We start from the raw sequence: 144,179 nt of genomic DNA, 5'->3' as shown, positions 1-144,179 counted from the left end.
CAAACTCGTGAAAAACAAAGGTCACGAGTCTCCTCTCCACTTCATTATAGCAAGATGTGGTGCCACACTGGCTTAAAATTAGCATGGCCAACTCGGAAATCAGGTCCTACAATGGAAATTGTATCATCATCTTAACTTTAGCTGCTGTTCTAATAACACCCGAAGTCATAGGAAGGCCATCTAGGTCTGTTTCCCTGAGTTATAATGCACCTCAGCTGACATCTGAATCATAGGAGCCTAAAATGATAAATTACACACAGCTCTGACACTGAACCTTGGTGCATCTCACTCCTTTTGGTTTTTAAATATGTCTACCCTTTGTTGGAAATAAGCATGTGTTGTCACAATTTGGCTGCCTAATTTTAATGACTAACTGGGTTTGCTTATCCTCCAGGATCCAGATCCAGGCCAGAAATAGGAGACAGAGGGATGGTCATGTGTTTGACAAGGAGCCGGGCAGCAGGCCAAAACACATTTGAGCCGGATGGAATTTCTTGCCCCTGTGAAAATGCAGCGCTAAATCTTCCTCCCCCTCTCCCCTCTTTACACACAAGTGGATCTCTCTAGTACAGTGAACTGTCACCCGAAACTAACAAGGAGGATGTCTCCCAGCAATCTGAGCTTCGGTCAAAAGTTCATGACTTACCAGCCCTATGCCAACTTGGACCAAGATTTCTGGAATGGTTAGAAAAATATTTTAATGTATTTCACCTTGCTATGCTAGTTCATTAATAACCTCTAAAAATGCAGAGAGTGCAGCCTTAACATTCCTTGACATCCTCAGCATGACTAATAATAATGAAACTTTTTCTACTGACAGTGGAAGCACTCTGTGAACTCTCTATTTTCCCTGGAGTTTCATGGAATCTTTAACAAATGTAGCACATTTGCCATGTCCATTTTTACGAGGTAGTAACTGCTGCTTAGCCATTCTTAGCTGAGGCTAGCACTTTGTCTATGTAAATCAGCTGTGGTTCCCTCCCTCCTTCTCCCACCCCACCCCCTGGCTCCGGTCTATTTTGGAGAATTTCTCTCCCATAATATTTTGTTCATGCAAAGCATAGACATGTGCATGATTTCTTATATTTCCTTTTTACCCACTTTGTTTCAAGTCTCTCTATGGGCTCCTAATATGGAGACTTGGCAAAGCACTGACTTGTTTCCATGTGAGGATTTTATGGCTCTGCATTGAGTTGAAAAGCTCAGCAATCAGAAGGGGGTACAGAATGCCTAACGTGCCGTTATATAATATAAAACTGGTGTATAAAAATCCACATCTTTAAATGAACCTTTTATGGAGATTCCTGTCTTTACTTTTTGCTTATAGCATATCTTTTTCAAATCATTCTCTAGGCACACAGTAGACCAAATTCTGCTCTATTACATCACTGTAAGTCCAGAGTAACCACATTGCCTTCAGTGGAGTTACTTGGGATTTGCACTAGTATAACTGAGTTCAGAATCTAGAGCTTATGCTCTAATAAATTTGTTAGTCTCTAAGGTGCCACAAGTACTCCTGTTCTTCTTTTTTCAGAATCTAGAGTTATTCCTGGTTTCCATCTGTAAAGAATCCAGAATTAAACTAACGGCCCACATGACAGAAGAGACAGGGCCAGATGTTCAGAAGTGTTCAGCACCCAGACGCTACCAAAAGCTGGACAAAATCATTGTGATTTGATGAAGCTATGGAAAAGAACACTACCCCTACATCACAGCGCTCTTCTTTAAAGTGTGAAATGAAGGGCTTGATTCTGGTCCAGATCGTTCCCCCACTTCAGAGCCCCCACATGTGCAGTAGTTGTCAGGAATCAGGACCTGCAGCAGAGCCAGTCTCTGGGCAACCTAATAAGCGCAGCTGGCTTGTAGTAGGCTGCCTGATAGCCTACATCCCCTATTGGTTGGAAGAGTCAGCAGACCGGCTCCTAAGCAGCAGTGGCTGCTAAAAGCATTTGCCCATGGCTGTGGTAGCGTCTGCCTTGTTCTCAGTCCCGTTCCTGCCTTGCCCCTGCCTTGCCTCACTCCAGGTAACCAGGCTCTAACCCTCAGTTTTGATTCCCAACGTCTGACTTCCACTCTGGCACCTGGCCTCTGACTCCAACTCTGACCCTGGGTTCTGATTCCTGACTATCAACTCCTGCTCTAACCACTGAGCCTGACTGCTCACATGCTGGTCACTGACAGTAGTGACCCATCACACCAAATCCAACCCCATTGCATAGCAGAACCCCAGAGCTGCTCTAATTTTTACCACGAGTCAGTTCACCTCCAGCCAGCCTCAGGATTGGCGAGAGGGAAAGGTGGCTTAGAGCCATCTTTTCTGCCTTTAACCACTGTGCTGAGCATCCAGCCCATTGATTCTAAATTGTCCCTTTCATAACTTAATTTCATTACTCCTAGCAATATCCTCCACCCTCCCCAGTTAATTGTACTAAATAATTCCTTTCTGTCTTCAGTATTTACACTTTCAAGACATTTCTAGCAGAAGTGAAAAAGATTTTCTTCTCTTTTTTTTTTTTTTTTAAAGTAAATGTAGAGCTCATGAGAGGTGCAGGATTCATCTTGTATTTCTATCCAGGGATCTAAACATTAATAAATGTAGCCTCCCAACTCCCCTGTGTGGTTGGCAATTAGAGTTTCTTCTTTATCCTCGCATACCTTCAAATGCACATGGTGTGCACCAGTTTCTACCATTTATTCTGGTTTTGTGCTGGACTGTTCAGACTACTGTCATGTTGATGGATTTGGCTCCTTTCTCTATTGTTCTGTGCAATGTTTTCCACGGTTGTCCTCTTTTTCTCTTTCACAGTGGTGTCCATATGCCAGGGAAGCCATGTTGGTGGCATCCTTAAAATGTGTCCTAAATATGTCCATCTTCTTTTTATCATATCTGATGCTTTAGATCCATTTGCTCTACTTACAATTTCTGATGTTGCAAGAAACTATTTCAAATGGACTCTGAAGATCTTCCACAGGTATTTACTTTGGAATGAGTTTATCTTTTTATCGACTTCTGTTGTAGATTTCCATGATTCTGTTCCATAAAGAAGGATAGACGTGACACTGGTGTTAAAACTCATATTTTTGTGTCACTACCAGTCTTGCTACTTTTCCAAACTTTTTCAAGTTTATGAAAGTTGTTTGCTTCTTTTGATATTAATTACTTGACATCTAGCATCATGTCACCATCACTGCACACTCCCTAAAAGGGTAAAATAACTTACAACTTCTGGTGTTTTTTCATCCACTCTACTGGTTACTTTGGGGACATGGATAGCCCATATATTTTATCTTCCCCTTGTCGATGAACAAATCAATTTGTTTTGCTGTGTCTATCAAAAGCTGGGTCTTTCCTTCCAGTAAGTGATGTGTTGAACTAAGCAAAACCATATAATCAACAAAAACAAGGTCATCCAATTGTGCCTTATCATTTATCCATAAAATTCCTCAGTTTCTTCTGTGGTTATTTTCCTCATGACACAATTAATGACCAGGGCAAACAATGCTGGGGACACAATACACCCTTGCCTTAGACTTGCACCCTTGGAGTGCCTTGTCACTGCAAATCATTAGCTGATGCTGCACATTCAGCATTGACATATAGATCTTTGATTCTAATGATTTTTGCTGGTATTCTGTAGTATGCCAGTCTCAGGAAATTGTGGCAAAAGCCTTCTGAAAATCAATATTACAGTTTGCTGGGGAGTGGGGGGACCGAGGGAATGGTGAATTTTTTTCAAAATATTTTCCTATATTTTTCCCTAAATTAGAAAAATATTTGGAATTTGAAACATTTCAACCAGCTAATACTTGGTCTAAAACTGGGGTGGGGGTGTGCAAAAATATGTCCAAAATATGAGGTTTTTAATTAAATTTCAAAATTCAACAAAAAAATTGAACAGTTCTAGTGAGAATTATTAGCCCCTTGGGCAACCTCCTATGCTGAAAAATAGACAGTGAAGGCATGGAACTGTGCAGCCTGGGAATATCCCGGTCAGACAGGAGAGAGACGTGTGTCTTCACCCAAGAGAGACAACAGCTGGGGAGCTGGAAGTCTGAGCATGGATGCCCTTGCTGGGCCATTAAGGGGAAACACAAGTGCAGTTGCCCTGAACTGTGACAGGGAATTTTTAGAAAATGTCCCAAGTGTAGACAGGGTCACAAAGATGAGAAGCACGCTTCAGATGGTGCAGAACAGTGCAGCAGCAGGCTTAGAAGAAGCCTACTGAGAAAGAGCCCTTAGTAAACTGAAGAGAACTAGAGGGAAGGAGAGCGGGAAAAGGCTGACAATGGAGGAGGAGGGAGTGGGACGTTAGTGCCCCTGTGTCATGGAGTGGGAAGCATTCAGTTAAGAAGGTTGATCACATTGAGGAACTTCCCTGTGAACAGCAGAAAATGCAAAATGATAATGAGCTCTACTACAGCTTAAGACACCTTAAAGAGGCCTGATTTTTGGCACACTTTCTAGAAATCAGCTCCGTTTAAGTTATGTCTATTTGGGCACCCAAAAATTGACACAAACATAGGCTCTCACCTGAGTGTTTAGTTCATAATGGTGATTATTTGTATTACCATAGCACCCAGGAGCACTAGTCCAGGACCAGGACCCCCATTGTGTCAGGTGCTGTACACACACCCAAAATAAATAGACAGTCCCTGCCCCAAAGAGCTTACAATCTAAATGTAAGACAAGACAGACAGAAAGGGGAAACAAGGTGACAATACTGTCTAACTGGACAAGACAGACACAGGGTGGCCAAAGGAATAGAACACACCAGCAGGGTGAACAATGTGATAGTGGCAATCATGTTATTTCTACATTTTGGGCGGGGGCTTACTTAGGAGGGGATCCGCTAAATGGGAAGGAAAAGGGGTGAGGGAACAGGGCAAGGGAAAAGATGGGGCAGGTGTGGAGTGAGGCTGAGGTAGAGACTGGGAGAGTTAAAGCAAACAGCCAAAACAACACAGAGCAGAGAAAGTCATCAAGCCCTGTAATTCCAGTGGAGCGGAGAACACATACCACCAATGGCTGTAAGCAGAGGAAGCATTTGTGCCCATTCCTATGCCTCACAAGACTGAGGGAGAACTTCAAGAAGATGGGGAGCTCCCTTGTCAAAATATAATCTACAGCGACGGCTCCAATCACTGCAATAGCAATAAGCTGTGCTCTGGACTGCTGTTGTGGAATAGTGTTGTACTTGTGTAATAAAGGAAGCCCTTCTCCCCCACATGAGAAGATGCCCACTAGGATCCCAGAGCCATTAATTAAGCTGTAACTACTATCTTGTTTCCTCTCTGTGCAACAGCAGTCTATGCTTCTTGCTGAAAGAGGCCTGAGAGCTGCAGGAATGTGTGGCCTGCGTGGCATTGGAAGGCGAGAGACTGAAGTATGGCTTGGCAAGCACACGGTGGAAAGGATATGAACGTACTGAAAGACATGTATGTGGCCTCATGGGTTCAGGAGGCTGGGACATAACAGGGCATGTGGGAGAGGGGAAAAAAACCACAAAGGGATTCCTAAGAGGTTCTTTTCTCCTTTTGAAATAGGAGTTGATGGCAGATTCTTACCCCCATCTTCTTACCCATTTCTGGTTTCACTGGAACAGATCCTTAGTCCTGGCGCCAACTACTTTGCAGAGGCCACAAAATTGCTCTAATGTGGCAAGCCAGTTACAGGGGAATCCTTGGCTAGTGGAAAGCCAGCATGGCCAGTTCTATGCCACTCTTCCTCTTGCCCGCAACGTAGGGGCAAGAGGGAGTGGGGCTAGAATGCCTGGTGAAACTGACCCTATGATCCACGGCAGCCAGCATAACATAGAGCAGCCCTTAAACTTAGTATTGCTCTAACTTGAGCTGGGGGCTGTTTTAGCCCCAGCAGCTCCAGGTTGGGGGGACCTCAAAGTTAACTTTGAGCTACCTTCCCATCCCCTCTGGATTTGACTCTCTATTTTCAACTTTCTTCTTCCTCCTGAAAAATGTCCCCTCCATTTTGATTAGTGAGTTGTTTATTAACCAATCCCAATTTCTACTCTATGACAACTAGTTTTGATTAATAGTTTTCAACCTATTGGCTCTTATGAACTATCAGTTCTAACTATTCATTAATTGTATTATGCAATTGGTTGCTTATGTCAAATAGCATTTTCCCCCTTTTCCTGCCTAGATGAGGAGGCATTGGTGTAGTAGTTTAAAACAAAAGGAGTTGGTAAACTAAATTCCATATTCCACAAATGAGGAGTGGGTAAACTCAGTTCAATCTCTACTACATAACTGTGACTAGGTTTTAAAAAGAGGTAAAAAGTGAATGGTGAACAGCAAACCTCTGGAAATGAAATTTGAGATGAATAAACTTTCCTGCTAAAATCTGTGAACATCAACAATTGCAAAAATTCTCTGCTACCCAGAGGTCATCTGAACACTCACAGCAAATACAGTCTCATGAGCCCTGATGAACTGCACTTGCCTTCTGTATTTACAACAACAACAACAAAGAAATCACAAAACATTTTTAATAATCAACCAGCACTAATTTTAATGTTCCCCCCAACTGAACACTTTTCATAATTATTCTTTAGTAGTAGGGAAATTGCTCCACCTAGATACCAGAATGAAAGATACATTCCAGATATCCAAGAGACTGATTGTAAACGCTATTTTAATTGTACAGGACTAATTCAAACAGGTAATGTCTTTAGTTCCTGCCTAGAGCCCTGATTCAATAAATTACATACTTAAATCCAGCCCTATTTAGGACAGCACTTCAGTATATGGTTAATTTTAACCATGTGCTTGAATTTCATTGACTTTTCAATGGGATTTCAGCACATGCTTAAAATTAAGAATATGCTTAAATGATGTCCTAAATAGGGATATTTTCTTGAATTAAGCCTAAATTTTTATGTTATTTATAAGAAAATCATCTAGAACATCTTGATGTGCAAATTGTATGTGCTTAGCTGAAGCTTCACTTTGGGGTCACGCCTCCTCCAAAGTGTTAATTCACAACTTGATGTTCCGTAGCGTGTGCATGTAGAGGATTCTCTCTTAAAGCTGAAAATCACAGTCCTGGTACAGAGTGTAGATTATACAGTCTGGGGGTTGACACATGTATTACACTGCTGCTGTATGGCATTTGACATTGCACTGCGTCTGGTTTGATATATAGATTACATTTCCACTGTACAGGATTTGGTGCACGTTACGCTTCCATTCTGAAAGATATGGGACACAATTAATTGTGAACAATTATCCAGGACATTTACCCCTTCTCTGTTCATGAATTATCCAGCACACAATCACAATTTTTTACAAATGTGTTTGTTACTGGCAATTCTTTGACAAATAATTCAGAGTACTTATCAACTGATGAATAGTGTACAAACTGTATCACATATTTGATAGTCACAGTTCAGTATTCCACATATGGGATTGGCCACCTAATTTATATGATATTGTTTCTGGTCCCTGAACGGATGGCCAAGGGAGGAGGGAGAAGAGTATATTTGGAATGGGAGGCTGAAGGGATGCAGGAGATACCCACAACGCTGTCTTTATTACTTTTCATGGGCAAGCAACAGCACAAGGTACAGAACTTAAACAGCATAAGCTGAAACTGCCGGTGCAGACGCACAGCTGCGGCTCAAGCTGATCAATTTTATGTGCTATGGGCCTGATTCTCCATTCACTTACACCACTGTAAATCAGGAGTAACTCTACTGAAGTCAATGAAGTAACACCACTGGAAATAAAATTGGGCCCAGCTTTCCTGTTCCTCTCCTGGTTTTCAGTAATGAGGAAGGCAGGGCTGCCCATGCGAGTTATAAATGAGAGAAAGCCCCAAAGCTCAGGAGAGTTCAGGAGCCAGAGTTATTAGAGGGAGAGAAAAGGGCTGAGGACATCTAGAAAAGGAGAGCAGCGCTGGACTGAGAGCCTCATGGGTTGGATGCCACTAAAGGAGGGAGTGGTGAGAGTTCTCTAGCTGGGCGGTGGAGCCAGATCAGGCTGGTGAAAACAGAACACAGGAAGTCAATGGGGAGTCACCTACAAACTTCCCTGGGCCAGTAAACCATGGCCAAAGGGCTGAAGGCTGAGAGTAGCAGAGGGAGATGCCTGCTGTATCTAAGCCAGAGAACTGAAGCCAGAAGGCCAGGAAGGGCTGAAGACTGGGAAATGATGGAGGGTATGATATTGAGTGAGAACTACAACCACACCTGAGAAGAAAACAGAGAAGAGAAGCACCCCAGCTAAGAGGCTGGGGTGAGGTGCGGTACCTGAGCCATACCTGAGAGGTGAGCCATGGTGAGAGATGTCAGAGCTGTACCTGAGACAAGTGGGTGAGAAATGCTGGAGTTGTACTTGCTGTACTTGCTGCATCAGACTGTTGGGACTTGAAGTACTGTTTGGACTGTGCTGAGGAATTCTGGGTTATGGTTGGGGGACTTCTGTAATAAATTACCCCCACAAAGGTTTATTTACATTCAGAAAGCTTGCATGGAGTTACTGGATCCTCTGGAAGAAGGAAGCTGAGGCAGGAGGCTGCTTGCTGGGCTATCCTGTGGCCAGAAGGGGACACCCTGGAGGCAGCAACTCTGACAGGCCAATATAAGCGAGAAGAAAATCTGAGCGTTTTTAGTTTCTAACATTTTGTTACAAAATAATCACAGTGGCTGATGGTGCACATTGTTTTCATACCTATGTAGTAAATGAAGGTGACAAATATAAAAATAAGTAGAGCAGAGCTGAGGCGGTATATGTTGAGTTACAGTAAATACAAATGCTAATATAAAAATTACAGTATATCAATGGCATTTTCTTTATCATTTTGTCCTATTTGACCCATCTTTCCTCAAATAGCTCAGCTATTCATCTGCAGGTGGTAACTCCTTCCATTCCTCTTTATTCTTTTTTGTTTTTTCTTATCAACCACATTTCCATAGATGGCATTGAGTTCTGCAAGCATAGCGACTAGGTGGTTTTACTGTCTGAAGTCACAAACATTTTAAACAGAATGTGTTGACCTTTGTGTAATTTCAGTAAATCAAGATATTTTCCTAACTCCATAGTAGTAGGAATTTAGGGGGACATGTCTCTGAAATTACCTCAGTGACCAGAAGCTATACAATTTGGGACAAACCCAGAAGATAAATATATGATTCACTATACCATGGCACCCTCTCCAGTATTTTCTTATGAAATTTCTATCTATTTTATTTTGCAACTCTAGCGTGTAAAAATATTTACCCATCATTTTCGACTGTCATTCTCTCCAGGCCTAGACCAAAGCCCATTGAAGTCAGTCAATGGAAAGACTGACTTCATTGAACTTTGGATCAAGTCCTCGATGAAGGGAAACATGTACTGTTCATAAGGATAGTATTATATCCTTCCAATGCTCTAAAGAAATTTGCTGGCTCATTTCCTTTTCCCAGCCTAACTTCATATTGTCAATATTACCCTGAAGTTCGGTAGGCGGGGGCCGGGGGGGAGAGGAAGTCCATACAACTTACCTATTTGTGTTTTCTTATCATTATATTATTGTTTCCTTACATTAAGTCTCTCACTCTCCAGTTTATCCCTACTGTTATGAATCAGGATGTAGGCAATCTTACTTAGTAGTCAGAGCAGGAGTCAGATATAAGGGACAAAGCAGTCTTCCAGGTTGGAGAACAAAACCAAGGGTCAGTACCAGAGTTAATTGCCAGGCAACAAACCTGAGTCAGAACCAGAAATTGAAGCTGAGGGTCAGAGCCAAGGTCAGAGGCCAAATGCCAGAGCCAAGGGTAGAAGTCAGAGGCCAGGGTCAGAGTCAGGACTGGTAATTGAGGATTGGATGTGAGATATAAGGGCAGGAGGAGAGGTAAGGATCAATCGTGTTGGGCACTGGAGCGAAGGCAGAGGGAAGGAAGGAACTAGGAGCAGTGCAGGAGGCAGGCACAAGCAGGGTTCAATACAGCCACAACACAAAACCACCTTGTTGCTCATACAAACTTCCTGTTCCTTCTCCTGGCTTAAATAGCATATTTGGACCAATCAGTGGAGTTGGTGTGACAGTCTATACCCTTATGTTCACCCTTTTTACAAGACTATGATCAATTTTGTACCAAGTGTGCCTTGTGAGGTATCATTTGAAAACTCATAGTGTGCTGATCATTACTGTCCTGGTAAAATATGTGTGGCTACATTGTATGTAAAGTTATAAGATTCTACAGTATGATTTCACTGAGACATATTCCAAGTTTAGAAAAGCCCAGACAAACCAGTTCCTCAAAGACAAAAAGCAAACTGACGTCTCAGCCCAGTGTCAGCGTAATCAAATAGAAGATCACCTGGTTAAGCGGCCATTCTTTGGCAGGAAGAAGGATGTGAGTGAGTGTAGTGAGCCGGAGTGGCTCCCCGCCACCCCGGAGGGAGAAGAGCCCATCCGGAGGCCGTAGTGGGCGGAGCTAGGGAGCTCAAAGCCCACCCCACAGAGGGTCAGGCGGCGACCTGGAAGTATAAAGGCTCGCCCTCAGAGCTCAGTAAGGCACCAGCTGCCGGAGAGACCAGACATCTCCAGCCTAGCTCGTGCTGGGAAAACTCCGCGGCCCAGGACGGCCGCCAGGAGCCTCCAGGCCTGCCCTGCGCCCGCTATCCAGAGGAGCTGCCGGACCTGCCGATCAATCCCTGCCCTGACGAACCCATGGTCCTGGATCCCCCAGAGACCGACACCAGGACCCAAGTAGGCCCTGAGAGGGAGTGTGGAAGTAGCCCGGGGGCAGCTGACCCCAGTCTGGCTGCAGCATTGCCAGAGCCTATGTCAGTGTGTTGCTAAGTATATGCTAAGTGTGACTAAGCACCGGGTCTTCTGCCACTGCTACGGCCCTGGGCTGGGACGCAGTGGAGTGGGAGGGCCTGCGTTCCCCCTGCCACCCGATCCGTGGGTGGCAGTCTCCCCCTCTCCCAGGCCTTTTGGGCTTAATACCTTGTACTATTGTTGCCCAGCCCTGACTGAGGGCCTGAGCTCCTGACTCAGTGTTTGTTGTCCCGCCCTGACCTAAGGCCCAGGCTTAATACTTTGTACTATTGTTGCTCAGTCCTGACTGAGGGCCTGAGCTCCTGGTGTAGCATTATTGCCCACCCTGAGCAGGGCCGGGCTTACCGTGTTCTTCCAGTTACAGCAAGAGCTGCCGAGGGAGACCCCACGGCCGGACGGATTTCCCAAGCTCACCGGTGTGTAGTGAGCTGGTGTGGCTCCCCGCCGCCCCAGAGAGGGTCGAGCCCTGGCAAACTCTTGTATAGTGAGAAATTTACATCTTGGCAATGGAACAGGTGGAAGTTCCCATGCTAACAGACTCTCTGACTTCTGAACCTCAGCTGGAGATGATTTTCAAAAAGGAAAATAACTATAAGTGAGAACAGAGGACACAAATGATCTCTTCCTTCATCTCTACTCACAGCATCAACGACACTTGAAAGACAAAGGAAGCATCATTGGACTGGGAAGTGATCATGGCTGAAAGATTCAGCCAGTAAGACTGCTAGAACATGTGTGAGAGAGATCCTTTTATTTGATTTCACTTTAGCCTGCTAAGATAGCTATTAGTTGCATCTTACCTTTTATTTTTTGTAACTAAATTTGGACTTTATGCCTCATTATCTGTAATCACTTAAAATCTATCTTTCTGTAGTTAATAAATTTGTTTTACTATTTTATCTAAGCCGGTGTGTTTGGAATTAAGTGTTTGGGAGCTTCCATGTCACATAACAAAATTTGTGCATATCATTTTCTATTAATAAAATGATGGACTTTCTATGAGCTTGTATTGTCCAGAACGGTACTGCACAGTACAAGATACATATGTCTGGGACTGGTAATTTGCTGATGTCTCTCTGTAATATAATTCAGGAGTGACTGGCTAGGGCACTTATACAGTACAGCTGGGAGTGATTTTACCTGCTGTAAGCTGTTTGTGGCCAAACCAGGATTGGTTGCTCTCATAGCAAAGCGGTGTAAAAGGCACCCCAGGTTGGAGAATTGAGGGGACACAGCTGTCCATCAGCCCAGACTGTACCCTGGCTAATGTCATAGCTAGGCAATCCTCCAGAGCACCTATGGGTGGTGCCTTGGCTGGGGCTACAGCATTAGCAGCTTCTCAGCCCACCAGGTTTCAGTAGCCATTGGGTGGAAGCCAGGTTATGGTAGCTGTTTGGGGACACTCAGTGTGGGGTTCAAGACCTAGGCCCTCCTCTCTGAAAGCAATGTAAATAGGAGTCTGAGAGAAGCATATTTAGCAAGAAAACATTCATTTCCCACAGATAAAAGTTCCTTCCCAAATATCCATACAAAAAAGCCTCTCCTCTCACACTAAAGTATTTCAAAAGTGTTGTGAACATGATCAAATTGGAAAGTAATTCATAATTTGATTAAATGTTTGTGCATATTTTGTTCATAATATTCACCCAGCTCCATGGGCCTGTTATAATATAACTTAATGGGATTTGGTGCATGCACTAGGTTGGCACTGCATGGGATCTGGTGCATTCATTACATGGTTACTGCATGTGACCCACTGCAGTTTTGTGTTGTATTTTTTGCATTAGAACAATAAAAAAAAGGAAAGAAAACAGACAATATTTTTGCACTTACTCGTACAGGTGTCATAGTTATTAAAACATTTGACCTTAAAGTCCCCTCTATGTGAAAATATCTGAGAGTCCATAAACATTCTGTGTATGTATTAGATAATGTGCCAAATTCACACTTGTGTGATTTCACTGAAGTCAATACAGATACACATCAGTTTAAATCAGATCTGAATGTGGCTTAGCAATCTGGAAAGAGCGGCCAGCTGTATGTATAGGAGCTAAGGGTTTAAAACTGCTCCTATTAAGGTCAATGGAAAAAATGCCATAAGGTTTTATTGGTGCAGGTTCAAGCTCTATATTCAATGTGTTCTCACAAATGTTAATATATTCCCTCATGACAACCCTAGATTTTTCTTCCAAGACTGCAGACTGATTTCTTCATCTGCCACAATCAGTAGAGGAGAGACAGGTGACCCATCCGGCCCACTAACAGACATGCTCTGTTAGGATTGGATAGGGAAAGTGATTGACATGCACCAGGTGCTGCATTTAGTTCCAGATTGTATCTCTCAGTTTAAATACATCATTGAGTAAAATTCAGCACGTACATTCCAGCTGCTTAATAGTGTAGCACTAGAGTAGACATGTCACATACACAAACATGTGCACCAAACAATATGGTGGGTAATTAGTATGAAGCTAACTGTTAATGACTAGATTCATTGTTCCTATAACAAGAACACATGCACTTAACAGAAAGATCTGAATTAACCACACATTGTTTCTGAAACTAAAATAAAACCAAATAAACAAAAACACATCCAGGCTCTTAGAACACTGGAGGAGACAAGGGAGCTAATAAGAGACCTCCCCAGCATTCTACTCAACCACGCTGCATTTTAGCTTTCATTTCAATTAATTTAGTGATCATGAATGGTGCCACACTAACAGCCCTTGAGACTGAAGTCCTTTCTGAATCCAGATATATTCAGAGAGTGAATCTAAAAAAGTGCCCCAGGAACACCATGATAACATTTGCCAAAGCCTTAAAAAAAAAAATAGTCGTAGAAACAGCTGCCAGGAGAACTGAATGGAAAGCTTATTGAGATGGGAGAGTAGAATGATAGTAATATTGATCTTTATTCATGTCATTAGGATTGGGTTTAATGCATTAGACCCCAATCCAGCAAAGCGAATTTAAACACGAGCAGTCCATTTAACTTCAATATCACTACTCACACACTTCAAATTAAGCACATGCTTAAATGGATTAGGACTTTAGAAAATAAAGACCATGCAAAAATGGAAAGCCCAGTGAAAAAATTAACACTATACTATTTCAATAAAGCACGTGTGAAATGGACAAAGAACTAGTTAACTGACAGCTCTCCAAAAGTGATCATCAGTGGGGCATCCTCACTGAATAGAAGTGTTTCTAGTGGGGTTCTGCAGAGATCAGTAGTAGGCACAATGCTATTTAACATTTTCATCAATAATCTGTGTGTAGACTAGAGGCAGTAGTCCATGCAGAGGAAGCTGTATGAGCAGCAGGAGAGTTTGTTGTCTTATTACAGTCAATTCTTGAGGCAGAGTTGCTCTCTGGGAAATGGACATTGGTGTTGGGCTGGGATTCCTGAAAGAAAGACTTGCCTTGCATGCTGTTTATCCATCACTGTTCCAGACCTGGTGTACTTATGTAAATAAACCAAATCACACTTAGAATATACCAGACTCGGCATCATTGATTTCTCCTTCTTTGGAAAGCCAACATGTAAGGCCCTGCATATTTGCTACTGCTCAGTACAGAGGCAATGCTGGTGTCAGAATGGGACATCTGTGTCAAAGATATAACACTATTATAGCAACAGAGGGTCCTGTGGCACCTTTGAGACTAACAGAAGTACTGGGAGCATAAGCTTTCGTGGGTAAGAACCTCACTTCTTCAGATGCAAGTAATGGAAATCTCCACAGGCAGGTATATATCAGTGTGGAGATAACGAGGATATATACCTGCCTCTGGAGATTTCCATTACTTGCATCTGAAGAAGTGAGGTTCTTACCCACGAAAGCTTATGCTCCCAATACTTCTGTTAGTCTCAAAGGTGCCACAGGACCGTCTGTTGCTTTTTACAGATTCAGACTAACACGGCTACCCCTCTGATACTTAACACTATTATAGTCATGCTCGCAACATCTTAATGCAGAGAGCGGAGTCCTTCTTTCCTGCTCCCATGGCTACCTATCATACACATCTACAGCTATTTTATTGATGGGGAAACTAGGGAGCAGAGAAATAAAGTAACTTGCCTAAGGTCACACAACAATTCAATGGTTTACCTTGGAATAAATCCTTCCCAGTCTTCTGACTCCCAGTCCTGTGCTCTGGCTTCTGAGCCATGCTGCCCTTTAGTATTAATTGTATTCCCAAGTATGGAATATATTGGTACTTAACAGAACAAAGGGAAAAAGTAAAATTAGCATAATTGAATAGGCACTGTAAAGGATCATAGTAAAAAAATGTAGATATAAATGTCTTTAATGTGATTTTAGCTGGGGGTTGGCTGTCAGAACAGTTCCTGTCACTTGGAGCTGGATAAAACTGTTTGAAGTGAAATTGACAAATATACATTTTTCAGCTATCAATGTTTGGTGATGAAATTCACTTTGAAAATGCCAAACATTTTTAAATACAAAGTTTCCATCCTTTTTAGTTAGTATGTGCAAAGTTGTCATAATTCTGTAAATGTTCGGTATGTTTGGTAAGGTCTACATAATATCTTTTCTTATTTTCCCAGATATGGAATTCTACTTTTTGATTGATTTCATATGCTTGAGAAGCTGCTAAAAGTTCATCTCTTTTCACAAACCACAATATGAACTATTCTAGAAGACTGGATGTTTCAGGGGATTGCATCACAGATTCGTTTCCTCATCAGATGAGTAGTAACCAAGAGTTATCATCTTCCATTCTTCAGTTTAACAGTTATGAAATGTAAACATACATAGTCTTCAACTTGAAGCCAATGGAGCTACACTTGTTTACACCAGCGGAGGATATGGACTATTCTTTTTGTTCTCCCCTCAAAATAATATTAAATTTATAGGTATCATCTTCGCTGGAATTTGGAATTGTTTAGTATTATTGGAAGGTCCCCTCTTTGCTGATCCAGTCCTTTAGTTGTTGTTTCAGTCATCTTTAAATTAACAAATGTCTGATTTTGTGGTTGAAACTAACCAAATTCCTAAGTATCCTAAGAGTGTGAGTCTGACTCTGTTCTTCCTTCGATTGGATATTTAGTTCTTTAGTTAAAACATGTGGAATTAAACATTTCAGTCCAAATTACTTGCAAAGAAAATGGTTAGAAACAAACTTAAAACTAGAAGGATCAAGATCAGAGGATGACTTCCAGGAAAAAAACACAGGAACAGTTCCACAAAGGGAGGGACAAATTAAGTGGCAGATGATTCAGTGATGGTTTAAACTACATGACCAAACCAAAATATAAGTAAAGGGAAAGCAACCAGGGACTTAAAAAAAAAAAAAAAAAAAGAGGAGAGACAACTGGAAGAACAAACAGATATTTGGGAAGATAGAGACACATATATGATAAGAGCCAAGGGGTGGTCAGGATAGTCATCACAGAAAAGAGCACACAGCAAGACTAACTAGAAGTGCAGATGAGAGGAAAAGATTCAGTGTTCCTGCTGAATGACGATGGAATGGAAAAATCAAGGATGGAGTTAACAAGAGAGTTTATTTTCTGATTGCAGGTCTGCAAAGTGAGAAGGGGGGGTGCAAAGCAGGAAGAATGGAAACTGATACGGGACATAGATCATCTAGCTTGGTTGTCTGCATTAGGGCAAAAAGTTACAAACCACAACTGAAACTAGGCCTTGTCTACTCTGAGTTTTTTTCTGAAAGATCTCCCACAATTGCTGTAGCACACGTATAGCTCCACTGATGCTAGTAACATAATTCCCAAAAGATACAGCTGCACCAGTGCATGAGTGCACACTATAGTCTAGACAGGATTCAGGCATTTTTACCACTGGTCACCCAGTGGTCACGACATCTGAGGCCTGCCTACACCACAGCTTCCATCAGTGCTACCACCTTTGGAGAGGCACCCATTAGGAATAAGAAAATGTCTTTTTTTTTTTTTCAATTAGAAGGTTCAGAGTTCCTCAGAAGCAGGTGAAAGTGGAGGGGTTGTCACAAGCAGGACTAGTTTGAGGGGAGAGAGAGTGTGTGTGTGCGAGAGAGAGATCAGGACAATTTGAGAAAGATGCATCTGTTGCAATCAGGAGCAGTTGGAGGGGAGGGTCATAATTTGGGGCCGTTTGGGGAGTATTTTGTTTCTGTGTCACCATCAGGGGTAGTTTGGAAGGTGTCCTGTGTCACAGTCTGGGGATGTGTGTCACTGCCAGGAGCAGTTTGAAGGGTGCTGTGTGTCACAATCGGGCAGTTTGAGGAGGGTATTTCCCTCCCCCATTATCTGGGCTACGCACTGTTTTGTCATATTTTACACAATTTTCATTGCAGCAGGAAACGGCTAAAAATCAGTTCCCTGCCCCGTCGGCTTGGGCTGGAACTTGACTGGGAGGTGTCTTTTCTTCCCCGGCCTGCCTCCCCCTGCTCTCTGGAGCCGCGGGGAGTGCATTCCTCGCCCCCGTTCCCCCTCCCTCCCTGACACACACACACACACCGGCAGGCGCGCAGCATCCTGCCTTAAAGCTCCTCCGCTCTGCAGCTCACTTGGCGCCCCGGAGCTGCGGGACTCCAGCTGCCCCGCGTTCACACTTTCTTCCAACTCCCCACTGGCTCCGAAAGCCTGAGCCCCGCCTCGCTTTGCAGCTTTATTTCCTCCCCGGCTCTGCCACTCCGCAGTGTCAGCAGCGCCCAGGGGAGCGGGACCTGCCCCCAAGGCCCGGGGCGGATCCCTGCTGCAGGGATCGCTCCCGCCACCCCATCCCCCTGGGAGAAGGAGCTGCCTGCGAACAGCTGGGCTGGGGGAGCCGCAGGCCCGGGCTGAGCCCCTCTGGCTGCGGTCGTGCTGGCTGCTGCCCTCCTGGCTTCGGGGCTACTCCAATGCCAGCTGTCCCTGCGCTGCCCCGTATTCCTCGGGCGGCTGGGAGCTGAGGGGCTGAGCTGCCCCCGTAAAGCCCAGCCCCAGGCTGGGGAGAGCCCGGGACAGCCCAGCAGCGAGCGAGGACCAGAGGGAGACCAAGAGGACCAGCCAGGGTCGCGCAGTCACCACGCGGGAGCTCGCCCTCCCATTGGTCCCTGGCTCCCCTCCCCTCGCCTGACGCGGGGCGTGGGGTTTAAATGCCTCCTGGCTGGAGCCCGCGGAGCCTGTTTGCCCCGAGCTCATTTGCTGGAGTTTTATTGCTGGAAAAGAGCGACAGCTCTGGGAGGGGAAGGGGGGTCACCTCATCCCCTCACTCGCCCCGCCAATGACCAGTGACTCTAACCCCCAGGAGCCACCCATGAAGCATCACTTCACTTTGCAGAACAACAGTTGATGATCCAAAAAATCAGTTCGCAGCTGCCTTTAGCCATGAGCTGTTTGGATGTTATGTACCAAGTCTATGGTCCTCCCCAGCCTTACTTTGCAGCAGCCTATAGTCCTTATCACCAGGTATGTGTGGGGCACCTTGGCGGAGAGAGCCAGAGAGGGAGGGGTGTCCTCTGGGAGATGCCAAACCAGGACTAACTTCCTGGGAGCTCAATGGTTCTGACTCAGAGCAGCATCCCACGCCGTGTAGCTCTGCTTGTCTCAACACCGTTTGTAGTCCGTGCCGAGTTCTAGATTCATGGGCCAATGTTGCAGGATGAGAGTAAAAGTAACTCACCAAACTTCGTGTAAAGAATGAATCAGCGGCCCTTCTTAGTCGTTGTCTTTACATTGTTAGCTGTGTTGGTGTGGTGTGTTGAAATGTAAATGCTCATTGGAAGTTGCAGGGGGGGGGGTAACTACCGTAAACATTCCGGCTCAGCGTAGTCACTGCAACTGTCATTAGAAAAAGACTTTGCTACATGTCACTTTCGACAGCTATATTATCATCCTATCGTACAGGTTTTGCTTCTAATGGGGCGGGTGTGTTTTTTTATGTTTGGCGTGAGTGTTCTGCACACTGAAGCTAGGAGGGAGGGGCTGTATTGATTATTAAACTGTCAGATTCCTACAGCTGGTTGTGGAGGAAGCTGAGAACACTTGGAGTGGGGAAGGTTTTCGTTTAGTTTGTTGGAGGCAAACGACGTTAGGTCGTAGGTGATGCTAAACCATTTCACGTCGGGTTGTATAGTCTGTGTCTTTGCTCCTGTTTCAACTATATCAAAAAAGTTTGTCGGGGGAAGGCAAGCAATTTTCGTTTCCACACCAACTGGCCTCAGCTTTTAGCGCAACATTAAATCAATTCCATCCAAATTGTAAACTGCAGGGTTAATTTCTTTAAAAAAAAACAAACGTGGGCGTTGTAGTGCTTGTGAATAAAATGTTGCTGGCTAGTTCTGCACGGGCCAGATTATCATTCGTGTCAAGTAATCCCAGTATTTCAATACAATGACACTGCCAAACACTGAGAGATTTGGTTCCAAACGAAGTCCGTCTTATAAGGGGAACTTTTCACCCAGAGCCATAGACTATTTCATTGTGTCGGATAGGATCCGAGATTCCGAGCTCACTTTACAAGGGGACTGCACCTGTTCAACAACCATCTTTCTTTCTTTCTTTCTTTCTTTCTTTCTTTCTTTCTTTCTTCTTCCCCTCTCTCCCTCCCTCTCTCCTTTCCTCCCTCCAAAAATGGAGAGTGGGAAATCTCCACCAACGAAAAAATAGCCAAAAAACACCAGGGCTCCTTTCTGCCCTCACGGACAGACACCATGGAGTCCTCGGGTGCTGTGCGTGCAGTCCTGAGGACAGAATCGGGCCCCTCGTTCGGGCGATGCATTCAGTCTGCTTTGCTTGCACATGGCTAGGGAAGGTTTAGTTGATCCCTCTTTGTTCAGGCAGAATATTACACACGTCGTCCCGATTTACCTGCAGTTTATTGCAGGAGATTTAGAAAAACGGATAGAAATAACAGCTGATGTTTCCCCCTTCTCTTTCTTAGCATTTCCTTAGCATTAACATTAGGGGGACTCATTAGAGTCAATGGCTGCGTTGGAAGCCAAGTTGAAAGGTGGTGTCCATGAAGATGTGACATGCTGAAATGTGTCGCGTGTCTTGGCCAGGGACGCTGAAACAGGCCCCTGTCCTGCCCGAAGTAGGTGGCCCGAAGCGAGGAGCCTCCCTTGGCCTCCCTTAATTTCTCCCCTCAGCGCTTGTCTTCCATGAGTTCTCCATGGTACCCGAGTCCCAGCTGAAAGCCCCTCTGTCTGCAATATCCGAATCCAATCATTCATGTCTAAAGAAACTGCCCTTAGCAGCTGCAGACACGCTAGAAAAAAAATGGAAAACATTTAGCACACTTTCGAGTGAATTCCAGTTTTTAAAAGAACCCAGTGAAAACAATCCAGTCTTATAGGAAATACCGTGGGTTTCTTTCTGCTCCTGCTTGCCAAGTACGTGGTTTCCCCCTGAACTGTATTTGAAGCTGCCAATCTTTTTCTCCAGTTATAATTTATAAGACCCTCTTTGGGAACATTTTTGTCATCAGTTACACTCCTGCGAGACCATTGACTTCAGCAGGGATCTGACTGAGGGCAGGGCCGGCCCTTTTATTTCGAATGTTTCCTGTCTAGATATAATAGATAAGAAACGAGTTTCTATGGGTAACCGGGCGGGCTTGGGTTGGCACAATTACATTTATTGAAACGATGCACGTTCCCACCTCGCTTCATTCTTCTGCCTTCCAACGCAAGACCCCAAAAAAAGTCTCCAACTTTCATTTGCCCGCGGTTCGTGTGGTGCTTTGTTTTAAGGTTATTCCCTCTGGTCCCCGGGTCAGATACACTCCCGGATTCTTTGCATTTGTTAATTTCTCCTGGCAGTTTCTTGGTGCAGTGTCTGTCTATATTGCAAAGGAGGCTTCATTCCCGCATCGCCTGTCTCTCCCGCTCCATAGGTCTCCATACATGCCATGCATTTCGGTGCAATGTATATACACGCCTCACGTATCAGCTACTTCTCCAGACATTTCACTAGCGCTAGGATTGGGAACAAGGGGGCTAAATCCAGGGATAGGGGGTAACTAGCGGACTTCAGGCATCCCTCCTCTTGCGTATCGCTACTGGAAGCTCTTGGGGCGAATAGGGGATTTGTTCTGAACTCATGGGGAACATATGTCGTGGCTGGCGGGGGTAATACGCTGTATCCATACCGCATGGCCCACGGCGGGCATGGATTTAGCGGCCAGTGACGGACCCATATTCGTCGCCAGCTGAATCTAACGGCACTGCACCGCGTTACACCGCCTTGCGTGACTGGGTTTATTTTCTTCCCCCCTTCCTGACAGAAACTAGCCTTTTACTCGAAAATGCAGGAAGCCCCCGAAAGCGCCAGCAGCGCCAGCACCAGCAGCGGCAGCAGCTCCTTCTCCAGCCATGCCCCTGCCAGCATCAAGGAGGAAGACTGCAGCCCCGAGAAGGAGCGCCCCCCCGAGGCCGAGTATATCAACTCCCGGTGCGTCTTGTTTACTTACTTCCAAGGGGACATCAGCTCCGTGGTAGATGAGCACTTCAGCCGGGCCCTGAGCCAGCCCAGCAGCTACTCGCCCAGCAGTGCCAGCGCCAAGACGTCACGGAGCACCAGCTCTTGGAGGGGTGAGCACTGGGGGCACTTTCTATTGGGGTTCCCATAATGCCTTGCTAAAAAGGGACGTGAACAAAACAACCACCAACAAAACCGAGAACATTTTCCAAAAAGGCTCAGGGCTTCCTGCAGCATTTGGGTCGCCTTAAGGAGCCCTCCACCCGCCGGCTTCCAGAGAAACCTCCCCTCCTCCCCCCAGCACTTTCCTAACGCAAAAATGATGCTGTAAAAAAGCCAAAGGAAAACGACCCTCCAAGGGCTCATTAGAGCCGATCTCCTCCAACGACCAGCCAGCGCAAGCCCACCTATGGGAAGTTTTCTGCTCTTGCAGTTGAAACCCTGTCCCAGGCAGAGGGGGAGCGGGGCACGAGGGAGGCTGGTAAAATGCAATGAAGTTGCCAAGCAAAATTCCCTGAACAGTTGGGAAAAATACCCAAATTACCTGTATTAAATGGGAACAGGATCGGGCTCCATGGTTTTGTTTTGCAAACCATTTTAATGTAAACTATACAACGAATATTCCCAGCTTTGGGAATTGAATTTGGTTAATTTTAGGTTTAGTAGGAGTAATTTTTTTTAGAGGGCAGAGCCCATAAATTCTGCTAAACTCCATCAGAATTGTAGGTGCTCATAAATATCTATCGCTGACTGAGAAATGACTGTTCAGTTAAAATCACGTTGATCTGTATGTGTGCTTTTATACGTGGGAGTTGTACAAATTCTGTCGCGAAAATTTTCTCCACTGGTTAGCAATTCCAGCTCTTAAATGCGTTATGTTAGCTTCTCCGAAAAAACTTAAGTCTAGTTACAATTATAGCGATGTATTTTCTTGTTTTACCAAGAAACAGCTTCTTGTATGTTGTCTCTCGAGACTTCCCCCCTCCCACCTCCCGCCCCGCCATGGCATTGAAATGCAACTGACTATACAATGTTGCTGAAATTGGTGTAGGGAATTTAAACAATGGCCCCGAAATTACTATGTGATTCAACCTGTAGGAACAGGAAAAACACAAAAACAACAAGGTGTCTGGTGGCACTTTAAAGACTAACAGATTTATTTGGGCATAAGCTTTCGTGGGTAAAAACCTGAAGAAGTGAGGTTGTTACCCACGAAAGCTTATGCCCAAATAAATCTGTTAGTCTTTAAGGTGCCACCAGACTCCTTGTTGTTTTTGTAGATACAGACTAACACGGCTACCCCCTGATACTTGGAAAAACACAGAGGTTCCCCACATGGAACTATTCTTATCTGATTTTTACCATGCGTTCTTATTTTATTTTTTATCATGTCTTTAAGCAGAAGTCCCAGTAGATGCCATTGCGCTTCAGAACGGGTAGTACCATCTGGCCCTTGGTTTTTAGTTTAGTACATTGATAGGGAGGTTTTTTTAAAATGTAGAAACATTTTCACTGCTCCCGTCCCAACGCCCCAGACAGATTATATATTATCTATAGATCTAGCTCAAGGTATATAATAGATTGTCATATCTTTTGGGGCTGCGGGAAAATAAATAAAAATAATACCTTATTTAAATCCAGGATAGCAAGACTTCAAAATATTCGTTCAACCTTTCAAGTTTGTGACTCTATTCCCCGTCCGTCCTATGTGGGGAAGAGGAAAACCCGCAGTGCAGCTTATGAAAAAGTTAACTAAAGTGCGTTTGGGTTTATAAGAAAACAAGAACTATAGACATGCAGAGAGGGTATTCATGAGAAATCACACTATGAAGGATACTGTTTTCTACAGCATACTCAGCAACATGTGGGAGAGAAGGCGATCATGACTAAGACAATAGCTAACTTTAAATTTAAGGCTTTAGCGGCCACTTACTTCCCCCCGAAGAATAAAGCTTATAGCATTTCCCAGGAATGCATTCCATCCCAGTCCCTCTGAATGTTTTCTTGTTTAACAATATATTTTACTTCAGAGCAGGTATTCTGTATTTTAGCGTCCAAAAAGATAAACTGGACCGGGTTGGCTTTATAACAAGGTTGAAACCCTGATGACAATTACAAATTCTTAGACACCCTGGCCCATACCGTATACTGGTAAAATTGCCAGTGAGTTGTTCACTTCAGTGGGAGATTTGCCTAGGGGGAAGGACTTGAGTCCTCTGTATTATAAATCTAGCCAAGATTCTGCTTCAAGGTTTCCCAATCTCGACGTGTATTTCTGTCAGTGGTTTATAAAAATGAAATACTAGTTGAAATTTGGCAGGGATGAAAGATAGTCTGTGCTGGAGGTGCCTGTGGTGTGCTACATCCCACTCTCTGAATACAGCTGAAGGATCCTTGCCAGGGATTCAGAGATAACTTACCTCTGGCTCGCACTTCTTTAATGCACATTTTATTCCCTTTAGGAATGCACAACATACCATATTAATAATACTTAACATTGTTATCTTCACTATTGGTAAATATTATTTCATCCTGCATATTGCTTGATTGGCAAATAAAATACAGAGCCCCTGCCGGGAAGATCTTACAGACCTAAGCGACCTGCAAAACACATTACAAATGTTAGCAGCGCACCTGTGAGGCAGACAAGCATTATTAGCCCAACTTTACAGCTGGGGGAATTACCCACGGTCATTCAGAGAACAAGTGACCTGACTCCTAATGCCTCCTCGTTCTAGACCTGCCTGCCTTTAGAGAGCATGGGGAGGAGAGATGTCTTTATATGCTGAGTATGTAAATGCGAAGTAAAAACATAAACATGTTGCTAAAAATCTATAAGGTCTTTAATTTCCTCCCCTGTGCAGAGCAGAAATGACTTGTTTCATCTACCAGGGGGAAAGAAATCCCGTAGACCTAGGGCTTTTTCCAAGAACCACAAAAAACTTGGACGCCACAATTGTTTTAACTCACAAGGAAACAAAGTTCTGGATCTGTTGGAGGCAGGGATCTGACAGGCGGTTAGTACTGTAGATGGTTAGCTGGAGAAGGATCTGTTTGAGGGTCTACAGGGAGATTGATCTCTGATTTATTGTGTGTGAGAGCTGTCTGGGGATCTGTTGGAATGTTAGCTGGAGGGGATCTGCTTGGGGATCTACTGGAATGGTTTGCTGAAGGGGGTCTGTTTCGGAATCTATTGGCTGGTTAGCTGGAGGGGGTCTATTTGGGGATCTGATCTCTGATTTATTGGGTGTGTGAGCTGTTGGGGTCTGTTGGATGGATAGCGTTAGGGGATCTATGGGAGTTGATCTCTGGTGATTAATTGGGTGTGTGAGCTGTTGGGGTCTGTTAGATAGTTGGGGGGGTGTTGGGGATCTCCGTGGGGTCGATTCAGGGGTGCCCAGTTTGCAGATCTATTGGGGTGCCGGGGCCACAGAGAAGGGGCGGTTTCCCTGGCTCACGCTGCTCCTCTCTCTCTCTCTCTCTCCTGCTCTCCCCAGACGGCTCCTTCCCGATGAGCCAGCGCAGCTTCCCCGCTTCGTTCTGGAACAGCGCGTACCAGCCCTCCTCCGTCCCGGCCTCCCTGAGCAGCAGCCTGGGCAGCCCCCTGGCCGCCGCCGCCCACAGCGAGCTGCCCTTCGCCGCGGCCGACCCCTACTCGCCGGCCGCGCTGCACGGCCACCTGCACCAGGGCGGGCCGGAGCCCTGGCACCACCCGCACCCGCACCCCTACCTGGGCGCCCAGGGCTCCGCCTACCCCCGCCCCACCGCCATGCACGAGGTCTACGGCGCCCACTTCGACCCCCGCTACAGCTCGCTGCTGGTGCCCGCCGCCTCGGTCCGCCCGCACCGCCTGCCGCCCGCCTCGGCGCCCGCGCCCGGCAGCCCCCAGTGCGAGCTGGGCAAGAGCGAGCCCGCCAGCGCGGCCTGGGCGGCGCCGGGCCCTTTTCCCAGCCCGGCGGGGGACATGGCCCAGGGCCTGGGCCTCAATGTGGACGCAGGTAAGGGGCAGGGCCTCCCCCATCCGCCCTCCCGCCATGCGCTCCCCGATTAACCTTTCCTGGGCCCCCCTGGGGGCAATGGAGCACGGCGCGGTGGGGAGGTGTTGGTCCCCAGAGCGAGGGGCCGGCCAGGGACATGACATGGTCCGCCCAGCCCAGTGCCAGGGCACTATTTACAAACCGGCAGTTGCCAGGCGCACAAAGGTCCATGCCCCACCACGCATTGCCCCCTCCCCGCCCAACACTGTAACCCCCCCCCCGATTCCCTATGGCCAGTAGCCCCTCCCCCACCATGCCACAAATGCACAGCACCCTGCACAACACCACCTCGCCCAGCGCCCCACCACAACTGCCCAGCACCCCACACACAACTCCCACTCCTTAGTGCCCCAACACACAGAGATCTTCCCCACCTCTTCACAGCCCAATACCGCCCCAGACTCCCAAGAGACCCGCTCCCCCACAACCTGGCTCCCGGCCGCACTCAGTGGCCCTCCTGGGAGACGACTGTGTCTGCCAGGCTGAGCTGCCAGTGCAACCAGGGCTGGTCCCAGGATGGGGAATCGCTCTGGCCCCTCGGGAGTGGCGAGATCAGCCAGGCCAGGGCCTGCTCTGGCCGAGTTCTCTCAGGACCCACTTACCTGGAGGGGCCCAGCCAACCCCCCCCACCCCAACACACACTGTTTCTCCCCAGCTGGCTGAGACTGGCCAGGCTTCTGCACCAGTCCCAGGCAGCTCAGCTCTGGGGAGACAGGCGAGACCCTACAGGTGGTGGGAAGCAGAGACTGCCCAGAGCTGGAGGTGCACTGGGGTCTGGCCGGGGGCAGAGAGAAGCCGGTGGGTGGGGCTGAGGGTGGAGAGGAGCCCTTGGTTGGCGGGCGGGCAGGCTGAGAGGAGCAGGGGTGGGGGGAGCCAGTGGGCTGGCAGGGTCTCAGGGCACAGTGCAAGCAGAGCAGTCCAGGGCTCCTTCTGAGCATGGGCCCAGCTCCATGGTGCCACTGGTGCCATTGTAAACCCGGCATTGCCCCAGGGCTGAGGAGAGGTTTGAGTTGGGAGCAGGCTCCAGACTGCCCCGCCTGGGCATAACGGGAAGGCTGCTGCCTAAGGGCCCTCCCTTGCCCCAAGACAAGCTGAACTCCTGCTAAGGCTGCCTGCAGGCCCCAGTGAGGTGTTTCCAGACTTCACCTTCCCCCGCATCTGCTATCCTCCACTGGGTGAGGGGAAGCACAATTGCTTTTCCCACGGAAAAGTGCAACGGTTTCCCCTCCCCCAGGAAAGCTGATACATTGGTCTTTTATGTGTGATCAGGTGCATAGGGGAAGCTTTTTGCAGCTATGTTTTCACTGGAAAGGTGAGACAGATATAGCCTTGGTTTTCTAGCAGGGTGAGCACACAAAAATAGGGAACGCTCTCTGGGAAGCATTTCTCAGTATTTGGCACATGGTTATTCTGACCACAATGAATGATCCCTCTAAGCTTTAGACAAAACAGGAATCCACACTTTTCCCTGGCCTAGTTTGTTTTTTTTTTCTTTGCTTCACCACTGCCTTTCATTCTGGGGAGCCTCACTTTAGATCCCTTCTCCGCTCTCACAAGGAAATAGTGGTGTTTGGCTTTCTCTGTCCTTAAACATCTTGTACCTGTTTTTCTTCTTTCCCCCTTTTTTCCCCTTCTCTCCATTCTCAGGTTTGCAGCCTCAGGATAAAAGCAAGGATCTGTACTGGTTTTAGACCTGTCCTTCACCTCTTCTTCCCCTGGGCTCTCCCCCAGTAGATCTCTGCCTAGTAGAATTGGTGACATTCAGAGCTGAAATCAAGTGGGTTTGTAACAGCTTCTGATCTTGGTTTTCAGCTCGCCGTTATTCCTTCTGTGGTGGATCTCTCCTGAGCTGATCTGCTGACTCAAAGACCCCCGAGTCCCCTTCCTCTCTTCCTTCAGACAAGCCCACCATGGCTCAGCATCTATGCCAGGCATTTCAAGGACAAGAACACGGGGAAGGCAATGGGACTTCATACTACTTGGCATTTCAAATACAATACTTAAGACATATTGTGGAGGATAAAATTCCTTCTGTTGAAAGAGGAGAGCCAAAGACACTTTTATTTAAACTAACTCCACACCCAGAACTGTGGTCAGACTGCTTAAAAAGAGTTAAATTATGTGGACAGTGATGTGAAATCACTGGCCTTCTTAAGGAAGGGGGAGGGAAAGTTGTTGGGTTTTTTTTGGTGGTGTTGTGAATATTTTTTATGCAATGAGAATTATTTCTTGAAAGCAGGTTGGGGAGATACTCAGTGATTTTGAACTGGATTTGTACTTTACATTATAGAAAACTGAAAGGAAAGGAAATTTTAACTCATGAACACTTTTGGACTGTTAACAAAATTGGACAGATCTTTCGGCCTGGGGTTATGAGTGGCAAGTGGCTAGCTTGGGCCACCTGCCCTGGGCTTACAGAAGTGCAGCTGTTCCAGGGACAACTGTTCAAACTCCAGAAACTTGACAACCAAGGTGGCACTTCTCAGAGTTTGGCACAACAATTGCATTGGAGATATATATATATATATATATATAATTTTTTTTACAAGGAATGTTTTATGATGAAAGAAGAAACCCTTAAAAAAATAAAACCTGACAGCCTTCATGGGGAACAACTGGAGCACACCAGAAGGAAAGGCACATTGTGGACAATTGATATCCATTGCCTCTAATATTTCTCTTTGTCTGTGTGTTGCTGTCATTCTGTCACTTTAATAGTAATTTTTTGAGGGTGGGAATAAGGGATGTTTTTAAATGTAGAAAAGCTATATTAAAGATGTCTCCTTTCACTCAGCATGTGTGTTTGTGAAGGATTAAAGCTAAACAAATAGGGTGATGTCACAAACTGGAAACTTTAGGGTAAAATGGGGAAAAAACACCTGTAATGTGGACAAAGTGACCCATTTTAGTTACTTTGTATTAAAGCTAAACACAAATCTTGATGGTGCAAAATATTTTCTTACGTGAGTTTTAAAAGGAAGTGTAACAAATACAGAAGATAAGGGGATACAGTAGTGCTTAGCCACTATATGTTATAGGTTACAGTCTCCTTGTATGATGAACTAATATAAAATAAGCAAGGTGTCATTCTGCAACCAAATGTCCCCCTTCGAAAAGCTCAGAAAAGAGGGGATTGTAAAACCCAGCAGTTCCTATTAGTGTTGTCATTCAAAACGCTTATATAGTCACATCAGTGTCAACTAAAACTTCCTCATGCTGGATCAGGGACACTGAGAATTGGATCATGCTTCTTCTGGATTTCCCTTCCACACTGGTTCTAAGGTAGCTGGATTTATGGAGGCGCATGGGAATCTTAGTAATGAGAATTAAGGAAAGCACTGTATATAACCACTGGCTGAAAATTGATTTGAGAAACACTTTATTTAAGGACCATCTTTACTTAATGCTTTGCAGAAGACGGTGCACTGTGATTATTTTAACCCAGGGCACCCACAAGAATTTTCCTCTTAGTCTACAGTAAACCAGGACCCAGACAGGCTGCAGAAAGGCAGACTGCAGAATTTATTTATTTATATTTATTAAACCAAAATATTCGCAGGATCCTACATAGGAAAGAGGCAGCAGCTCTTGGAAAAAAACACATAAGAAGTGTTAGTCAAAAAGTGATAGTTTGGGAGGTACAGGGGGTCGGATTTTGTACAAAAATGCTGCTTTTTTGAAATTTTGAAAATTCAAAAAATTTCAACCAGCTCTAGTATGAATTGCACTTCATTGGGAATGTTTATTCTCTCCCCCGTTCCCTATCCTCCCCCACCAAACACCTCCCCAGGCTCATACTGAACAGGGCTGGGTGAATTCAGCCAAAATGTATTTGTGAATATTCTTGCAAGTAAAACCCAGCCATTCACTTCAGTGGCATTTACAACAATGATTCGTGAACTTTAATTCAGGGGACCGAAAGTTTATTTGCAATAAGGTTTGCACAAATACAGAATCTGTAAATATTGGTATGAGTATTTGTACTCAAAATGCTCCTGTTCTTATTTATTGTTGGTACAGTGGTGGCACCCAGGGGCCCCATATCAGAACAGGGGCCTCTTTGTGCTAGGTACTATGCAAACATAAAGTAAAAAAAACCCACCACAACTACTTCCCCAAAGAGATTATAATCTAAATTGATATAAACCCTGATCCTGCAAAGAAGACATGCTTAACTTTATACACTGTGTGGTGTTCGTTGACCTCATGGGGACTACTTGCAGTGCATAAACTTAAACACATGCAGGATTGGGGTCTTAGACTGTAAGATCTGAGAAGAAACTATCTTTTTATGATGTGTTTATACAGTGCCTAGCACAGTGGTTCCCTTGGTGCTACAGAAATAATTTCTCTCATGGCCATTTTTAAGCTGTTTTACTGCTATGTGCACACCAAATTCATTGAACAAGTAAGAATGTTTGCAGGTAAACTGTAAATATGGTCACCATCACTTCCTGCTTAATAAAGCATAGGTCACCCAATAAGTGAACAGACCCACAAGTGTCCAGTGTAGTGGCATGAAGAGAATAATCATAGCGATCATTTTGTGAATGCCCCATAGGGTGTTTGCAGTGTCTGGTTGCAGAACAACTGAGCATAACCAAGAAACTAATTAAAAGCACAACCTGTTCACAGAGATTTCCAGAAAGGAAACACAAGTTAAATTCACTTAAACTGTTTCCTGCAAATAGTTTATACTGAGTATAATGTGAGAAAAAACAGGATTCAATGTATGTAATTTTTAAAGGTTTGAGGGTTAATACTCTGAGTATCTTCAATAAGGACTTTTCCATTTTTTTTTCTTATGAAAATTGTGGACATTTGGCACAACCTGGTTCATGCCAAAGGCAAAAAAATTGCTCTTCAGGAATATTTTTACGAGCTCCATCCTTAACACTAGTCCCCAGCAGGGATACTTGAGCAGAATCCAGAGAGGGGGAGAACTGCATTTAAGACTGGAAAATTGCACCAATCTCTGCTTTGGTTTTGGCGGTGGAATTTTAAAAGGGGCTCCTGGTAGCTGTCTCCAACGTCTATGCTATCTGCCGGATCGACGGGTAGTGATTGATCTATCGGGGATTGATTTATCATGTGTAGTGTAGACGTGATAAATCAATCCCCAATCACTCTCCCGTCGACTGCTGAACTCCAGCAGTGCAAGAGGCGGAAGCAAAGTCGACGGGGGAGTGGCAGCCTTCAATCCAGCTGCGAGGACACGAAGTAAGTAATTTTAATTCGATCTAAGATACGGCGACTTCAGCTACGCTATTCTCGTAGCTGAAGTTGTGTATCTTAGATCGATCCCCGCCCCCCAGTGTATACCACAGTGGTGAGTCTGAGAACAAAGCAGACAACGATGTTCACACACAGCTACCCTTGCATTTGGAGTTGAAAGGATTTATCCTAACATTGGGTGTGTATTAGCATAAAGATCCTTGTTTCCTAGTGGGTTATTCATATAAGCCCCAGGGGAGGGGAGGCAAGTGAAGTAGATTCTGGATAATCCCTCTGCCCCTCACAGGAAGCCTGTGTTGCCTGTCTCTGGGGAATCTTATCTGCCCCATCTCCACCTTAGGTTGGGAGGCGCTGCTGTCCCCTCTCACTTTCCCTTTGAAGTTCTAGATTGGTCCCTGTCTGGAAGGGAGTGAAATGCAGTGGGTGTTTTTGGACCAGGGACCCTTTACTGGCTTCTCTCATGCATCTTTCTGGCAAGTCTCTAATTAACATATCCTTTTGCACTGTAGGGAAGCAAACCAGCTCCTCTGGAGGGCTGTGGTGTCCTGGCCAGTGGCTGTGGCCTGCCACCCAGAGGAGCAGTTGCTGCTAGAGAGGGAGAAGGACTGACTGTTTGTGGGTGTAGCTGGTTGGCTGGAGAAGCAGTCTCTTAGATAGTTTATCGTTTTTCAGGGCAAGGTGAAGGGGCAGAAGAGTGGACAGAAATGTATGTCCTAGCAATGGCCATGAATCTGGTGCGATGAGTCTCAGGACCCAAGTTGTATCCTTGGTTTCTGCACAATAATAAGCTTTACTTAAACCTCTTAGGTCAGAACACATCCAAAATTGGGAGGATTTAACTGTTTGCACCCATCTCTAATATTATATTTGGGGTTAACTCAGATATCTGGAAAAGTAGCCATCTCTTGCTCTCAGTGTGACCCACAGCCTATCTGTGAATAACACACACAAAGCATACAGCTCCTGAGTTATAACTCTAGAAGGTACAGGGCAAATCCATAAAGGCCTAGCATGCCATTGGGAGTGCCCCCACCTTCTCCGGTGGCAGCATGCTGCATATCTCATATCCACATCAGGACCCTAAAGGAGAAAGTGAAGGAGATATTGGTGTATCTGCCAGAAACACTCACGTGGCCCAATTGAGTTGAGCACAGTGTTGATCGAAATGGCCTAAATCCTGTGTTGTCTAGTCCTCTACTGCCATACCCAGCAGTGGCTGGCTTAACAGGAGCCGTTGCTCTCTCTCATAGATGTCTGTGCCTTCCTTTTCTTTAGCGCATTTATGGTCTCAACATACTGAACAACTGAGAACCTGGATGTTTCTTTTAGAATTTGTCAGTTGCTCAGATCCTATAGTGAGAAGAGCAGGATAAATATCCAGATAGCTAGATGCCCTTTTGCGGGTCTTTGTACCACGTCCCCTGACTGGGCCATGTTTTCTGAATCATTTACCCCTGTTTCCTTTGTGGTATTTTCCACGTTTGCCATACAGTTTATCAATTAGGGCAAAGGAATTAAAGTAGTGGTGACATTATCGTTTTCATAGTTGCTGTTTGCATGTAACTGAAGCACTGGAGAGTTAGACAAACACAAACCTTCAGAAGAACCAACCAGTTGAATCCCACCCCTGCAGCCCACCCCCCACAACATGAGCTGACTTCTAATCCAGTGGAACATCTCTCTTTTTCCACCCGGGAAGCCCTAAAGAGCTGTGCCCATCCCAGTCACACACAGACACAAATGATTACTCTCACTTGACAGACCTGCACAGCTCTCTCCCTGTATTTAACTGCAACCCCAGTGAGCTGGATCAGGCAAGAGACACTCGATAGCTGCTGTTTCCGTGGTTGAAATATTTGTGAAGTTAACGCATAATCTGAAAGCAGAAGCTAATAAATTATAGGGTGCTAATTGGGGCCGGAGTGGAGCCGTCAATCATATTATCTTAAATACACAGAGACCCTCATAACCTAAAAAGGCAAGAGAGACGCCAAGAACAGCTTCCAGTTGTCACTGGCCATGACCTCCATTTCAGTGAGAGCATAGAGAGTCAAGGCAGAGGGTGTCTGAATACTAATTCTGATAAGAAAATGCTAACAGTGTCCTAGGAGCATGCGCATGTGTCTTCCTTTGCCATCCTTCAGGATTTATTACCTAGGCTGTTTAATTATTTTTGCTTTGAAGTTGATGTTTCCAGACCTTCAGTTTTAAAGTTTTTAAAACATACGTAAGTACTTGTAACTCACATGTTTCCATAGCCCTCAGTGTGATGCTCACCAATTTCTGACTTCAGTCAGAGCCTGATGAAATAAATCCAGTTTTAGCAAAGCCATTTTATCGATTGCAATTTTTTTTGTTTCTTGTGCCTCAAAAACACAGCAGCTTACACACTTCCTTCTTCAGCAATGTCACCAAAAGTATGCACTCTGTCCCAGTGCTGCTACTTTTTATTATTTATAATAAAACGTGTCACCGAGGACAGTGATGCTCAGACTGCAGCTGGCAAGCTGCAAGTGGCTCTTTAATGTATCTCCTGCAGCTCTTTGCAGCATATGATAGTAAAACACTGTGTGATGTAATTTCATTTCATTTCATTTCATAATGGAGATATCCCATCTCCTAGAACTGGAAGGGACCTTGAAAGGTCATCAAGTCCAGCCCCCTGCCTTCACTAGCAGGACCAAGTACTGATTTTGCCCCAGATCCCTAAGTGGCCCCCTCAAGGATTGAACTCACAACCCTGGGTTTAGCAGGCCAATGCTGAAACCTTACCCAATCAAAGTTATTAACCAATCAGGATGCTTTTACTATGTTATTAACCAATGAAGTTATCAACTTGCACTAAATTATTAACTTATTTGGAGTGAGAATTATATATAAATTAATATTTCCCCATCATACTGTTTAAATATGAATAGCGCCATAGTAAATGAAACAATGAATTTACACTACTGTGCTCTTTTGGCTAATGTTCATCACTAATTTGGCTCCTTAACCACTGAGATCTGACTATCACTGGCCTAGGAGACCTAGTCATAGACTATGGCTCCTCTGTGCTAGTCACAGTACAAACATAGAACAAAAACACCATCCCTGTCCCAATCACTTTGCTGTTGCCCTCTCAAGTTGTGTCCATATAGTTCCTCAAACGGATGTGTTTTAATTGTATAACCTAACATTTACTCCAAGAGGGATGAATGAATTTTGGTTACACTCCCCTTACCCCAAAAATTCACCTCTGGGATGGCGCAAGAATGAGACATTTCAGCCCAAAGGCTGAAAAACTTGAAAAAATTAGGAGCAACCCAAAAAGGGAAGTGGAAAGCCTTTCTTTGAACCAGGGCATGGCTAGTAATACACAGACATTGAATCATTTAAATATTTTAGGGCCAAATTCTGCTATCGTTGACTCCAACATAAATCTGAAATAACTGGACATCGGTGAAGTAATTTCAAATTCATAGCTGTGTCACTGAGAGCAGACTTTGGCTGATGATAACCTGAAAAAATGATGTATATTTACTTTGAAATGTATCTTTTCCTCTCCATCTTTGACATTGGTACTAATCTTTCACAGTTATAGGCCAAATTCTGCACTGGCCAAGAGTGGGGCAGCAGCGCCACTAAGAAAGACAAGCGCCTCTTGCTGAGCAGGTGGTAGCTTTACTCTTTTGTTTGTGTATTACCAGCAGCTGCCTCCAAGTGTGCATAGACAAGGGAATTGTTTGCACACCTACTGGCCCTCAAGTCGCAATTCTGCACAGGCTGATGCAGGATCAGCACCTATAGATCTGTTCATCCTTATATTTTTTTAAACTAACCCCCCTTAAGCATGGCAGTATGAACAAGCTAGAACACAATCTTATCTCACATTTCTGTTAGCATTAAACCTGATGAAATACAAACAAAGCCCCAGCATCTAAAGATAGGTGCCCAGGAGTTAGGTGCCTAAATACCCTTGAGGGTCTGGGTCAAAAATTCCTTGGACATTTTTAGGCTCCAACAGCATGTAAAAGTGGAGGGTCAGACTGTCAGAATTAAGCATATGCCATTCTGCACATGTGATTGTTGGCTCCTAACCTAGGCTTGAAAATAGCCAATGAGCACATGCACAAATTAGATATTTTGCTGAGGCTTGTGGCCAATTAAGCATTGTGGGCTTGACCGTCTTTCCATTCAGCCAATGGCAAAACTCCAATTGATTTAAATGGGTACCTGATCAAACTCAGTGTACACACATTGAATATCTGCATATGTGAGTGAGGTATGCATGTGCACAATATGTACCACCTTGTTTTGAAAATTTGGCCCAAACCAACTGTTGATAAGAAGGGTAAGAGAAAACAACAAGTGTGTCAACAATCTGCTTCCCCCCCCCCACTCATCCCCAGTTTAATAGAAAACCATTGTTAACACTTTGTAAAATGCCTTATTTTTCACTGTAAAATCAGTCATGTCACTGGGAATAATGACGCTATTGTGGCATCATCACTTGGCTTTGAAGCTCAGGGTTCTGGTTATTTATTAGCGTTTAAATACAATGTCAGGTAGCCGTGCCAGCTGTCATTGTAAATAGAACTGTGATAGTTTGAAAAATCCGCCCCGCACACACACTCCAAAGTGATATACAGCAGCTAACAGGTTCCATTATAAACACATCCGCATGTTATCTTATATAACTACTGTCTTTTATAGTGTGATAGAACAGAGGTGAGAGCAGTTTTGTGTGGAATGGAGGGAAGTTTGCCTGTCCTGCACAGTGTAGTTTAAAAATTAATGGGCTAGATTTCAGTTAGTGGAACTTGGCATTGCTCGGTTGACTTCAGTAGAGCTATGCTGCCTGGGGATATGTGGCAATATAAGAGAGGAATCAGTGTGGCAAATGGTTGAAGCAAGGGAATGGGAGAGAGGGTGGAATCCTGCCGTCACTGAAGTCAATGGCAAAAGTCCTATTGAGTACAATGGGTCTAGAATTTCACCTGAGGGACCAAGGGGGCTTTGCCTGTGACCTTTAATAAGTCTCTTAACCTTTGTGCTTCATTTTCCCAGTCAGGAGAAATAGTGCTAATACCCATGTTTTGAAGCATCTTGTGGTCCTCAGAAGCAAACATTTTATTTGTTAGTTAAGAGACCATGGGGCTGAGAGGATTCACCAAGGAGCATCAGCTCTCCAATCTCTCACCCTGGTGCCTGACAGGATGGTCGGGATATGTGAGGCAAGAGGAAGTACAACTGCTGCATCCTTTATCTGTAATGCTTACTAGTCAGTGTAGTTAAATAACTTCTAACAACACCAAAGAGTTGTAACCAGTCCAGCTAAAAAAACTCTGCCCCTTTCAATTGCTCACTTTGTTTCTTGTCTCTTCTGATGTCATAATTTTACCAGTCATCATAGTGTTTTCCTGAGTACACAAGATGTACATTTCTAATGTAAAAAATAAACAGCAAAACTCTTTTATGTAAAGTTCTTCTTTATACGTTGTAAAGAAGCAATAAAAGGCAAACACCTATATTTTCCACTTGCAGATCACCTTTAAAAGTCTTTTTCTATATCTGTTTAAGTTCACTCTTCAGAGTTTGTGATAACTAACTTGCCTTAACTCTAATTTTAAATCGCTGGGGACCCAACCCTGCAATCCTTACTCACACAGATAAACCTTAATCATATGAGTGAGCCTATTGAAATCCAGGGGATTACTGATGTAAGGAATACTCACAGCGTTATGAGTTGCAGAATAGAGTCTTACCTCTTTGTCACCCAATAAGATCCTTGTATTTCTGGTCATTTAAAGCATTTATTTCATGTTCTATAGAATCTTGATAGTGGTTACAGATGGAAAGACACAGAGAATCACTGGTTCCCGAACTGATCTTTCAGCCTGTGGCAGTCCACAGAGCATTTGCTGGTGGTCAGCTGAGAGCTGGCTGGTCACGTGGTGCTGTCCCAGAACACACCCACACCTGACCCTAAATATCCACAGGAAATAGAGGAAAACATAGATCTATGTTGCCAGCTAGTGCAGAATAATCCATTATCTTGGACTGATTGAAATTAGTGTATCCATCTCTAGAGTTAGGAATTATGCCAGTTAAATTTTATTGTTTAATAATTTCGTAACAATATCTACAGATACTATAGCACAGGGATTGGCAACCTTTGGCACTCAGCCCACCAGGGTAAGCACCCTGGCAGGCCGGTTTGTTTACCTGCCGTGTCCGCAGGTTCGGCCGATCGCAGTTTCCACTAGCCGCGATTCGCCTCTCCAGGCCAGTGGGGGCTGCAGGAAGTGGTGCGGGCTAAGGGATGTGCTTACCCTGGCCGGCCGTGTGCCAAAGCTTGCTGATCCCTGCTATAGCACTTTTCATTTAAAAAGCAATTTACGGACATTGGTTAGCCACCACAACGTACTTTTAAGGTTGGCAATCATAAATGTTATCGGCCACACTTTCTAGATAGCAGGACTGCAGCAGAGAGATTGGGGGCTTGCCCAAACCCATATAGTGAGTCCTTGTCAGAGTTTGGCCTAGAACTAATTTGTAGCCCAGCGCTTAATCTCCTGAACAACACTGCCTCTCAATGTTTACATGTTTTGTTAAATGTAAAGAAAGGAGGCAATGGAGAGTATTAATAATCAGGCCCAGATCCTCAAATATATTTATTTGCCTAACTCCTATTGAAATCAATGGGAGTAGGTGCCTAAATATCTCTAAGGATCTGGGCCCAGAACCCTAACTCAAAGACTGACTTCTGTCTGGAACAGCTACATTGGACTGGAAGCTGCAGGTAATGAAAGCAAGTGTGTGTGTGTGGGGATGTGGGGGTACATGGGCATCTAATAATTCCTGAGCTATAAAAACTTAATTCATTCTCCTCCGTTTTTTGGAGTTGTTTCCATAGATGTCCAGGTTCTTCATTGCAAAGGAAAAAGCTCCTGGATGCCTGTAAATGCACCTGGAAACAATGACAAAGCAGTATAGCTGCCTCCAGAGAAGGAGATGGAGAAAGGAGATGCTGTCAGGAATGACATCCACCGGAGGCTGTGGAATCCCCATCATTGGAGATTTTAAAGAACAGGTTGGACAAACATCTGTCAGGGATGGTCTAGATTTATTTGGCCCTGCTACAGCACCAGGGACTGGACTTGATGACTTCTCGAGGTCCCTTCCAGCACTGCATTTCTATGATTCTGTGCTTAACCTTAATTACATAAGGAGTCCTACTGATTGCTGGATCAGGCCAGAGTTTTCAGCACCTTGCAGCATCAAGCCCTAGGATAGTTGTACTTGCATATAGTCTTTTGCAACCCTTTAATTTCAAGACAATTTTGATTTGGATAAAAAATGCAGGTATTTAAGGCCAGATTTTTAAAGCTATTTAAATGTGTAATTCCCTGTGAAATGAATGGGAGTTAGGTGCCTCAGACCGTTAGAAATCTGGCCCTTCATCCATAAAGTGGTCTAGTATCTAAAACAGCTCAGATATGAAAAGTCAAAGAAAGTGGGACCTACAAATGTTCAGCAAGTATTTCCCCATAATGTAATTTCTACTGTGTATATTGCATTTTATGCCAAGCACACTGGAGTGTCTTAAATAGAGGAGGTCAAGATAAACAGTGATGTGTGTTTGTAGACTGAACCTCTTGTACCACTACAGCATGCACATAATGGCTATTCCAGTTCCTCTCTAACTTATATAACAAGCATCTCATATGTGCCAAGAAGGATTTTTTTCCTCCTTCAAAAATATCATCATTTGCTTAAAAGCTCATTAACACACTTAAACTTACTTTGAAGTTTTGACTTCTAGCCTCAAAACCCAATAAATTTAGGATGAAGGTTTTTACTCCATTTTTATCTTACTCTCTCACAGCTGGAGGTGGTACAGTTCAGGGACAAATACAGCACAGGCAGTGGCAGTTTCCTCCGCATCCAGATAACAAGCCAGGAGTGTGGCTCTAAAGCTAAGAAGATAAATTATTCTCTTTGCCCCTTTGATGATTGTCACCAAAATGGTCTATAGTGTCTTTGTAATGTGGATAGCTATGCTGTATGAACGGGATTGAACCACCAATTTAATTTGCATAGGCCACAGACCAGTCATCCAGCAGCAGTGATTTTCAGTCCCGACAGACATTAGCTAGATTTGAAGCAGCACACTGTACGGTTAGGGAAAACGGCACTGAGAAGACATATTCATCTGCTAGGACATGCAGAACCATGGATTATTGATTATAGATCTTTCTTTCCAGCTTCATTCAAAGAAAATCCATTCTTCTGCACCTCTTCTCAGAATTTTTGCTTTCCTCTACTGAAAATGTGCACTATACAAACTCCCTAAGCCTCCTATTGATTTGCATTTCTGTAACACTTCACGTGTTCAAAGCCCTGTATAAAAATCAAGGAATAAAACCTCATAACATCGCTGTGAAATAGTTCAGTTTTATTATTTACATTTTACAGATGGGGGAAGTGAGGGAAAGAGAAGTGAAGTGACTTGCTCAAGGCCGTGCAGCATAACTTCTTGTCACCCAATCCTGGGCTTGTTAGGGGATTAATCCTGCTGCTGCATAGATAGGTCCTAGGGTATCACCAAGCAAGTGGACCCCCATGGGAGGGGGATGAGCAGGCAGCGGAGCAGCATGGAAGCCAAAGACAGCCCGCACAGAAGGATCTGCCCATACAGCAGTGGACAGGGCCCCATTGTGCACTGATGCTCATGCCACAGAGGCACATGGCTTCAAAACAGTGCAGCAAGGGGGATTGTGTCTGGGGTCACCTCTCCATCTGGCTGAGATAGACACACCATGGGATGGCCAACCTTCAGACACACTTCTTCTCCAGCGGAGCTGCCTGGGCTCGGGGCCCTGGTGCTCATGGTGCAACTGCTGGGTTCCTGCAGTTCCCTGTCTGCATGGTTGGCCCCTACACTTGCAGCCAGTAAGCACAGGGGAGCTTGATTTTGGACGGTGTGTGGGGAGTAGCTGCTACCTCCTGGATCACAGTGCCTGCAGTGGGTGTGATTCCAGGTCCTGATTCTATCTCTTGCCACACCCCGTCTGTCCTCTGAGCACTCCTGCAGAACAGGTTGTGGGGTGGTCGGGTGAGCATAGCTCTCCACATCAGGGGCAACTAGGGATCCTCAGTGATAGGGACACCACACCATGCTCAGTACTCCTGAGGATCCCATCTGTGCAGTGGTACCATTGGCAGGGTCCTGCACCACTGGCAGGGTCAAGGCCTGCTCCTCCAAACCAAGCCCCCAAATCCTATGAATGCCATATTTGTGAATAACTTTGGGCCTGAAGCAAAACCCACTAAAGTCAATGGGAGATCTTTTCCATCGATTTCAATGAGCTTTGGCTCAGGCAGGCCCTTGCTGCATTTGAGTAATGCTATTGAATGAAAGGGAGTTATTCCTGGGTGTTAAGTTACCCACGTGTGTTGGCAGGACTGGGGGTGGCGGACTTGCTGTCTTCACTTTAGAATCCTAATGTAAAGATTCTATTACTTATTATTTCAAGGTTATCCAAATGGGAGGAATGTATATAAAATGCTCATCAGCCAACATATTAAGAGGAAGCAAACATATACACTTTTCTTATCCAGTGAACATAATCTGGAAAAAAAAGGACTAGAAGCTTTACAGTTTTTTGTCAGCATCACCAGGTCAGGCTTTCAAGTTTAGCTGTAATCATCTACTCTTAACGATCATTTATAGGGCCTTTGACAGGTACTTTAAAAATAGATTTTCTGTATTTATTTTGTAATAATCTCTTAGAAGGCCAGAATTTTAACACCTTGTTCTACTCATTTAACAAACATTTTGGGCCAGACTTCAATGGAGTTACAGACTAGCTGATGATTTGGCTCTTTGTTTCAAAACAACTCTGCCCATATACTAGGCTTTCTTTATTTCTCTCCTGTGTCCTTTATTACTCAATATATTTGCATGAAAACAGGATATTGTAACAGCTAATTGATAAATAATGCAAGAGATGCCATTTAATAACTCTGTCTAACTCATTCAATTATAATTATGGTCCCAATTGATTACCCATGCTTTTTAGTCAGTATATTCCATTTGGAAAACTTGTCAAACAGTTTGGTTTGATTTCCAAATACAGAAAAGGATATTGACATCTTCTAATCTAAGGTCTTGCATCAGGGTCTGTTAACCTGATCTGTTGTACCCCTGCATTGTCCCATTCCCTGCATAGCCCCATTGGTCCTATCTATAGTACAAATACATTGTAAGAGACAGCCTCTGTCCTGCAGAGCTTACAACCCGACATGAAACAAGACACACTAATTGTGACAAACAAAAGGAGGAGGGAGGACAAAGGTAACAAAAATCATATAGAGCCACAGAAAAACTATTGCACAACTTAATGGTTCCAAAGCCTTTTCTTTTAAATTAAGAAATAAAATAAGCTATACCCAAAGATGCGCAGCCTGTGGGCTGATCTCTGATTGCAGCTGTTTCAACTGGAATTTCAAAAAAATAAAGTAAAAAAAAATGGCATTTTTCTTACATTTTGCAAAAGCTTGTTTTTACACAAATCTAAATGTGGGCCAAATTTCAGGCAATATTTTTGCCATAAGCCAGTGAGAACCAGCTTTATAATATATCAGGGTGGCCAAACTTACTGACCCTCTGAGCCGCATACAATAAACTTTAGACGTTCGAGAGCCAGGCGCACCTGCCAGGGCTTGGGGCTTCTGCCCTGCGGCAGAGTGGTGGGGCTATGGGCTTCAACCCCGCTCTTGCTGAAGTCCCGAGCCCTGGAAGGCACCTCCCGCAGTGTTGAAGCCCTTAGGACCCCCTCTCCACTGGGCCGAAGCCCCTAGTCCCACCACCCTTCCACAGGGGAGAAGCCCCAAGCTCCCCTTCCCCAGACTGGTAGGCAGAGAATGGGGGCCATGGGGGCTCCACAAGCCACACTTTAACTGTAAAAGAGCCACATGTGGCTGCTCGTAAGCCGCAGATGGCCACTCCTGTAATATATGAAATAGCACATCATTGCTCTCTTTCGAGCATGATTGCATGTGTGCCAAAATTTCATTTTAAAATAACTTCTCATCTGATTACATGTCCAATTAACCTAGTTCATATGAAATACCCAAGGGGCCTTAAAATTCAGGAATTCTTGATCAAAGAACTCCCATGCCACTGGGTTACTATTCTGTTATATATAATTAATTCCTTTGCAATATTTTCCAGTATTTTTAGTCATTACAGTTTTTTAAATAAAACCTCAGATGACATCTCTAATTTTGACAAGAGACACATGCTTGCTAGGTAATTAACCTGAAAATAAACCTCAGATCACTCGTCATTATCAGAGGCATAGTTCACACCTTCAGGACTGCTGAAAGTACGGCAGAGTACAGGATATTTTCCTTTGCTTATTTCTTCATCTGCACGTGGTGCCTTCTCTTCTTTCCTCTGACTGAAGGAATCAGATGTCACCCAGCTCATTTGAATCTCTGTTTTCTTGATCTTGGTTGCTTTCTATGGCTAGTACCAAATAGTTTAAGCCTTCGATGTTCCTGGTTTCTATTAAAGCAGCTGAAAGAGTACTTTCTGAATCTGTACATGGAGCATCACCATCTGCATCTGCAAGAAAGGCTGCTGTTTTACTACCAATTCAAATGCAATATTAGAAGGCAAAGAGAGCCAAGCAGCAGGTAGAGAAAGTGAATCTAGCGACCACAGCAGGAGTGACAGCTTGCATTTATTCTCTGCTGCAGCATGCCTGGATTATATCCTGAATCAAAAAAAATGCATCAGCACTCATGCTGAAAAGGACAGTAATACAGTTATAAATAAGTGATTTGCCTGTCCTGGTAGGAAAGACTGTGTGCATATGGCAAGAATGTTTGTAACCTCTTGGACCCAACTTCTAACCAAAACTGTCCCACCAGATAGACAGGTTCTTGCCTATTGGCTAAAGGTCAAGTAAAGTATGGAATGATGCATTCTCTACCATGCTTCTAGGGGCAGAGACATATAACCTAATAGGTTTTGTCCATTTCTGATTTTAATTTACAGTTTTTATTCTAACTTTGTATTGCTTATGTTTGCATATGTGCCCAGTGATGGGCATACCTTTTAAAACCTGAAAAATAACTGAATAACTAAAAGGCTCGAGTTATCATTGCTGTTATTCTGTGTATTTATTCTTAGAAACACATACTTTTTTTATTTGATACCTTCTTACTTTATTTCATTACTGGAAAATGAAGCATATGACACCCAGGTTCATCTATATGAAAATGAAGCATGTGACATCCAGGTTTATCTACACTTCGGAACCACAAGCATTGCGCTGTTCTATCCAGAGGACATTTAATTATTTATATTGATTCACCAGCTTTTTTTTATACTTCTCTGTACTATGAAGAACTCATAAGTGAGTTGGGTCCACATGATACAGTCAATTCAGAAAGATTATCAGAAAAAAAGAAGTTTAATTTAAGAACCCTATTGAGAGGAGGGAAGTTTGGAGACAGATCAAACTATGCTGATGTACTGTGATGACTGACAGCTAAGAACAATCATTTGATACACTCTTTGTCAGTTCAGGGTCATTATGGGAATATTTAGTAAGCCAATCCTCAATGAGATTTCACCCACCAGTGTAGCTCTTCTTTGTATTTGTTTTTGGTTTTTTTGCTTAATAGAGCACCTAATGGAAACCCTCAGGGGCAAGCTGTCCTGGAATAGGCATGTTGGGTATACACTGAGGGCATATTCTCAACAAACTCTTAAGAGGGAAACTTTAAAATAAGGACTTCCAAGTAAAACCAGGTATTTACAGACCAGACATATGCCGGGTCACCAGCCTAAGTATAGAACACTAGAGGGGCATTCGGATTTGTTTCCTGTATAAGTATCTGGAGCTGATGAGGTGATGGTTACAGAAATGTGAGCATGAAGTCACTGTGATATTTTTACCAGATATATAGATACATTACTAATTCTTTCCCCATCAGTCCTGAAGGATCACAGAATATGCAAAATATTATTTTCTCCTTAGCTGACATGCCACTGTGACTTCCATTAAAAAAAAAAAGACATCTTGCAACTAACGTCTCGCCTTGTTTTTAATCTTTGAGCTTTGGAGACAAAATAAGAAGCAACACTATTTTGCAGAAGCATTCAATATAGTGTACAAAGCCAGGGAAACAATACAACCCTGTTAAATATACCTTACCTTTATGACATGACAGCAACTAGTTACAAAACCACTACAGAACTGATACTTTGCCATGTTTACATAGTGAAGTTTTACACATGGTTAAATGTGTATGCTCTTTCCATTTGCCTCGATTTATTCTTCTGTTGGCATAACATTCCAAGTGAAGACACCAATGAAAACTTTAAACCTTATACACTAATGTACAAGCTGAGAAATATATGCTAAGATGTCAAGTTATTAAGCACAGCAGTCACCTTTCGCATAGGTCAGCTTAGCAAGGCAATAAAAGCTAACCTGAATCATTACAGCAGGCCAGTAGAGGATACACAGATGATCAATACGGAAAAATCACGGCTGGTTAGGAAAGCGTCAGGAAATTAGAGAAAAGGCTGTGAGCACCCGAAGCAGCACTAAGGGCCAGAAAAGCCATAGACCAGTATCTGAACTGAGTTTGGATAAGCCTGGGGAGGCAAAAGAAAACTGCTAAGTTCTCAAGGGAACAAAGAGGGAGGGACATTTTGGTGGGAGCTGGTTTATACCTGGGTCTTGTCAGGTTTTTTTGTTAGTTTCAACATTGCTAACATTAGATGTTTGACTTATACTCAGGCTAGATTATATGTAAGTAGATGCAGCCATTAAATCTTGTTTTGTGATCCCTTCAGATTTCACATGCAAAGCCTGGTTGAGCCAGTTAAACACTCAAATGGGAGACCTCCAAGCAACGTCTGAATGCTATATGCAATGGTGTGGGTGATTCACCAGTGGGCGCTTACTCCCTTAGCACTTTCCCCAAGAAAAGCGTTGTTAAACGCAATGCCCTGGCCAAACTGCAGCTGAATTAATGACACTGGGCCTCTCCTAATTCACCCTGCACTTTCCACTGCCAAATTTCTGCAGTATTCTTCAGTTACCTCCTGTTCTAAATTGATATGCAGTGCTGTTCAGTGCTGTTAAACAGCTACTGCATTCCACCCCAGTGGTGGGAGAAGCAATCGCTAGGCATCTTCCCTAACTACCTTGTGGGGTATTGTGCAATTAGTTCATGTTAATAAATGTTCTGAGATCTGGTGTGGAAAGCTGCAAATTGTTATAATGTTTATATAAATATCTTCAGTGTACTTTCAGTATAGTTTTATTTAAAAAAAACTTTTGATATCCTTTATTTTCAGAGATGGCAAATTATAAGAGGAAATCAATCAACGGAAGGGGTGACTGGTGACGATGGAGCAAAGAGAACATTTTTAAAGCTGGTCTAGAAATGTTACTTTTTTCATTAAAAATATTTTTAGGGGCCAGATCCTGAGCTGCTACAAATCAGTGCAGCTCCAGCAAAGTCAGTGGAGCTACATCGATTTACACCAGCTAAGTATCTAGCACTAGATGTTAATGATTTTCTAATAAAGACGCAACACAAACCTGTCTGGTATCGTACAGTTTTTATATGGTGAATAGCACTGTTTCCCCAATTGAAAGTTACTTTCCTGTTTTCTTTTTAATAATTATTTAAGATAACATCTCTTGCCCACCACCTCTATATACACCAAACTATTCATATATTGGGGAGCAAGAGATGCTTCTGGGGATAGCATAACGTTGAGTATATTCCAGACAAGTATTCAGTTACATATCTTTATTCAAGAAATATTAAGGGTAAGAATTTGGTTACTGGACTCTGGATTTCTCAATCTCAGAAATGTAGGATAGTATGAGGGAGTATTTCCTACAGATAAAGTATTATGCTGATACCTATGGACTACCTGGAGGTGCAGGTACTGGATTTCAGTAACAAGTATTAACAGAACAAAAATATATCTGTTATAATGCTTCACACCATATTATATATCAGTGGAGATGCATCTGTGTCTCCTGTCTAATCAAGCATATCATCTCACATGTTTTTAGGATGACTCACTAAGCTTTGCTATTCTGTCATCCTAAGGATGCTAAAAGTGAGAATTTTGCTTAGCCAAGGTCCAACTGTGTTGTGCACCCATTTACATAGTGTTTAAAAAATAAAAGCAACACTTAAAAAGTTAGAGTCCATTTTTCAAAGCGATGTTTATCAAGAGAAATCTCTGTATGCAAGAAACACTCTTGATAAATGCAATGTGGGCCACACTCAAAGCAGGGATCGATGCAGACTGGCTTGTTAGACTAAAATGTATTATCATCTAACAACTCCTAACAAGGATCAGAGCTCCATTGTGCTAGACACTGTATATACATGTAATGCAGAAGACAATTGCTTCTCCTGCTTTATAATCACTTTTTATAATTATTACTTTTTGTATTTTTTCAAAATCTAAAGGAAGGTGTGACTGTTGTTTCCCTAACTGAGTAGTACCCATTATTTGTTCTCTCTGAAATGAAATAGTAATTGGCAAGGAAACAGAGATGAAATGACCATCCTGTGCTGTACTGTTTTTGCATGCAGCGTTGTAGCCACCCACCTCTACAGCAAAAGGGCTCGAAATAAAAGCCTGCTGAAATCAATGGGAGTCCTTCCATTGACTTCATTTGGCTTTAGGTCAGACACTAAGGGTACATCTACACTACAGCGGGGAGTCGATTTAAGATACGCAAATTCAGCTACGTGAATAGCGTAGCTGAATTCGACGTATTGCAGCCGACTTACCCCGTTGTGAGGACGGCGGCAAAATCGACTTCTGGACCTTGGACACTGGAGATAGCATTTTCTGGCTGACAAACTTGTTGGGCCAGAACCTGATCTAATTTACACTAGATGAAATCTGGAGTAACTCCCTTAATGCCAATGGAGTTACCCCAAATTTGTATCAATGTGAGATTGCAATTTGGCCCATTTAAACTAAATATTGTTCACATCTAAAACACCTGCAACATTTTACAGCTACATGAGCATTTACATATTCTGCTTTGTACAATCCTATACAGAATGCCAGTTATAGAGACAGTGATAAGCTACTAACTAAAAGCTAAGTTGTAAATAATATGGAACCAAGGCATGATAATGAAAGAACAGCAGAAGGAAAAACTGAACTACAATGTTGTCTATTTTAAATTATCCTGTATTTTGTCAACAGGGGAAACAAGTGGGACTGAAGGCATTGTCTCAAACTCACCTTCAAAGGCCTGGTTGAGGACTCCAGCAGAAAGCATTCTGTCCTCAAGCTGGGGAGTGCAGCACATAGGAGAGTTTCTCAGTTCTTGCAGTTGGTCCTGAATATAACAGAACGTAGGCCTATTGTGAGGTTCTTGGGCCCAGCATTTTGTCATTAAATCCCATCTAGAAAAAATAAATGATATAATAAAATAATTAATTCTAATGTCATTATAACCACCATTATAACAAAGCTATGTTAGTGGATCATTAAATCCTCACCATCAACAACTTTGAGGACCAGAACTTCAGCTGAGGAAAACTGGCATATCTCCATTGACTTTAATGAGTCTATGGTGACTTACACTAGAATGTTTCATTAATGAACACATAGATGAACACAATAGGCTGGGGAAGAGTCAACACGGCTTTTGTAAAGGGAAATCATGCCTCACTAATCTATTAGAATTTTCTAAGGGTGTCAACAAGCATGTGAACAAGGGTGGCACAATGGATATAGTGTATTTCGACTTCAGAAAACCTTTGACAAAGTCCCTCACCAAAGGCTTATAAGCAAAAGTAAGAAGTCATGGGATAAGAGGGAATCTCATGGATCAGTAACTGGTTAAAAGATAGGAAACAAAGTGTAGGAATAAATTACCAGTTTTCAAAATGAAGAGAGGTACATAGTGGGGTCCCCACCAAAGATCTGTACTGGGACCAGTGCTGTTCAACATATTCAGAAATGTTCTGGAAACGGGGGTAAACAGTGAGGTGGCAAAATTTGCAGACGATACAAAATTACTTAAGATAGTTAATATCTCTGTTTTTATATTTAATCAAGCCTTTTACTGGGAAGGAACTCTCAATATTGGCCAGTGTTACAAGTACAACTGCTTAATTATACACATAATCAAAAATGTTTCTTCACCAAACTCAGCAGCAGGACTTCCATGGGTAGTGAGGGGTTATGTGCGGAAACTATGGCCTCATGTACATTCAGGGACAGCCATAATTCAGCTATTGGCGTAGCTGTGCTGGTACAGATTCCTACATGTAGACAAGGGCCTTTTAGGGTTTGCATTGATTTAGCTCAATTGTTCAAACCTTGGTTTGCCTTTGTCTACACTTAGGGGTTCACACCAGTGTAGCTATGCCAACTGATGGCCACCAATTGCTATATCAGGGCTTTGAGTATCGATAAAGTCAATATTTACTTAAGTGTAAATGCTTGTAGAACACAGAGTCCCTGTCCCAACTCACTACTAGAATTTACCCACTCCACTCCTACAGGGAAAGTGGATTATTATCTTCCTGGATTAACATTTTGATAAACAAATGGGCGGGGGAGGGGGGGGGGAAGGACATTCACATCCTCCTCCCTACCCACACAGTCCCTGCCCGTTTAAGGCCTTTTATGTGGTAAGGCTTCATGTGAGTTCTACTTGTCCCTGCAGTGAAAGCCTACCACAAATTCCTAAACACTTCTTAATTGAAGTTGTTTGGCCTTTGAACCCTCTTCCTATCGGTGACGGTTTGTTTTGTACAATGACAGTGAGCGAGCTGAAGTGCAGAGGAGACGATTAATGACTGCTGATGTCCAATGCAGGTTCAAAACCATGTAGAGGGAAGCAGGAATGCCAAGAATCTAGGCATTCCATTAATAACTGAGCAAAGCAGCAACAAGCGATTTACTTTACTGACAGAATCAGCATGCAGGTGCTGAGTGGTTGGCCACTGAGATAAATGAAGGTACAAGACTCAAAGAGCTAATTCAGACTCCTAGCTTTTAAAGACCAGGTTATTGATCTTAGGCCCTGATCCTACAAGTTACAACACGTGAATGACCCCCACCACCTCCGTGCAGTCCCCCTGAAGTATGGATCTCTGCAGGGGTCCACCTGCACATTGTAAATTGCAGGACTGATGCCTTAGAGGGTTACTTCAGCTAAAATCGATTTTCCTTGTTCCTTTTGAAGGCCTACTTAATCTTTATCAAGGCAACATAGAGCCTTGAATAGCTTCCTATTAGAAATAAATGTCATGCCATGTGTTTGTTAAATACTCTCCAGCAATGAACCATGAAACTCATGTTGCTACTCACTAACCCACTCACCCTCAACCCCGCCGTAGAGGGCAGAGCTCACCAATTCTTCCCAAGCCACTTTTATAAAGCAGATGTTTGTGGGACTTTTACACCAGCAGGGATCTTGTATGTCAACTGGTCTCTCCTTCCATTTTTTGCCAAATGCCCTGCTATGACTACTTAGATGATATAGCAACTTCAAATATAAGTCCTCCTCAGAGAGTTTAAAGGGTGAAATGGATTTGCTCCATCTCCCCCAAGCGACAGGTGTATTGAGCCACTCTGCACATCAGTCTTTTAAAAATTGCATTTGAATTTAGTGCTTAAGATAGCCCAGAAAGGTGCTATTTTTATCCACAGCTAAGTAGAGAACACTCAGAAGAAGAATAAACTTCTCTCTTCCCACTTTGCCTCAACCTTTCTCTGTAGAGAGCACTTCTAGGGTGAGGGGGTGCCTGGTCTTCATACACATTCTATCTATGGCCAGTTTTCTGAAATTGCCAACAAGGATGCTAACCATGATGATTACATAGGCACTTGTACACTAGGAACAAGACTGAGACTAAATTTCTTAAAGCCATCATGACTTCTAGTGACTACTGAACTGGCTGCAGTCAAACCTGTGACCCATGTAAGTGAAAGACTGCATAGGCCATTACCAATCCATACATCTTATGTTTAAGATGTGACACATTCTGTTAGTGGCAATAGAATGCACAGACTGAGAAAACCCAACTTCTGCACTCAAGTGGTTAAATTTAAGGGACAGAAGATGAACTCTCTGAAATCACCACTGAATTTGATTAAATATATCTCTTGCTACAAGATTTGTTCCCAATGCTGAATGTCCACATTATATCTTGGTTCCTGCACGTACAATAACAAATACACACCATTTAATTTTAGGGCTGAATTTTCAGCCACAACCAAAGTTCTACACTCACAAACTGGGCCATTGGATGAGTAGCTAGCCAGCTGGGGCATGCAAACACAGATTATTTTGTCTGCCAAAAAGAGAACACACTGAACGCTGCAGGGGAAAGCTACTGCATGTGCAAAAGGCCCCATGTAAAATGATGGGCAGGTGGACATGTGGCCCTCAGTGTCTCATTCATGTTCATGATACTATTCAAACAAAATTAACTTACAGATCATCAGGACAATTGTTTGGCAACTCCAGCCTCCCTCCAGACTGTACATGATGTAATACATCAAGATTGGAGTAACCTGGATACGGCTGATGACCCAGAGTTAAAGTTTCCCAAACCAAGACTCCAAAAGCCCTGAGGAAGGCAAAGGGAGAATTTTAATGAGCTTAATGGATGTCAAAAATAGACAATTATACCTACTGTTATTTAACCTAATTTTCTCTAACCTCCAAATAAGAAAAAACAGAGCTAAGGGGTTTTACGTTCATATGAACCAGTTCATACATTCTTAATCGGGTCTCTAGAGCTCCTGGAAAAAACTAGGGGAACTAACCTATTATGCCACCTATCCTTCACACACATTGGGATCAATCCTGTAAGAAACTGAGCACCCTCAACCTCCACTGACACCATGTAACATACAATTGTATCATATTTATTTAAGCAGCCTCTAGTGATTAAATGGGAGTTACACTTGCTTAATATCACTTTGGAGGCAGTCAGCACCTGCAAGCTGGGGCCTGGACTTGAAGCACTCTATATTTCCCTTATGTACATAAAAAGAGTGAAAATGAAATGGCTGCAGTGAAGTACTGTTGAAAATTCTAACTGTGCTGATGCTAGGATCCAGACTAGGACAAAGGTCTAATGAAGTATACTAAAAACTTCAGGTCATTGGGGAGCTCGGGGAAATAGTGCTAAGGAGAAAATATTTGCCTCTGTGGAGGATGCGCCATTTGGTCTAATGGAAAGTGGAGTGGGAAGAATGTGATGTCAGCAGTCAGTTCACTGACCAAAAAAGCAAACTAGACACTTTGTGGACATCCATATAAATTTGTTTTGGTCACGTGATCCTAGTTACTTCCAGCTGGACTGAAGTGAGACTCCATGGCTTTAAATAAAGAAATATATACATGCAGATATTTGTCAGAAGGCGAGACCTTTTATCAACTTAGGAAAACATCAATCAAGCAGACATTATTTCCCTCAGTATAAAAATGACCAGAGATGGCACTCTAATAACATGCCATTGCTACTGCAAACTGATTTTTCCCTGCTTTAGTATTTATTATTTTTCCCACCTCTTTGTACCCCCAAGAACTTACCAGACATCAGATCGGTTAGTAAACACACCATCAATAAGACTTTCAGGTGCCATCCATCTCACAGGGAGCAGCCCTTCTCCTCTTTTCCTGTAATAATCGTTTTTATAGATATCTCTGGCAAGCCCAAAATCCCCAATCTTCACTATTCGGGAGAGGCTGGTGTATTCCTTCACTGACACAAGGCAATTACGAGCTGCCAGGTCCCTAATGTACAAACATAAACAATGATGGAATCGTAATAGTTTTTGCCAGGCAATCATTTTCAGTTTAGTTTATTTGTTCTTACAACTGTAGGTAACAACATGTAAGAACTACAAAGAAATTAATCCTGTACCTATGAATGAAGTGCATTTTTTCTAAATAGACACAACCTTTGCAAATATCCAGACAGATAGCCAGAAGGTCGGCCACTTTTAGCAAAGGACCTCGGAACTAAAAGAAAGAGAGGCAGTGATTAGTAATGTCTTCCATCGTTACAAAGGCAGAATAAAAAGGACCTCTTGTTATGACAAAATGTATTGCTTTTCTCCTTTTGAGATTACCAGAGATTTTCAAAAGTGCAAAAAGCAGGTAGGTGCAAAATCTCTGTATATTACCAGGACAAACAACTCTGGGTATTCATGATTCAAGAACAAGGGGCTTCTCTTTTATCTAAGTAATATCAGTGAGAGATAGCAAAGCAAACCCTATATGCCGACTTCAGAGTAAACATAATACTTACTGACGTCAATGAGAAATATATGTATCCTGTGGTCGGAGAATTGGGCCCCTGGAAATTATCCCCCACCTTTAAGGCATTATTGAGGACAGGCTAATTGTCCAACAGCTAATCACTAAACACTCTCATCAGGCCGGAGACAAGCAAACTTTCTGTAGTATGGATCAATCACTAAACTGGATCTACACTAGGCATAGGAACGGTGGTGAATTAGGTTGTTGCTACAATGCCATAAAATCCTGGCTTTAAGTCATCCTTGCTAGTGACTTTATAATCCACGTTATTATCCCACATGCTAAATATGAATCACCCAAGATTTATCCCTCCTCCCCAACCCTTCATTAGTTGGTTGATCTCCTAGCATATAAACTCTTTGAGACAGGGACAGTGTCTTCCTATATGTTTGAGAACTGCCTGTCCCATTATAGATGCTTCTGCAATACAAATCATAAAAAGACAAAATATTATATTATCAGCCTTATTTATGCCTATTTGGGGTACATGATTTTACTAGGTAAACTCAATGGGCATTTTAGGACTAAAAATATTTTTTGAAAATATAGTCCTAGGCCTATTGGCAGATCAAGCTACTGCCACACAAGAGATCTGAAGTTGGTTATGAGCTCAGTGTTGAGTTCCTGGGCTGCTATGAAGAAGCCAGTCCAGAGACCCTCAGATGGAAAAAAGGGTTGGACAGACACAGGGCCTTTCACAGAGGGGAAAAGAGGAAAATGGTGGGATCCTTCAGGAATGCCACCAGCAGCTAAAAGTAAAATATACCTTTTGGAGTCCGCTGCCTACCTTTTGCCCTCTTGCTCCTCGTAAATAGCTGAGTAGATCTCCTCCTTCCATCAGTTCCAGGATAATGTACTGGGGTTCATTCAACAGGCAAACTCCAAGTAACTTCAGAATGTGGGGGTGATCAAATTTGCTGAAGAAAAGAAAACATATGTTGGAGGAAAAATCCAAGAAAAATCATGGACTTTACTAGTTAACTGGACTTGCACCCATTTCCTGCTACCAGTACTGTACTAAGCTGTTTCATCTCTAAAATCCTGTCTGTATCAATTGCAGGCTTTTGACACTTGCAAAGTTCTGTATCTCCTCCACCTTAAAGAGAGCTCAAGTATATATACCAAAAATGTAGCTTTATGTTATTCTATGGGGGTAGGGTGGTTAGGCATGGACTCTTCAGAGTGTTTTAGGGTGACCATATGTCCTGATTTTATAGGGACAGTCCCGATATTCAGGGCTTTGTCTTATAGAGGCACCTATTATCCCCCAATGTCCTGTCCCGATTTTTCACACTTGCTATCCAGTCACCCTAGTGTTCCTAGATAAAAGGAAGTGTGCAGAAGAAGAATACCCATGTGATTGTCTCCTCTTGGTTGAAGTTAATACGAACTGCAATCTGCCCTTGATATTCTGGAGATTTATTATATTTATAGTGTTTTTCGCAACATAAAATTAAATGAGAAAAAAAGTTTTACAATTACTATTATTAGAGTAGAATGACTCACCCAGAGAAATCCATTCCATGAGACAGTCTGTGGGCAACATATCATCTTAGTGAAGAGGAGCATCAGCAGCTTTGCCATAGCTTTGTGCTAGTGTAATGCCAACAGACCCTGGTTGTCAGTGGGCAGGATCGAACCTGGGGCCTTTGGAGCTTAGTGCATGAGCCTCTATTGCATGAGCTAAAAGCCAACTGGCTGTTAGCTAAGGCTGTAGAGCAGAATCATTTTTATCTCTCTCTCTTTAAATGGTCTCGGTGCCACTACATGGGACAGAACACCACAACCCGGAGGTGTGTGGGTTACATACTTCCCCTAGCTGAGGAAGCATGTCCCGAGCTTCAGAGACTTCCCAGTTGAAATCCTGGATGAGCCCACACTTGTACCACCAACATACCCCAGTCATTGGCAGTAGGGATCAAACCTGTGGCCTCTGGAGCTTAGTGCATGAGCCTCATCCACATGAGCTAAAAGCCAACTGGCTGTTAGCTAAGGCTGTAGAGCAGAATCATTTTTATCTCTCTCTCTTTAAATGGTCTCGGTGCCACTAGATGGGACAGAACACCACACCGAGGAGCTTGTCATGAATTTGGACTAACCAACAGTCTAAAGAAGACTCTGATTATGGCACAAGGTGTGTTGGCTGCACCAAACGTTTCAATAGCTAACACCATGCTAAATATTGTGCACAAGTTCTGCTATCTAGGATCATCTGTACTGGAGAACTTATTGCTAGATGACAAGCTTAATTCTTGCATATTCAGCCAACTAACTAAGGGCATGTGAGAGGAAACTAACACTGAACACCAAAAAGCAACAGAGGGTCCTGTGGCACCTTTAAGACTAACAGAAGTATTGGAGTCTTGCATCTGAAGAAGTGAGGTTCTTACCCACGAAAGCTTATGCTCCCAATACTTCTATTAGTCTTAAAGGTGCCACAGGACCCTTTGTTGCTTTTTACAGATTCAGACTAACATGGCTACCCCTCTGATACTGAACACCAAGATACACATCTAGCAGACATGCATTTTGAGCACATTGCTGTTGGGTGGCGAGGCCTGGATCACCTACCACAGACATGAAAGAAGGCTAAACATCTTCCACACACCCTTGCTGTCTTTGCCGTATTCTAAATATCAAGTGGGAAACCAAAGTTCCTGACACTTGAGAAAGCAACATTGCCAAGTCTAATCATTCTTCTTGAACACAGATGTCTCCATTGGCTTGGTCATCTGCACCCGATGGAAGATGAACATAGTCCAAAGGATTTCCTACATGGAGAACTTGCAGATACCCTGAGGACATTGTGCTGACCTAAGTCAGTTACAAAGACATTTGCAAGAGGGACCTGAAAACTTTCAACATTGACACCATAAGCTGGGAAAGATGCAGCTAGCAACAGGCTGCTCTAGAGGCCTGCACTTTACCACAGAGTCAAAGAGCTGATGAGAGGTGGTTGTGAGAGAGGAAAGTGAAGAGAGTGAATAGCAAAGTGCAGCAGTTCTCAAGTGCTAGTAATGAGTTGGCTTCATCCTCTGGCCCTGTACCTTACACCTGCGTTATCTGTGGCAAGGACCATCACTCAAGAATTGGACTTTTTAGCCACTTGTGATGCTGCCGAATGACACACAGTAACTGGACTTCTTTGGCACTTACACCATCGTTTTTTGAGACAGATGGTTGCCATTGTATAGTCTTTAGGGGCAAATGACCATAGATTCAGGAGAGTTAGAGATGTAAAAGACCTATTAAGTTACCCAGCCCAACCATTTGCTTATGCAGTATTGTTTCCTATAGTACATTTTCAAGGGAAATCTAAAACTGTATGAAGAATACTTGCAATCACATCTGTTTGCATGCATAAACCCCATAAACAGACGTTTATGTGTCCAAACAAATAGGGATATTATAGAGACATTATCACTCTAAAATCTAGTACATTTCAAAGAAGGAATTAAAAGCAGTTCCAGATTCTGTCCATTTCTATGTTTTTACAATCACAATTTCTTGTGATTTAAAATGGTTTCCCAATGCTGCATGAAAGATTCCAAACAATCTGGGAAACTATACAGGGGATAGACTGAAACTGACTTTAGTCAAAGTGCTGTCAAATGTAAACAAACAAATAAAACTGAGAAACTTTTCTCCTCTAACCTCTTTCAGTTCCAGGAATCTTAGGTGTTGCTTGTAACAATAGTAGGTAAAAACTTTTCAGTGAGAAGTGTGATTTTTAAGTTGACAGTTCCCTTCCCCCACCTGGCACATACCTCTCAATCATACATAAACTCTGGCTCTCAAGAACAAAAGTAAGAGTAGGAGCACCTGGTACTTCCCTTACAAGTCTCCAACAGTTTCTCCACAGACCTGTCATTCTTTATCTCCCAAGATTTTGCAATATATTTTTGAACACAAGAGACTCAGTTACCAATATCCAATATCAAATGGTTGTTTGAAAACAGAATGTAACCCAAGTATTTTATCACTGGTGCATAATAATAGTAACAGAAGCCATGTATACTCCTCCTTTAAACACAACAGTGTGCATAGCATTACAGTCTGCACTGCAATATTCATTTAGACAGACAAGCAACAGAAAGGTTATATTTAGATAAAAAGCACATCAGGATTTTTTAAACAGCTGCAATTATGTTGCCCAGTCAGTCCTCGGCTTCCATAATTTATGAGATCTAACAGATAAATATCAAGCATCTACCATTAGACCTTCTCGACAGCTAATGAAAATATCTCCCTTTTGGTAAGTGCCTCACATGAAAATTCAGTAGCAAATGAAACACACAAAAAAGTTTCTGGTTGAGTGAAGGTTAATGGGAATAATGAATTTTTAAATTTTGTTTCATATTCTACCTATCTCTAAGTCCCATTGTGTGTGTTCATATGTGTACATTTAATTGTACTAATTTTCAGGGGTCTCTATTTCCAGGAATTTTGTGTTTAAATTATTTATCTGTAAGAAATAATGCAGCAAGTAGGGATGCATAAGATATTTTGTCTACAGATATATACACCATATACATCTTACCTACAAAAATATATGTTTGTAGTATCTTACTGACAAGCAGACTGGTTTTAAGATAAACTCTTATTAGGAACAGTAATGATGTACAAAACTAAGGTAACAAACCTTATTAAAGTCCTCCAGAAAGTGAAGAGTTGTCAAACTTCTTGGAGAATTTATTCTATGCAGTGGTTCTCAAAGCCGGTCCACCGCTTGTTCAGGGAAAGGCCGGTTTGTTTACCTGCCGCATCCACAGGTTCGGCCGATTGCGGTTCCCACTGTCCGCGGTTTGCTGCTCCAGACCAATGGGGGCTGCGGGAAAGGCGGCCAGCACATCCCTCAGCCCGTGCCGCTTTCTGCTGCCCCCATTGGCCTGGAGCGGTGAACCGCGGCCAGTGGGAGCCACGATCGGCCGAACCTACGGACGCAGCAGATAAACAAACTGCCCCAGCCCGCCAGGGGCTTTCCCTGAACAAGCGGTGGACTGGCTTTGAGAACACTGTTCCATAGCACAATGTAACTGGATCTTAAGGTTGCAAAGGGAAGGTTTCTTATCTTATAGTAAGTGGAGTTCTTCGAGATGTGTTCTTCCTGTGGGTATTTGCTGTGGGGTGCACATCCACTATGTGAGCCCAGGACCAGAAATTCGTCAATTGCAGTGTCAGTTATATAAGAACATAAGAACAGCCATATTGGGTCAGACCAAAGGTCCATCTTGCCCAGTATCCTGTCTTCTGACAGTGGCCAATGCCAGGTTCTTCAGAGGGAATGTACAGAACAGGCAATCATCAAGTGATCCATCCCCTGTCGCCCATTCCCAGCTTCTGGCAAACAGAGGCTAGGGACACCATCCCTGCCCATCTTGGCTAATAGCCATTGATGGACCTACCCTCCATGAATTTATCTAGTTCTTTTTTGAACCCCTTCAAAAACACAACCTCCTCTGGCAAAGAGTTCCACAGGTTGACTGCGTGTTATATGAAGAAACACTTCCTTTTATTTGTTTTAAACCTGATGCCTATTAATTTCATTTGCTGACCCCTAGTTCCTGTGTTATGAGAAGGAGTAACTAACACTTCCTTATTTACTTTCTCCCCACCAGTCATGATTTTATATCCCCCTTAGTCATCTCTTCTCCAAGCTGAAAAGTCACAGTCTTATTAATCTCTCCTCATATGGAAGCTGTTCCTTACCCCTAATCATTTTTGTTGCCCTTTTCTGTACCTTTTCCAATTCCAATATATCTTTTTAGAGATGGGGCGACCACATCTGTACACAGTATTCAAGACGTGGGCGTACCATGGATTTATAGAGAGGCAATATGATATTTTCTGTCTAATCCCTTTCCTAATGATTCCCAACATTCTGTTAGCTTTTTTGATAGGATGTTCTCAGAGAACTATCCACCATGACTCTGAGATCTCTTTCTTGAGTGGTAACAGCTAATTTAGGCCCATCTTTTATATGTATAGTTGGGATTATGTTTTCTAATGTGCATTACTTTGCATTGATCAACATTGAATTTCATCTGCCATTTTGTTGCCCAGTCACCCAGTTTTGTGAGATCCCTGGTAACTCTTCACAGTCTGCTTTGGACTTAACTATCTTGAGTAGTTTTGTATCATCTGCAAATGTTGCCACCTCACTGTTTACCCCTTTTTCCATTGGTCCACATCTGCATGCTATGCCTCCTCATGCCACAAACCAAGGGCATAAATGGTGGTGCCAACAGTCTGCCCCTTCAGTTCCTACTCCACTGTGAATCACATGAGGATCCAAATCAGAGGGGAAGGAGAGCAGGTCAGGAATACCACAAGTACCACACATCTCAAAGAAATCCAGTTGTTATAAGGTACGTAACCTTCCTTGCTTCTTCTAGTGTTGGTCCCTATCTGTGTTCCCTCAAAGCTGCGCGGTCGGGCGGCCGCCCAGGAGAGATTCAAGTGCCACACACTTGATTAGCAGAGCTGCGCACATCTGGCAGGCAGCAGCATGTGTTCATGTGCCCCTCCCCCCGCTGCTTTGCAGCCACGTTGCTCCTGCCCTCTGCCTTGGAGCCCCTGGCCAGCTGCTCCCGGGACCTTCCTGCCGGCTGTGCAGAGCGGGGGAAGGGGGAGGCACTAATATCAGGGTGTCCCCCTCCCTCTGCCCCTGTACCCCATCTCCACAGAGTAGGGTCGTCGGGACAGGGATCAGGAGCAGGAGAGCTGCTGTGATCTGAGGTCTGAACGAGCGGTGAGTGAGTGCCTTAAAAAGACAGCTCAGGATCTCCCTGTCTCCGTCTCTTTCTCACACACACACACACACACACATTCTGTCTCTCCCCTCCCCCCTGCCCATGTACCCCATCTCCGCAGAGATGGGGGCAGGGCACAGGAGCAGAAGAGCTGCTGTGGTCTGAGGTCTGAATGAGCCTTCCCACGGTCAGCGAGGGTGCCTTAAAGAGACAGTGCATGGCGTCGCTCAGAGACTTCCCCAGCAGCCAGTGTACACACACACACACACACACACACACACACACACACACACACACACACACAGAGTCTTTCACCTTCACCTCCCAAAACATACTTGTATTATTGTTGTTGTTACTTCTTGGTACTTCCTGCAATGCACAGATATTCTCTGTAATTTTATTCTTTCAAAGTGTGTTATTTTAGTTTTTTGACTGGTCTATGCATTTCATCATTTTTATTTCTCTCTTACACTTAAATTTAATTCTTTGAGTAGTGAGTTCTAAAATGCCTAACCTGTCCTGGCTGAAGTAATTATCCCTATGGTAACTTTTTAAAACTATATATTCTATCTAAGTTTTTGGTTTCTACTGGTGGCGCACATAGGCACATACCTCGGTGCACATAACAAAATTTATGCCACACATGGACGGAAAAAATTAGAGGGAACATTGGTTTGGTATTAACTGTGGACGATTCCCAAACCATGTTTATTTTGGAGAAGGGTGCAAGAAGGTACCTGGCACCACAGACTGTGGGACTGCTGAACCAAAGGATGCATCATCTGCCAAGGCATAAGTCAGAGCATAGTGCTGAGTCAATGTATGGACAGAGCTCTAAGTAGTTGCCCTGCAGATTTTGGAAAGAAGGACACCTTGCAGTGATACTACTGAGGTAGCTTGTGCCCTATGTGAGTAACCTTTGATACAAGATGGAGAAGAAGTAATTTCTGCAAGCTGGTAACAGAGGAGGATGCAGCCAGAGATTCACCTCAAGAATCTGTGGGACGATATGGCCTTGCCCTTCATTCCAGCTCCTCAAAATGGCTTTGTCCAATCCAAGTAGAAAGCCAGGGAAAGGCTTTCATCTAATGAGTGTCATCTTCTTTCATCTCTCAAATGGGGCTTTGATAGACTCATTTGATTTAGATGGAAATCCGACAGGACTATAAGAACAAACATAGGATCTAGGCCATCTTCATTAAATACAGGAAGAAGCATGAAGCCAAGGGGTCAAAGGACAGTCTCATAAATGCTGCTAGTACTAAATTCAGATCCCTGGGAGGGCAAGATAGCACAGGGAAAATGCTAACAAAGCCTTTAATGAATTGGACTGTCATGGGATAAGTGAAAACTGAGTAACTCTCTATTGGCGGGTGAAATTATAGCTATGAGATGCACTTTCAGTGAGCTGACTGGAAGTCTTGATATCTCAGGTGGCCAACGTCTTCCAAATGGCCTTATCCAAGTCCAAGATGGCTTCATTCATGTATAAGGCCATCTTGGCAGGAGATGCAGAGTGGAGGATGGCTAAAAGCTTTGCATGTAGGTCCTGCACTTCCTCCAATGGAATTTGAAGGGTGTCAGCTATCCTCCTAAGCAGCTCTTGGTATTGCCTGTAATTGTCAGGCAGAGTGGGGAAGACTGGCAATACCACCTCATCTGGGGATGAGGATGAAACCATAGAGTGTTCTTGCTGTACCATCTGCTCCAGCTGCGTCTCTTGATATTCTGCTAGAGCTTTCTCTCTAAACACTGGAGATTGAGGTTGGTATCTGAAGTATTATGATTCTGGGCCTGGTGGTAAGGATCCCATGCACCCAAATGTGACCACATAGGGTCGTATGGGTAGGGAGGTGGACCGTATGTTGGTACCAGTACTCCTTTGGGGGTGAATATGGGTCCTGGGCAGGGGAGGGTCTCCATGAACCCTGTCAGGGCTAGACTTTTATAGGGAAGCCTTATTGTAACTGGTTTACCATCTCTTGTTCCTCCTCTGAGTAGAATTCTCTGATTCAAGAGGTGGGGCCATTGGTGTCACCCGGGTGAGGGTGGTATGGATGGAGGTGGGACAGAGACAGCATCTTGATATCATAGCTCTGTTGGAGATGGGGTTGGGGAATGGATGGTGTTTCAATGTGTAACACCAACACAGACCCCAGTTGTCGGCAGGCAGGATCGAACCTGGGGCCTCTGGAGATTAGTGCATGAGCCTCTACTGCATAAGCTAAAAGCCAACTGGCCCTTAGCTAAGGCTGTAGAGCAGACTCATTAATTTCTAAGTGGTCTTGGTGCCACTAGAGGGGACAGAACACCACACTCAGGAGGTGCATGGGTTACAAATGTCCTGTACTAACATTGGTTACATGAGGATCAGGGACTATGGATCCGGGTAGATTGCCAGAACATCTTGAAGGGTGCATCTCAGTTGAGCTGGAAGAGAACTGGCTGGAGTCTTTAGTTTCAGGACCAATGGTGCAGGCTTAGGCGTGCATATGACACTGCCAGTGTACAGGGAATGCACTGCTTACTATCTTTGCATGACTCAGAGGACGGTTTTGGAACAGCAGAAGCTTCTGGTATCATCGATGCTTGCCCAATCTCACCAGGAGTTCTAGGTGAACACTGTATGGGGCGCAGAGTCTTGCTCAAACTGAGAGAAGAAGTGAAGCTGCTCTCCTGTCTGAGGACCTATGAACAGACTTCTCTGCTCTTTTGTGTTTCTTATCCTTGTCATGCTTCCACTTGGTCTTTCAGCTTGGTGGGACGTTCTGCCAGTGCCACCAGAGCAATGCTCAGTGGTTCAAGTGAAGAATTGGAGAACGGAATGGCCCTGGATCCGATCTAGATCTCATGGTTAGCTCTATAAAGGGTTGGCAGACCTGTAACTCCCAGAGCCTGCCTCGTACAGGGGGAGACAAGTGGCTAATCCCACACCTAGATAGAATGCATAACTCCCTCAAGCAGTGGAAGCTGGTATTGTGAGGGTCACTCAGAAGGAGATCTAGGGGCAGGCAAGGCAGATTTGAAGCCAGGAACCCTGGGCATAGGGGAGACAGGGTGGGGGAAGGAACCTCCCCAACTCTAACTAACTAAACTAGATTTAAGCTAACCAACTATGTAAACATAAGAATGAAATACCTATTTACAATTATTTACAGGTAAAACATCGAGTGAAAGAAAAGAATACAGGTGGATTCTGTCCCAGACCACGGGCAGTAGAAGACAAACTAAAGAGGCGCACCTACACTGAATACTCAGAGGAACCAGCACTCAAAGAAGAAGGGAAAGGATGCATTCAAAAGTCAGGAAATGCACATAAAACCTTAACTCCTCTCCTTTATGAAACTGTGTTTTGATTGTCTTTAATTACATAATCACATACAAGTATTCTTATAGGAGCCCGTCTCATTCCACGCTTGGTTCAGACAGTGCGTAAGGAATGAGCAAAAGAAATATGACACTGATTTTTTTTTTAAACTTACGGAAACAGAAGCAAAGAGGGAGTATGCACACAATACAATTGCTATCTGTCTATTATAATTCAATAATGTTATATTTTGAGTATGGGAAATTAAATTCCAAATGTTCAATACCAGCTTCTTATTGTGAGTGCCCAAATTTGAAGTCAGAGAATTGCAAGTGCTCAACACCTCTGAAAATTAAGCCTTATTCATATTCTTATGCTCCTAAGTGAAGTCTTTACCTTAAATCATGGCACATTCACTGGGGACTCCAGAGAACCCAGATTTCCAACTCAAACACTGACCTCTTCGTGTAAATTCATTCTCGAGGGCATGTACATATACCATATATTTGCGCCCTGAATAGGTAAGGATATGTGGCAACCTCTACCAGTGAATGTGCATATATTAAAACCAACTTTCAACAAGGAATTAAAACTTTGGGGCCTATTCTTATCCTGATAAACTGGGGCTGTCAAACACCATCCCATTATTATTAATTATTACTATAGTTATTATTATATTAATTGGCTCAGAGGGAGGAGCAGCGAGGCTGCAACATCCCAGTCCAAAGGTCCAGTCAATCCATGAAATTAGTGCAAAAAACTTTCAATCTCCATCTACTCTGCAAACAAATTATGCAGCTTCATTTTGATATGATTCATCAGGGATGCTTTAATTCTTCAGCAAAAATAAGGGACACAAAAGATACTCACAAACCCCATTCAGATTAAAGTGATTCTCTAATCCCTCCTGAAGGCCAGAGCCTTCATTTAGATCATTCTTGAAAGATATTTTGTGGCAGATCCAACATTACCTCATCAAGTGTGCCTCCTTCAGGAACTCACTCTTTTCATAGTCTGTTGCACCCTTCTTCAAAGTCTATGCAACACAAGGCCACAACAAGTAGTTAGCACAATTTGATCACTGCCAGTATAACCCATTTAGCATCTATATAAGAAAAAATTCAATGGGCTGCTTTCTTCTTCTAACACACACACTTTTCCTATTCTAAATTTCCAGTAGTGGCTACAATGTAATAGGCACTTTCTAAACTGAAGTAGGCATCTATGCCCTCTTCCTACTCTGAGGAGCTCACAGTGTAAGGACAGACTAGTAAACAGACAGCAGGGTATGGGGAAGGGGAGTAACACCTGAGGCTAAAGACACTTGGGAAAATTGTGTTCCAGCTCAAAGGAGTTGCCTGTAGTTGTGCAATACGGTATTAACCATGTTTTCAGATGGATCCCATTTGTTTTCAGCTCTCCCTTTCTGCGGCAATGCAACATGCTCTTGATAAAGGTAAAGCTACATGTTCAGTGTTCAAGTACATGCTGTTACACCTCCCTGCTCTCCAGTTCTTGTTTCGACTGACGGTTAAACAGGAGGGAGATTGGATCATTATGTCAAGTCACATTCCTGTGGCACTGGGATATATCTACACTGCAGTTGGAAACCTGCCTCCCAGCCTGGGTAGTCAGATTTACACTAGGTTTGCTTGAGCTAGCACACTAAGTCACTAGAAAAGGGTGATCCAGAATTTAAATATTTATATATGTGATTTAAGTTAAAATGTTTAACATGATTGACTGTCTCAGATAAGGAAAGGCCCAAGACTTGACATTAACAAGTGCTGTGAGGGGAGCTCAGCCCTTAGTGATTTCCACAAGGATTCCATGAGTGAATCAGTGGCAGGGACAGAAATAGAGCCCATGTTTCTTGACTCCCATTCCTATGGCCTAACCACAAAGCCATGTTTGCCCACCTCAGACCATGCTGTTGCTAAAGGGGCTACACAGCTGAAATTACCTTCACTGCCACTTTGGATTCCCCATTTCCAGCTCCTGTGATATCTACTGCAGTCCCTTCGTACACCTCTCCAAAGGCTCCACTTCCCAGCAGATTATGCAAATTCAGTTTGTCCCGAGGAAAGGCTGGCAAAGATTCAATCTCCGCCCGAGTAGGAAGAGTGCTACAAAACAGTATGGCTTGTTATAGCTTTAAAAATAAATAATCATTCAAATAAAAACGTGGTTGAGGAATGCTCTCGAAATTTTGCCTTAAACAAATTTGGTACAATTTATCTCAAACACAGTTCCCAAGAGACTGAAGTGATGCACAGGAGGGAATTACACCTCTTGTGTACCTAGAGCCAGATTTATACCTGTCACAGCACAGAGGATGCTGAGCAATCATGGACTGATATTCCACAGTGCCACAATGGGAGCAGCTGGGTCCTGCGCTCTTTTAAAAAGCTGGACCTTATTTAGGTGCCCAGATGGAAGCTGAACTCTTTTAAAAATCTGCCCCAATTGTGGGCACTGAGTCACTTTCTCTGGGCCTGATTCTCTGTGTGCTGACCCACAGCTCCCACTGACTTCACTCATAGTTTTAGGTGCTCGGCATCTGTGAAAATCAGGCCCACGAAGGTCGGCTAAATTTTCTGCTCTGGAAGTAGCTTTTACACATGTCACAGTTACATACCTCACAGCATAGCAAGCATTAGACAATCCCACAGCATCAGCCAGCCCCCTAAGTTGATCTAATTCTTTATCTTCCCTGACGAGCACTATCTGCCCAGGCTGCGCAGACTTTCTGAACTTCAATATTCTGTGCCAGACTGGAAGGGAAAAGCAGAACATAGGAGATTGCACTTTGACATCCTTTTACACAAGTAAGCTGAATAATTACGTTTGCTTCTCCTCTATATCAGAGACCCTTTTCTAGTCCTTTTTCCGCATTTAGGTTTATACATATGAACATCTGTGACATACCTGACGATTACTAACCATACCAGTGTGAGTTTACAATGCAAGAACGCAACTGCATCCTCAGTGTCCCTCTGCTCTCCTTGCAGAGAACTAAAATCATTACAATGAAACTTGCCACTATGAGCATAACTGGTAATCTCTGGTGACCCAAAACATGAGCATTCCCAGGTCCCTTCTAGCCCCAGGTCTTCTGCATGGGGCCTTACAGCACCACCTAGTAGAGATCCAAGTTTCTACTGTGCTGAGTGATGGAATCAGCAAGGGCCAAGGCCAGGAAACATGCTCCAGTGGTTGCTTGGCACCTCACAAGATCTAGCTCTAAAACATCAGCTGGTCCTTCTCTTACATTTCTGATTTGTTTCATTTTGTTGTGGTCTGGCAGACCCACAAAATATATTAAACTTTGTAATCACATACCAAAAGCAAACAATGCAATCACAATTAAGATGAAGGCAATCACTCCAGTCACAAAAGCTATGGTAATGGTTGCCTCTGGGTGGGGCGTAGCATCTGTTAAGAAAGAGAAGAGTAGTTCACTGACAATGCAACATGAGTGAGCACTACTGAGCTAAGCAAAACTAGGGCTTTGTCTACACTGCACTTTCGGCGTTAAAACTTTTGTCACTCAGGGGTGTGAAAAAATACACCCCTGAACAACAAAAGTTTTAATGACGAAAAATGCTTGTTTGGACGGCGCTTTGTCAGCGGGAGCTGCTCTCCTGTTGATGAAGCTACTGCCCCTTGTTCGGAGTGGTTTTATTTTGTTGCCGGGAGAGCTCTCTCCCAGCTACAAAGAGCGACAACACTGTGCCCCTTACAACGGTGCAACTGCAGTGGCACAGCCACGCCATTGTAAGGGATGGAGTGTAGATAGAGCCTGTTAGAACTCCCACGCTGTGCCATTCCTCTAACCTCTGACGGTTGTAAATGAAAGAAGAGTGCAGAGCTGTTCAACTGTTAAATAGTTAGGATGAGATTTTCAAAAGCCTCAGTGCATGCCTACGTCTGTTCCCTCTGAAGTCAATGGGAAAACTCTCACTGATGTCAATGGGAGCAGAATTGAGCAAACGCTGAGCTCCTTTGAACCCCACCCTTACTTCATTCGATATACGACAGCAACTCCAGACAGTGTAGAAAAACATATCCAACCCAGTGATAACGAGTGCAGAGAGAGTTTGGTCCCAGTGTTTCTTTGAAAAGAAAGTTAGCCCTAGCACTGCAACTGGGAATCTTCACAGAAACACTGCTATTAATTCCCACTTACACATTTTACACTATAGATGCTATAACATCTTCAAACAAATAGTTGTCTCTGTTCATAAATCATTGGGATTACTCTGAATAAAAATGATTTGTGTTGGTGATCTACCATTTCCATGTTAGCTAATTTGCAGAATAAAAAGTACAGCACATACCTTTAACCAACACTATATTGTCACTGATGCCACTGTATTCACCCAGTCCCAGCATATTTGCAGCTGCTGCTCGAAACTGGTAAGTTCCTTCTAGGTTCTTGGCCTTCCATGTGCATATATTGGTACAAGAGCCATTGTAAACCATCTCCCAAGAAGGCTTCATTTCACTTGTGTTCCAGGAGCCCTTCCTACAAAGTGCACAGCAAAACAACAAAGATATATTAGCTAGTTTTTGTTATTTACAGCTTCTGCCATACATCATTTCAACAGCATGGCCTACATGAAGACTCACTTCTTGCACATGCTCTACACTCAGTACCATTCCATTCATGTGGGTTTGGCTACAGAAACATAGTGATATTAACATGCCGTTCCAGTAACACAGGAGATGACACCTCTTTAGCCTGGCATAGAAAATGAAATGCCAGCATGTTTTGGACATACACGGTGAGGGCATCCTTTCTGCTGTTTTAATATGCCACTCATAGCCAGGATCTCAAAACATTGTTATATGATTTTAGGCAAAACTCATCATTTATTCTTTGTACAGTTAGAGGTTTTAGCTCTCTCGGGCCTAGATCAGTTCAGTGCCCCTTGTGTATCAGGTTTCACAAGCTAATACAGAAAGCATGTCATTGGCAGGGAAGACACAATCCTTTAGCTAGCCAGTTTCCCACAGTATCTGCTGGCTGCCAGGTATATTGCTTCCTTTTTAAGTTGGCTTTGATTGGATCGCTTACCAAAAATTCAGAGCAGATTATACACCATCTGAAGAAGGAGCATACATTAAATCTGTAGGGCATATCTGAATCGTCATTTCATGTTACACGATACAGGTATACTTCATATGAAATGGCCTTGTACTGTATGCCAACAAACCCCACAACTCACTCTAAAGCAGACAGGACTGCCCAGAGGGCGAGGCAAGTGGGGCAATTTGCCCCAGGCCCCGGGCCCTGCAGGGACCCCCATGCGAATATAGTATTCTATAGTATTGCAACTTTTTTTTATGGAAGGGGCCCCCAAAATTGCTTTGCCCCAGGCCCCCTGAATCCTCTGGGCAGCCCTGAAAGCAGAACAACAGAACAAAAACATCTAGCCCAGAAAGCCATGTGGAAGCTAAATGTATGCGTTGTTGGGTTATTCATGTTACTGACAGAGCTCTGTGAAAATCAATGGTTATCCTCAAGGAGATTATGCAAATATTTTCTTTGGTATTGATTAGCTGGGTTCACACTTACCTAACTGGGTTCAAATGAACCTTAGTTGGACACATTGCAAAACTCAGTTGAAACCATTGACTTTCTCCTGGGTTTACATCAAAACCACATGAGAAAAGTAAATTTCACAAAACTGATGAAAAATCAAAGATGAATCATGGAGAATACAAAGCTTGTGACTGCGTATAACCCTTACATGAGATAAAGCTCCTCACGCCTTTCCTCACCTTGGACTCCCTCACATGGGTCAGGTGCAATTTGGCCTTTAGCAGATCAAAATCATCAGGTCTCATCGTATCTCAGTTATCGTATCCAGTTCAGTATTGTCGTGTACTCATGGTAGAAGCTTACAACACCAGGAAAGTATGCCTGGGTGAAAGCTTATGCAGCTGAAGTATGCCAAGCTCTGGCAGTGCTGTCAGTCTTTCACTATCATGAGCACTAAATTAACTTAGGAAAAATAATGCACTGAGTTTTATTTTTTGGTTCTTTCCCTAACCCCCCAATCTACAAAAGGTCATAGAAATATCCCAGCAGAAAAACCCCCTTTGATATTATGCAATGTATTCATCTTCGGGAGATTTAATACTTACATTGACTCTGGAATGCCCTGACAAGATTCCCCTCCAGATTCCTTATCAGGAATTGGAAGAATCGAAGACAACTCTTCCTACAAAAAATATCCTGGCCTATACAGTTACCCCATATGATCCCAGAACAGGACTTTTTAAAGTTTTAGCTACGGTTGTGTAGATGCCTATGAGTATAGACATGTTCACTAAAGCTAACCATTTGCAAGAGGATTAATTGAAGGAGTTCCCAGTAACCTGGAACATTTAATGCCCTTGTCGGACAACTACTTAACATTTCCCCCACAATTCCTCTGGATAATGAGGTATCTATACTTCAATTAGTGATGAATATGCATTAATTGATTCAGAGGTTTGATTTGGAAAAGCATCCAAAACTTCATCTGATTAACCAGTTTACCCAAACAGATCTATGCATCTGGGAAATGGCCTGGAAATCTTATTAGAACTAGTTTTCTTATGAGATTTCCAGAACTTTCTGGTCTTGTCTGAGTTTATCAGAGTAAGAAATACTTAGAGGATAGCCTTTCCTAAAATATTTCTTAATCCTCAAGGAGCTGACTGAGGAGATATCTGAGCCATAAGCGATTATCTTCGAAAACTAATAGAAGATGGGACAGATTCCAGAGAACTGGAAAAGGACAAATTTAGTGCCCATCTATAAAAGGGGGAATACGGACAACCTGGGGAATTACAGACAGTCAGCTTAACTTCATTACCTGGAAAGATAATGGAGCAAATAATCAAGCAATCAATTTGCAAACACCTAAAAGATAATATGATGATAAGTAACAGTCAACATGGATTTGTCAAGAACAAATCATGTCAAAGCAACTTAATAGCCTTCTTTTACAGGGTAACAAACCTTGTGGATGGAGTCTGAGCATTAGATGAGGTATATCTTGACTTTAGTAAGGCTTTTGACACTGTCTTATGTGACCTTCTCATAAACAAACTACAGAAATACAATCTAGATGGAGCTACTATAAGGCGGGTGCATAATTGGTTGGAAAACCATTCCCAGAGAGTAGTTGTTAGTGGTTCACAGTCAAACTTGAAGGGCATACCAAGTGGGGTCCTGGATCTGGTTCTGTTTAATATCTTCATCAATGATTTAGATAATGGCATAGAGAGTATACTTATAAAGTTTGCAGATGATATTAAGCTGGGAGGGGTTGCAAGTGCTTTGGAGGATAGGATTAAAATTCAAAATGATCTGGAGAAACTGTCTGAAGTAAACAGGATGAAATTTAATAAAGACAAATACAAAGTACTCCACTTAGGAATGAACAATCAATTGCACACATACAAAATGGGAAATGACTGCCTAGGAAGGAGTACTCTGGAAAGGAAGCTGGGGGCATAGTGGATCACAAGCTAAATATAAGTTAACAGTGTAAGACTGTTGCAAAAAAAGCAAACATCATTCTGGGATATTAGCAGAAGTGTTGCAAGCAAGACATGAAAGTAATCCTTCCACTCAGCACTGATAAGACCTCAGCTGGAGCATTGTGTCCAGTTCTGGGTGCCACATTTCAGGAAAGATGTGGACAAACTGAAGAAAGTCCAGAGGAGAGCAACAAAAATTATTAAAGATCTAGAAAACATGACCTGTGAGGGAAGATTGAAAAAACTGGATTTGTTTAGTCTGAAGAAGAGAAAACAGAGAGGGGACATGATAACAGTTTTCAAGTACATAAGCAATGGGCTTAAATTGCATCAAGGGAGGCTTAGGTTGGACATTAGGAAAAACTTCCTAACTGTCAGGGTAGCTAAGCACTGAAACAAATTACCTAGGTAGGCTGTGGAATCTCTGTCATTGGAGGTTTTTAAGAGCAGGTTAGACAAACACCTGTCAGGAAATGTCTAGTTATCACTTAGTCCTGCCTTGAATGCAGGAGACTGGACTAGACGACCTCTCAAGGTCCCTTCCAGTTCTACACTTCTATGATTCTATTATTTCAAAATTGCCTTCAGATATATAAGGAAGACTTAGCCACAAGGAAGACTAAAAGCTCCTTGGGTCTCTGGCCTAAATTTTCAAAATTGATTTTGAGTGTTTTGGGACATTTCAATTTTTGGAAGCCTGAGACACCTCAGAGGGGGATGATTTCCATAATGAACTGAGCACCAGCCCTCTGAAAATCAGATCCCTTTAAACTGTGTCAAGTTGAGTACCCAAAAAATCAAGGTACCTAACATTTCTAGTCACTTTGGAAAATTTAGGCCAGTGTGCTTGTGAGGTCCCTGAATCTCCTCATCAACTCCTCAGCCTACCTCTTCTATTAGTAAGCACAGATGAGGAATAAGCTGAAAGCCCGAATTCCCCCCTTCAGCCATAAATCATATTGATGATCTTCCTTCCTGTCTTGCCTGAAAACAAGACATGCAGGAGCATGTAAATACAATTTCAAAACAAAGGATATCAAACATTTAGAAATTTCTAAAATTTCTTGATTCCAATTTGGGATATGGGCCAAAATGTAAGCTCATTAGTATTTAATCTGAACCTATTTCCTACTTAGTTACTGTAAAACATTCTGCTGAATACCCATACACAAATGAACCATCTATCATTTGCTAGCAGGAGCGTGCTCTGCAATTCACTTACCTGCTTTCTAAAATGTGGTAGGTAAGATTGCTTCCATTGTCTTCAGCTTTTTCCCACTGTACAGAATTTTTATTCTCCTCTGCTATTTGGGGGATTCCTGGTTTACTTGGAACTCCAGCTATTGTGCAAAGTGAGAAAATGTAGAATTCTGAAAACATGGTATATTAATACACACATTTCATATTCTGAGAAAAAAGTGACAAGAGCCAGGGCTAGAGCAAAACTTCGACATGCACCTGGGTGTTGAGTCATGTGAAGGAACTGGAGACTCTCGTCTAAAAGGCTACTCATGGAAAAGGAAACTTTGGACTTTTATTCATGATGGGAAACTTCAGAAGGTTCATTCACACAAATTCAGACTTCTGCCTGGATTCACAAGTTCTTATAACATTAAAAGTATTTCATTTCAATTCCACTCTCTCCTTCCCCATCTCCCACCTTTGAAAGAGTGCTCCAATTTTATTTTTGGCAGATATTTATTTTGTACCTTTTTTTTTTTTTTTTTTTTTTGAGTTCATACAGAGAGAAATCAGTGATTCTTATAAGATGAATATTATGTGGAAAAGCACCCTGAAAATGTTTAACACTATTTTGAGGGTGCAAGTAATCTAGGATCACATGATTTTAAGGGCTTACCCCTAGTTTTAAAGCTTCCTGGAGGTGAGGTGCTTTTTGCTCCGGTTACGTAAATAACTGCTGCTCGCACAAAGTAGTTGGTGTCAGGACGAACTCCCGTGAGATGACATTTATACATGGGACCTGCCGTACAGGTGATGTTTGCAGGACAAAACCAGCCGTTTTTTGTTTGCCACTAGAAAAATAAAATATCATCTGAGTCAATCGTCTCACTCTCTGAGGGCCTGATCCAAAGTCAATTGCAATCAACAGTCTTTCTATTGACTTCAGTGGCCTTGGTATGGGCCCTTAAAGAAGTGTGTATACAAACATGAGTATTGAGAGGCTATTGAGACTGGGGGAGCATGAACTACAAACCCTCTTCCGACAGACCAAGGCCACCTAGAAATTTGATGTTATTCTTCGGAGATTTACAAGGCCTGGAAATCACATGGGACAACAGAGTGGGTGGCACCTGCATAGGTGTGCAAGAGCAGGAGAGACCATAAGCAGCCTTCCCCTTCCACACCTGCGTTTGGCCTGTATCTTTGGCTCGCTGTGAGTTTTGCTTGCCAGGCTGATCCTAAGTGAAGCCATCGCGATTATGATCAGCGCTATTAAGACAATCATGCAGACTAGTAGCGCCTCTGGCATTTTCTACCGTGGTTCAGTCGTTAAACCCGAACTTGCCATGTATATTGCTACCATTGTAGCATTTACTTCATAGCGCATGCTGCAGGACTGATTTGTTTCCCCAGCAGTTTCTTTCTAGGCCTGCCCCATGTAGGAGATGAAAATAAAATTCATAGACTGTTTTTTTAAAAAATTATTTCAACATTAAAAAAAATTGGAGCCCACCTATTTCTTTCTAACCAGGGCACACACTGGAGAGTGTGTAACGGGGCTATTCCTTCCCCAAGAGGTTCTGGATGACTCAGCCAAAAAGCGTTTGGAACTCCTGGAGAACGCCTGCTGCAGGGGCAGTTCTCCCTTGTTACTGGCCAGTGCTGCCTTCACCTTGCCCCTTGGTGGAGTACTACTACTGGCAGGGACATTATAGTGCCCAAATTACCCAGTAGGACTCCTTGCATCCTTCCCTAGCTCCCCACCCTCTACAAGGCTGGACAACATCTGGCCTTTAACCTGAAAAGAAAAGGGTATTTTTTACCTTCTGCAATTCAAACCAGAAGCTGGTTATGTTGCCATGCAAAGGAGACCTCCATTCTAACTGACAACTGGTGTTTCTGACAATTATATGAACTGGGACAGGCGGAGTCTCAAACGTTGCTGCAAACACAGGGGCACTCTCAGAAAACCAGTTCTTCTCTGGATGAAAAGCAAGAACCTAACAGGAGAAACAATGAAACATATAGTCTCAAGCCACTCTGAAAACTGCATTGGATGTTGTTTTGGTGGTGGTTGTTATGGCAATGTGAATGCTTCCTTTAGTCATTCAAGTACCTTGGAACATTACTTAACTGTTTTAAACAAAGTTGATACTCAGGGGAAGATTAAGACTGTACGGCCTGAATCCAAACATTCTGGGCCTTCCCACTAAAGCTATGGGGACCCTGAGACAGAACTTCTCTTGGCCGCCAGCCCCATCCAACAGACTCTTCTCAGCTCCCCAGTTTCATCTTTCCCACAGAACTGCTCCCCTCATATTCGTTCCTTGTGTAACACAAGCATTTCCGCAAACCTTTGGATAGCATTTTGACACCCACCGAGTCCTTCTCTCTAGGTTTAAAATCACCAATTAAAATATCACCTATTCTGTCCATGTAGGTCTCCTTCCCTTGTCTGCAGCCTGCCTGGACAGTGTCATGGATAGTGTCACCACTTCAGTGGAATTCAATGACCCACAAGGAATTGCGGCATTTTTACCAACTAGATGTTAAGGACCATTCCCTGCACTCCTCTCTCCAGGGCACATCCTAATTTGAGAGAATTTTTTCTCCTAAAGTCCACCAAACAGCCAATGCATTGCATGCATTTTTAAGACTCTTGTTAACCTGCCCTTGCTAATACTAAAGAAATACCAGAATTGGTGTATTGTTCCTCCAGCTATTTATTTGCAGTATGCTTTTTTAAAAAAAATTTATAAACTGCTGAAAGGTGGAATCCACTCATACGTGTCTGTCGACTTTCAGTGAAATAATCAAATATAGTTCTATGGATAAAACAGAAAAACCTGGAATGCCACAAAGGGACTGAGGCATTGCGATGCTGAGCTTCCCAGCGCTTAACTTTTAGGTGACTAAAAAAAAAAAATCATAGCAACACCACCGTGATCCACAAAGCCTGAATTAGGTGTGCAGGCTAATATGTATGAAGAGACAAGCACCTTAGAATGAGAGCCTCAAAAGCCAGCATGTTAAGTAGGGAGCCTGTGGGAGAGGGGCATGTCCTAAAGCTCTGCCCTTTTCTCGGAGACCGGCTCCTGAATCCACGCTGCAGGGAGGCACCTATCCCAGCTTAGTGATCCAGAGCCAAGAGCCCTCTCCTGGAGTCAGGCGGTGTAGGCACCTAAGTCATTTTTTGTGAGAGTGAGTTAGACACCTGCTTCACTCCACACAAAATGCATGGGGAGGTCTAGTGACCACCTTATACATTTTACCCCAGTCATTGGAACACTCACCTGGGCTGGCGAGACCCAGGTTTAAATCATTCTTCTGCCTGATAGGGGAAAAGAAGCCTCCCACACCTCTCAGGACAGTGCACTAACCATTGAGCTATGGGATATTCTGATGTGGGGCTCCCTCAGTCTCTCTGTTGAAGCTGTACCACAATGGATCAAATAATGAAAGAGCGATTGGGCCAGAGAGCAAGCAAGAGAATGATTCTGTAGCCTGGTGGTTAGGGCACCCATATGGGAGACGTAGGATCCAGTCCCACTGCTCCAATGACTTTACTTACACACAGTGGAAGAGCGTCAACAGGCGAGACTGAGGGAGTGCTATATCAGGATATCTTGTAGCTCAGCTGTTAGAGCACTTGCCTGAGATGTGTGGGAGACCCCTGTTCAAATCCTTTTTCCCCCCTCAGGCAGAGGTGGGAATTGAACTCAGGTCTCCCATCTCCCAGGTGAGTGCTTTGTCCAGGAGCTAAAAGCTGCAAGTGAATACCACCACCAACCAGATTTTGAAAGGAACCCAGCCCTGCAGGCAGCCTCTGAGTATGCCTACCAAATCAGGCCCCACACACTTATCCTTCACTTATCTTTCTCCCAATCCTGGATCGTCCTGGGGCTTAGGCGGGAAACAGGCTTCCAAATGCCTAGAGTGGATACTCCCCTTAGGCTGGGGGGAGATCCTTTAGTAGTGGGCGGGCTTCCACCCACCCACTTCCTGGATCCCAATAGGATCACTCTTCTGTAGCCATCTGGCCTGACCCCGTCATAGGTAAAAATGAGAAAGGAAGTAATTTTTCAGTAATAGTGTGAGGCAGCAGAGTGCATGCCAGGGGCAGGAACTCAGGCACCAACCATAATTTTACCCTGACAATTTAGGCATCAAGTGAGTTTAGCACCTACAGCATTAGGCAGAAGTTTTCTGAATCTCAGAGGAGCCTAAATGCCAGACATAGGCACCTAAGCCTGGAGTTCTTGGTAAATATCTTGGTAGATCTGGACCAAACAGCTTCTTGGGAGAACTAGGAATTTTCCATTTTTCATTAAATAAAAATATTTTAATAATACTAACAATAATACTAATAATAGGCCAAGACCTGATCCTACTACCAGCGGAGTTAATAGAAAGTCTCCCATTGACCTCAATGGATCAGGATGGAAGTTTTGCAGTGGGACTTCAAGATTTGACCCACTAACTTTATACATTTATATAGCTCCATTTATCCCATTGGAACCCAAACTGTTGCATATACAATAGGACTGAAAAACTCTACCTTACGGGGGGAAGGTTGGCAGCCATCTAATCAACTCATAGCATGCTGCATGACAGTGCCAAGAAGAGAACTACCAGCTAAAGATATCACAGGCAAGCATTACACATATGCATGGGGTCTTAAGTGTCCACACAAAATAGAAAGGCCTCAGAGCTCAGTTTTTAAGATCTCATCTGAAAGACCCACACAAGGAGAAATGAATGAAGTTTGATTTATCTTCCTCAGAAAGCTGAGGGACTGAGACAACTCTGCCAGGGGTCTGAACCCATGTTTACAAAATGCAAGTATTCTCTGACTTTACAAAACAGAGGCTTGGTCACTTGTTGGGTAATAAGTATGTCTACTCAAGAAGCCTAGAAATATGATAAAGTCACGTATAATTATACCTTGAATACGTTATTTGTTCCACCATTGAGGCTGTTAATGGACCAGGCAAGTGATCCATTTGGAAATTCATTTTTTCTCAAAGGAGCTGCAGGAATTGGGGGTAAAAAGTTGACAGTAATTTGATAGCGGAGAGAGTCTATGGGTCCATTTGGCTGTGAAGGCTCACTCCAAGATATATTGATGGTGTCATCAGACAGAACCAGTATCTCAATGAGGTTAACCGCCTCTGGTACTGAAACAAAGAACAAAACAAAAATCTTGTAGATTTGGGGGACAAAGGTTGTTTTCAGAGAAATCAAGAAGAAAGTATCAGTATAAAGGGCTTTAAATATACACAAAAGCATGTGACATATGATCCATTTTTAATAGTTACACTGTACCCCTACAAATCATACACACAAAATCCACATTCTTGTACATCAAAAACTGTGCACTGATTCAAAAATATTTTGAGGTGCTTAATATGTCTTTGGCTATCCCACAGTCCTAGCAGGTACACTTACAGCTGTTCTTCTTTGCCAGCCTGGCAGTGGTGCCCTAGAACTCATGCTCTTTGCTAGACTCCTACCTGGGATCTCAGATATGCATTTACTCTAGGCATGCATTAGAAAAAAAAAATGCCAATATACTGAAATCAGAAACTTTGCACACTGATAATTCAACAATGTCTGAAGGTAGAAACGTGAAAGGTAGGCTTGTTATGTTGATCTTCTTGAAATATAAGGAGTAAGTCAAGTTTGAAGAAAGACAGTTCAATAGCTTTTAATTTTATAAAGTGTGCATATTTACCCCAGAAGTCAAATGCTGATTTAATTTTGCTTTGCTTGATCTAAAAGCTAGAAAGTTAGAATGAGGCTTCATGCAAAGGATAGCAAGATCTAGAAAGCCTGGTTTTAGGGATGTCTGTGTTTGAGAGGTTCCACATCAAAGAAGTTACAGTTTCTGTATATCTCGTGTTAATCTCTCTCTCTCTTAAAAAAAAAAAAGTCAGATGCTTTGAAACACTACAGATTTTTCTTAGCAGTACAAGAGCATTGCCTCTTATGATCTTGAGTTGGCCTTTGGCACATATCCTAAGAACATATGAAATGATACTCTGTTCATGATCTGCCAAGAGAAGCACAGCCATCCATTTATAAGGAGAAATATTTAATAATGTATCAGTCATCCTACAATGAGATTTTAAATCGAGCAGATGCACTGCACTGATATTTTCTGTAGTGAAAACCATCATATTCTTGCATTTTGTTCAAATGAACTATTAGCTAATTTGTAAAAGAAACACAAATAAAATATCAGCTCATAAGTCATGGAATCACAACAGTTAGAAATGGAAAATATTGTTAGGCTAACCAAGTTCTTGTCCATCTAGTATTGTTTCCTACAATACATTTTTCAGTGCTTTGTTCTGCCCAGTTTTAAGTTTATCAAACAATGAAGCTTTCACCATTTCTCTTGAGAAATGGTTTCATAATCCAATAGATCAAATTGTTAGGAAGTTTTCCATACTGAGTTTTCTATATTGCTTATTTTGATTACATTCCATTTCTCCCAACAATACCTTCACACTATGGAATCTGTTCCAAGCCATTTCAAATAATAGAATAGGGGTGTTTTAATATTAATAAGGATGCACACAGAATTGTAACTAGAGCTGTGTGATCCTTGTACGTATTTTTCTGTGAATATTCAATAACATTTTTAAATAAGTTTATTACAGCCATGCTTATAGAGTTCTCCTCCACTTCCTTTCCTATCCATGTCAGTTGGTTACTAGATGACCATTTTGAAAAACCAAATCCTCTTCTGACATTTACAGATAAGCTTTGAACTGATATATGGCATGTCCATACTGGTTCAGCAGGAAAATAATTTTATAAACGGAGAACTAGGCAGGTAAATGTCAATATTAGGTTTATAACAAGGTAGAGTCCCATACATATCAGAATGAGGATGATGTGCTTTGTAAATCATCATCATTTACTTCTGCGGTTTACTTAATTTTTATATGTATTTTTCCCTAAAGTACACTAATGTTTTGGCTACAAGATCATAGATTATTCAAGAGAAATTTGCATGGGTTGTGTTGATAAGGAAAACAGATTTCCTGCTAAGAAATGTGTGGAGTAAGAGTGACACTCAGTGGCAAGACCAAAGCATTTATTTTTCCTAGCTCTGTTTCCTTTGATTTTCCCCCTCTTCTGTATTTGCAGGGATGTAAAGGTTGATTCAAGCTTCACTCATTTTGACATAGAAACAATGGGAAGACAGAGAGGATCCACAGAGTTCTAATGTGCTGTTAAATATGCTAGGAACACGAAGAAGCTTTGACAGCAGCTGATTTAATTCCAAGCTTTAATAAAACTGTTAATCACATGCAGAAAACTAGGAACAAAAAGTCAGGAAACACACACATTCTGACAGCAGTGTGGAAGTTAGATTCTTGGGGGGAAAAAAGACTTCATATTGCACACACATTAAATTATTTTGAAATGCTGCCACAGTCAAACAGAATCACTGCAGTTGTTTAGCTATTGCTTTATGCCTTCTCAGGAAGTCAACAAGCCAGAGCATTAATAAATCACTCCCTATGGACTCAGATATTTCACAGGTTTATATTTAGGGCTTCAGTTTTTCAGGAGTTATTAATTTCATTTTTCAATAGGGTGACCAGATGTCCCAATTTTATAGGGACAGTCCCGATATTCAGGGCTTTTTCTTATATAGGGACCTATTACCCCCCATCCCCGTCCCGATTTTTCACACTTGCTATCAGGTCACCCTATTTTTCAAGGTTTTTTTGTTTTAGCAATTTTTTAGTTTTATGTAGATGTCCACAAATCGGGGTTTTGAGGACTTTTTCTTTGTATATACCACAATGAGTAATTATATGCATTACTCATTACAGTAGTATATAGCAAAATAAGTAATCCCTTTGTAATGTTCTGTAGTGTGCTTTCACATAGTATACAGTTTAAAACAGCACTACGTTAAAGCACTCAAAAGAATCTTTAGTGCTTACCAGCAGAGTCTACACAGACCAATTAATGTGCACCACGTTCATGCACTTTGGAAATTACATCCCCTTAGCTCACAGTACTGCTTTATGTAGACAAGCCCTTAGATCCACGTAACCATTTCTGGTGTTTTTCTGGTGTCTATTGGATAAACACCAATTTTGTTTTTTTGCTGTTATATCGGTGTGTTTTATCGCTGTTTATTGGTTAAAACTCAGAAACCCTATTTATATGGTTAGACCTCCAGCCTTTTGCGCAGGTCTGAGTGGATTAAATGTTGAGCAGACAATTCCAAACTCTCTAGCAGATGATAAATAATTAAAGCTAAAAGGCCTTATTCTGCTCTTGCTTACATTGATGTAATTCAGAAATAACTCTAACTGAAGTCAACAGAGTTACATTTGCCTAAGTGAAACTAGAATTAGACCCAAAAGTCAGAGTAATGCCTAAAACTCACCTCCATAAAGAGTTGTGCCAATGGTCTCTTTCCCCAAAAGTGGCTGCTCAGAAGAATCTGAATAATAGTTTTTCACAGCAGCTTGTATCACATAACTTGAAAATGGCTGTAGGCCTTCAATAAGTGCTATATTTTCCTGAAGTTCCTGTAATTAAGAGGCAGAATCACAGACAATAAATACTTTTAGAAAATAAAGCACTGTATGTCCGAACAAGCATCTGGCAATGAAATGGGAACATATGATTTAATTACATAGGACAAAAATCAAAACATTGCAGGACTTTTTCCTAAAAGTAAATTTAAGGATCATGAAAGATGCCAGATTGACGGCATTAGAATGTTAACATCTCTAACAGATTAGGCACAACACATGTCATGGTCCTGCAACTGAGCAATGTCTTTAATCCTGATTTTGGTGGGTCACTTCTAGGAATGCACTAGGGTATGTCTGTTTTTGTGCCATTTTAATCCTTGGCCTCTCTACTGAGATTGCCAACAAGGATTTCAGTTAATTAGTGCCAAGTGTAATGATGTTTTTGTGACTGAGACCCGCAACTCCTTTCATGTAAAGTACCAAGGAATCATCAAACTGTATCGTTTTATGCACAGATAATGAACTTCTTCCAGCCCAGAAAATGTTTTGTCATTTTCATGGTATTATAAAGATGTGAGCTAGGGATCTTATCCAGCCTCCACTGAAATAAATGGAAATCTTCTCATGATTTCAGCAGGCACTGGCCCAAGAGCTAAGTGCAATAATTACAGCTACAAAACCATATTGTTCAGCGACTGTCAGGGGGATTAGAAATAGCAACTGCAAAAAAAAAAATAATAATAAAAAAAGAGAGAGAGAGAGAGAGCGCAAAAGGATACTCACTTCCTATGGCAAGCACACTAAGATACCAAATCAAACTGGTCTCAATGGTTATTTAAATAGATTAATTACATCCACAACCTGCTTTTGAGCAGTAGAAACTGAAGGGTCCCTTCAAATGAGCTTTAGCAAGGAAATGTTAAGAAAGTAGAATGTCAGAGAGTCCTCTTGTGTGAAATTATGTTACAGAAAGCCAGGGAAGTTACCATTTTTGGCAAGAAGAGTTATACAGAAAAGGTGGCATGGTTTTATGGAGTGGGAAATTAATACATAGTAGTGTCTGTCTGTGGAAACAAGGTTTCATAATGGAATATCAAATACTTAGAAGTGTCATGGAATCACCTTTTCATAAATGATGCCATGCAAGTTTTTGCTCCAAAATAGTCTTACCATTACTGTACAATGTAGGCCAGACAAACAGCGGGCTGAGCTCCTGCCATCATTAGTAACTTTTCCATAGTACACCAGGTGTGTTGAAGTAGGGCGGGTTATGCCAGTGCACAGAAGTTGTGTTTTGACAGGCGGTAAGCTTACTGTAAAACTGGTGTTTGTAATATTCAGAATAGTAGGTTTCTCAGCATTTGAAGCTAGAGTCAGGCATCCTTTATCTAGATGGGATGGGAGAGAAAACATTCTGAAGTATAACAGCTGTAGGGACACTCCAGATTATAGATGTGATCCTACTGCCTTTAGCAACAGAAAGTATAACTAGTAAATACTATCTTTTCACTGGTTTCATAAATAGATAAAGAAAAAAGTCTGAATTTAATAGTTTGGGTTCATTTTTTGCAGACAGTAAATATAATTTTTTTCAAAGAGAAGGATTTGTTTCTTTTTTTGTAAGTTACTCAAGGACAGATTTTTAAAAGTATTTAGGTGCATCGTTAGGCGCTGTAGGAATATAGGCCCACATTAGATTTGGGTGAACTATGGTATGAAATTGAGTTGGGATATTAGCATGAGCAACAGGCCCACAGCATTTGACCAAAGAGAATATGATCCTGAGAAAGAAGAATTGTTGTGTTAAAGTTGTAGTGAGCTTTCAAAATACCTGTGTTATCTTATTTAAGGTTTGAGCTGAAGTAATAGAAATAACACAGTTAACTGGGTACCAGGTACAGTAAATAATTGGCTACATAAGAAACTCCTTCATCTGGCCTTAACTAAAGTCCAATAACTGTCAATGACTTCACTTGTTTGTTAAGAGGTGTAAAAAAAGTAAACCCTTTCAAGGGTTCATTGCTAATACCTGCCTGACCAAGTTGGAGCCAACCAATATGGGTCTAAGCACCCTGGGTCAGCCCTTTTGTAAGTATCTTGATCCAATGCTTATAAATGTTTTGTTACTGCTTGGATGTAGTAAATTACTTATTATTTAGCTTTTTGGGCACGTTTAGAGCAATTGTAGCCTTTGGATTTAATTAAGGAATTTATGGTTAAATTAGTGTCATAGCAATACCCTGCATAAATAATAATTCCAACAGACACCTAAATACCTTTGAACATCTGGCCCTTAGTTACTATGGTGACGAGCGCACTATAGCTAGATTAGACTGAATTTGCCTGTCATAGCAGAAGAAGAGCTGCAGGGCAAAGTCTCATTTTCATTTGCAGTGATGTTTTCTCACACTAACTTTTTTCATCCCTCTGCTCACTAGTAGTGTTCATGCTCTCTAATTAACTCTCACAATTCTACTTTGAGTCATCACACTGTCTTCAGAATGCCACACTTACAGGTTTCCTGTGGTTCTATTGTAAATCACCTCTTTTCGTACGACCTGCAGATTCCAAATTCTTTTGAAGAGGTATTCTCCACTACTCACATCCCATGCTCATGGAATGTATGCAGCATCTATTATTATGATGCACTCTGACACGATGCAACATCCGTCCAGTTCTTAGCTTTCATTCTACCTTCTAGAACTGGCATTGTATTACAATCTATTGCACTGTCCTATGTATCTAAATCATTTTCCTCTGAAATCCATCTGCAGTAAGGTGGTAAATTTTAGATAAACACTTTTAGAATAATTTACAATCCAAATAAATTATTTTAAAAAGACATGTTAAAATTTTAAAAACCTGCTACCTGGGTAGGGCTGCATGGCTGTGCTGTAGGCTAAGATTTGCACCTGTTCATGTGCTCTTTCCTGAAAGAAGAGGGGTTTGCTTTCTTTATTTGCTTGATAAATTGCTGTATGGTCTTTTGTTACAACACTCCAGTATATAAACTGTCTGTCGACAGTCAAACTACCAATGGTCATGTCTGTAGAAAAAACATTACAGAGTTATGTTTCAGAATAAAAATAAAGGCAAAAGTGCAGTTAGATACCCAGTCCCACTGAAAGTCAAAATGAGTTGAGCATTTAACTTGCATCTGAGTCTTTGGAAAGCTTTTTTAGGAGGAGACTTCTGACATTTTCTGACATGTCTCCTAAAAGTGAAACATTTACCTCTTTAACAAACTGTAGATTTGATGCCTTCTCTTCTTATCCAATTATTATGGTTAAGATTAATTACAGGAAGTGTAATTCAATGATGACAAACACCAGTAATTATAGAACACAAAATTGTGGCTTATCATTCACCTTGAATGGAATCCCTCTCTTAAGGAGGAGATGATCCCTCACTTCCAAGATGAGATGTTAAAAACCAGCAACCGTTCTGTGCAGCAGGAACACTACACATCCCATAGACCCTTTTGTAATAGGAGATTTTTAGCCAAGTCTCTTTGGCTACAGTGTCTAGGACCAGGCTGAAAACTGAGCCTGGATTACCATTATAGGAGTTATCAGGGTATGAGTCATCCTATAAGACTTTTTGTGCATGGAACACCGTCACCACATTCAAGCCATTCCCCTGATGCTGAGAAGGGAGACACTGAGGACGGTATTACCCTCTGGCATATCTTTTTGGTTGCGGGAAGGAGGCACACAAATTCTGTCAACAATATTAAACCCTCTCTACGTAATGTGACAATGTGGTAGATACAGTGGCGTCCACTGACAAGCAACAGGAGTTGATGCAATACTTTGTCTATCTGACTGATGATTTAATGGGAAACAATAATTCCTGCAAATATCCCACACTGTTCTTTCCCCTGCTCTGTTACAATGGCAAGCATAACTAAATATTCAGATGTAGACTTCTTTTTTCTGTCTTCACTTCAAAGTGGTTAATGTTGTGGAGAAAATCCATGATGAATATTGCATTATTTTTGCTGAAAAGTAAATTCTTTGACAGAACAGTAGGGAACAGACTGAGAATTAAAAAACGCATCAGAGAGATCTCACCTTGAAGACTAGGAACATTGATAACTCTCCAGCAGTGGCATCCATCTAAATCTGAGGCCCAGATTTCATCCCTTCCTTTGATAAAGAAAATATGGGATGTCTTGGAGTCAGACATAGCTACAGTCATTGCTCTTCCGAGGTCTGTTTCCGTCACATTGCAACTGCAGTAGCTTCTTCTTGTCTGATGTTCTAAAGGTGAGTGTCCCAAAATGCGGTGCATGGTATTATTCACGATATCATAATAAAATATCCAGCAGCCCGAATCAAAGGCTTCCATCCAGTACAGACGACTATCAAACAAAATGTATCATTTACAATAGAAAATCTTGCTCCAGGCAACCTACCTTAAATACAGTCTAATGAATTAATACAGCCATAGAATCATTAAAGTTATTGTAGGGTAAATACAATGGAATTCCCTCAGAGTGGTGTCAGTTTTTTGTTGTTGTTTTTTGTCTATTTGTTTTTGGGTTTGTTTTGTTTGCTTTTAAACAGAACATCTTTAAACAGAGGTCCTCTATGGCCAGAATTACAATGTGCAGATGGCAGAAAATTTTAATTTAGCTACCGACTTCCATTTTGCTTCACTATAAATGGAGTTTCATGTCAGTAGAGCCAACACTTGAAGTTTTTAAATCAAGAATGGATGTCTTTCTAAACGATATACTTTAGCTCAACCAGTAGTTGTGGAGACAGAGTTTCACCCAGTAATTCCTATGGCCTGTGTTATGCAGGAGGTCACACTAGATGATCACAATGTTCCCTTCTGGCTTTAAAAAACTATTAATTTATTTAAATTGCTGTATCTCAATTAAATTGAAAACAAAAGCTATCAGTCATTTCATACCATACCTCAAGAAAGGATATGTTGAGAGAGATGATATAGTCAAGTATTTGTTACTTGACTGTACATTCAACATTTTAAGGGATTTTGCCTTGAGTTCAAGATCCATAATAAATATTTGAGTTCCTTTCTGTGATGTTTTCAAGGCAACAAAGAGATGTCTTGCAATCCAGTCAATTGCAATAGCTGTGACATTGCGGAGAAATTCATGTTTGAAAAGCTTAAGGGAAATAAGAAAACAGTTAGTACATCAGTTCAGAAAGTAGAATTTTTAATCCCCCAGGAAATGTGGACATTTAGAAAATAGTTTCTGTTTCCTTTCATAACAAAAAGTCAAAATACCAAAAAATCATCAAATGAGAAATTTTGACTTTTTTGACAGAAACAAAAGTTGTCATTTCAAATCAACATTTCAACATAACATGTTGTTTTGGTTTTCTTAAATCATAAAATAAAATAAAATAAAATAAAATAAAATAGCCATTTTATGTTGAAAAGAAAAATAGTTTTATTTCAAAATGTTGATACAAAATGAAAATTATCATCAGGACATCTCTTGTTGGAAAAAAAAATTTTTTTCAATCAGTTTTGACATTTTCCAGCAAAAAATTTCAGTTTCAACAAAGCCATATTTTCTATAGGAAAACTTTCCACAGAAAAACTTTTCAACCAGCTCTAACAACTACAGATAAAATGGATTTTTCCAGACTGGATGGCGATTTTTATCATATTACTAGAAATCAAATAACCCAGTTGTCTACAAATTATACTAAGCATCTCATACAAGCTAGCAATAATTAAAGCAGAATGGGCCATATTTCTAATGCTGTTTTCCCCATTAAAAGTGATTTGTTTGTCAGGCTTCTCTTTTCAGTTTTTATACTATAATTGGGCTCTAATTCATTACATAGCGGGTTCCAAAATAACTGCAACAATATGCATATTTTACATGTTCCTTTCAAACAAGGAAATACACAATAGAATACCTGAAGCCTGGAATTATTCTGTATATTCAGAAGAAAAAGGGAATCTTCCTGGCTATAATACATTGTCTCGTCATTAGCAGTGTAACAGACACCCTTTATATCTCCTTTTGCTGAAAGACTCTGGATGGTCTGATTTCTGTCTATGTCAGTAAAGACCATCTTGTTGGCAGAAATAGTTATGAGAGCTGGAACTGGAAAAAAATCTGGAGGGGGAAATGAAACAGAACAACTGATACCAAACTCTCTGACAATAATGTTCATTCATCATGATAAAGTCAGGTACTAAACAAAAATTAACAAGGGCCCTGCACAAACTATGTTTGAAACTGCACTAGCCACAAATATGTAAGCATATTTTTAGGATGGTTTCGCATCACGGCCTTCACCCCACCCTAAGAACCATGTTCTACAATAATTTCCTAGACAACTTCAGGAGATAGCCTAGAATGTGATTCAGCTAGTACAGGTCTCAGAAAAGCATCCCAATTCACAGTGCCCAGCGAAACTGTGAGAACTGTCCTAACCACTCTGGAGTTTAAACACAATTGTTGCTTGCATAATTTCAACCAGAAGGGGAACTGGGACTAAATGAATAACTATATCAACACAGGAAATTTTACAGCTGAGAGCTGCAAGTACACAAAGGTGCCATTCAAGGTAACATTTGTATTAGTTTCAACACAGTATAATGTGCTGGCTGATGGGTGTATTATACTGCCTTTTACCGGATGGAGCATCATAGCTGCTCGTTGTTTGTGATTATGTCATCCTTTAGTGGACTGCGTACAAAGTGCAAGCCTAGATACTAACAACAGCTAATGGATAATCTCTGTTCACTCAAAGGGTAGAGATTTAGGATTTTTGATGCAGGTCATGGGTTCTAATGCCCCACACTACACATGTGTTATTAAACTAGCTAAGTGTCTCGTTTGCAGCTATGAATTTTTTACAACAGCCCAATGAAAAGTTCAAATAATTGTCCTAGTTTGTTACCATGGGAAGTGGCTAGGGCTCAGTATGTGACATTTGTCTTCATACAGAGAATATAAATTTGTGGCTGTTTGCACAAATCATCCATGGCTACTGCCAATCTGAGCTATATTTGAACCAGTAGTAAAAGGCTCCGTATCTCATTACCAAACACCTGTACTATTGAGTCCACCATGCATTAATATTTGGATTGCAAGAGGTGGTAGCTGAATATTGATACCTGATGAGTTAGCTTCTGCTATATTAGATAGCGGTCCTGGACCTGCCGATGTGAAGGCTTGCACCTGGAGATAAATGGAACAGGAGAAATATTCAGTAGCAATGTCTACTAAGGCCCCAGTTCAGAAAGCACCAAAGCACGTGCTTAACAATAAGAACATGAGTAGTTCCACTGACTGCTCACATGTTTAAATTTAAACATGCGTTTAAGTGCTTTGCTGGATCCGGGACTGGAGTGAAGGGGGGCTTCCAAAGGTGGTCTGGGCAATGATAGTTCATCTTGTGTCTACCAACCACTTCTAGGTCCCCAAGCAAAGGAGACAGGCTTTTCTCATTTCAGAGAAGAGGTCTGGAAGCACTTCTCCTGCTGCTTCATGTTGTAATTCTCCAGCAGGCCCAGCTGCTTCATCCTTGGACTAGGATGCAGCACAGCTCGCCTGGCCCTTTGTGTTTTGAATTTAATGCATTACCAAATCACGCATTATGGGCGTCTCAGTTCTCACCTCATAATGAAAAACACAATGCCATGCTACATTTAAACATGAGTCATCAGAGGCCAGCTGGTACCAGACATCATCTGAATCCTCACGCTTCTTCAGTGGTGGGGGCTGTCCTTGATCTGTGGAACTAAGTTTTGTTGGGTCTTTGACCCTCAGCCAGCCCAGGATTCAGAGCTACAACTCAGTAGGATCTGTACTTAACCTGCTGCTGCTACCAGGGGTTTGGAAAATGGGAAATTTTCCTTTGGCCACTCCGAGCCTGCGTAATAGTTATGAGCGGTAAAGCAGTATTGCTCTCCACATTACACTGACAGGCACAACAAAGCACTACATCTCGACATGGTTATAACACCAAATAACCAGATCATCACCTGATTAATTTTCCATACCTGAAACCTCACTGTCAGCCTGGGAAGCATATCCTTGAGCGAAAAGGACATCAGAGAGGGTGCAATGTTGCTTATATTCCATTCTGTAAAAGTCTCATTGGTGCCACTTTGATTTACTATTTGATAGTAAATTCTGAACTTTGTTAATGCTCCATTGTCTCTCCTAGGTTTATTCCACCTAAATTCCACTACAGCTCTCTCTTTGCCGCCATATGTACCATCATGTGACACATATATTCTGGGATTTTCAGGGGCTGAAGGAACTGTATTAAAAATACACAGAAACAAAGCAGAGAACTTGTGTTAAAATATGATGTTTGATAATCCCTGCTTTTATCCCTGAGCCTGGGCTCTACAGATTAGTTTAAGGCACCTAGGCTGCTAAAAAGAGGGAAAAAAACATTCAGACTTGAATACAGCAACTTGTGCAATTCATTCTTCAGCCTAAAATTGTCCTTTAAAAGCTATTTGATTTTAAGGTAGAAATGTGAATATTTCATTAAATAAATAGGTATTGAAGGCATGAGTGTGTGTTCTAATGGTAAGATAGTTCCACTAGCTACTTCCAAAACTCCCTAGCTATGACTGTGACTGCTATGTGTTTTTCATTGTCACATGTGTATTTGATTTTAGCTTGATCAATAAAAACCCACACAATTGGCACTAGTCTATACAACAGAACTCCGCTAGTGTCAGTGGAGCTGTCCTTATTTACATCACTTAGGGCTGATCTACACTGGGTGGGGATCGAGCTCAGATACGCAACTTCAGCTACGTGAATAGCGTAGCTGAAGTCGAAGTATCTTAGATCGATTTACCTGGGGTCCACATGGTGGGGATCAACGGCCGCAGCTCCCCCTTCGACTCCACTACCGCCACTCACTCCGGTGGAATTCCGGAGTCAACGGGGAGCGCGTTCGGGGAATGATATATCGCATCTTAATGAGACGCGATATATCGATCCCCGCTAAATCGATCGCTACCAGCTGATACGGCGGGTAGTCTGGATGTACCCTTACACAGAGCAGAGCATTTGACCCACAGTCTTTCAAACTCTGTGAAATTGAAATATTGCACCAAACAGTTTTTCCCTGTGCTTTGTTCAGATGCGTTAATTCTACAGTAATTATATTGCCAAGTGTCCCTTTAACTGATTCATCTTTGACCTGACCTGAGTAAAATAAGACACCTACGAAGTAAAAAATGAGTACCATTTCTAAAAACTCAAACAACTGTCTAAAGTATTATATGCAGGATTTTACTGGTCATTTCATAATAAACTTCAGTTAATCAATCTTTAAAATCACAGGCAAGGGAGTGGATATCACCGTGTATTGTCTGCTCAAATGTCTGCGTGCATGCACATGTAACAGTGGATTGTCAAAGACATTCAAGAATGTGTATCTGCAGTCTCTGTGATTCGTCTCAACTCAACCCCTGGAAGTAACATAACACCTCTTAAGAAAGGCCCAACATCCTGAAATAAACTAGGCCTTACTATACCCATTAAACATTAGGAGTGAGATTTGAAAGTCCGGTACCTTCTTCAGGGGCTCGAAGGGATATGGATGTCGTAGGTCCCTCCCCCCAGTACGTATAAGGAGTCACAGTAAAATCAAACTGCATATAGGGCTCCAACCCTTCGACTTTGTAGGATGGAACAGTCAGATTCTGAGGAGGCAGGCACCGTTCGCTATCCACAAACTAAAATAAGCACAAAACATTTTTCTCCTCTCAGAAAAAACTTTGTAAACATTCCTGATCTTTAACTTTGATTTTCCAAAACACCCATACCAAAATGAGAATAAACTTGTTTTGAATTGTCATAGCTCCACTGACTTTTATGGAGCTGTGACCATTTGCACCACCTGAGGATCTGCCCCTTTGATTCAAGTGTAACAATAGTTTATCAAATGTGCTAAAATCAAGTGTGAATGAAGTTTATAACTATGGTTCAGGTGGTCACAGATGTATTGTGGTCTACACTGATTAGTTGTTAAACCAAAGTCATTCAAGCAAACTTCTGAAGAGTTAGAAGATCTGTCCATATATCTATAAAAGAAATAAACAAAGGCACAATATGGCATAAAAGAACACAGACTATATGTCTAATTTTTATAACTGTCATTGTCTAGAAGCAATAATTCCAGATAATGGGAAGGAATCTCATGAATACCTTGGTCTGTAGAACCTTGGACTCCACACAGTAGAAGACAGTGCCCCATTCCACAGTTGTGGAAGTATTCCAAAGGATGTGAAAATGTGAAGAATTCCCTTCAATCCTAAAGGAAGACTCTAGAATTGAATCTGGAATCACTTTGGGTGGAAAGGAAAAGTTTCCTGTGGTCCAGAAAATGAGAAAAAAATAAGAATTATGAGCAATGGGTGGAATTTACAAATCTGCCTACGTGATTTATGAGCACAAGTTCCATTAAGTTCCATTAGTATATTAGTAATAATAAAATGATTTTATTTGTTTAGGCCACATCAGTATCATTTGATTCTGCTTCTACTGGTTTATATAGTTACAAGTTATTCATCTCTATTCTGATAAATGTATTAACAAGATATTTGTATTCACATCTTTTCCCACTCAGATGTTAATAACCAAGAATTACAATCTGACAGCGGATACATTTCTAAAGTTCTGTCGATCAGAAAATCAAATACCTGGCAGAGGTTTAAGTGACCTCTGAGCAAGGGTAAAAGCTGCAAACTCTGCTGGTTGCGAAAAGGGGATGCTAACGCTCTGATTGACTTCTTGTGTCGTAATGAACTGGTAGCCATTAATCCAGAACAGCCGTCCACTGTAATACAGCAGTGCACTGTGGGATACTTCTGAAGAACTCCATTCTGCAAACTCAGTGACTACAGCATCACCACAACTGTGAAAATAAATATGGAATTACCTAAGCTACAACTTGCTTTGTAAGGAAAAAGGGATCTATGCAATAAACTTTGATACCTTAAACTTTATCCTTCAAGTTCTCCTTCCCCCTACACAAGTAATAAGAACAAATAAAAAGGTTTTCTTTCAATTCCTGCCCCACCCCTCCACTGAACATTCCTTAGTGTGATGCATCACTGGAGCACCAAACACAATACTTTGTTTCTTCAGCTCTTATAAGATGGCACCTTTAAAATGAAGTAAATATTTATGCTAAAATATTATAATTTATTCAAAAGGAGACAGTATGTTATAATTTATTAAAGATATCCCTGTTTTTATGTATAACTGAAAATGATTCTCCCACTTTGATTGACAGTGGCCCCTAGATTAGTGTGCCATTGTCCACAGGTGACCGTTTTTGTCCTGCTCTCTCCCTTTAATTTTCTGCACCACAGCCTCTGCATTCCACTGGAATTCCCCAATGGCCTTGTAAGATATACAGACAGTGACTTCCAATTTAAAGAGGGTTAGATCAGCTCCTATAGCAGGACTGGGAAAACTACAGCCCGGGGGCCACATCCGGCCCTTCAGACATTTTAATCCAGCCCTTTCGCTCCAGCTGGGGAGCAGGGTCCGGGGCTTGCCCTGCTCTGTGGCTCCGCACAGCTCCTGGAAGCAGCAGCATGTCCCTGCTCCAGCTCCTATGCGTAGGGGCAGCCAGGGGGCTCCGCACACTGCCCCTGCCCCAAGTGCTGCCCCCACAGCTCCCATTGGCCAGGAACCGCAGCCAATGGGAGCTGTAGGGGTGGCACCTGCGGATGGGGCAGCGCGCAGAGCCGCCTGGCCGCCTCCTGCCTGATCCCCCTCCTGCCCTCTGAGCCCCTCGGTCCCAGCCAGAGCACCCGCCTGCATCCCCAACCCCTCATCCCCAGCGCCACCCCAGAGCCCGCACCCCCAGCTGGAGCCCACCCCACACACACACCAACCCCCTGTCCCAGTCCGGAGCCCCTTCGCACACCCTGAACTCCTAATTTCTGGCCCCACCCCAGAGTCCTCACCCCCTCCCACACCCCAAACCTCAATTTCATGAGCATTCATATCCCGCCATACAATTTCCATACCCAGATGTGGCCCTCAGGCCAAAAAGTTTGCCCACCCCTGTCCTATAGGCTGGCTGAAGGGGTTCTTCCAGTAGCTCACTTGGTACAACTGCTGCCAACAGAGCACACAGAAGCACCGTCCGGATGCCCACTCAGTGAGCCCAGCCAAGGGATGATGTCTCCACTAGCTGAAAGAAGTCCACTCTAATATCAGGCATGGCACAAAAGATGCTGCATTCTCCCCAAACCCAACTGCAGGTTCCCCTCCCAGCTGAAGGCCATGATGGCTCCAGGATGATCATCATCATCCACAAACATATATGAGAGAGGGTAAGAGCAATGAAAGCTTAACTAAAGTTGCTGAATTAGGCATGGCTTTTGGTGCCACAGCAGAGTGGTCAGTTTCCCAACCCTTCCTCTCTCCCGCTCTTACCAGAGAAAACAAATATTAAAAATACAGTGATCCATTCAGGACAAACAAGCCACAACTTTCTGCCAAGATCTGTCTGTGCACCTGGCAGAGTGGCTCAGTACGAACCTCCTCTGTCACAGAGAGAGTTTCATATCCATTGCATGGGTTAGGGCCAATGGTAATGGAGACTTGATGTAAATGTCCCTCGTCGACCTTGTTTAGCCCTCTGGGAAAGGCTCTTATTAGCCTAGACACTAATTTCTACTTCATTTTCTTGCTGATGTAATACAGTTAACCTAGTCCTAAAATGTCTAAATAACTCACAGGCAATCCGCAACCAGCCAATCAGCAGCCACACAAATAATTTTCTTGGCAAATCTTCAATGCACTGCCACATTATTTCCATATGACAAATACAACTCTATGCCCAGTCTCCAAACTTGGAAGCCCAACTCAGAAGCTCCGTTCCATCAGATGGTGCACCAGTCAGTACCTATCTATGCTCATTTTAGAACCTAAATGCAGAACTGAACATTTTGAAGATTGGTCTCCCTTCCCTCACAGTTCCAGTGAAACAATGGATTTCCAGCTCCCATTAGGAGCCCAATTCTGCTCCCACTGAAATGAATGGAAAACACGCCATTGGCTTCAATGGCAACAGGATCAGACCCCAAGGTAGAATTTGGCGGATTGTTTTCAGGGTAATCTGCCCTTCTTTATTAAAATCTATTAACCTTTCTTTCCAGCTGTATGGTGATTTGATCTATCATGCTACTTCTATGTCAAATCTTATAGGTATTCTCTGCTCCCAAATTATCTTCTGGGCAACAGATTAGATACATTACCAACACATCATTTTACCACCTTAGAAATCTCTTTCAGCTTTGACACATGCTATCCAAAAGAGATTTGAAAGGCTCATACATGCTGTTTGGTCCATTAAGATTGATTACTCCTACTCTCTTTGCTCTGGAATACCAAAGTACATGATTTATGCCTTGCAGCTGGTTCACAACTGAATTGCAAGTATAGCCCCTCACACTAAATCTAATCAATGTATTTTGATTGTGAGATGTTCACAGTGCACTGGCCACCAGTGAGTCTGGGATCAATCTTAAAATTCAGTTGATCCCATATAGGGCTATGTCCACAGTACAAGCTAGGGTTGTGATTCTCCTGCTCGTGTGCCCATACTCGTGCTAGCTGTCATTGAGCTAGCACAAGTCTAAATAGCAGTGTGGCAGCAGTAGCACTGGTAGGGGCAGCAGAAGCACAGCTGAGCCATGCCAAGGACTTGTCCGCTGGTTTCAGGTGGGTTTGTACTGGGCACGGCTCAGCCATGCCTCAATGAAAGCTAGCACGAGTAGGTGTAGACGAGCCAGGGGATCGCACCCCTAGCTTGTAGATTAGAGATAGCAGAAGACTCCACATGAAATGGACTTAAGTAATTTTTAGCGGTTCACTCTGAATCCTGTACAGTTGGACTTGCAGTACCCAAGAGAAGCTTTACATACAAAGGGATGCAAAAACGTCATTTAAAACCTTTGTACGTAGTTTTCCTGTGCATACATGGCACATGCAGAATGCATGGTAAAGTGATATAAAGACTGACCAACACTCATCTGACGTGACCTATGGAACTCACTTGTGGCTTTGCCATTTGTGAATAATGCACCCATCTCATATTCATGGGGGTCAAAGGGACTACCATATGACTACTGATTGCTCATGTGAGTAAGGGTTGCAGATTCCAGGGCAAGGAGTATTAGTTGCTGCCCTTGATATTTGAGAAATGTCAGGTTTTAAAAATGATCCAGATTCAAGATAACATGGAAAACTGTAACCACTTATTTTCTATTATTACAAGTCCAACATGAAGATGAGTATGACCTCAACTAAATCAAGTGTCCATATCCATGCTGTTTTTATCACTATGAAAAATATGAATAACTTCCTGGTAACACAACACAGAGTTATCCATTAGCTACAGTGACCATCAATTCTTCCTGTTTATTATTTATTTAGCACCAACAACGTGTTCAGCATAGTACAATATACAAAAAATAAAGAGTTTCTGCCTTGAGGCCTTTACAGTCTAGAAAGCAGAAACACAGAAGAAAGGATGCACTGGAATTCTGATTGTTCAATGTATTTTAGAGGGGGAGAGGAGGAGAGACACACACAGATACCCTTACCTCTCTCCACAAAGTGATACTCTGTACAGATTTAGGCACAGGCTGTCTTGCACAAGCCAGTACAGGAAGCCGTCACTGAGATCCAAGGTTAAAGCAACTACCTACAAGACAGAAAAATCCAATCAGTAAAGTGAACAAAACGAATACATCATGGAAAAAATCCCTTCAATTCTGAAAGATATGTTGCATCATTGTTGTTTATATTATACGGCACCATGGAGAGAATGGCTCTTTACCAGAAAAGAAAAAAAAAAGACAAGTCTCTATCACAATGACTTTTCAGTCTAAATTAGACAGAATATAAAAAGGGAGAACAATAAACAGATGATCAGATTCTCAGCTGGTGTAAATCAGTATAATTCTATTGATGTCAGCAGAGTGACACCAATTCACAGCAGCTGAGGATTTTATATAAAGTGTTTAATTATATTTCTAAGCATCTGTTATGTTGCTCATCCCTGTAGCACCTGAGTAGCTCAGATATTACTATAGCAGTATATCAGTTAGTTAGTGAACCTTCCATACCTAAAATTGCATAAACACCTCTGGCATTTTAATGTCCTCTGTCTAAAACACTTTGTTGGTTTCCAATCTGAAAAGCAGTGTCACTCTTTAGAGTAATATTTCACAGTCTCCAATTGTGTTTTTACAGTTTGATTTTACATAAGCTATATCACTTTTGGGCAACCAAAAGAAGGGCATCTTGTACAGAGTCTGAGCTCACTATTTATGGAAAATGATATGCTAATTAGTTGAAAAAAAATTTACGTTTTACATTCAAAATAGCTAAATTTCAGTTAGAGCAGCATGCCATCATTTGTATTTAGTAGTAATCTGAAAAAAACATTAGAGGACTCTTCTTGCCCCTTATCCCTACTCTCACCTACACTGCACAAAAATAAGTTGTTGTTTTTTTTTTAAGTTAGACCAAATGTTCCAAACAAATCATATAATTTCATACCTGCAGTCAACAGCATGTGCAATACTGTGTGCACAAACGATAGGAATAAGAATCTATTAACCTGGTTTGTGAGTGAAAATAAGATTTGCATCCACAAATTAGGTAGCTGAATTCTATCATGTGAACCCTCAACTAATTGTGCCTGCAAGTTGTTGCATACACAAAATTGCAAGTGCAAAATTAGAGATAAGGTTGACACCACTCTGAAATTTTGCCTCGACATTTCCCAACCTCTACTCTCTTGTCAAGCAATAGGTCTATGTCATTTTTTAAAGTTAAGATTTAATTATGGATGTGAATGGAGCATCCATTCTTTTACTCTTCACTAATCAGATACAAAAGATGTTGGCATTAGGAAAAGAAAAAGAAATGTCATATTGCATACTCTTATGCAATTCCCATCACATTCCTGTTGATATTGCATGTCAGAAAATCAAAGTTTGAATTATTGCTCTTGTAGATTTCCTTTGTAAAAAATACTTTTGGTATGAGAGAGTGTGTAGTCAGATTTGGAGTATATACATTATTCCTCTTACCTGCTCTCACTGACATATTCTACATCAAATTTTGTCTTCCTGTCTCTCATGAGCGCCCCAGTCCCACATCTATGTTCCTTAGCCATTTTGGGCTCCTCTTTTCCCCTCCCCTTCTCTTTACCACAACTACCTTCTTCCACCAATTCAGGCTTGTCCATCTCCCTCCATTAATACTTACATTAAAGCAAAGAAAAATGTATACTATTCATATTCAGGGGTCATGCAGTAATTTAACACCTCCCCTTTCATGTGCTACAAAAATAGACAGATTTTTTCCATGGTGTGACAGACATTAATCTCTGAACATGATGTATAGTTGTTATCCTGCAATGTAACTCTATATCATAAGATGCAACATAAATTTAGCCTCTTGAAATAACCCTTGATTTACTATATGTCATGAGGCAGTACTCAGCAGGGTTCTGGCACATACTGCATGCAGCATGCTTTGCTGCTCCTTTATAATTTACTGACCGCACAAGCATATTGTAAAGATTAACTAATCAATGTTTATATGGCGTTTTGAACATACTGGGCCAGATCCTCACAGCCGGTGTAAGTCAGAAGTCAACGGAGCTATGCCAATATACACCATCTGTGGGTCTGGGTTATAAAGTGCTACCTAAGTCTAAGTTTTGGATAAAATAGTTAGCCATCTCAGCCCTGCACAGTGAAATACCAAATCAGAGATGTACTCCAAGACTCCAGTTTAAAGCCCAAAAGGTGAATAGTTATGGATTGTTGAAGATCTTGCAATGACCTATTTAATAGTCTATTAATTTTGTTTTTAAAAAAGCTTAGTAAATTTCAGCAAATAATTAGTTATTCATAGAACTAAATTTACCATCTGCAGTTACAATAGCTAGGGGACAATAATAATTATTATTAGCTGTTATATTGTTTGCATTGTGGTAACACCCAAGGCACAGAAATGGCCACCAGAGTGACATGACAACAACAACTAAGCAGGCAGCTGCAGAGTTGTGGCAAGGGCCTTGACATCGAGGATGAGAAGCTTGAAGTGGATGTGGGAGCTATTGCAACAATTCAAAGAAATGGATGATAAGGGCAGAACAAATGGAAACAATTATTTTTAAGGTAGAAATTATCAATCCTTATGCGTTAGAGCAGAAGCTGATCACCAGGGAGAAATCTGATATAGTTAGGCGCACTACAGGGCATGGGAAGTTGACATTTTCCAGCAAAGAAGTCAGCACTGGCCAGCATCCAAGGTGGGGTGTAAGGCAGGTGACTGGATGGATCATTGATCCGTTGCACCATGGAAATATTTTTCTGTGTGGCAAAAACTTCTTAATTCTTCAGTATTTAGGATTATAATATGGTTATTGTACTATTAGAATTTGCCATTCGATGTTCTAGCTGAGACCTCTCACACAGAGTGGATGTAACAAAAAAGATCCAATAAGATTAACTGAAGTTTTGAATTGCTAGTCACCTTTAAAAGGACAAACCCATTCTGCCCAGTATTTAAGTTTTTCATCCTAGAAACCCAGCTGGTTAGTGGTTACACTCTAGGGAGAGGAAAAATACTTTTAAAAGTTTAAGGATTCCAGGAACTGTGATGAAGGCAGCAGGAAGAAGTCAGTGGATTTGGAAACATCTGGAGTTCAAAAAGGATCTTTGATAATGAGCAGCATCTGTGTAAAATGGGAGCATATCTTGTATAATCCTAAGGAAAAAGCTGTATTGGGAAGGGATACATTTTAAAGAAAACATTTAAGATGTACACTACAGCAGGTTGCCTTTTTTAGTATTCTTGAGTTCTTCAATGATAATTTGGCTATGACTAATCCACGCTCTGAGAACAGGGACTTTTTCCCAAGAGAGTGACTCAGCACATGTCATGAAAGAAGGCAGCTTTCAGCCAAGTGCTGATAAATATTCATGGTGCTGGACCTAAATGTGACTGCTAGTTCACAAAGCCTTTTCATAGGGAAAAACAGTGCATTTAAAGATTTGCCCCACATCCTGGGCTGCTCCTGAAAAGTGCCCAATGCAGCTGAGAACGGGGGTTGGAAAGGTAGCTTTGAGCCAAATTTGCACTCCCCTAATCTTGGGGCTAATGAGTATGGGCCAGTCTTCTGGCTGCACTGACTGCCAGTGTCCCCCAGGATCCATTTCTGCAGACAGGGTTTTCCGAGGGCATAAGGTCACAATGCCTTTACTCCAGCTACCTCAGTGTTCAGATGGCACAGAAATGGCTACTGTGGCTGTGTATCAACTGACAATCCCTTCAAGCAAAAGGAATCCTCAAATGGCCAGATACATCAGCTGGGGAAATGGTAAAACGCTGCCTTGAAGCAATGGAGAATCAGGATCTTCATCTACTTTTTAGGTAACAACTTGCTATGGTCAGACTAATTTGTTTGCAAGAGTCAAAACTGACCACTAGAGTAATTCTATTTTGGGAACGGAAGGGAAACTCTGAAGAACACATTGTCCATCTTCTTGCTTACAGACAGGTAAAATTCATGTGAGTGATAGTCTAGTTACTGGCTGTGACACAAAAGCCAAACTGTGGATACAGTGTGGGTAGAGATGGCAAAATGACTAGCAGGAAACTGGTAATACAATATTTTGCTCTAAATCTCATTTTCAACACTCAAGGCCAGGATTTCAATGGAGCCCAGGTGATTTACACTAGCTGAGGATCTTCAGGATCTACACTGGTCATTATTGAAATGTCAATAGTTGCCAACAGTTGCTGCTGTACAAGGCTATTTTGAGATACCACCGCTCTGTCAAACTAGCACACACTCTATGTGATAGCAGTAGGGAAATGGTCACTTTCTAATGGCAGTCACTGAAATGTAAAACTCAATTAACACAAATAATACAGTTATTCAAACTTGTACCTCCAGGAATAAAGTAACAATTGTATGAATTAACCATTACGGTGTAAGTACAAGTTACACCCAATAACAAATGAAAGCCGTGTTGTTATATTTGATGCGACAAGCACTAATACTGACTGTATCCTATGCAGCTAGACACTAAAACACTCCTTTTAAAATATCAGTCACCTGTTTACCAGAAAACCGTGGCTGCTCTTGTAACATAAGGTAGTGCTCTCCATTCAGTCTGGTGCTTTCCACTGAATAAGTTGTGGCCCAGTACAGATAGCCATTGATTGCATCGACCACAAGATCCTTCACCAGGAATGCAACATGCACCACAACATCTGTGTGTCCTACCAGCAGAGATTTTCTGTAGATCTGGGGGTGGGCGGGGAGAAAACAGTGTAACTCCTCACACATTAGTTATCAGCCACAGGCATCTGAATACATGTATATGACTATTTCACAGCTATTGATTTCAGTCTCGTGTTTAAAGTATCACATAAAGAATTATGCAAAATTAGTATTTAGGATCTGCTATTAAGTGACAAAAGCAAAAACTAAACTTCTAATCCCGCTTATCGTCCTTGTTTCACCAGCCTTCTGAGTGGATAAGAGTTCACATCCAGTTTGCACTCACTATGCACAGCTGTGGTTCTCATTTTCAGAAGGGCCTCTAACTTTGCACTCAAGTAATTACAGGTACAATTTTATAGCACTGCATAACTTAGCACTACATTTTTAATGCAGACCCATTTTATACAACTGAAATGGCTAAGCAACTGATTTGTGGGTGCATAGAATGCATTTGCAGCTATTTGGGCACACAATATCAAAGTACTACATCAGAGATGACTTCTGAAAATCCACCCCTATATTTAACAAAACACTTACAATTTGCTACACAAGGTTATAATACAAGGATAAATACAAATGTACATCTCTTCATGAACTGAGATTCAGTTGGTAATCTTTAGCTGAGCACTACGGCTATGAAACTATTGTTGGTATATTTTATTTGTATATTTTGCACCTGCAGGTCAGTATCCTGGCTTTAATTAATAATTACATTTCACCTCAAGCCCTTTCATAACTGGAAAAGGAAATATCTCAATGGAAAGAAAGGTGTAATTGCTACAAGTCGATCTACTATAAAAGTAAAGGGTCAACAGCAGCTCAAGTTATAGGAGGTAATAAACACCTTCCCAAATATTATTTAATGATCTTTCTTATTCATTACTTTAGTTCATCCTCAGTGTAACACTCTTACATACCGTATTTGCTTTGCCAGCCCAGTACAAATACTGACCCAACCAATCAAAGGCCACTATCCTCGCTTTTCTGATGTCAGATATATGAAACTTCTCAATGGCACCAGCTCTTCTAGTCAGTGACCACATATGAACTTCCCCTGTTGAGTTGCTCCAGTAGAGAGTGTCATTATACCAGTCCATGTCTTGAAGCAAGAAAGAAGGATACTAGCAGCTATTTGTCAAATATGTCAATAAAACTACAATTTTTTCAAGAACAATTAAAAATATCCAACCAACCAAGACCTTGTCTACATTAGTGGCAGCATGCAAGATACATGTAGCTATATGCCACCATAAAAGGCAGGATGCATCCACAGTGTGGTGTGTAGCTAGATGTGGCAGTGAAAGGCTCTGGCAGGGGGAGGCAGTGAGGAAAAGTCTGGTGACAGAGAGCTACCAGAGCCTTTTCCCCACTGTCTCCCCCTGCCAGAGCCTTTCTCTGCTGCCAGAGCCTTCCATTATGGTGTGGAAAGGCTTTGGCAGCGGGTAGGCAGCAGGACAGTACACTGTTGAAAATAGCAGTGTAGATGGGGAAGGCAGTGCTTGGGCATGTAGAGAGCTGTGTAAGGTATATACCGTGGGGTTCAGGTGTGTCTTTACTCACTCAAGCAGTGCCTCACTGTCCACACTGCTATTTATACCCATGCTAGGGGTCGTGCAGTGTCTGTACTCTGACTACACTTACGGTGTTGTGTATACCTTAAGACTGAAACAAGTCAAACTTGCTACAAATGCAGGAACAATGTACAAGGATTGATACAGCTCAGCTCTAAAACTCAATTGATAGGGAGATCGTCATCATGATCTATCTTATGTACAGCAATCACCTTACTACACTGACCTCATTTTCATGAGTGTAGCCCTACTGATTACAATAGCACTGCATTACTTTGTAACACTGGGGGTTACACAGCTGTAGAGACACACCCAGGAAACTTAATTCATCCCTAGTGTAACTCACGTTCACGGCGTTTCACCAGGGATGAATCTAGCCCAGGGAGTGCAAGGAGCTTCTGCCTCAAGACTCAGTTCAGTTCAAACTGTTTCACTGCACATTCAAAGTCTAGTCAGATGTGATGAAAGTTCTCATCTTTCAGTTCCTTTCATCCACTGTGGGGAGCTCTGATCAATGCAGACAGGTCCACTACAGGAACACTCAGCCTGGACAGTATTTACCTGAGACATTTCTTATATTAGGAGAGAAGAATACTCCCGGCCCAAAACTATCCAACGGCTGCTTCCAAAGTCCGTCGTCCCCCACAGCCAAGATATAAGGTTCTTCTTCAACTGAGAAACAATGATCAAGTTGTAACTATGCAATTTTCCTGTTCCAGCAACCAGTATCAGAGGCACACCATACAAAAACATAGTAAGAACTAGGCTCTGCCCCTAGGAACAGTAAATCTCAATACGCAAGAGAGACAAAGGCTCAGAAAAAAAGAAGTATGTGACACCCATTTTTAGATGAGGAATGGAGGCACAGAGAGATTAAGTGCCTTGCCCAAAGCCCAAAATCTGTGGTGGAGCCAGGAACTGATCCCAGACCTCCCGAGCCTCACTCCAGTGACTTAACCATGAGCCCCTCCTTTCCTCTCCACATGTATTATTCTATGTAAGCTACGTTCAAATAAATATTTCAACAGTGTACAGGTTAGAGCCATTGTACACATGCTTGCAGAGGGCCTTTTGCATTTCCCCAGTAAGCCACCCACTCCCATTCATTACATGGTGACGGGCATACTCAACTGTTTCCAATGGTGCACCCATGCTCAGCCACCTGCCACTGGTGGTCTTCAAATGCCACCCTTTTCACTGTTCCCCAAGCACTTTAAAAGAGGTCCCAGCTGCTCGTGTCACTATGGGAAGAGTAGGCACAGCAGAAGATTGAACCCCTGGTGTTCTTCAGGTCTAGGCCTCGACAGGTGGAGAGTATGCACAGGACAAGTTTCTCCTTACTACTCAGTGAAGTAGTTCTTACCTTCTTTTAAAGTGGTGCCCCTAAAAGACTCTGTCCAGGGTCCTTCCCCAGCAGGAGATAGAGCTCTCACTGACACCTGATATGCTGTGGAGTAAGCCAGCCCTTTCATTGTAAACCTAGTGTCACTGATATTGGAGACAATCCGATCTTCATCAGCAGCATGTTGTGCTGATACCTTCACAATGTAAGTCCAGTTCTGCCAGGCGGAAGGACCTGAATGGTGCAGACACTCACATTATTGGACAAGAAACTTCAATAGAGGCCAGGAAAACTGCAGTTTTAGAGATCCATTTCAAAGCTACCAATATCAGAGATATCAGCCAGGGAGAAAATTAAAAACTAGTACTGCTTTAGTCCCTGGTGCCACAGTAGTACCTCATGCCCTTCCCAACAACCTAACCAGGAGTGGCAGGTAGTCTTCACAGCACCAGCTGTGCTTCTAGCACCATGGTTCAAACACACTTGCGTGTGTTGTAGAGCTGATAGTAGACTTTGCCAGCCAGCAGCCACCATGTGTGACTTACGGTAGATGTGTGACTGTACTGTGATAGCAGTAGTCAACACTGCAGTCATTATACCCCATGATTTAAGATGCACCCTTTTTTAAACCCTGCAAGACAGAAAGACTGAGTGACTTACACAATTAAGCTTCCATTCATTTGTCCAGGTGTATTCTTTATTTTATCAGTAAATCTTTGCTTAAAATTTTGGCAGCTTTATCGTAAATTATTGGGCCCGGTTTTTCTCTCACACCTGTTTCATATTGATGTAACTCCACAGATTACAGTAGAGTCACTTCTGATTTACACCAGCGTCAGGGAAAGGAAAATCAGGAAGATCTTTCCATTAAGTACACTGGAACATGGACTGGACCTTTAGGATGGAACAATAGAACTTACTGGTTCCAATAGTAGGTTGAGGTGGTCTCCAGCAGATCACAGCTTGGTCTGATCCAAACAGCACTGTGACAAGCTGAGGATGAGTTGGCAAAGGATAAGGCTGTGTTGCCGCACCATAAGAAAGCAAGTTGTTGTATCCAAAATAATCGGCCTGGGTAAAATCGCAATCCACCAAAAATTCATTAAAGGCTTTGATCCCAGTTGGAGACAACTCCTCACGGAAAACTGCCCTTCCGTCTGTGACAACGAAAGTATTGTTCTCATAAACAAAGCTCTCTATGTCTCTAAATGAAACTTGAGGTCGCAGGATGTTAAATTCTGAGCCATCCAGAAAACCAGACACAAAGGACTGATCAGTTTTGTTGAAGTAAATTAGTCTTTTGGACAGGAAGTTTATTACAAAGTCTTGCAGAGCGTCGATTCTCACAATTGGCAAAGCTTCAGGGACCTGACCAAGATTGACTGGGAGGCTTGCCCTATAAATTCCATCCTCCAGCAGATAAAAGACATACCTAACAATGGAACAAATCAGCCCACAGTAGTTACATCATACAACACAGTATAGTTGAGTCACTGATATTTTAGTGGTCTATTGGCTCAGAGACACACCTGTCCTTCTAAAAAAAAAAATAGGGAAATTATTTTGGTTCATATTTATTTATATCCTATGAAAATTAAATACAGGGAGCCCAATTCTCAGCCAATGTAAAATAAAACTACATTGATTTACACTGGCTGAGGGTTTGGCCCATGATTTATATAAGAAAAACTTAACAAAACTTGACAACACTCAAGTTGGTGTGCTGAGCCTATCATGTTGATCAATATTGCCTTCTTGTTTCCTTATGCTCTCACCCTCCTCTGTTGGTAACCATCTGTTGTCTCTTGTCTTATACTTAGATTATAAGCCCATTGGAGCAGGACTGTCTTTTGTTGTGTTTGTACAGTGCCTAGCACAATGAGGTCCTGATCCACAACTAGAGCTCCTAGGTGATAACAGTTATCAAATAATAATGATAAAAATAATGAAAAGAGCACTCAAATAATAGATCCAATGTTAGACACAGGCATTTAAAATTCAAACAATGGTTTTGATGAACAAATTCAATGTCTTTAAAAACAAAAATACAAGGCCTCCAAACACTTCACACATTGGAAAGACTTCATACCCTGACTGAAACAAATCAAATGTGTTGAGGAGTGAGCAAGCTGAAGAATAACAGAGGAGCAAGCTTGGCAGTCTGTCCAACCAGGGGGTAGGGGGCAGTTTCTGAAGAGGTTAGCGACTAGATAGCTAACCAAGTGAAGATGATTGCCGAAAAGATCAACAGCCCATCTGACACCAAGTCATCAAAGGAGAAAAATCTTACCCATTATATGGATCAGCTACAATTTTCTTAGGGGAGGTAATGGAAGGAGAAGTGATATCTTCAGCTACTGTGCAGTTCTCTAAATTACAGACACATACCTAGAGAATCGGAATAAAGAGACAGGCTCTTATGTATCAGTAGCATGTTTACTGATGAGCAGCAACATGACCTGAGCATCCTACAGGGGAGAACAGAGACACACAATAACCTAAGGCACTTCCAAGCACTTCTAAGCACCTACATTTCCAATCATTCAATTACAAGGCTTGCTCACTGTGCCAAGCCTTCCGTTAATGCTTACCATGAAGGAATTGTCCATTCACTATCCACTTACCTCACGGTCTTCAAGCTGGAGGAAAATGAAGGACCAGATTTTGGGGACCAGCCAAGCTATGCTTTGAGCAGAATCTGACAGGGGAGGGGAGGGGAGGTGGTGGTTTACAACTACCTTTGTGCTGATCCTGAGAGCAGCCTGGGACCAGTTTGGCCTCATCCCTTTTTTAACTTACATTAGCTGCAATGGACTCCTACAGCCGTTGTTTTAACCTAAGGCTACATGAGTGCAGACATCTGTGGCCACATCTCATCCTCTACCGATAAGCACCCTGGGCAATGAGTGGAGTGGCAAGGCACTGGCACAAGGAATCCCTGTTTGTGGCAGCTTTCTCCCCCTTTGTCTCATATGCATGAGAGAAGCAAAGGAGCCAGACCAGGACCTCACTTCTGAAGTCATTAAAGTTTCAAGAGTGAAGAATTAAATGCAGGGTTGCCATCTATTTTTTTCTCTCAGGACAAAACAGCTGTGACCCTGCATCACCTTCATTATCACAAGAACATATTGAGTACTTAAATATCTCTTATCACTTTCAAACTGCATTCTAATTATTAACTTACTAATTCTCATAACACCCCTGCAAGGTACAGTAAGAAAGCACTGTACAGATGAGGAACTGAGATCTAAAGATTAAATGACTTGCCACCAAAGGCATAAGACACAGGTGGAGTCAGTATCAGAAATGACATGACTTTCTTTCACAATAAAAATTAACTAAGAAGCTGGAATTCTAGGATGTCAGTTTACTTTTAATGTGACCTGAGAGGCCTGTAGACCACAGTGAGGCAGGTATTACTATTTTGTCCTATTTCTTTGACAAAAAAATTTATTACATTAAAAATAAAAACATTATAATAGTCAACAGTACGCCATACATCCCTACCATAATCCCTGAGCTCTTTATTGCCATATATAAAATAGGGCACACATTAGTAGTTCATAAGTATTAAGAAAATAATTAAGCTCCGGAGCCCAACCTTCTCATTCATGACAAAGTACATCCGCTGGTAAAGCCAGTCTGCTGAGATTGATGTAATTTTCCCTGGGCCAGCATAAAAGAGCTTTAAATCAGACACATCAGACATGCTGGCAGCTCCTTTCACCCAGATAGAATTTCCCTCTGAGAAATAGACAACCTGCTGGTAAATATTCACAGAAATCCCTAGAAACAGCAAGACAACACACACACACACACAAGGTTAATATGAGAAACACATTTTGATTTTTCATTACTTTTAAAAAATAATGCCATAGAATGCGGTGGGCAGCTCTCAATCTGAAACATTACATGACCTGAAAAAATATTAACATTTCTCTCCCCCAATTCTAGTATTTATTCCCATACTATACAATATTTCCCACAATCCTTGAAAGTGGCACGATTGTACACACGGCCCTTAGAACTGATACTACAGTGGGCACTGCAGAAAACCAATGAACAGATTAGCTAAAAAGACAAATTAGTAGGTAGACAGATCAATCGACACCAAATTCACCCTACCTGGTGCCCGGAGACGCAATTTGCATCTCACCACACAAAGCACAATTCACTCTGCCCAAGGTGGGGGCTCATCCCCTGTCAGAGAACTACCAGTCTCTGCACCACCACCATGTGATGGGAGATTACTGTAGCCTGAGGCAGCTTTCATTTCTGCTGGGTATAGCATCCTAAGGAACCCTGTAGGCACCCTTGTTAGGATATGAGCCCAGATACCTGTCTAATGTCTCATGCCCAGATAAAGCACCAGTCCACACACAGGGTGTTTCAGCTGCGTGCAGCTATAGACAATCTGGCTCTACTCTAAACAGTTATGCTACCATGCACGGACTAACCCATGATTGTTTAACTCTTGGTTAACCTGCAGTGACAACGTAGCCATATACTGCTGAGGCAAGAGGGGCTGAATTGGCATATTCTCCAGGTCTTCCGGCCACATCCTTTTCCCTGCAGCACTGACCATTTCTGGGGGGTGCTGGCCCCCTCATGTATTCCACCAGGTCAAGATTGATTGCAGCCATTTTTCTCTCCCTCTATCTATACACACCCCTAAAGGATATTATTCTGCCAGAAACCAGAATAAACCAGGAGTGAAACTGGCCCAGTATGTCAACATCCCTGAGAGCACACTCCCCTCTACTGTCTTCCTTTCTGGTTGTGGCCCAGTGAACATCAGAAACTTCAGAGATTTCATTTGCAAAGGCACAACACCTTCAGCTGTTGTGCCGTACCTACACCTGACCATTGTGAGATTTCTCTCTCTCCTAGTTCCTCCTTCTTCACTAAGCCCCTCAACTGCCTAACAAGCTTGCCACCCATAGCAAACCTCCCTCCACATTGCCCTACATCTCACCCACCAGATTTCTTTTTTGCCTCTCTTTCCACAATTTCATTCGACAGATTCCTGGTGCCCCATGAACTCCTTCAATACCATATGATTGGTATCTAAAATCATTTCAAGTGGCTGGGTAAAAGAGTTTGAGATCACCCACATAGTTACAAAAAGGAGACTGCAGCTGCATGGAGGAGTGAAGGTCTTGTAGTTATAAGGCATGAGATTGGGATTCAAGAGATCTTACTTCAGTTCAAGGTTCCACCAAAGATCTCTTGGGTGACCTTGGGAAAACCACTTAATCTCCCAAAGATAACATTTTCAAAAGCACTCAAGTGAGTTTGGATTTAGTTCTACTGCGTTGCAATGAGACTTATGCTCCTAAGTGCCCAAGTCACTTTTGAGAGGCTCTTTTGATAACTCTGCACTGTGTCTCAGACAACCTTCCTACCTCACACTGGTGTTTGGTAGGCACGTGAATAATGCAGTAGTGGGAGCTGTATCCGTATCTATGGTGGAGAGAGAAAGAGAAAGAACTAACCTGTAATACGGTGGTGTATGACATCATTCTGAAGGCATTGTGCGACTTCCAAGAAAGATTCCATGGATCTCTTTCTTAGAGATTGGTTTCTGGCTAGAAAGAGCCATTTCACTTTTTCCTTAACTGACCATTAAAAAGACAATTTTAAAATTAAGCTAGAAAACAGAAATGAAAATCAGAGGGCAATTTTCCTAACTTGCATATCATTAATCCACAATCTACTATTTGCATGCACACACACATCCACAGACACAAGGCTGTCCACCACCACATCCAGCAAAAACCTAATTCCTGAGTGCTGTAATGATATGCAAAACTACTAAGGCTAGACAACTTTTGCAAAATATATACTTTCTTGCTACGCAGCTTATCATCACTGACTAAAACTAACCTTGTGCTGTTGTAGCTGTGTGGGTCCCAGGATATGAAAGGGACTAGGTAGTGAGGTAATATCTTTTATTAGATCAACCTCTGTTGGTGGAAGGAACAAGCTTTCGAGCTTCACAAAGCTTTTCCTCAAGTCTGGAAAAATTGCCTGCTAACCCTTAACTGCCCACTTCATTTTAAGTGGTCTCGTACAGCATGTGTGAACCCCTTATACTTAACTATCTATCTCAGCTTGTATTCAGTGTGTACATTCTGGTCACCTTCTCCAGACCTGAGAAAGAACTTTGGAAAGCTCAAAAGCTTGTCCTTTCCACCAACAGAAGCTGGTCCAATAACAGATATTACCTCCCCCAACTTGCCTCTCTTAAAACTAAACCTGTTAAATAAATGGAAAAAGTACATTTTGTGGTGATGTATTATCCATATAGGTTTGGTCTGTTCGCATACTCACTAACTTGCAAAATTCAGTAATCTGCAATGGATTCCTTAGCCATTAGCAAAAACCACTGAGAGTCTACTGATTTCCAATGACACCTGAGGGACGTAAGCCTAGATGCACAAAAGATGTTAGGTGTCAGTCCTTGTTTTAGGAACCCAAGTCCCAGTCTCAGGACCACTGCGATGCACAAAGGTCCTGCTGAACCCTGTAGGTGCCTCAGCTCACTTGGCACCTAAGTTTTTGCAGTAAAAAGTTCCCTCAGTGCCTACATCTTGGCCCCTGAGTGCCTTCCTCTAGGAGTCTGGGCACTTATCTCCCACCTAAGCTGCAGAGTGATTCACAAACCAGGGGACAAAAAGCATTCGGCCACATAAGTCGTATGCAAGGCCCAATCCAGAAGACGCCCTCTGCGCACACCTACTGGATTGAGCCCTTCAGGAGAGTTCACACAAAACAGCCGGGAGGGGGAGAACCCACCTCATAACTTTTAGCCCAGTGGTTAGGGTACTCCCCTGGGATGTGGGAGACCCCTGTTCAAGTCCCCCCTCTGCCTGAGGAGGAACAGGGCTTTGAACAGGGATCTGTAACCAACCCTAACCATTGGGCTATGAGATATTTTGATGTGGGGTTCCATCAGCCTCTCCTGTTGAAGCTGTTAACTGTGGATAAATAATTAAAGAGTCTTGGAGCAGGGGGGACTGGACCCTGCAGTGGAAGCTTATGTTCAACTGGTTATCTACCATGGCCCCCAAGTCCTTTTCAGAGTAACAGATTTCCAGGATACAGTCCCATATCTTATAAAAATGACCTACATTCTTTATTACTAGATGTACAACTTTGGATTTAACTGTGATATAACATGTGTTGTTTAAATGAGCTCACCTTACCTAGCAACCCCCGAGAGTGAGACAGGAAGTTGGGAGAGAAAGGGAAATGAGGTTCTTGCTGGGGAAAATATTGTGATGAGAACTATGATCTTCAGCTAGACCAGAAGCAGTGCGTGAAATAAGGATCAAAGATCTTGGGTCTCATTTGCCACTGTGTTACCCTAGTTTTACACTGGTATAATTTCATTCATTTCAAAACTAGGGTAATACAGTGGGAAATCAGGCCCAATGCCTTCATGTACAGGCAAATTCTGTCTTCCAGTACAGGAAATATTGCCTAGTGATTAGAGAAGGGGAAGCGTAGGGACAGCAATTTCACCTGGCTTCTGTGTAGGGAGCAGGGAGGAAGCAATTTCCTTCTCTATGAGGTTTATATAGCAACTATCACTGTTATATGTAAGCACTACACAAAATTGCCCAAAGTCCAAAATGGAGAGTTTTACTCTCTTCAGTCTTCCAGAGCAGAGGAGAATGGTTTTGTGATTGCAGGGTTTGTAGTTTGGTTTGCTTGCATGTTTCAGAATTATCGTTATAATATTTTTAAAGAGTATCAGTTCTGTGGGTTGTAGCAAACGGCATGTTTTGAATTTTGATCTGAACGCAATCAGGCTTGGACTCAGTCTGATTCCTTCTGGCAAAGAGCTCCATAACCAGCATCCCAACTCTAAGAATGCTCTCTTCCCATGGCCTGATATTTGGAACCTGAACCTAGTCAGCTACATCATCCCCAAGGAACACAGTTCTCTCAGGTAGTGTTGAAGGGTAAGGCAACCTTTGAAGTAGCTAAACCCCTATACTTCTGCCCCATACCCATATACCTGCACAATGGCCAGACACAATCTTTTTAATGTATGGGGCTCAATTCCTAAGTACTCAGATCTTCCTTTATGTAACAAAAACCATTCTGTATTTGACATAGGCTTGAGGAGGTCCAAGTTATATCATCATGCAAAACATATATATATTGTTAGAATTCAGATATGCAAATGGGCAAACTAAAGTCCGATGTGGCAGCTACTGAGGGTTTGTTTACACTAGAGATTTTTTTAATTAAAATTAATTGGCTGTTACTTACTCAAGTTAACCAAACCATTGGTGCATCCAAATCTGAAAACTCCACAAATGCTGGTTTCAGGACACACATATGTTTGTGATCAGGGCTCAGTTAACCCTGGAACAAATGTTAGTGGAGTATCCAGTCCAGCATGTACCAGTGTGTTAGACAACTTGAGTCAATTGGCAATCAACTAACATGAGTTTAAAAAGCACTAATGTAGACATAGCTTCAGTGTCTCCAACCCACAGAAGGTGGAAGGTGGGGGAGGATTTAGGAACAGAGTTAAAGCTACTGTTGTAACCTTCATGGAGAATTTCCTGAGTTTTTAGCATTTAGTTTTTTCAGTTTGGTAACATTGCTTTTATTCCCATCCATAACTCTATCTTAATATATTTCTCCCTGGGAATAAATTAATATTTGTAAAATATCTTAAGAGACTCAGATAGATAGGTGGCTATAATGTATTGTTTTTTGTATAATGAAATGCCATTAGTAGAAAAAAAGAACAAAGGAAGAGAAATAGCAAAAAAAAAAAAAGGATATGATCTGATGTTGTTTTGCATGAGATCATTCTGGAATTTTTGACTTGAAAGTCTAATATGAAATTTGTTTGTGACACTTGGCCAGAAACGGTTAAGTATCCTTCAGGATAAATTCAACCCTTAAAGACATATTGGTAGATAATGTTTGTGGTTTTGGGTGTTTACATATATAATGATAGAGGTTAACAATGTAATCAAACAATCCCTGTTTATGCTGTATTCTGTTAATTCAGAGATCAAAAGGAGACCTTAACATTTAAATGAACTGTAAACATAGGATATCGCTGTACAGTATTCATCTCCCTTTGAAATGTATAGCAAATCACCTGAGAATGATGGAAAACTGGCAATTGCCATATGTTAATCCGTGTAGATAATTACTGGTGATGCTTAAGAAATGGGTCCATTTCAAAGTCGCCATGAGTGCCTACTGTTCCCCTAAGTACTGTCTCAAGAGGCCTGAAACTGTATATAGGATGCTTGGGTCCTGATTTTGTCATCTCAATCTGCTTGAGGCTTCATGCAGGGGAAGCTCAAGCCATAGGGCTGAGATCCCAGTTCTGACTGGACCCCTCTGAATATAAATATATTGCACTATAACCTATGAACTAATTCTGAAAGAACTCTTTGCAACTACAAAGCTCACCATCTCTGCTGAACCTCAAGAATTGTACTCTCTCTCTCTTTTTTAATAAATGTTAGTTTAGTTAATAAGAATTAGCTGTAAACATGTATTTTGGTAAGATCTGGAATATTCATTAACCTGGGAGGTAATGTGTCCGATCCTTTGGGATTGGTAGAACTTTTTTATATGACGAATAAGGTTTTCAGTAATCGTCGTCATATTTGACTTGGGTGTCTCATTCACCCATTTGATACTGGTTCATCTTTTTGTCACTTGTACCAGCCTGAGTTTTTGTGCCCAACAACCAACCTGTTGTTGTTACTACGTTTATTACAGTAGTGCCTAGAGACCAACCAAAACCAGAGCTCCATTGTACAGGTGCTGTAAAAACTCAGAGTAGAAGACAGTCGCTTCCCCAAAAAGCATACAGTCTAACTATCATTCTAGTCTGCTGTACATCCCATAATCGAGGTGAATCAGAATGAGTTACCAGTTACCAGGAAACTATAAGGAATATGTTGCGTGTGTACCTGTGGGTTCTGGAGTAGTGATATTAGCTTCTGCAGGTGGCCCGCTACCAACCTCATTTACTGCTACGATGGTAAACCTATAGTAAATCAAAGAGAGATTTTACGGAACATTATAAATGCGTGAAACAATGCCTTCTGAAGTAGAACAATTGAGTCTCAAATGCTTATGTTTCTCCTTCAGTGGAAAAAACTGTTTAAACAAAGTCATTCAGGGACAAATTCTAATAAAAATATAATCAGATGAGGAGTTGAACTCACTAGCTTTGCAAGATAAGGTAACACAATCTAATAAATTACATAGCTACATGCTGCCCTCAGAGTTATGTGAGCAACTCAGTTTCATCTCAAGGGAAGATCTAAAGTCACCTTTGAGAGCAGAACGTGGCCATTTGGAGTTTAGCGTTTGTAAATTTCCCTTCAGTTTAACTAAATCAGTTAGAAGAGGGCTCCCCTATAATTCTCTGAACACAACAGAAATGTGCACCACGAGGGGAAAAAATAAAAATATAAAGGTTACTGAATTCAAAATTCCACATTCTGGCACTGCATCAGATTGTCACCCCACTCCACAAAGTGATTTGCTTTTGCCTAAATTCTGATCTCAATTATACATGAGGAAATCTAGAACAACTCCATCGATTTAAATTGAGATACGCCAATTTTCACAACAGCACAACTGAGAAGAGAATTTTGCCCACTGATTCTGCAAAAGCAATGTTAATGTGCACTGTGTTCTGCCAGTCAGAACCACCTTCACCCCACATACACACACAGATTTCTGGATTGTAGGAATTCTACTGCCTGCTTTATGACACTAAGGGCACACTCTGTCCAGCTGATCACCTTTTCTTTTGTACCTGTAAGTGGTGTTTGGAAAGGTGGAGTAGAACTGGAAACTTTGACCTCTGGATGCTGTGCGCAATTCCTGCTTTTCACTGGTTAACAGTAAATTATATCCAACAATCAATCCACTGGGGAAAAGTGGTGGAGACCAACTAATTTCCACTGTGTCAGGCCCCGAACTTTGAATATCTTTAATGATAGGAGCTGTAACAGGAACTGCAAAAGACAGAAATCACTGGCTGTAGACTTGGTTTTTCAGATGTGATTTTTGGGGGATGGCTGGGAGAAGATGAGGGGGGGATGAAAAATCATCTCTGTTTAATTGGAAAAACATATGAATAGGTTTATCAATCCCACATTCCTCTTGGTCATACCATGCACTCCTGGGTCACAGTGTTTATCATAAGCCAAAGAAGGAAAATTTTGCATGAGACTTTATTGTTTTGTCACCACATCACCTGAAGCCATGGGTCAAAATCCCAAGTCAGCCCATCCTTCCATCATTATGAGGTAGACAAATTAGAACCACATAATTTTATGTGTGGGGGCTTCAGAGGGGACCTTAAAAACTAAGGGGCTATCTGCTGTGACTAGTTACTATGGATCCTGTGATACTTTTTGTAAGAACATGTATGTCCTTAGCCAAAATTCCCCTCCCACTCCATTGTACAAAGTGCTGTGCACCCATTTGGTTGTTGTCCTACCTCCAGAATGTAGCCTACACTTTGGCTAATTTTCTATAGTGCTGCCTTTAGTTCTGAAAGCATTTACCCATTTCCTTCAGCATGAGAGGCGCTATATAAATCTAAATTCATTATGACTATTAATGTCTAAACTTTTAGAAGCTTAGCCTCTTAAACATCTAAATTTTTTGAGGGTTAGCCAGGTCTAATTTAAATATAACCTAGTGATTTACATAACAGGTTCACAACCAGCGCAATACAAGTGAATGCAACAAAAAGGAACTTGAACAAAGATTCTTTTTATGCCTCAAACAAAGAGTTTGCACTAACACTTTAGTTATAGTTGCTTAAGGGTCTACCCTTATCCAAAACCCAGAGAATAGAATGGAAAGACTCACATTGATTTCAATGAGCTTTGAAGCCTAAAGCCTAAAACAAGTACTATTTCTCCTTTCCCCTATTGAACACCAATATCAATTTCTGCAAAGGGGAGCATAGATCAGCATTCATGTCACACTCCCCGTTGGTACCCAGCCCAAGCCAGGGAAGCTAATAATCCAACCAGTGGACCAAATTTTTGTGATGAATACTGGTCATGTGCCACGTGAAACACGTTGTGCATATGCTGGGAAGAAGACTTCTGCAAATACAGGGAACTTTAAATCTCCGCTGACTTCCAGTGTTACCACAGGATGAGATTTAACATGCAATTAGATGTGAGTTGAAAAAGTAACAAAGTGTACCTTCACTATGTCTTATTCATATATATAAGCATATTTCCTATCAATGTGAAGCAAGTTCTACATCACCAATTGAAGGAGAGCTCATATCCTGAAGCTGGTTCTATCTGAATGCTCCAGTTAGTGCGTCATTTCTTATCTCCGTTTTATAACAAACTGATAAAGTAGCCATTGAGTCAAATGGTTACTTAAAGCCAAATTGCAGGCAAATATTGTGAAATTTGCTTAAACTAATATTGCTTCTTTGCATAGCAAGAATGTTACTAAGTTGATAGTTTCTTCCTGCCCTGGTGCGCTGAACTTCACATAAAAGTCACTGTGGATTTTGTTTGGTGGTGGGTACAATATATTTTGTACCAATTTTTTTCTTGCTATATATACCTTGGATATACATGATAATATTCAGAGGTAAAAGAGACTTGGCATTTTCCCTATGTATCCCTACAAGGGCAAGAAGATGTGTTAAAAATGCTATCACTGTCAATGCAAAAGCCCAAAAAAGTCATTTAGAGATGGGCTGAAAAATTACATTTGAGAACAAAGACACATGACTTTCACACTGCAATGGTCACAAGCCACAGAAGCTCACCATGCAAACAGGTGGAAATATAATTATGTAAGAGATATGATAGTTCTGAATGCAGAATGCATTCACCCCATGAGGCAGTTGTTAACTACCTCACAGACCATAAAGGGGAAAATAAACTAGAGACAGCACAGCAAAAACGATGAGACACACTAGCAGCATGTGACTCTCTACACTGGCATACAAATGGATCAAGAGCACTTCTTAAAGGTTAGAAAATATACATACAATATCTACTCCCTCTTCTGCCCACAGCCCTTTCATTTAAAAAGGAATGTTGTAAGCATACGTGATTAAAGTTACATGTGTGATGGAGAGATTTGCATTTTTTCAGATAGGTTTAGCCCATTCCTACTCACGTAGCTTTTCCTCTTTTTCTTTCAACCTTATTGTTGTAATTTTAAAACTTTGTAAACACCTGAAAATAAATGTTTAAAATGGAAACCCATTCAGAGGGTCATTAGTGATGCTTTGAGTCAAACAAATGGATTATGAGTCATCTTTGTTTCACTATTGCAGAGAAATGTAAGATTATCATGCTTTTTCCATTCTATTGCTGCAGTTAAACACATTTTAACTTGAACAAACTTTAGAAATGCAAACTAGCGCATCAAGGCCAAAAGTTTCAGCCATCAGTTGTGTCTACAAAAATAATCATCAAAGCATTTGCACTCAAAAAGCTGCGTGAACACAGATCAGGTTAACTGAGCATCCAACGATCCAATCTGCCCTCATAATTTTGAAAAAGCAAACACTTCCATATGTCCTTTTGTGGAGACTAAGTAGGAATCATAACTGAAAATTCAGCCCAAACTCTTTCAGATTAAGCTAAAGAGTCTGTAGTAATATTACCTAGCAGTCTGCAATTTTACAACATATAATGAACATATGCTTCTGAAAGGGATAGATAAGACAGAAAACATCATAATGCCACTATATCAATCCATGGTACACCCACCCCTTGAATACTGCATGCAGGTCTGGTCACTCTGTCTCAAAAAAGATATGTTAATATTGGTGCAGAGGTTCAGAGAAGGGCAAAGAAACTGATTAGGGATATGGAACAGTATCCATATGAGGAAAGATTAAAAAGACTGAGACTTTTTATCTTAAACCAGAGATGATTAAGGGGTCTGCAAAATTATGAATGGTGTGGAGAAAATGAATAGGGAAATGTAATTTATCCCTTCACATAATACAAGAACTGGGGGTCATCCATGAATCATAGAAATATAGAACTGGAAAGGACCTCGATAGGTCATGTAGTCCAGTCCCCTGCACTGAAGTAGAACTAAATATAATCCAGACAATCCCAGACAAGTATTTGTCTAACTTCTTCTTAAAAACTCCTATGATGGAGATTCCACGACCTCCCTAAGTAATTTGTTCCAGTGCTTGAACACCCTATAGTTAGGAAGTTTTTCCTAATGTCGACCCTAAATCTCTCTTGCTGCAATTTAAAGCCCATTGCTTCTTGTCCTGTCCTCAGTGGATAAGGAGAACAATGTATTGCTCTCTTCTTTATAGCAAATATTTTACATACTTGAAGACTGTTACCATGTTCCCCCTCAGTCTTCTCTTCTCCAAACTAAAGAAACCCAATCCTTTCAATTTTTCCTCATAGATCATGTTTTCTAGACCATTAATCATTTTTGTTGCTCTCCTTTGAGCTTTCTCCAATGTGTCCACATCTTTCCTGAAATGTGGTGCCCAGAACTGGACACAGTACTCCAGTTGAGGTTTAACAGTTCTGAGTCAACTGGAAGAATTAATTTACATGACTTGCTTACAACACTCTTGTTAATATATCCCAGATTTATGTTTGCTTTTTTTTTTTGCAAGAGTATTATATTGGTGACTCATATTTTGTTTGTTATCCACTATGACCCCCAGATCCTTTTCTGCAGTACTCCTTCCTAGGAAGTCTTTTCCCATTTTGTATTTGTGCAATTGATTATCCCTTCCTAAGTGGAATACTTTGCATTTGTCCTTATTTAATTTCATCCTCTTTATTTCAGACCATTTCTGCAGTTTGTCCAGATCATTTTTAATTCTAATACTGTCCTCCAAAGCGCCTGCAACCCCTCCCAGCATGGTATCAATGGTATTTTATAAGTGTACTCTCTGACATTATCCAAATCATTTATGAAGATATTGAATAGAACTGGACCTGGGACAGATCAGGGGTACTGGAACATTTTGTATAGTGGGGGTACTGAGAGCCATTGAACCAAACTGTAAACCCTCCATATAATGGAAATCACTTCAAGCCGGAGGGTGCAGCAGCACCCTTATTTCAAGAACCTATGGGACAGATCTCTGTGGGACCCCACTTGATATGCCCTTCCAGCTTGACCGCGAACCTTTGATAACTATTCTCTGAGTATAGTTTTCCAACCAGTTGTTTACTACCTCACAGTAGGTTCGTCTAGGCTGTATTTCCCTAGTTTGCTTATGAGAAGGTCATGTGAGACAGTATCAAAAGCCTTTCTAAAAATCAAAATTATCACATCTACTGTTTCCCCCATCCACAAGACTTGTTACACTATCAAAGAAGGATATCAGGTTGGTTTGGTATGATTTGTTCTTGACAAATACATGTTGACTGTTATTTATCACCTTATTATCTTCTAGGTACTTACAAATTGATTGGTTATTTGCTCCATTTTCTTTCTGGGTACCCAAGTTAAGATGACTGATCTATAAATCCTTGGATTGTCCTTATTCCTCTTTTTATAGATAGGTAGTATATTTGTCCTTTTCCAGGCCTCTGGGATCTCTTCCATCCTCCATGGGTTCTCACCCAGTTCCTTAAGTGTTTTAGGGTGTATTTTGCCAACTTAAAGACATCTAATTTATGTAAGTAAGTCTTAACTTGTTCTTCCCCTATTTTAGCCTCAGATCCCACACTATTTACATTGATGTTTATCATCCAATCACTGCTAACCTTTCTAGTGAAAACTGAAACAAAAAACGCATTTAACATGTCAGCCATTTCTACATTTTCTTCTGCTATTGAAAATTAATAGGCAGCAGATTTAAAACAAACAAAAGGAAGTACTTCTTCACACAACTCATCCACATGGGATGTTGTGGGGCCAAAAGTATGACTTGGATAAGAATTAGATAAGTTCATGAAGGATAGGTCCATCAACAGCCAATAGCCAAGATGGTCAGGGACACAGCCCCATACTTTGAGTGTCCCTAAACCTCCCACTGCCAGAAGCTGGGATTGGATGACAGGAGATGGATCACTCAAAATTACCTTGTTCTGTTCATTCCCTCTGAAGCATCTGGCACGGGCCATTGTCAGAAACTGGATACAGTATGGCTGTTCTTATGAAAGTCAACTTTTTAGCACTGCCCTTGAAGCTGTGACCAACAGTGTAATTACCTCCAAATGCATGAGTCCGGTAACTGGGACTAGATGGAGAATAGAGCTGCATCTGAGATGTGATGATCCAAACTACTCGAAACACATATTCTGTGAAGGCTTGAAGGTTACTCACGGTGTATGAATGCTCAGATACTACCTAGATCAAAACACATACATATAATCATTATCACTGTTCCTCTATCTGGAGTTACCATGTAGGATCTCAGTCTAGCCTGATATGACAACATAAAACAATATGTATGTATTAGGATGTCACAGACCTAATTCCAAGAATCCCTTATAAAGCAGAACAAGTTCTAGATAATTCATTTTCCTTAAACATTATGCACTAATTCCTCCTTTAACACTTTCTTCAAAACCCACTGCCAAATCCCATCAAATATTGGATGGATGGAACAGAATATTAGGAAGATACAACATAGGCCTGGAAGAGATCTCCTGGGTCAGATCAAATCCCCTGCTACCGCAAGCAACCCAACATATAATCCTGCTCCTAAATTTATCAAGCTCCATCTTAAAACTAGTTAGGTTGTTTGCCCCCACTACGCCTATTGCTCCAGAACCTCACTTCTCTGATAGTTAGAAATCTTCTAATTTCCAGCCTGAATTAATTAATTAAAGAATATTCTAATTTTAAGCAAATAAATAGCTAAAACAGTAAAATATTAAATATATTAACATCAGTAAATTTTAAATTGTTGCCACTCATCCACAGGCTTCTGGGTACCTAACAAAATATACTTAAACTTAACTAGTCATTTTACCCAAATAAATCCAAGAACAAAAATAAACAAAAAACATTCCCAACAATCCACCACCAGCATAACAAAAATACACAAAGAACCCCCAAATGCTTTACAATCTTAACAAATTATACACAAGAATCATGTCATTCACCACGCAAATGTAGCCACCTCTAATGTGAAATGTGGCAGCTGTTTATTATAGAGTACAAGAATAATAGAGGATAGGTGAGGAGAGGAAGTGAAGAACACCTTTCCAACTGAATCAAGACTGGATTGTAAATTAGACTAGGTTGTTTTATTAAAAGATTAATTTAAAAAGTAAGTGGGAACTATTTTGTCCTCCCTTACCTCAGCATACTTCCAGTCTCCAGGGAGCTGATTGTACTTCCACTGAATAATATATGTCACCCCAGAGATATTAGCCAACTTCCATCTCAATGTCACATTGTGGCTTCCAATGGTAGATGCAAATGGTGCTGTAGGTGTGTTCAAATAATCTGAGTGTGGAAAACAATAAACACACAAATAAGGCTTAAGTCATTAATCCTCTCCCTGGGGTATTCTGTGGCAGCTTCTGGGCAGTAGGAGAATGCAGCAGCATTCTCTAAAGGATTGATGTTACGCTGGAATACACTTTGGTGGTGACACACCTAGTACATTGGGTAAAAGTAAAGTGCATCTTGCCCCAGGGGCCTGGCACATTCAGCAGTTGTGAAGCTGATAAAAACATGGAAAACATGCATATCAGGAAAAGAGTTACAGAACGAACCATAGTAATGTTATAAGACAATTGATACATTAATATTAATTGGCCAAACTCATCACTGGTGTAAGTGGGTGCAGCTATACTGAAGTCAATGGAGACATACCCATCTGTGTTAGTGGTGAATCTGGCCTATTATGTTAAGCTATATCCCTTAAATGGAAGCTTTGGGAGATCTGTCCATTTCTTTACTGTCCTCACGTCCTTCTCCACTCAGTGACTGGTAAAACTTTGAAGGGAAACTCCTTCCATCAAAACACTAACGCATGTGCTTAAGGTTAAGCACATGTGCAGTCACGTATATGCTTCAATGGGATTATTCGGGTGCTCAAAGTTAAACACATGCTTTAAAATATTGATCCCCAAACCAGTAAAGCACTAAAGCATGTGTTTAATTTTAAGCGCTTGGATAGTCCCAGTGAAGTGTTCTACTGAACTACACAAGTTAAACATATGTTTAGTGCTTTGCTGGATTGGCGACCAATATTTAAACGATCATGTGGAAGGTCATGATTGGATGACCTGTCAAATGATGAACTTGCAGATAACAGACACTACAGAAATTAGACATGGAATAAAGAATAGGACATCTTCCATTTAAAATGTTGGTTCCATTCTACTTAGAATTTCGCAACCATGATGAAATTACTATCTGTGACAAAATTGGAAATACTTTCTTAATTTGTTTGGTTTGGTTTGGTTTAAGTGAAGTCCCTAGTCCATAACAAAATCAAGGCTGCTTTTGTCAATGCACATTTGTGGTATGCCAGAATTATACTGTAACTTAGAACCATCACAATATGGCTCCCTCCCTATGTCCTATCACAGCTGGGAGGATCTGAGGTGGGACATTCATGCTTTTAGTCCCTCAGATTTACCTTTCTAGGGCTAACAGCAAAACTTTTCAGAAGAATGCAACCAGTTGTGGAACTTGCTCTCTGCTGTCTTGTCAGATACAGGGTTTGATCATATTAGGGCACAAAGTAACATGTACCTGTTCAGTCATGCCTTTTAATGTATTTCCATTCAGGCAAAACATGGGTTTGCTGTGCAACTTTATACAAATCTTCTTCCCTTGGTATCACCAATATTTTGTATATGCTTGTTTTGAAACTGAATGTGAGGCACCAAGTTCTCAAAGCAACGGGCAGCATGCTAATGCCTCAATATATATATTTTTATTATGATACGGAGCTCAGCAAAGCATTTATTATAAAGCTTTGCTGAATGGAAATCCCTACATTTTTTCAGTCAGATAGGGTAGATCCATAGGGCTGGAACTAAGGGTGTTGAGGCTGCTGCCGCACCCCCAGCTTGAAGCGGTTTCCAACATATACAGGGTTTTCAGTTTGGTTCGGTGGCTCTCAGCACCCCCACTATACAAATTGTTCCAGCACCCCTGGTAGATCGCTCAGGGTGGGGTTCAAATGCACTAAGCATTGGCCTAACTGCTCCCATGGAAATCAAAAGGAGTTTTTACCATTGACTTCAACAGAAGCAGAGTTGGGCCATAGCTGAGTGCATTTGAAAATCCCACCATAAACTTCTGCATTTATATCCCAAAATTCCCAAATTCCTGGAAGAAAAAGCCTACTTTTTGTAATACAGCAGCCATCTCTTTACTTTTAAGTTACAATAAGAATCAGAAAAGGAACAAGACATTCCTGGCCCTGTTCAAAGAAAATCAGATAACAAATGCAAAAGGATACTCCTAGAAATGAGTTCAGCAAACCCTGGCTTATGGCACAGCACTATGTCCGTCCTTACCTTGTACTTCAGCACCATAAGCCTCCTCTGCACAGCTGCAGCCAAACTTACAGGAAACTCTCTGTATAAGACATAGAACTTGCCAGTTAGTTTTGTTTCAATGGGATGTCTTCTTAGAAGCATCCAGACACATTTCTAGTACACATGAATACCACAAAAATAGTTATATTCATTCTAAAAACACTGGCACCTTAGGCTCATTCCAAAAATCTACTGGCACCAATGGCAGTCTTTCCATTGACTTCAATGGGCATTGGGTCAGGCTCTATATTCCCTATATAGCCCATTTGCTGCAACTCACAAATCTGGGGACAATTCCTGCTCACTTTACACATTTAAGACTTCAATAAGGATACCTGAGGAAGGAAAGCAGAATATGGCCCATTTAACTTACTATTAATGAGAAGCCTTCAGCATTGAGCCCAGCCCTTCTTGCTTCACCTATTTCCCACAAATGCTCCCTGCTCTTGGCCAATAAGCTGTAATGGACGTTTTTTTAAAAAACACATCTACCATCCAACTTCTTGTTATTATTTTTTATCTGTGTTATAGTTGTGTCTATAGGTCTTAACCACCCCCAGAGCCCCAGTACAGCCCACACTGAACATATACATAGTAAGAAGAGAGTCCCTGCCCCAAAGAGCTTACCATCCAAATAGAGAAGATAGACAAAGGAAGCCTCACTAGCTCTATTTTACAGCTCCACTGAACTGAGACGCAGAGGGAAAATTTTCCAAATGACTGACAATCCTAAGCCTACTTTTAAAAGTGACTTAAGCACATAGGAGCCTGAGTCTCATTGAAAGTCAATAACTAAATAAGCAATGACTCCAGCTTGCTTTTCTGGCTTCTAGTCAGGAATGAAAGGGGGCTCAGGCTGGAGGGGCAGGATTTATATACACTCCCCCAGGTGTGCAGGGGCCAATGGCTTACCTGAGCCCCACCGGCCTGCCCATCAATTCAGGTGATGCCTTCTCCCCTCCCCCTCCCGATTCCCAAAGGAGGAGAACCCTTAAAGGAGCTACTATCCTTTTTTTTATGCCAGTCCTGACAAAACTCCCCCACCCTGAGAATGCATTTGCTCTGCTGTATTTTATTTAGGCTCATTTACATTGCAAGATTGTCTGGCTTACAAAAGCTGAAGAAGATAAAATACCCCAGCTTTATAATCTCTGTTCATACAGCAAACAACTATCAAGTAATAATTAACTTTTGGGTCATTAAGGTGACATGTTATATTAGGTGGCATTTTTTGTCTTGGTAACTGTCAATGATTCTACTGTACACATTTCCTGCAGCTCACTGAAACTGATAAGAGAAAATTGCCCTAGCACAAAGTAAAGGTTTATTTCCCAAGTTCCTGCATTAAAGAGGTGGCTCTTTGTGTTTTAATATTATTAGCAAGATGCAACGTTTCCAAGAGAAATATCTTGGTCAAGGAAAGGCAAACAGTACAAATACCAGCAGTCATGCTTCTTTGTGGCACTAGGACAGCATTGAATTGGGTGACCAGATGTCCCATTTTTAAAGGGACAGTCCCGTATTTAAGCCCTCCTGTAGGTGTCCAGACTTTTTCTTAAAAATGGGCAAATTGTCCCATATTTTCTGTCTCCCCTGATCAGTAGTGGCGGGTCCTGCTGCTGATCGGATCCCGGCTCGCCAGCCACCCGCCCACCATCAGTACTGGCCACTACGCCTGCTAGTCTGCCCTCGCTGCGTGCCAGCTCTCGGCCACCCATCCCATTTGCGGCCAGTGCTGGCTGTGCGCTGCGAGCTGCGGTGGCTGGTGAGTGCGGGCAGGCAGCAGCCAGTTACGAGTCACTTCTGCTGCCTACCCATCGGCCCTTTACGTGCTCCCCCTCTTGCTGTCCTCTCCCTTCTTTGCCCCTTCACCACCACCCCAGCCCTGCTGCTCCTCCATATTCCCCCCAGCAGGGCGCATCCCACTCCCAGCGCTGTGCAGAGAACCAGCCCCTGGTCAGAATACTCAGCTCACCAACAGCCTGGCTGGCAGGCTCCTTCCTACCCCCACTGCCTCTGGCTGGGCCGGCGTCCTGGGAAAGCCCAAGATCCTCTGGCCCGGGGCTCTGGCCAGGAGGAGCCAAGCCCTGCATGTGCCAAAGCCCTGCACAGCACTGGTACAGGGAAGCCTCTCTCAGCTAAGCTCTGGAGTGGTGGGGGGGGGAGGGAAAGCAATTTCGAGCCTATTCCCACCCTGAACCTGCAGGCTCCACAGCAGCCCCTGGGGAAGGGGCTTAGCACCCTCTTCACCAACCCCACCCTGGGTCCTGCCCTCAGGGAGCACATGGCTGCTCTGTCCCATAGGTACCCTCCCCTATTGAGTCACCTCTCTGACCGGTTTCCATGAAGCCCCTGCAGTCAGGTTCCCTGGGCCCTAGTGCACTATGCATCCTTAGGGCTCAACCCCTTCCAGCCAGTGCTGTAGCCAGAGGCAGCTCAGTTATGTAGGTGGCCAGTAGCAGCCTTTCGACACTGTGCAGGCAGGAAGGGACAAGCTGCTTCCAGCCACATGGGAGGTGGGGGCAGGGGCAAGAAGAGATGAGCTCTGCAAAGACATGGGCCAGATCATCCCTTCCCCCCTTGTAGCTGGAAGCAGCTCCCGTCCCTTCCCTCTCACACAGTGCCAAAAGGCTGCTGCTGGCCACGTTCTGGTGTGAACCTGGCAGAAATCTGGGGAGGGGAGCATGTGACTCTGCGTCCCCCCTGCACATGTTGCCTCGGGAAGACGCGGCAGCTGGTACCAGGAGAGGTGGGTCCATCCCAGGGGCCCAGCCAGGCATGGAGGGCGGAGAGCGCCGGGGCAGGAAGAGTCAGATAGGTCAGTCACTACCACCACCACCCGTTTGAGAGAGGTATATGGGAGTGGGAAGGGTGTCACCCCTTCCTGTGTGAACCCTAAAGCCTTAAAGATAAGAAGATAAATAAAAAGAATCCAACTACGCAGTATTTCTTTTTAACAGGGGCTCAGTCAACCTGATGTTAATTTGAATGTTTGTACTACATAATTCTGATTGATTGCCGTTGAACTCGCTTGAATACGAGTAATTGTACCAGGTGTCCCGTATTCAGCATAACAAATATGGTCACAATATGTTACAACAGCTTTACAAACTGTCAGCTGCAGGTCTATTTAATGTCTTAATCATTGACAGTCAAGAATGTTTAGGTTATGGGCTCACCTTCTCTTTAAACATATGCGCATCAACTGGTTTGTACTGCTTTGAAGAAACTATAAAGTGCTCCATTCAACAGACATATTTCCTGTCTTTTTTCTTTATTTCATGTTTTCCTTCTTCCTTTTCCTACTGACAATTAATTGCTACAGCCCTAAACCTGATTTTGTTTTGGTTCTTGCTGAGGAAAATAATAATAAACTTTTCCCTGGAGATTTTTAAAGGCAAATTTGCCATCTATTCCCCATGAAACCAAGAAATCCTTGTTGGTGGAAATTCCCCCTTTAAGTGCCAGATTCTGACACCCTTATTCATGTTGAGTAGCACCTTATTCCATCGGTGTTCCAACTAACTTTAATGGGACTACTCTTGGGAAAAGGTACTATTCAACATCTGTAAGAAAATTGCATTGTTTGTTTATAGGCATTTTCTATGGCACTCATCACAACAGTATCTGAGCAACTCACATACATCAATGAAGTGGCCTCATAATGGCCCTGTGAGGAAAAGAGCTATTAACCATTTTATAGAAGGGACACTGAGGCCCACAGAGATTAACATGTTACCCAAAATCACACAGCAAGTCTGTGGCATAGCCAAGAACAGAACTCAGCCCGAGTCCAGTCTTTAGCCACCAGACCATCTTTTCTCCTTCACAGGCTTAAAAATAAATAAAATCTATGCCCTGGTTTGAAAACCTCATCTATACACATCTACATTCAAGCTTCATTTCTAGGCCAATGTACACTGTGTATCTTATGTTTTTAACAAGAATACAGTAATGTAATGCCACAGGGTTTGCACAACACAACCAGACACCTGGATTTAAAATTTTGGGTATCTAAGTTGTGTTTCATTTTGCTGTGTGAACTGAAGTTATCATTTTAGGGTGTTTATACTGGTCTTATTGGCATTTAACTTACCTCACATGCTCTGATGTAGGTCTGATTCTGTAGAGAAGCAAACAAAAAGAGACATGCTTAGCAGGAATATAGTCTTTCAATAGTCCAATATTGCAAATAAGGTAGTATTAACTCATCAGACATTTCTTACACACACAGAGTACATAGCAAATGCTTTTCAGTGACAAACGGCTGAAAAGAAGAAATCCAAATTCAAAACTGGAAGGCCAGCATTTGAATTACGTCAAGTCTGACTGAGCTCCAGATTTCTCAAGAAAAGGAACCCAGTTCCTCTCAAACTTTTCCCTGGCAACTGTCCCAGAACCTGTGCTAGTTCTTGTCCAGATACTATCGGTTAACAACAGGAAACATGGTGATAACGTGTATTCTAAAGATAGGGGTCTAAAGGGCCTGGTGCAGAAAGGTGTTGAACACTGACAATTTAACTGACTGAAAACCCAGAAGGGGAGTTTAATTTTCATTGAATGTTAGTGTTCTCTGTTCCCACCACACTGTGGCAGACATAATGCAGGTTTGTATTGTGAAGGTACCCCCATGCCAAGAACTAGTGATTCCCAGGTTAATGTACTCTATTTCGAAGACTTCTGAACTAATAATATGATGTTACATATTCCAATAAGAAACATATCAACTTACTGGAAAACAAATTATGGCTATTATATTTTTTATTATAAAAAGACTAGTTTGGTAGAATACTTTTGGATAATTTATCAGACAAAAATCAAAGCATAGGAAGTGGAACTTTGACTAATACAGTACTTACACATTGCAGTGGGCAACTTTTTTGTACTGTTGCATTCCAAAATCGACATCCCTGTGTGCACTGCAAGAAAGACTGAATAGTTAGTACTTTAAAATAGTTGCAGTCAGACAAACAAGGAGGAAGGATGGTCCAGTGGTTAGGATGCTAATCTGGGAAACCTAGGGTCAATTTCTTGCTCTACCACAGACTTCTGAGATTATCTTGGGCAAACATGTAAACTTTCTATGCCTCAGTTCCCCATGTGTAAAATGGGGTAACAGCACTTCTCTTCCTCATGAAGATAAATACATTAAATATTTTGAGATACTTATACACTATGGTAATGGGGCTAGATAGACAGATAAAACTCCTGAAAGTTTCCCCTGAAAATTAATATAATGAATACACATAGAAGTTTGTGTGAGTGATCCACACAACCACTTCTAGACAGGACCTTGACACAGCCATCGTGATTGAGGGTACTGTAATGGCTGGTGTGCAACTCCATTATTTTGGTCTAGACTGCAGCTTTACACTGTGCCCTGAGAGAGGGATGGTGCCTGCTGCAAAGCTCCAGGAACAAAACAAAGAATGAATTTTGGCCCAGGGAGCTCCAGTTCCTCTCTTGCTCCAGAAAGGAAGTAAATTAATTAATTCACCCCCATCATAAAGCTCTTTCCTTGATCTGGACAGGGTGGAGCAAGCAGTCCTTTCAAGTCTACTCCTGACTCGCTGATAGAGAGAAGGAACAAATTTGCCATAAACAGGCTGAAACATTCAAAAATGGACCTTCCAAAAATCATGAAATTGGCTTAACATCATGATATTTTTAAAACTAATAATAAATGTTGGATTTTTTATTTATCTTCTGGTTTTGAAATTGTGTTAATTACATTTCAATCTTTTCTCTGCTTCCAGGAGATCTACAAACTTCCTTTAAAAAAAAAAATGTTGAAATTCTCTCACAATCACCTGACTCCAAGACCTGGGGCTTTATGAAAAACACCAAATATCACAAAGCATAAGAAAATCATGATAATTGGCAACTATCGATCTGAGCAAAGACACATAGGTGAGTAAGGGGGCAGAGCTGCATGGCCAAGTAAACATTGTGACAATCTAGCTTTTCACGCTCACATGACCCCCACCACCCTCCACACACACCCGAGGCCATTTGCAGAGAGACTGTAATTCACTAAAGATTGTGGATAACATTGATGATTGAATCCTCCATGCATCCAGCAAATAAGTGGGAACTAGCCCTCAAGGGCCCTGTGGCTATCAGGATGAACTGTGTTAGAGATCCAAGATTTCTAAGGGAACCTCTCCTGAAGGCTGCTGCTCCTTCCAAAAATCACCCCCATCAAAAGTTTGTGTTAACCTATAGAAATCTCTAGTATAAACCCAAACATTTATAGCTCTATAGAAGTCTAACACAACATCTTAAAAAATAGTATTTTCAGTTTCCTCCCTGTCAAATTTATGAGAAAATAAAATGGGTGTGTTATTTTAAATTTACTAGACTACCCAGAATGCAATAGTAAAAATTATGTGCCTCTCATGAGTAGGGTGACCATATGTCCCATTTTGTCCGGGACAGTTTCCTTTTTAAGTTCTGTGCCAGCTGTCTTGATTTCTTTGACAAAAACGGGCATTTGTCCTGTTTGCTCCTGTGAACTGATCAATTCGCAAGCACAAACGAACAAATGCTCAGTTTACAAAAAAAGTCGGGTGTGACCCGAAGTGGGGCGCAGAGGAACATTGGGGGGGGGGTGGCAACACGAGGTGCCAGGCAGCAGGGCTCAGAGGGTCAGCCCCAGGCCCAGGCCCAGTGTCCGGAAGTATGGAGCTTGAACACTCAACCCCAATCCCAGCCACGGACAGCACGGAGCTCGGGGGGGCGGGGTGTCAGCCCCAGCCATCGTCAGCACAGGGCTCAGGCACTCAGCCTCAGCCCTGGGCGGCATGGAGCTTGGGGGGGCAGGGCGGGGGGGGGTCAGCTGGAGCCCCAAGTGGCAGCAGCTCTGTCTAGCCATGCTGGCGCAGGGGGGAGGGCAGCTCGGGCAAGCCCCGGGCCATCCCCTTTGTACTTTAGGAAATATGGTCACCCTACTCATGGGAACACTGATTCTGATGGGGACCCAAATTATCTCAAATATTTCTTCATTCTGAATTGTGTAGACTCTGAATTGAAATAGGAGCCTGAATAGAGACCTATGCTCCACTATGGCAAATTCACTTTAAAAAAAAAAAAAACTGTCTTTTTAAGAATATGGGTCAAATTCAGGCCTGCAGTAATTAGATGTAACTCCTCTGCAATCAATGGAGTTGCACCTACTTATGTCAAGTCTTAATATGATCCACCATGCTGGCAAAGCTATAACCAGATAATATGACCATTGCACCCTATACAGCAATAACATAAGTAACAATGCAAACCATTACTCACAGCTACATTGATGTCACTAACATTGCAAGCATTAATGCCAAGCTCTCCTTCCTGTAAAAAAAATATATATATATTTATAAGTGAGATTAGATATCCAGTACTTCCTCTACTAGCATTTTCCTTCCTTCCTTCAATTTTTTTCCACCTCACATGAAACTTTTAAAATTATTGCTGAAATGACAATTGCTTCTTACTTGCTTGAGAGTAATCGAAGAGTATCATTAGGATATGGAAGTTGGTGGAGTCAGCTGGAGTCAATTAAGTTATCTCAAGGAGGAATTTGGCCCTTTGTCTCCTGATTCATAGCTTCTAAGACCAGAAGGGAATACTGTGATCACCCAGTCTGACTTCCTGTAGGCCATTGAGCTTCCCCCAAAATAATTCCTTTTGAACTACTGCATATCTTTTAAAAGAATATCCAATCTTGACTTAAAAATTGCTAGTGATGGAGAATCCACCATGACACTCTGTAAATTGTTCCACTGGTTAACTACCTTCACTGTTAACATTTTATGCCTTATTTCCAGTCTGAATTTGTCTAGCTTCAACTTCCAGCTATTGGGTCTTGCTATACCATTGTCTGCTAAATTGAAGATCCCATTATCAAATTCCTATTCCCTATGTAGGTATTTATAGACTGTGATTAACCTTCTCTTTGCTAAGCTACATTGATTGAGCTCCTATAAGGCATGTTTTCCAATCCTTTAAATCGTTCTTGTGACTCTTCTCTGAGCCGTCTCCAATTTATTCTGATTTACTGAGACAATAATAAATGCTTCATAAACAAACCTGGAACCCAAATGACACAAGTCCAACTGAGTCTGACCTCCAAAATGCATGTTACAGATTTTGTTTCTTTAAATTTTCCTCTGGCCTCCTTCCGAAATGGCTATAACTAACCACATGACAACTGATTCTCTTCTGGTACCAAAAGTGCCTCAGAACTATGGTTCCTATTCCCAGAGCGCCTAGTTTGAATTGTGCAAGACCAGGCACCTCTTCAGAAGTGCAAATATTCTGGGATGCATTTAACCAGCTTTGAGTAGCTGAATGTGGGGTCATGGGACTTGATCCTACAAACGCTTACAGCATGTGCTGAACTCTAAGCATGGGACTATTCTCATAGAGAGAAGTTGAACATGCACAAGCATTTGCAGGATAAGAGGCATATAGTGTGGCAATGGTTAAGAACCCCTGTCTGATGCAAAACAGTCCCACAGCAGGTGTGATCACACAGGTACCCTTTGGATGGGGAAATGGAAGCTTTGAACTGTACTGACCTTGAGACCAGCTTTTTCTCATTTCAGTCCCCGTCACAATATTTTTAAGTGGCATATGAAATATGGATGCCACAGGTTTGGCTTTTAAAGAAGAGTTCTATGAAGAGGGACAGAGCATTTCTCATTCAGAATTTATTTAAAAATTAATCAAAGAATCCGTGTTAGGAATATTATTACCACCTAAGCTCATAGCAGGAAAGATGAGTAACCCTTTCACTGCTGCAGGGGCTCTTTTCTGCATCAGAAACAGGTTTTAAAGACTGGCGATTTTAATAAGATTGTGTACCTGGTACATCCATCCTGTACATTTCATGTCCATAATCAGTATATTTTTCAGAGCTGACAGAGCTAATTAGCCAGAAGATGCACAAAGTCATTTCTACAGAGCACATGTACATGGTCTAGATAAGATCAGTCGACATACTCAGCCGAATAAAAATGAAATTTGAAGCATAATTATTGATCAGGTTTCAGTTAGAGTTTGGGCTTATCATCTTTATGCATCAGCAAAAGGAAAACAAATAAATTCCACTTCACTACCCAAAGGAACACTACGAAAACATAAGATTAAAGATATAACAACCCACTCTTCTACTTAAAGGGATACCAGCAACGGAAAGCTAGACAGTTTTACATACCACATCTGCACTTAAGTCCCCTGCCAATTGTTGTAATTTTATAGTTACACTTTCCTATTTTTAAAATGTTTTATTTTTCCATGTTGCTGTGTGAAAGACCCATACAAATAGAAGGGTATATTGACTAGCTTATTTTACAGCAAACGCTGTAGATTAGACAGTCTATAAAAAAAAGAAACTGAAAAAAATAGTTTTTGTTGTTTGGTTTTTTTCCTGTAGTCTCTTTCAGTTACAGTAATCTGATGAATCATTGTAACAGAGGGGAAATAAAATTCAGATGGAGTATGATTAACTGGGTTTCCCCTTTAAAAGGTATGATATCCATTTTTCCACTTCAAACTCAATTTTAAAAACATAATTTCAGCCCCCAGTTTTGCCCACATAGGTTCTTTACATACAATTTCAAATAAAGTGGTTTGCATTAGAAAATGCTAATTGTGGTAGCAACAATCATATATCTAAGAGGTAAGTATAATTTTTTCCAAAACTTACCAGGCCGCCTGTACATAAATTCTGACAATTAATCAAGAAAGTACAATATACTGTAGAAATCCATATGCAGTAAACAGAAAGAAGACTGACTAGCTTAGGCTTCCACACGTTAATGTTCCTCATAGCTTGAACAACAATTTCATCTGGCAGTCTGCTACTTTTCTTGTTTCAGCCTCATAGATTCCGTGGATTCTAGATGCCAGATAGAACATTGAAATGCGGAAGTTTTCTACGTGTTAGTAAAATCCTTGTTTATAATCCATCCATTCTATGACTTTGGGGCTTCCTGGATCACTTGTCTTGAAATTGTGCAACATCTATTTAATAGTTTCTTATTAAACTGCTCAGACAAAGGTGCCGACCGATGAAAGGTCACATGGCTCCTTATCATTGAAGTGAAAAGAAAACTAAGTGGAGTGATCTTATCCCAGTATTATGGTGAATGAGGAAGAGAGTGAGAGAGAGAGAGGACCCCTGTTTGTATTTTCTCTTATGATGAAACAATTTTTAATCACTGTTTTTAAAAATGGCTTCAGGTAACACAGCTGTGCTGATTGGTGTGGTGGAAAATAACTTTCTCAAAAAGAAGAACAGGAGTACTTGTGGCACCTTAGAGACTAACAAATTTATTAGAGCATAAGCTTTCGTGGACTACAGCCCACTTCTTCGGATGCATATAGAATGGAACATATAATGAGGAGATATATATACACACATACAGAGAGCATAAACAGGTGGGAGTTGTCTTACCAACTCTGAGAGGCCAATTAATTAAGAGAAAAAAAACTTTTGAAGTGATAATCAAGCTAGCCGAGTACAGACAGTGTGATAAGAAGTGTGAGAGTACTTACAAGGGGAGTGTAGTGAGTCGGTGTGGCTCCCCTCCTGCCCAGAAGAGGGAGCCCACGTGCTGGCACCAGAGTGGGTGGGACCACCACCGCCTGTCCCCGCCCCCCGGAAGTCAAGGGGCGGGACAGGAAGTATAAAGGCCGGCCGCCAGAGCTCAGTTGGCGGCCAGCCACCACAGGGAGCAGACGTGCGGCCGGGAGCTCCCGGCCAGGAGACCGTCGAAGACCCTAGCTGGCCTGAGCTACCCCGGGCCCGCTACGAGGAGGAGCCGCCGGAGCCCGTTCACGCCCGCCACTGGGAGAACCCCTGGGAACCGAACCCCGCTAACCCTGAGGGTGAGACTGGACCCGAACCCCTCAGCCCCTGCTGCTATCCAGAGGAGCCGCCTGAGGACCATTGGCCGGACTTCCCGGCAGAGCTACCAGACTTGCCGCCGAGCCCGGGCAGAGAGGAGCCCATGCAGGTGGACTGGCCCGATCCCGGCGCAACGACCGAGGTAGGCTGTGAGGGGGATCACGGAAGTAGCCCGGGGGTAGCCGACCCCGGTCCGGCTGCAACTGAGTGTGAGCCTATGTCAGTGTGTTGCGGTCTGGATACCCCACTGACCAGCAGCGGCAGCAACCGCTGTTAGGGCCCCGGGCTGGAACGCAGTGGAGTGGGTGGGCCTGCGTTCCCCCCTGCCACCCTCCGTACGGGTGGCAGGCCTCCCCCTCACCCAACGCTCGGCTACAGAAGCCTGGGCCTTGAACCATTTGCCTGCTCAGCCCCTGCAACAAGGGCCTGAGCCTAACTGTGTTCGCCCCGCCCTTATCCAGGGCCTGGCCTCTGAACTATTTGCTCGCTCAGCCCCTGCAACAAGGGCCTGAGCTAACTGTGTTTGCCCCGCCCTGATCCAGGGCCTGGGCTCTGAACTATTTGCTCGCTCAGCTCCCTGCAACTAAGGGCCTGAGCTTAACTGTGTTTGCCCCGCCCTGATCCAGGGCCTGGGCTTTGAACTGTTTGCTCGCTCAGCCCCTGTAACAAGGGCCTGAGCCTAACTGTGTTTGCCCCGCCCTGATCCAGGGCCTGGGCTTTGAACTATTTGCTCGCTCAGCCCCTGCAACAAGGGCCTGAGCTAACTGTGTTTGCCCCGCCCTGATCCAGGGCCTGGGCTCTGAACTATTTGCTCGCTCAGCTCCCTGCAACAAGGGCCTGAGCTTAACTGTGTTTGCCCCGCCCTGATCCAGGGCCTGGCCTCTGAACTATTTGCTCGCTCAGCCCCTGCAACAAGGGCCTGAGCTTAACTGTGTTTGCCCCGCCCTGATCCAGGGCCTGGCCTCTGAACTATTTGCTCGCTCAGCCCCTGCAAATAAGGGCCTGAGCTTAACTGTGTTTGCCCCGCCCTGATCCAGGGCCTGGGCTTTGAACTATTTACCCGCTCAGCCCCTGCCATAAGGACCTGAGCCTAACTGTGTTTGCCCCGCCCTGATCCAGGGCCTGGGCTCTGAACTATTTGCCCGCTCAGCCCAGCAAGCAAGGGTCTGAGCTAACTGTGTTTGCCCCGCCCTGATCCAGGGCCTGGGCTCCTGAGCTTTAACTGTGGTTGCTCCGACTCTGCACCAAAGAGCCGGAGTTTCAGGACTAACTGACTGCTTATTCCCAGAGTAGTGAGTCGGTGTGGCTCCCCTCCTGCCCGGAAGGGTCGAGCCCCGGCTAGGACCTACTACATTTGGCGCCCAACGTGGGGCACGAGCCCCTGCCCCTGTGAGAAGGGGCTAGAGGGGGAGTGGCCGTTGCCCCCCCCCATTCTAAGGAATGGATATGGAGCGGCTGTTTCAGCTGCTCGCGGAGAGCCAGGAGCGGCAGCAGACGGCCCAGCTGCAGCAGCAACAGCAACAGCAGGCCGCTCAGCTCGCACAGCAACAGCAGCGAGATGCCGCCCAACTCCAGTTGCAGCAGGAACAGCACACAGCCCAGCTCGAGCAACAGCAACAGCTGGTGCGGCAGTTGGGAGTCCAGCTGCAGCAGCTGCTGGTCACGCTCCCTCGCCCCACACTGGGGCCGGCAGGGGAGGCTGCGGAGATGCCGCGGTTAGCTGCCCCCCTTCGCTTGACTAAGATGAGCCCAGACGACGACCCGGAGGCATTCCTGGTCACGTTCGAGCGGGTAGCCCTCGTCGCCGGGTGGCCCAGGGACCAGTGGGCTACCCTCTTAGCCCCCTACCTGACGGGGGCGGCCCAGGTGGCCTATCGGGGATTGGCGGCTGAGGAAGCACGGGACTACGACCTGGTGAAGGCCGCGATATTGGACGCCCTCGACGTCAGTCCCGAGACTTTCCGACAAAGGTTTCGGGGCCAGACTTACCCCACCGGGGCCCGACCGCGGGTAGTGGCCCAAACCTTAAAAGAGGCTTGCCGACGGTGGCTACAGCCCGGCACCCGGACGGCGGAGGAGGTAACCGAGCAGGTGGTGTTGGAACAGTTCGTGCACACCCTACCCTCCCGAGGGCGCGCCTGGGTGCTTCGCCACCGGCCGACGACACTGGCCCAGGCAGTGTCACTAATGGAGGACTTCCTGGCCGCCGAAGATGCAGTAGGGCCCACCTTCCGCCGCCCCGGGCCCGAACCAGCCCGCGGCGAAAAGAAAGGGGAACCCCTGAGCGGACCACGACCCCCCGCACCGAGGCCCGACCCCCGCCGCGAGACCCGGATCCGGCACGCGGACCCGGCTCCTTGGACCGGACCAGTGGCCCCGGGCCAGGGGCCCCCAAGGGCTCGACGAAGCCCCCCCCGGAGCCCAAGCCGGGAAGGCCCCCGGAGCAGACGACCTGAACTTGGACCCTGCTTCAGTTGTGGGAAGATGGGACACCTCCGCCGAGACTGTCCGGAGATGGATTGCAGCTATGGGCAAGTGTGGGCGGGCCACACTCGAGCCAGGCCAGCCATGAACCCCAAGCTGACCGTCCCGGCGGCCGTCGGAGGACGGACTACGCGGGCCTTGATCGATTCGGGTTGTGGCCAGACGTTGGTCCGTAAGGACCTGGTACCGCCGGGTGATAACCGCCTCGGATGTATTCATCTACAATGCATCCATGGGGATGTCCGACCATACCCCAGCGCCCGGGTCCCCCTAACCATCGCGGGGATCACCCGACACCTGGTGGTTGGGGTAGCTCCCCATCTTGCATACCCTGTGATCCTCGGTCGGGACTGGCCGGCCTTTGAGGAAGTCCTACGGTCCACGCCGGCCCTGGAGGCTGATCGGTTGGGGTCCTCCTCCGAGACCCCCGAGCAGGGTCCAGCGACCGAGATAGACAACACGGACGCAGCGGGACCGCCGCCGGAGCCGGCCCCTCAGCCCCGCTTCGATACCGATTTCTGTCGGGACCAGCGAGAGGATCCCACCCTTAGCCGCTTCTACGAGCAGCTCGCGGCAGTAGACGGGAAGGTTGTGGACCCCCAGCGGGCCACCCTGTGGCCCCATTTTGAGCTACGCCGGGACCGGCTCTACCGCCTGGACCGTGACCCCCGCACCCAGGAACCACAAACCCAACTGTTAGTGCCCCTGTGTCACCGGCGGGCGGTAATGAAGTTGGCCCACGATGTGCCAGCCGCCGGGCACCTGGGGCGAGAGAAGACCCTCGCTCGAATCCTGGCGCGCTTCTTTTGGCCAGGAATCTCTCAGGAGGTGAAAGAATATTGCGCCTCCTGCCCAGAGTGTCAGAGGGTCGCCCCGCCCGGGATCCCCAAGGCACCCCTGATCCCCATGCCAGTGATGGAGACGCCCTTTGAACGGGTCGCCATGGACCTCGTGGGCCCCCTCCCGAAAAGTGCCGCGGGGTTTCAATACATCCTGGTCTTGGTGGACTATGCCTCTCGGTTCCCCGAAGCCATCCCCCTGCGAAGTATTACCGCCCGGTCTATCGCGGGGGAATTGCTGAAAATCTTCGCCCGAGTAGGACTGCCTAGAGAGATACTGACCGACCAAGGAACGAACTTCACGTCCCAATTGTTGCGACAGGTCTGTGCCCTCTTAGGCATCAAACAACTCCGGACGTCCGTGTACCACCCGCAGACGGACGGGTTGGTGGAGCGGTTTAACCGCACTTTGAAAAGCATGTTGCGGAAATTCCCCGCAGAGGACCTCCGCCACTGGGACCAATTCCTTCCACCCTTGCTGCTAGCCATCCGAGAAGTCCCGCAGACCTCAACAAAATTTTCCCCTTTCGAGCTGCTGTACGGACGCAGACCGCGGGGCCTCTTAGACCTGATGAGAGAGACCTGGGAACAGTCAGCGTCCCCAGCCCAGGGCCTCCTGAAATATGTCATCCAGTTACAGGAGTACCTTGCCCAGGCCGGAGCCCTGGCCCGCGAAAATTTAAAGACGGCGCAGGAACGGCAGAAACGGACCTACGATCAGGGAGCCCAAGTCCGGGAGTTCCAACCAGGAGACCGTGTCCTACTCCTCCTCCCGTCTAGTGAGTCAAAATTGTTAGCCCGGTGGCAGGGACCTTACGAAGTCGTGCGTAAGGTCGGTCCCGTCACCTACGAGGTGCGGCAACCGGACAAGCGGAAGGAAACCCAGCGGTATCACGTCAACCTGCTGAAACGGTGGCAGGACCGGGAGGGCCTCTTAATCAACCCATGCCCGCCCGAGCCGGAATTGGGACCCCAGGTACCCTCGACGGATGACCCCCCGGCACCCCAATTAGGACAATCGCTCACGGAAGAGCAATGTAAACAGACTAACTGCCTGCTGCAAACCTTCAAGCGAACCTTCACGGCCGTACCGGGCCACACGTCCCTGGTCAAACACTCCATCCAGACCGAGCCGGGAAAGGTGGTTCGAGAGACGACCCGGCCCCTGCCCTATCGGATGCGGGGTGCGGTCGAGGAGGAAGTAAGAGCCATGCTGGCTCTGGGCGTCATCGAACCGTCCCAGAGCGAGTGGCGTAGTCCGGTGGTCCTGGTGCCCAAGCCGGACGGTACCCGCCGCTTCTGCATCGACTTTCGGAGGGTAAACGCCATCTCGCGCTTCGATGCCTACCCGATGCCCCGTGTAGACGAGTTACTGGGCCGCCTGGGGGAGGCCCAGTATATCACCACCTTAGATCTTAGCAAAGGCTACTGGCAGATCCCCCTCGAGGAGACCTCAAAAGAGAAGACCGCCTTTGCCACTCCAACGGGGCTGTACCAATTCACACGGATGCCATTCGGTCTCCATGGAGCCCCAGCCACCTTCCAGCGGCTGATGGACCAACTTCTGCAGCCCCATCAGGACTATGCGGCGGCGTACATAGACGACGTGGTCATCTATAGCCGCAGCTGGGAGGATCATCTGCCCCGGGTTGCGGCGGTCCTAAGGTCCCTACGACAGGCGGGCCTGACCGCCAACCCCAAAAAGTGCCGGATTGCCTGGCAAGAGACCAACTATCTCGGCTATACCGTCGGGGGCGGGCAGGTCAAGCCCCTCGTCGGGAAAGTCCAGGCCCTCCTGGACTGTCCCACCCCATCAACCAAACGGCACGTTCGGCAGTTCCTGGGCCTCGTTGGGTATTACAGACGGTTCATCCCCCAGTTCGCGACCATCGCAGCACCCTTAACTGGGCTTCTGACGAAGGACAGCCCCCGGCAGGTACGATGGTCCCCCGAATGTGAAGCGGCCTTCCGGACACTGCAGAAGTGCCTCTGCCAGGAGCCGGTTCTCTATAGCCCAGACTTTAAACGCCCATTCATCCTGCAGACCGACGCCTCCGGCGTAGGATTAGGGGCAGTCCTGTCCCAAGAAGTGGAGGGAAAGGACCACCCCGTAGTATATCTCAGCCGGAAGCTGTTCCCCCGGGAGAGGAATTACGCCGTGGTGGAAAAAGAGGCCCTCGCGGTGAAGTGGGCCTGCGATGCCCTGCGCTTCTACCTCCTCGGGGCCCCGTTCACCCTCGTCACAGACCACGCCCCCCTCCGGTGGCTAATGCGGATGAAAGATAATAATGCCCGCATTATGCGGTGGTACCTCGCCTTACAACCCTACGCATTTACGGTCCAGCATCGAGCAGGTAAGGACCATACGAATGCGGACTTCCTATCCCGCATGGGGGAGATGGCAGGACCTGGCCCCGACAGGCGGGAGCCAGTCTTAAGGGGGGGGGTGTGTAGTGAGTCGGTGTGGCTCCCCTCCTGCCCAGAAGAGGGAGCCCACGTGCCGGCACCAGAGTGGGTGGGACCACCACCGCCTGTCCCCGCCCCCCGGAAGTCAAGGGGCGGGACAGGAAGTATAAAGGCCGGCCGCCAGAGCTCAGTTGGCGGCCAGCCACCACAGGGAGCCGACGTGCGGCCGGGAGCTCCCGGCCAGGAGACCGTCGAAGACCCTAGCTGGCCTGAGCTACCCCGGGCCCGCTACGAGGAGGAGCCGCCGGAGCCCGTTCACGCCCGCCACTGGGAGAACCCCTGGGAACCGAACCCCGCTAACCCTGAGGGTGAGACTGGACCCGAACCCCTCAGCCCCTGCTGCTATCCAGAGGAGCCGCCTGAGGACCATTGGCCGGACTTCCCGGCAGAGCTACCAGACTTGCCGCCGAGCCCGGGCAGAGAGGAGCCCATGCAGGTGGACTGGCCCGATCCCGGCGCAACGACCGAGGTAGGCTGTGAGGGGGATCACGGAAGTAGCCCGGGGGTAGCCGACCCCGGTCCGGCTGCAACTGAGTGTGAGCCTATGTCAGTGTGTTGCGGTCTGGATACCCCACTGACCAGCAGCGGCAGCAACCGCTGTTAGGGCCCCGGGCTGGAACGCAGTGGAGTGGGTGGGCCTGCGTTCCCCCCTGCCACCCTCCGTACGGGTGGCAGGCCTCCCCCTCACCCAACGCTCGGCTACAGAAGCCTGGGCCTTGAACCATTTGCCTGCTCAGCCCCTGCAACAAGGGCCTGAGCCTAACTGTGTTCGCCCCGCCCTGATCCAGGGCCTGGGCTCTGAACTATTTGCTCGCTCAGCTCCCTGCAACTAAGGGCCTGAGCTTAACTGTGTTTGCCCCGCCCTGATCCAGGGCCTGGGCTTTGAACTGTTTGCTCGCTCAGCCCCTGTAACAAGGGCCTGAGCCTAACTGTGTTTGCCCCGCCCTGATCCAGGGCCTGGGCTTTGAACTATTTGCTCGCTCAGCCCCTGCAACAAGGGCCTGAGCTAACTGTGTTTGCCCCGCCCTGATCCAGGGCCTGGGCTCTGAACTATTTGCTCGCTCAGCTCCCTGCAACAAGGGCCTGAGCTTAACTGTGTTTGCCCCGCCCTGATCCAGGGCCTGGCCTCTGAACTATTTGCTCGCTCAGCCCCTGCAACAAGGGCCTGAGCTTAACTGTGTTTGCCCCGCCCTGATCCAGGGCCTGGCCTCTGAACTATTTGCTCGCTCAGCCCCTGCAAATAAGGGCCTGAGCTTAACTGTGTTTGCCCCGCCCTGATCCAGGGCCTGGGCTTTGAACTATTTACCCGCTCAGCCCCTGCCATAAGGACCTGAGCCTAACTGTGTTTGCCCCGCCCTGATCCAGGGCCTGGGCTCTGAACTATTTGCCCGCTCAGCCCAGCAAGCAAGGGTCTGAGCTAACTGTGTTTGCCCCGCCCTGATCCAGGGCCTGGGCTCCTGAGCTTTAACTGTGGTTGCTCCGACTCTGCACCAAAGAGCCGGAGTTTCAGGACTAACTGACTGCTTATTCCCAGAGTAGTGAGTCGGTGTGGCTCCCCTCCTGCCCGGAAGGGTCGAGCCCCGGCTAGGACCTACTACAGGGAGATAGAGTCAATGTTTGTAATGGCTCAGCCATTCCCAGTCCTTATTCAAACCGGAGTTGATTGTGTCTAGTTTGCATATCAATTCTAGCTCTGCAGTCTCTCTTTGGAGTCTGTTTTTGAAGTTTTTCTGTTGTAATATAGCCACCCGCAGGTCTGTCACTGAATGACCAGACAGGTTAAAGTGTTCTCCCACTGGTTTTTGAGTATTTTGATTCCTGATGTCAGATTTGTGTCCATTAATTCTTTTGCGTAGAGACTGTCCGGTTTGGCCAATGTACATGGCAGAGGGGCATTGCTGGCACATGATGGCATATATCACATTGGTAGATGTGCAGGTGAACGAGCCCCTGATGGTATGGCTGATGTGATTAGGTCCTATGATGATGTCACTTGAATAGATATGTGGACAGAGTTGGCATCGGGGTTTGTTACAAGGATAGGTTCCTGGGTTAGTGGTTTTGTTCAGTGATGTGTGGTTGCTGGTGAGTATTTGCTTTAGGTTGGGGGGTTGTCTGTAAGCGAGGACAGGTCTGTCTCCCAAGATCTGTGAGAGTAAAGGATCATCTTTCAGGATAGGTTGTAGATCTCTGATGATGCACTGGAGAGGTTTTAGTTGGGGGCTGAAGGTGACAGCTAGTGGTGTTCTGTTATTTTCTTTGTTGGGCCTGTCTTGTAGGAGGTGACTTCTGGGTACTCGTCTGGCTCTGTCAATCTGTTTTTTCACTTCAGCAGGTGGGTATTGTAGTTTTAAGAATGCTTGATAGAGATCTTGTAGGTGCTTGTCTCTATCCGAGGGATTGGAGCAAATGCGGTTATATCTTAGAGCTTGGCTGTAGACAATGGATCGTGTGGTGTGTCCTGGATGGAAGCTGGAGGCATGTAGGTAAGTGTAGCGGTCAGTAGGTTTCCGGTATAGGGTGGTATTGATGTGACCATCGCTTATTAGCACAGTAGTGTCCAGGAAATGGACCGCTTGTGTGGATTGATCTAGGCTGAGGTTGATGGTGGGATGGAAATTATTGAAATCATGGTGAAATTCCTCAAGGGCTTCTTTTCCATGGGTCCAGATGATGATGTCATCAATGTAGCGCAAGTAGAGTAGGGGCGTTAGGGGACGAGAGCTAAGGAAGCGTTGTTCTAAGTCAGCCATAAAAATGTTGGCATATTGTGGGGCCATGCGGGTACCCATAGCAGTGCCGCTGACTTGAAGGTATATATTGTCCCCAAATGTGAAATAGTTGTGGGTGAGGACAAAATCACAAAGTTCAGCCACCAGGTTAGCTGTGACATTATCAGGGATACTGTTCCTGATAGCTTGTAGTCCATCTTTGTGTGGAATATTGGTGTAGAGGGCTTCTACGTCCATAGTGGCCAGGATGGTGTTTTCTGGAAGATCACCGATGGATTGTAGTTTCCTCAGGAAGTCAGTGGTGTCTCGAAGATAGCTGGGAGTGCTGGTAGCGTAGGGTCTTAGGACAGAGTCTACATAACCAGACAAGCCTGATGTTAGGGTGCCAATGCTTGAAATGATGGGGCGTCCAGGATATCCAGGTTTATGGATCTTGGGTAGCAAATAGAATACCCCTGGTCGGGGTTCTAGGCATGTGTCTGTACGGATTTGTTCCTGTGCTTTGTCAGGGAGTTTTTTTAGCAGATGGTGTAGTTTCTTTAGGTAATCCTCAGTGGGATCAGAGGATAATGGCCTGTAGAATGTGGTGTTAGAGAGCTGTCTAGCAGCCTCCTGGTCATATTCCAATTTATTCATGATGACGACAGCACCTCCTTTGTCAGCCTTTTTGATTATGATGTCAGGGTTGTTTCTGAGGCTGTAGATGGCGTTGTGTTCAGCATGGCTGAGGTTATGTGGCAAGTGATGTTGCAAAAGAATTAATGGACACAAATCTGACATCAGGAATCAAAATACTCAAACCAGTGGGAGAACACTTTAACCTGTCTGGTCATTCAGTGACAGACCTGCGGGTGGCTATATTACAACAGAAAAACTTCAAAAACAGACTCCAAAGAGAGACTGCAGAGCTAGAATTGATATGCAAACTAGACACAATCAACTCCGGTTTGAATAAGGACTGGGAATGGCTGAGCCATTACAAACATTGACTCTATCTCCCCTTGTAAGTACTCTCACACTTCTTATCACACTGTCTGTACTCGGCTAGCTTGATTATCACTTCAAAAGTTTTTTTTCTCTTACTTAATTGGCCTCTCAGAGTTGGTAAGACAACTCCCACCTGTTTATGCTCTCTGTATGTGTGTATATATATCTCCTCATTATATGTTCCATTCTATATGCATCCGAAGAAGTGGGCTGTAGTCCACGAAAGCTTATGCTCTAATAAATTTGTTAGTCTCTAAGGTGCCACAAGTACTCCTGTTCTTCTTTTTGTGGATACAGACTAACACGGCTGTTACTCTGAAACTTTCTCAAAATATCTTTAACAAATAGTCCACACTGGCCTGCACAACCATTTTAGCTGAGACTGTTTTTAATAACTGTTTCCAAATATGGTACATAAGGCCACATAAGTAGGGCCCTACCAAATTCACGGCCATGAAAAATGCATCAGAAACCGTGAAATCTGGTCTCTCCCCCTGAAATCTGGTCTTTTGTGTGGTTTTACTAGGGTGACTAGACGTCCTGATTTTATCGGGACTGTCCCGATATTTCCTTGTTTGTCCCGCGTCCCGACCGATGTGCGGTCGGGACACTGGACAAACAAGGAAATGCTCCAGAGCCCGGATGTGCTCGTGCCCCCGCCCCCCCCGCCTCGGTCTCCTCCTCCCCCAATTGGCTCCCTCCCTGAATCCCCGCCTCTTCCCCGGGCTCACCATTCCTCCTCCCTCCACAAGCGCTGGAGGGAGGCCCAGGAGACGCAGGGGAAGCGCGGGGCCGGGGTGAGTGAGAGTCCGGCCTGGCACCGAGCAGGCAGGACTCAGTCGGGCGGTAGGGAGAGGAGGGGGGCGGCCCGCGGGGCCAGGCGGCGGCTGTTCTCCCCTCCTGGGCAGCGGGACTCGGGAGCAGCCACTGCAGCAGCTCCCACTGCCGTGGGGGGAGGGAGCGGCCGATGGCCAAGCTTGGCGGCTGCGGCTCTGATGCCTGGGCCTGAACCCCCCGAGCCCGGGCCTGCTGCGGGGACCCGGCAGCGCGCACGCTGCGCCCAGCCCCTGGCCAGTCGCGTCTGTGCTGCTGCCCAGCTGGTGCTATCCCCCGGCGGCCCCGGGGCGGAGGCATTGGCAGCCCAGCCCAGTCCGTTCCCCTGTGGGACCCGAGCGGGACGGGGGGGCTGGGGCCTGCTGCCCCCACTCCGGGGCCGCCGCGGGATAGCACCAGCTGGGCAGCAGCCCAGACGCGACTGGCCAGGGGCTGGGCGCAGCGTGCGCGCTGCCGGGTCCCCGCAGCAGGCCCAGGCTCGGGGGGTTCAGGGGCGCCAGAGCCGCAGCTGCCAAGCGCCATGGCCGCTTCCTTCCCCCGCGGCAGTGGGAGCTGCAGTAGCAGCTGCTCCCGTGTCCCGCTGCCCAGGGGTGGAGAACAGCCGCCGCCTGGCCCCGCGGGCCGCCCACCTACTCTCCCTACCGCCCGACTGAGTCCTGCCTGTACTGGAGCCAGGCCGGACTCTCACTCACCATGGCCCCACGCTTCCCCTGAGTCTCCGGGGCCTCCCTCCAGAGCTTGTGGAGAAAGGGTGTTTTGTTTTGTTTTTTTGCCCTGCCCCCCACCTGCCACGCCTCCCCCTCCCCCCCGCCACGCCCCCCCGCGTCCCGATATTTGACTTGAGTGACCTGGTCACCCTAGCTTTTACCCTACACTATACAGATTTCATGGGGGAAGACAAGTGTTTCTCAAACTGGGGGTCCTGACCCAAAAGAGGGTAGTGGGAGGGTCAGAAGGTTATTTTAGGGGGGTCACAGTATTGACACCCTTATTTCTGCACTGCCTTCAGAGCTGGGTGGCCGGAGAGCAGGGCTGTTGGCCAGGCACTCAGCTCTGAAGGCAGCACCCCACCAGCAAACCCCACAGTATTTTGGGCGCTGCAGGGATCTTTAGCTTAGGTAAAAGAAGCGTTGCTGTAGAGTAAATGGGGGAAGCTAAAAACACAAAAGAATAAAGTTCAGCAAGAGAGAGAGAAGCAACCATACAAGTTATTTATTGAGTAATAGTGATAACTACACAAGGAGGGCTAAACCAACATAACATACATTATTAAAGGTTAATACCTAAGGTAGAAAAGAAAACAGAGAGAGAGAAAGAGGGGGATCTCACCCACTCCCATGAGGCTTGAACTGGTCGGGGTTCCCAGGTGATGGTGGTAGCTCAAGGTCCTGAGGGTAAGATACAGGCAGAGCCCCCAGCACAATCAGTCAGGAGAAGATGGAGTCCCAGTGGAACTGATGCAGAGCTTGGGTCTATGCATCAGAACGCTTACTTGAACATAGGTAGGGGTTTTTGTAGAGAAACAACAACGGGTCAAGGGAGAACACTAGATTTGTTTATGGGTAAACTGATGACTCAAAGGGTTTTTTTTAGACTAGACAATAGGAGCTGATCACTCTTGGCTATGGGTGGTGATTTCTTCCAGGGAGCTCACAATGCAACTAGGCTGCTTCAGTATTTTGGATATCAATCAAGGATTCATTACTAGAATTGGTCTGATAACTGCTGAGCTGGGTGTGGGCAGCCATATGTTCATTAATATCTGGAGCAGAGATTCCCATGATGCAGTGCTTCCCTGCTTTTTCTGGTCCCAGAGTTCAGTGTGGTTCTCTGTTCTTCATTCTGTATGCTAATCCCTGTCCCATCTCTCATGCAGATGAGGCTAGAGAAGTTGTCTCTGCTCTCCATTCTGTATGCAAATGGAGATATCTTAATCTTGTCACCCTTGTCAGGAGGAGTCTAGGTGTGTCTCCCAATGCCCTTCACTGCTCTCTGCAAGCCTTTTCTCTGATTAGTCTTGGTTCAAGCAAAGACCGGGGGGCGGGGTGTCCCTCATGAGTCAGACAGGCCAGACAC

General features: G+C 43.5%; 2 protein-coding genes across 3 annotated transcripts; one reads left to right on the top strand and one right to left on the bottom strand.

The window, feature by feature from the left end:
• Window positions 1-17,269: 17,269 nt before the first annotated feature.
• VGLL2 (vestigial like family member 2) lies at window positions 17,270-28,186 on the top strand. 2 transcript variants are annotated; one of them, XM_054021323.1, is made up of 4 exons: window positions 17,270-18,200; window positions 21,019-21,325; window positions 24,710-25,210; window positions 27,062-28,186. In XM_054021323.1, exons 1-4 carry the CDS (start codon window positions 18,084-18,086, stop codon window positions 27,100-27,102), a joined length of 966 nt encoding a protein of 321 aa, XP_053877298.1. In that variant the 5' UTR covers window positions 17,270-18,083; the 3' UTR covers window positions 27,103-28,186. The 2 variants fall into 2 exon arrangements, with proteins under 2 accessions (XP_053877298.1, XP_053877297.1); XM_054021322.1 differs by having other exon boundaries at window positions 26,897-28,186.
• A 10,723-nt stretch (window positions 28,187-38,909) lies between these two features.
• On the bottom strand, window positions 38,910-130,681 carry ROS1 (ROS proto-oncogene 1, receptor tyrosine kinase). Its single transcript, XM_054022878.1, has 44 exons — window positions 130,559-130,681; window positions 128,149-128,199; window positions 125,721-125,780; window positions 124,958-124,984; window positions 120,841-120,901; window positions 118,659-118,807; window positions 117,562-117,700; window positions 112,173-112,374; window positions 111,316-111,392; window positions 106,849-106,971; window positions 104,955-105,139; window positions 103,644-103,741; window positions 102,274-102,785; window positions 101,375-101,587; window positions 100,573-100,683; window positions 99,358-99,539; window positions 98,270-98,461; window positions 93,729-93,829; window positions 89,802-90,016; window positions 89,308-89,471; window positions 88,673-88,835; window positions 87,132-87,394; window positions 86,244-86,307; window positions 85,034-85,236; window positions 84,056-84,267; window positions 83,204-83,493; window positions 82,000-82,176; window positions 80,301-80,518; window positions 79,037-79,181; window positions 75,562-75,794; window positions 72,441-72,617; window positions 71,294-71,468; window positions 70,658-70,775; window positions 66,237-66,424; window positions 65,239-65,331; window positions 64,535-64,670; window positions 63,860-64,022; window positions 62,868-62,932; window positions 52,625-52,754; window positions 51,440-51,537; window positions 51,106-51,309; window positions 50,000-50,134; window positions 46,788-46,951; window positions 38,910-42,101 (listed from the first exon to the last, which is right to left on the bottom strand). The coding sequence occupies exons 1-44, from the start codon at window positions 130,679-130,681 to the stop codon at window positions 41,944-41,946; spliced, it is 6,957 nt and encodes a 2,318-aa protein (XP_053878853.1). The 3' UTR covers window positions 38,910-41,943.
• Window positions 130,682-144,179: the final 13,498 nt, after the last annotated feature.

This window comes from Malaclemys terrapin, chromosome 3, assembly GCF_027887155.1.
Source record: "Malaclemys terrapin pileata isolate rMalTer1 chromosome 3, rMalTer1.hap1, whole genome shotgun sequence".
Lineage (NCBI taxonomy): Eukaryota > Metazoa > Chordata > Testudines > Emydidae > Malaclemys > Malaclemys terrapin.
This window is presented reverse-complemented; position numbering and strand designations above follow the sequence as displayed.

Coding starts and splice junctions, on each gene's coding strand:
- VGLL2 (XM_054021322.1), top strand. CDS start 18,084: ATGATCCAAAAAATCAGTTCGCAGCTGCCTTTAGCCATGAGCTGTTTG. Junction 21,326..24,709: donor GAGCACCAGCTCTTGGAGGG/GTGAGCACTGGG, acceptor TGCTCTCCCCAG/ACGGCTCCTTCCCGATGAGC. Junction 25,211..26,896: donor GGGCCTCAATGTGGACGCAG/GTAAGGGGCAGG, acceptor CTCCATTCTCAG/GTTTGCAGCCTCAGGATAAA.
- ROS1 (XM_054022878.1), bottom strand. CDS start 130,681: ATGAGGAACATTAACGTGTGGAAGCCTAAGCTAGTCAGTCTTCTTTCT. Junction 103,742..104,954: donor ACTTTGTCATGAATGAGAAG/GTTGGGCTCCGG, acceptor CCGATTCTCTAG/GTATGTGTCTGTAATTTAGA. Junction 82,177..83,203: donor CAATGTTCCTAGTCTTCAAG/GTGAGATCTCTC, acceptor TTTTTTCTACAG/ACATGACCATTGGTAGTTTG.